Source organism: Glycine soja, chromosome 8, assembly GCF_004193775.1.
Source record: "Glycine soja cultivar W05 chromosome 8, ASM419377v2, whole genome shotgun sequence".
NCBI lineage: Eukaryota > Viridiplantae > Streptophyta > Magnoliopsida > Fabales > Fabaceae > Glycine > Glycine soja.
The window spans coordinates 6,465,781-6,581,730 of record NC_041009.1 but is presented as its reverse complement, the minus strand read 5'-3'; the positions used below and the strand labels follow the sequence as shown (position 1 = coordinate 6,581,730).

The 115,950-nt window shown below is 30.7% G+C and overlaps 7 protein-coding genes and 1 long non-coding RNA gene across 20 annotated transcripts in view; 2 read left to right on the top strand and 6 right to left on the bottom strand.

Annotated features, from left to right (window-relative positions):
* Positions 1-1,698, top strand: part of LOC114421492 (potassium transporter 10-like) — an 8,387-nt gene extending 6,689 nt beyond the window's left edge. For all 6 annotated transcript variants that reach the window (XM_028387438.1, XM_028387434.1, XM_028387437.1 and 3 more), the window contains one exon: positions 495-1,698. In XM_028387438.1, coding sequence (XP_028243239.1) covers positions 495-1,537 — 1,043 coding nt within the window. In that variant the 3' untranslated portion in view covers positions 1,538-1,698. The remainder of the gene's footprint in view (positions 1-494) is intronic.
* Positions 1,699-16,908: 15,210 nt separating this feature from the next.
* Positions 16,909-37,854, bottom strand: LOC114421491 (protein CHROMATIN REMODELING 4-like). 6 transcript variants are annotated; one of them, XM_028387429.1, is made up of 13 exons: positions 37,245-37,854; positions 36,315-36,366; positions 35,504-35,858; positions 34,510-34,759; positions 30,194-30,295; positions 29,293-30,057; positions 27,826-27,933; positions 24,938-27,712; positions 24,430-24,587; positions 21,429-21,543; positions 20,531-20,613; positions 19,302-19,944; positions 16,909-19,197 (listed from the first exon to the last, which is right to left on the bottom strand). In XM_028387429.1, the coding sequence occupies exons 4-13, from the start codon at positions 34,741-34,743 to the stop codon at positions 17,176-17,178; spliced, it is 7,005 nt and encodes a 2,334-aa protein (XP_028243230.1). In that variant the 5' UTR covers positions 34,744-34,759; positions 35,504-35,858; positions 36,315-36,366; positions 37,245-37,854; the 3' UTR covers positions 16,909-17,175. The 6 variants fall into 6 exon arrangements, with proteins under 6 accessions (XP_028243230.1, XP_028243232.1, XP_028243229.1 ...); XM_028387431.1 differs by having other exon boundaries at positions 36,315-36,363; XM_028387428.1 differs by lacking the exon at positions 35,504-35,858.
* An 8,422-nt stretch (positions 37,855-46,276) lies between these two features.
* Positions 46,277-51,432, bottom strand: LOC114421490 (aspartate carbamoyltransferase 2, chloroplastic-like). Its single transcript, XM_028387427.1, has 6 exons — positions 51,285-51,432; positions 49,956-50,495; positions 49,734-49,873; positions 47,257-47,430; positions 46,682-46,918; positions 46,277-46,597 (listed from the first exon to the last, which is right to left on the bottom strand). The coding sequence occupies exons 2-6, from the start codon at positions 50,491-50,493 to the stop codon at positions 46,490-46,492; spliced, it is 1,197 nt and encodes a 398-aa protein (XP_028243228.1). The 5' UTR covers positions 50,494-50,495; positions 51,285-51,432; the 3' UTR covers positions 46,277-46,489.
* A 3,899-nt stretch (positions 51,433-55,331) lies between these two features.
* On the top strand, positions 55,332-59,190 carry LOC114421488 (WD-40 repeat-containing protein MSI1). Of its 2 annotated transcripts, none has more exons than XM_028387424.1 (7): positions 55,332-55,444; positions 55,655-55,714; positions 56,292-57,102; positions 57,187-57,339; positions 57,955-58,079; positions 58,170-58,265; positions 58,679-59,190. In XM_028387424.1, the coding sequence occupies exons 3-7, from the start codon at positions 56,431-56,433 to the stop codon at positions 58,908-58,910; spliced, it is 1,278 nt and encodes a 425-aa protein (XP_028243225.1). In that variant the 5' UTR covers positions 55,332-55,444; positions 55,655-55,714; positions 56,292-56,430; the 3' UTR covers positions 58,911-59,190. The 2 variants fall into 2 exon arrangements, with proteins under 2 accessions (XP_028243225.1, XP_028243226.1); XM_028387425.1 differs by having other exon boundaries at positions 55,347-55,365.
* Positions 59,191-60,429: 1,239 nt separating this feature from the next.
* On the bottom strand, positions 60,430-67,159 carry LOC114421486 (glycerol-3-phosphate acyltransferase 9-like). Of its 2 annotated transcripts, none has more exons than XM_028387422.1 (13): positions 67,002-67,159; positions 66,555-66,723; positions 66,242-66,299; positions 64,877-64,995; positions 64,167-64,266; positions 63,070-63,165; positions 62,873-62,969; positions 62,102-62,189; positions 61,934-62,030; positions 61,691-61,776; positions 61,470-61,589; positions 61,261-61,359; positions 60,430-60,714 (listed from the first exon to the last, which is right to left on the bottom strand). In XM_028387422.1, exons 2-13 carry the CDS (start codon positions 66,665-66,667, stop codon positions 60,666-60,668), a joined length of 1,122 nt encoding a protein of 373 aa, XP_028243223.1. In that variant the 5' UTR covers positions 66,668-66,723; positions 67,002-67,159; the 3' UTR covers positions 60,430-60,665. The 2 variants fall into 2 exon arrangements, with proteins under 2 accessions (XP_028243223.1, XP_028243224.1); XM_028387423.1 differs by having other exon boundaries at positions 66,555-66,683; positions 67,002-67,158.
* Positions 67,160-76,504: 9,345 nt separating this feature from the next.
* LOC114421236 lies at positions 76,505-77,286 on the bottom strand. The gene is made up of 2 exons (XR_003668509.1): positions 77,023-77,286; positions 76,505-76,831 (listed from the first exon to the last, which is right to left on the bottom strand). It is a non-coding gene; the product is annotated as an uncharacterized LOC114421236 (long non-coding RNA).
* A 6,102-nt stretch (positions 77,287-83,388) lies between these two features.
* LOC114421485 (katanin p60 ATPase-containing subunit A-like 2) lies at positions 83,389-90,516 on the bottom strand. The gene is made up of 11 exons (XM_028387421.1): positions 90,355-90,516; positions 89,787-89,963; positions 89,626-89,681; positions 88,234-88,299; positions 87,982-88,089; positions 86,948-87,014; positions 86,612-86,696; positions 85,811-85,971; positions 84,803-84,904; positions 83,914-84,136; positions 83,389-83,717 (listed from the first exon to the last, which is right to left on the bottom strand). Exons 1-11 carry the CDS (start codon positions 90,391-90,393, stop codon positions 83,584-83,586), a joined length of 1,218 nt encoding a protein of 405 aa, XP_028243222.1. The 5' UTR covers positions 90,394-90,516; the 3' UTR covers positions 83,389-83,583.
* A 19,516-nt stretch (positions 90,517-110,032) lies between these two features.
* Positions 110,033-113,065, bottom strand: LOC114424681 (gibberellin 2-beta-dioxygenase-like). The gene is made up of 3 exons (XM_028391539.1): positions 112,465-113,065; positions 111,454-111,823; positions 110,033-110,397 (listed from the first exon to the last, which is right to left on the bottom strand). Exons 1-3 carry the CDS (start codon positions 112,860-112,862, stop codon positions 110,128-110,130), a joined length of 1,038 nt encoding a protein of 345 aa, XP_028247340.1. The 5' UTR covers positions 112,863-113,065; the 3' UTR covers positions 110,033-110,127.
* Positions 113,066-115,950: the final 2,885 nt, after the last annotated feature.

The window sequence follows — 115,950 nt, the reverse complement described above, 5'->3', positions numbered from 1 at the left end:
TAATATAAGGTCAAAGACACTGATTATCATATTCATAAACTCCCCTGCAGCAGGATATTTGTAGTATCTTTCTTAAGACAATTTCTGCTTCCTAGGGTCAAAACAAACACAGAAATAAGCTTGATGTGTGCTCCCTATGCATGCTAACCATGATGTGACTCACTGGGTCATACAAATTACAAGCACAGAAATAAGCTTGATGTGTCCTCCATTACCATGTATTTTCCAATGAACAAATATGAGCTCTTAACAGATCATTATGTTTGAGTAAAGGCTTCAAAATTGCCCTATAACTATATCGTTCATTCCCCACCTTTTACATTTATATGTTTAAGCAGTACTGCATTTGCATTTGTGTTTCAACGTTCAAAACAATACGTGGTTTAGGGAACTTTGTAATGCTCTTGGACATGTTTAATACCTCTGTTTTACAATGTCATTACAGCCTTTCTTTAAGCATGTACTCAATTGTATATTTATCATTTTCATGACAGGTACTGCAGTTGTTATAGTCATGCTGGTTACAACACTCCTTATGATTTTAATCATGATACTAGTGTGGCGCTGCCATTGGATTCTCGTCCTAATCTTCACTGGCTTATCATTGATTGTGGAATGCACATACTTCTCCTCAGTACTCTTCAAAGTTGATCAAGGTGGGTGGGTTCCACTTGCAATTGCTGGAGCATTTCTTATTATTATGTCCGTTTGGCATTACGGCACCGTGAAACGGTATGAGTTTGAAATGCATAGTAAGGTCTCAATGGCATGGATTCTTGGTCTTGGCCCAAGTTTAGGACTTGTTCGTGTCCCCGGAATTGGACTGGTCTACACAGAACTTGCAAGTGGAGTACCCCACATTTTTTCTCATTTCATCACCAACCTACCAGCCATCCATTCTGTAGTTGTTTTTGTATGTGTGAAGTACCTTCCTGTCTACACCGTCCCAGAAGCAGAGCGATTCCTTGTCAAGAGGATTGGACCTAAGAATTTCCACATCTTTCGATGTGTGGCACGGTATGGCTATAAAGACCTGCACAAGAAAGATGATGATTTTGAGAAAAAACTCTTTGAGAACCTTTTCACATTCGTTCGGCTCGAGTCTATGATGGAAGGATGTTCGGATTCAGATGAATACAGCTTATGTGGACAGCAAATCGAGCATCCAAGAGGTGGCCTTTTGCATAACAATGGAAGCACAGTTTCTTCCAATATGGATTTAACAATGTCCTCAGTAGATTCAATAGTACCAGTTAGATCACCGCATCACATGAATATTACTGTCAGGTCTTCTGGTCAAACAAGCAGCCAGACCGAAGTTGACGAACTTGAATTTTTGACTATCTGCAGGGATGCTGGGGTGGTTCACATACTGGGAAACACAGTTGTGAGGGCAAGGAGGGAATCAAGGTTCTACAAGAAAATAGCTGTTGATTATATATATGCATTTCTTAGGAAGATATGCAGGGAAAATTGTGTAATCTTCAATGTCCCTCATGAGAGTCTCTTAAATGTTGGTCAGATTTTCTATGTATAGCATAGCCCCATATCCTTGTGATTGCCATTTTTTTTGCAAAATGAGCTGAGTGTAGCATATGAACAACACTTTGCTTATGGTAATCAAGATACAATTCGGAATTGACTTAGAAGAATGTTTTTTTAGCAATTATCTCTTAAAAATTGAGACTATTGTTCCCAGATGGCTAAATAGACTTTCAACTCATCTTTATGTTAAACTAAGTCGTTTCACTCTTCTCCATTTTATGCTGCCTAAGTACTTAAGATAGGGAACACGAATATTTACGTAAATTACTTTATACAATTTGGGGTTTGTAGTGGTACCTCGTGGATTTAGGATGAGTTTGGCTGTGTGGAAGAGAAAAGAATGAAAGAATTGAGAAAAGATCTTTGAATTAAATTAGATAGAAAGAGGTGTGAGATTTATAGTATTTTTTTAAAAAATTACTTATGAATAGTAATTTCTTTCCCACAACCAAACAAACACTTAGTGAACAAATAGCAAATTAGAGGTTAGGTAAGGTGAACAAACTCAAAACTATAGTAAAATTTGGTATGATTTGTAATAATTTTGGGGTATAGTTTGTGGGGGATATGGGTGATGCTTTTTGAAGTAGAGGGGCTGAACAAACTCAAAACTATAGGACAGTTAGGTACCAACTAACCTTTATTATTATTATTTTTTTTGTTTGGAATCTAAGTTGTTTAATGTGATGGAACCGTGGAGTGCATTGTGTATACTCTGCCTTTCTATTTTCTCTATTAGTTTGAAGGCTAAGTTATAAATTTTTTTCTCCTAATTTTTTAAATTGATGATTTTGGTCATCTTAATTTTTAATTATAACATTTATTTCCTAATTTTATAAATTGATATTGGTTTTCCTACTAGATTATTAAATAATAATTATGATTTTTAGATATTAAATTAATTATAAATTAAATAAAACTCATTAATCATTAAAAAAAATAAAAGACTATTAATCCTAACGTAGTATTGTTGTTGATGGAGTTGTGTGTAACAATGAAGGTGAAAGAGGTGTTTGTGGATGAGTATAGTATTGTGGAGAATTATGATTATTAATAATTTTTTATTAAGTTTTTTAATAAGTAATGATTTTAATTAATTTATAATTAACTTAATAATTTAATTAATTAAAATATTTGTTAATAATCTATCAGAAAAACCAAAATTATCAATATATAAATTTAGGAAGATTAAATATTACAATTAAAATCTAAGAGAATCAGGACAACACAAATATTTGTGCATGACAAATAAGATGAAATACTAGAGACATTTAATTTTCACTTTCAACGGTGGTAATTACACGAGTAAAACATTTGCAAATATGCAGTATTATTATTAATAAAAGTGGGTATGTTTGAGTTTTAAAAGGAATAATTAATTCAGAGGTAACACAACCCGTGTCAAATTTTCTCATTCAATAATTAGTCACCTTCATTCATCATACTCGGACCTTGATCTCAATTACTTTTACCCTAGACATAATTCCAGCTTCAACATTGAAAATGGTAGGGTATGTCATTTTTTTTACCAGTAATAAGGATCAAACTTAAATTCTCGTCCATCTACCCCACCCCCAACTTGTGACATTAAAATTGTACACAATGTAATACTTGTTCAATACTATATCTGGACTGAAATATTAGTTAAAAACATAGACTTAAATATAATTAAATTTTAATTATTTTTAATATATTTAATGATCCTATTTAAAATATGAATTTAATGTCTATGTATTAACAGTATAAAACAGTTTTATATTGTTATTTAATCATAAATCAAAGTTTAAATTTTAAGATAATTATTTTAAAAGTCAATAAACTTATCATATATGATAGATTATGCTTGGATGAGTAAAAAAATTTACACCGTTAATGTATAACTCTTTTTCTCCTAAAAAAAGTCTTTTAATGATTTGAGATTTTATTTCTATTGACTTTTTTTATTCTTGATTCACTTTGTTTTTGTTCAATACTACCTTTGATCTTAAATATAAGCAACAAATTCCATTACTATCTCAAGAAATTACTTTGATTTCAGTTTGACTAATTATGTGATGCACTTAGTTACATCATGGGAGTATATATTTTTTTTGCTGAATCATGGGAGTATAATGGTTCACGGGCTATTAAATATATCAAGTGGATCATGTAACATCCCAAACAAATCATATTAGAATGAAAGAAATCCAAAGGCAATACATGTATGTGATGATACTATTGAGAATTACTTAAATGAATTATTGGTATTACAAATATCTACAAGATGTATCTGTTTTTGTAGTTAATCACTTAAGAACTCCATAATTAAATATGATAGGCTTGTAGTGATTTCGGGATAAGTGACATTTTGGAAAATTTCCTATAAAACATGTAAGTAAGGATAAAGTACTGTCTGAAATCTCGTAATGTGATAATCATTAAAAAGTAAAATAGAAGGAATGTTACACATCACATAATTAATCAAACAGTATCCCAAAACCAATGGAAATGTCTTACTTGGGAATGCAGTCTATGCCCTAAATAAAATTAGAATAATTCTAAAATTTTCTACTAATTCTCTTACTTTTTTATGCTAAATATTGAATGCATTTTATATCTTTAAAACACTAAATACATTTATTTTTATTTAATATTTTTTTATTTATAAAATAGTTAGAGAATTCTCAATAAGATTTGTAGGTGGAGATACAATGTTAATTATAAAATTAATGTAGCTCATTTTCGTGACATGAGGTAACATGGTACTATGATCTAACAACATTCAAAACATTTAAATTTCTTTTACACCCAACATATTTTAAAAAATTCTAACTTTATCCTTTTTATTTCTTCTAATGTATCTTACGAAATAATTTAAAAGTAATGGCTCATGCAGGTTTTAAACTTGTAACTTTTGCATTATTAGCATGACACTCTAACCAATTGAGTTAATAGGTCAATTATATTAATTAAATAATTAACATCGCTATATATAATATTAAATTTTTTAATGTATACTTAATACATATATAAGTAATAATAAATTTTATAACAATTAATTTTGATCTAATAATGTAAAAAGTTTAAGAATAATTTTTATCTAATAATATTTTTACATATATAAATTTTAGATAAAATTTGTAAGTTTAATAAAATTATATATATAAAAAAAATATATTATTAGATCAGAAGTAATTATTATAAAATTTATTATATAAATTTATATGTGTATTAAATATAAATTAAAAATTTTATTATTATATATAGTGATGTTAATTATTTTTTAACATAATTAATTCATTAGTTAAGGGCTAATAATGAGGATATAAGAAGAAAATCTCTCGGTGTTAGTCCATGAGTGGAATGGTGGCCCACAAGTTGGAATGGACCGAAACAGCTTGTGACTTAGTGGGGCGGATTTAAAAGCCCAGCTGTTAGTTTCTTCTCTTCTGGTTGACTTTTCAAAATAAAAGAGGATTCTATTGACCCAAACAAAAAGGAGGTCTTTTAGATCCCTCCTCACCCTACCAAACAATAATCAGGTTTGACACATGACGTGAACAAGTGAATGGAATACTAAAGTTAAAGGAAAATATATATTAAATGGGTATCTTTGGGAGTAGAGTTTCAAAGGAATAGGTTGGGGAGGGTAGATTTTTCTTTTTAAAATTATATAAGTTATATAAAAAATATAAAAAAACAAAATATTAAGATATTAAATTATGTTAATCTATCATTTTTTTAAAACATTAAATTAGAAAACATTTTTATTAGCATAAAAATGTTCTCCTTTCTCCTTTTTTTTTTTTAAATTCTAATCTCCAAAGACACCCTAATGCAACTTGGAAACATAAGCTAAGGCTCATGAATCAGAAAAAAATGGGGGCTGTGGGGAGGGGGTTAAATATTAACTTATCAAACAATAATTGGATTTTATCAAATTAATCCTATAAAAATCTTAACAGGAGTAATTAGTCTCCCAGAAATATTTAATCATCGCATAGTCTTTTAATTAATGTGACTAAAATTTGATCTGAAAGACTTAATTTTTTAAAAGAGTCTAATTTGAAGTGACTTAAAAAATTTAGAGGAACTCCACTATTTAGAGGAACCCTCATTTATGCCTTTTTTATCCCACGACAATTCATTGGACTTTCTATACTGGATGGATGACTTGTATAAAGCTTACGGCTGACTCTAATTTCTGCATTTCTCACATATATTGTGAAGGCAACATTTGTGCAGATAGACTTATCTCTTTTGGAGCACAATATTTAGGATATTTTTGGTGGGATTCCCCACCATTTTTTGTTTCTCAGGAACTCCTTAGGTACAAACAAGGACTTCATTTTTACAGATTTCCTTAAGTTCTATGCATGGGTTTGGTTTGATCCCCTCATGTGTTTTGCATTTGCTTTTTCATCTTTAATATATTCAGAGTTGGATCTGTTTGGAGTTGTAGGAATTTGAGTACCAACATAATTGGGCTGTCAATCTCTACTTCCGGTGAATCCATCTCCCCCTTTTGCTAAAAAAATAAAAGTAGTCAACCCTCATTAGTGCACTACTTTAGTGCATGTTTGGTTTTTGGTTCAATTTTTTGCTGCACAAATTTGAAGGTAATTCCAACGGTCCAATGCAAAAGGGATAGACTGCTCTTCATGCCAATTCCTTCAACTTTTTTTTTTTGTCTTTCAACTGAGTGTAGTATCTCACCCAAAGTACAACAATGGCATTCACGTTGAGGAAATGGACAAGGAGTGCCCTGCCCAGTTCGCTTTGTACTATTTTTTTTAACCGTTAAAGATGACCTCCACTCCAGTCCATTGCTCACAACAGTCAACTCAAGGAATCTAGTTTTTGCATGAAGCCCTGAACTGCCTGGGATCAATTTAAGATAACATGAATATATCATCATATATTTCAAGCTTAAATATCTTAAAACATAAACAGTCTATCTTAATCATGAAGTATAGAGTCGAGCTTAATTAAATTAATCCATGGACCGTAAAGATTCAAATTTAGTTATAAGGTTATTCTTTTACTAGTGCATCTCCTTACCTATCATGAACCATTATGTTCATGCTTAAAATATCATGAATCACTAGGATTCAGGCTTACATACCATGTATTATAAAGATTCAAGCTAGCTTAAATACCACGAATCACTAGAATCTAAACTTAAGTACCAAGCTTAAGTAATAGACTAATAGGTAGTTCTTAGAATCATTTTATATACATACATATGCATATTATATAAATGCCAAAACATGTCATGAACCATGACATTTTGTCTTTCACATGTATATTTAATAGTTAATACCATCACACTTTACATAACAACTTGAGTCATTTACTCCATCTAAATTATGTTGCGGACAGGGTGGGATATGTATGTACCATTGGCTGTGAAAGCCAAAAACTTCAAGGATGGCTATTATTAGAGCCTACCACAATTGTGGAAGCTTCCCAAAATAAGACAAACACATTTTTTTTTAATCTTCTATATTTTTTTTCTTGTTTTTCTTTCATATAAATCTTATTCAATTCTTTTACTAAGTAACATAAGGATTCTAAAACATTTTTTTCTCGATCAACCAAGCCTTAGATGATGAAAAGTTTCCTTCAATTAGGGTTTTAAGAAAACTTAAAGCTTCATCAATGACCTAAACAATGCAACCCTTTCAAACATGAACTCAAAATTATGCACGGCATAAATAAAACTTCTTTACATAGCCACTAAGAAAACTGATAATGATTCAACTCTGACCCTCAAAATTAATATAATCGTAGATATGTAGGGTTTAGCATTTTAATAAACCCATGTTCAAATCATTAACATCTTAACTTTTTGGGTGCACATGCGATAATGATGCACTGATAATAAAAGAGTAGTGTTGATGTCAAAGCTTGACCCTCCTATTAACAAATTAAATGTGCCCTGTTATTGTAAATTAATATTACCAAAACTAAATCTAAGACCCAAAAGCCACACTATCTGTAGCATAGTTTTCTACTTTTATATTTATATATCTAAAAAAGGAAGAAGAAGAAAGGTTGTTGAAGCCTGAAGGTGATAGTTAAGGTGAAGAGTAGGACCCACAGTAATAGTTTTGCATTAACGAGGCACTGTACTGACTACTGACTGCGGTCAAATTATTTCTCTGTACGTTAACCAAACCACTGACTAACTGACTAGTCTAGTTAGTGGGACGCCATATGCATTGCCATTTCTTTCATTTATATATTATATATATATTCTCTGTAGCCCATTGCTTTATTTATAGTTTTCGGCTTTTCGCTCGCAAATTGCATTGCTATAAAGCCTATAATCATATTCTTATACTGCCGTTTAAATTATATTTTTATTAGAAAAAAATGGTTACAAGGAAAGAAATAAAACGCGTACCAATATTAGGTTGATTGGAGTCTAACTGAGTTCATATATATCCTAAATAAATTATGGAGTTTAAGTTTTCCAAATAAAATACATAATTAATTAAAAATAATAATTCACATTAATCAAATTTTCTAATAAAAATTAGTCTTTAACAAAATTAATAATACTTGATACTTATAACAAGATTGTTGAACATTCAACAGAGTGGCCATGTTTCTCGGTTCTCACTTCTCAGAACAATCATATAAGGATTGCAAATTGCAATGCAATCACCATTAATTCACCACAACCTGCAGGCTGTATAGCACATTTGGAGTTCCTTTCAAGGACCTGAATATTTCGCTAGAGTGCCAGACATAGGACACACAAATCACATCAAATGTCACAATGTCAGTGTGTGTATATGTAAAGTCAGACTAGAGAAGTTATATATATATATATATATATATATATATATATATATAAAATTTATGTAAGAAATAACTATAACTAAGTTGATATACTTAGATTCAGTGGACTTATATAAAATGGGCTTACCCTTTCGTGTTTTGTTATAAGGAAGTCCCGCTATAACAATAAAGTTATAAATGCACAATAAACTTAAGTCTCTTATGATTAATTAGTGGTGAATCTTATATAACTCATTGTCATAAATTATGATTATGAATTTTTTTTATTAATAAATCTAATTGTCAGTTTTTATTTTTTATTAGTGGAGGTATTCCAATCATCCACAACTTATTCATGTCTCCCTCCCTTTCACAATTTACAACTAAATCAATCTTTATATCTTTAATAATAATGATTATGATATATTATATACAAAAGTAACTTCAAGTCCATTCTTTCATTAAAAAGATCGATTGTGTCTGAAGAGATGATCCAAGTTATATATATATATATATATAGTATACGAATTGCCTCTTCAATTCAAAAGCACACATACGTAACATTTTCCATGTTATTATATATGAAAAGGAAAATATAATTAAAAATTGTTGATTCATAAATTATAGATTAAAAAGTACAGAAGTAAAAAAAAAATATTATTTACTTTGCAGCGAGAGTGCGAAGAAAACTGGAAAAACAAAAACAAAACCAACGAGGCATGACATGCTCCTGGCTTTGGCTCTGCCATCAGTCCATCACATACGGCTCATTATTATTGGTTTATCAAATCAAATGTTAACATTTTTCGGTACAAAAATCAAACCCTACATTTTCATGTAGTAAACCTATCCTAATTATAGTGATCACATGGCTGATGCAGACTGCAGTCAAGCCAACTTATATATATTGCTATTATTGTTCCTCTCATTACTTTTTATATTTTAATTGGTTCACATGATCACATCTATTAAAAGATTTGCACTAATTAATAATACTATTATATATACACATAAACTATATTATTCATATAATATTTTATAATATTATTTTTTATTACTTTGTATCACACTGATTATCTTTTCTCACACTATCCTATTATAAAAATGATCGTACAATTATTTTATAGAAATAAAGTTACTCTATAATCTATATATTAACGCACATAAAGTATATAAAATTCACAGCCTTCTTTGGTGCGTCATGTGATAACACTGTACACATTCACCTAAAAATAAAGTATATATATACCAGTTCTTCTTCAAACAGTCAAACAATTCTTTTAAGTAGTAAGAGAATAATCACTCTCCAACTTTATTCACATTCCACACTACTATAGTTCATTCATATATTCCCACTCAAATTGAACCCACTCTCACTCACTCCATCAGCAGGAACATTAATTAAACATTCACATTTCCTTTGCCTCAAATTACAAATTAATACATGACACAAATGTGGCCTCTAAGCTCTCAAAAGAACACCAACACCACCAGCACAGTGAAGATGCAACATGAATCTGCCAACTCCACCCCCACAACTACCGTGGCAACGAAATCTATGGTCTCAACATGCCGCTGTTGTTGTTTGGTGACAAAACTGATGAGGAAACTCAAGAGACGTAACCGCAAACTGCGACCAAAAAGTGCAAGTCGACAGGGTTCATTCCAATGCCGCTATGATCCTTTGAGCTATTCCTTGAACTTTGACACCACTGGAATGGATGAAGATTACTACAAGTTCTGTGCTTTTTCTTCAAGGTTTGTGGCAAATCCAAGAACTTCATGTCCCGCTGTTCAAGTACAGGGAACTCCCATTAACCAATAGCTAGAATCTCTTCTTTTTCTTTATTAAACAGTACTAGTTTCTTTTTTCTCATTTTTTCCACAAAATCATTCGTGGGTTTCCCCTTCTATAAAGATGGGTATGAGGGCATCATCTACAAATTTTCATAGTGGAGGGATCTGATGTTTAAGAGCTTCTTGTACTGTATAACCTATATAATGAATGATCAACTGTTAATTTTGTTTAGTTCTATACAATGCAACTTAGCTTTCGTAACTTTAGATATATTCACTGCTAATCAACAAGTCGTTGGTTGGTTAGTGTGAATCTGAGAGTGATTTTCTTAAGTAAGAACTTGAGATTGAATCTTGTGATATATATATATATATATATGACTAATTAAGTTTTTGACAAAAATTAATATCAGATAATAATTGATGAATATTTTAGTTATCTAAAAAATATATCCTTTAGTAGTGTAGTCTCTTGACCAGCCTCATTTCAAGTGTTAATTTTCATAGCTTTGAATTGGCAGTGTTGTCAAGATGGGCATATTACTTCTTTGCACAAATCTATTAAAATGCATTCGAATAAGTTAATGAATCTTTCTTTTGATTTTTTTTCCTGTTTGGAACAATGTTTAAAGAAAGAGAAAAAAATAGTTAAAGAACAAAGCCTATAGGACCTTGCGCCATACGATTAATTTAAATACGATATAAAATAGTACTAATAATATACTATGGATTTACTCCATATATTTGTAAGTTTAATTTGGAATAAAGTCAAATCTATTGGGAAAATACCCAAGTCTCACGTCGGTTACCTCAATCCTTGGAGTGCAGCTTGCTTATATACCTGTTGGACAACTTCACTTAGTGCCAATTGATTTTAAGATGAAATCTAACAAAACTATGTTAATGATTTTTGTCAGTTAATATCTCGGATAAATTTTTAATTTGCATAGAGTTCCTAATTAATTGATATAACGTTGGCTAGCTTAAGCTTTTTGATGATCTAATATAATTTTTTTAATCGACTGTTAATTTTTTATTAATGAAAAGATTAGAATCCATAACATTTTTCTCCCTCCTTTCTCTTTTTTGTTGTGAAGTGAATCTTATAACTCTTAATAATTTAAGATAATATTAATGTCTATAAGAGAATGATTTATATATATATATATATATATATATATATATATATATATTAAATAAGATATTTACATATATGATACATCAATAATTAAAGCCCTATTTTTTACTATATAATATTAGTATATATCATCTCAACATGGTATATATATTTACAGCGTATCATTTTCTTTCTAGGAGAGTATGTTGAGATGTTATACAATTCTTCCACGTTTAACCAAATATTGGAATTCGTATCATTGACTTGAAATGAGATACAAATACAACAATGCACACTAGGTAAAATGGAATTAGTCAAAAAGGAAGTCACCACCGTCCAGGATGTTCTACTAGGTTGAATGTGTGCACTGTAATGAATGTTACTATAGGTCATATATTATTAATGATTTTGAAACGAAAGTGTGAGAAAGTGCGATGAAGAGATGCTGTTTCTTGAAATGTGAGCAGCCATGTGCAGGTCAGCTACTTTCTCCGAGCATGCATAGGTTATTAGGGAAGTTATCAGACAAAATTCCGCAAATAATGGTCAACAAAATTAGCACCAACAGGCAAAGTCTAGGTTTAGCTATATAAGACAGTTGTTAACTCAATTTGTTTTCTTTTTCTTCAATACTACTCCAATTTATACAATTGGAAAATTATACTAGTAACATATTTTAGGGAAAAAGAAAAAGATAGGTAAAGAAGAGAAAAAAAAATGAGAAATAAAATAAATTATAATGATACAATAAAATGAGATAAAAGTGAAAAAATAAAATTATTTTCTTTATACATCATGCATATTTTATGAGTAACGGTCAACAAGTTCGACATTAACGCCTATGCACGGTTTAAGCGATACTCACTATATCATTTGTAGTATGTCTATTTAGTTTTCTAATATCTTAATGATTCCATGCACAAAGATATAGGTGTGACAGCAAAATCCATAAGCTTCCAAACAATTACTTTAAAACTATTCTGAAGTTAATTACGTATTGATCGTCGATCTGTTAATAAGTCCGTTCCTTAGACTTTAGAGCTGAGTTGGGGCTGTATTAATTTGATAAGTGGGCATAATCCCATCATTAATATTTTATACATGATTCACAGAAGCAGGAAATTAGATTATTAGAAGTAGCCCTTGACCATTTGTACACTCCTTTCAATCTTTTTGTGGCACTCTTTTTTATCTTTTAATCAAAGATGGTTTGGCATAATTTGTGTTGCTAGCTAGTGCTGTCTTAAACGACAATAATAAATTATCTGACAATGAGCCCTTCTCCACATTATCTCTTCTCAAGTGCTCAAAATTCAAATCATATTCACATGCTATATGCATGGCTAGCTTTACATCGAGTTTGATATAGTAAATTGTCTTTCTTTATAGAAGTTAAATCTATTCTTTTTTCTAGCAATTAAGGAGATCGTTAGTGGATATGTATGTTGTATTATACGATACAATTACTATGATTCCATTAGTTTCTATTTTTTATATCACTTCTGTGGAAAGTTGGAATTGGAAGAAAAGTTCATATTAATATATTCAATCAGTACAATGCATAGGTAAAATTAGACTCCGATCGTTATTCACACTAACTCGGAGAGCAAAGAGTACCCACTTGCTTTATATTCGATTTATGACTAACATATTTTTAAAAGAATAATCGATTAAGAAAATAATGTGAAACAAAATAATATAATCTCATACTTATAATCTTATAGCGTATTCCAAAAATATTATTAATATTTAAATTTTGATAATTATAAATTGATAAATATTTAATCTATATAATATAGAAATTAAATAAATTAAAAATAAAAATTTTCTTATTGTCTAGTTATGATAATGTTCTTATTATAAATAAAATTAAAATCCAGTATCAATGAAATAAAAAATAAATTAAAGACATTGTTTAAATATCTCTTTTGTTAAAACTTGCAAGGATTAAAATAAAAGATGACAGAATTTATAAATAAGAGAAAAAAATACTCAATCGGTATTGCAATGATTTTTTTTACTATTATTTAAGATGTCTCTATATATACACGATAATAATATAAGGTTTTAATCAATTAAGAAAATGTGTTTTTTTATTTATTTGAAAGAAATGAAAAATAATCATATTATAAAAATAAAATATTTAAAAATTAATATATAAAATCCCAAAAATCATATTAATGAAATAAATAAATAAAAAATAAATATATTTTGAAATTATATGGGTTTTTAAAAGATTGTTATTGTTACTACAGATCAAAATGTTAATATGAGAATAAAATAGTAAATTTTTTGTTGACTTGAGTTGATTCTTCTTAACTTTTTCTCGTCTGTGATTGAGTTAGAGAGAAAAGCAGACTAGGAATAATTGAATGACAAAGCACCAAAACGCGTATGATTCGTGGTCAGACTCAGAGCTGCATACACAATTCCCATTAAAGTCTCACTATTGCCACTGCCCATTGAATGACTCTTACACTTTTTTAATTGGGACTCAGAACACAGAGATTGATTCATTTTTATCCCTCATCTATCTAATGCATTATTGGTTCTTTTTGCTAAAAATTATGTCCTGTGGTAACAAAGTCAAGCCAAAAAATATATATTTGATTATCCAGTTATCCTCATATAAATCGTCTTACACATTAAAATGAAATTAAAACTAAATATTTAATTAATATTTAAAAATATTAAAATATTTATTCTTTTTACTAATAATTAGGACAAATTATAGAAAAAACAACTTAGATAATATAAACTTTTGAAGATTACCAGTAATTCAATCTTTAACATATTTCTTTTAACATGTTTTATATTAAGTTAAAATTTATTAAAAAAAATCAATAAACATTAAATACAAAGTGAATTAGTGAAACCTATAATATTTTTGTAGAATTTTAACCTTTGTTCTACCGATCATCTCAATCCATTTATGTTTTTTTTCATATATCTCACAAAAAAACTTTCATAACTAACTCAGTTGTGTAACACACCCTAAAACATTGACTTGTAATTTTAGCTAAGTGTCTAATAAATATTTTTTAGTAACGATAAATATATATATATATATATATATATATATATATATATATATATATATATATATATATATATATATATATAGAAAGACTCAATTAAAAGACAAATATAAGTTTAAATATCCAATTGAAAAAAAAAGAAGCTAAATTATAATTTGGTTCCTTTTAATTCTTCATCTTCATTTTTTATCCCTTGTTTTTCTTGCCATTATCAATTCCTAAAATAAATCTTAATGTCTCCAAGGGTTAATCTTTATGGTTGACCGAAAGATATCCAAGTTTGACAAAAAAATATATATATAGCAATTAATAATATATGCGATAATAATATAAATGGTATTAAACTTCCTCCAAGAAAAAAGTTGGTTTATAATATATACTTAAAGATACATAAAAAAGTGAATAGTTGATTATTGTTAAAACAATAATGTATAATTATTATTATTATTATTATATTTTTTAATTTATAATAAAATGTTTTTATATGAAGAAGTATAAAATTATTTTTTAATAAAAAGTAACAATCATTTATCTATTGTTCCTGTTTAATTTATTGGTTATTATTTTTATGGTATAAATATAAATATTTATTATTATGGAAGCTACATAAAATTAGTATATACTTCTTCTGTCCCAGTTTATGAGATATAGTTTAAAAAAATCATTTTTATAAGACTTCATTTCATTTTGGTCTCGTGCATTTTTTTATTAAAATAGCATGGATTGTCTCTTTCGCTCTCCTATGGAGATTGAAAATGATTAATAGGTTTTCAATAAAGCCATGGATACATTTTAAAAATAATATAATTATAATTAAATTTAATGCTAATAACTAAATTAATTAACTTTGTTAATAAACATAAATTAATCAACTATATCTTATAATTATTAATTAGAGACAGAAGAAATATATTATATCAATGATAATTATATACCAATTAATAAATGCCTAAATTTAGATATTCATTAATGATAGTATTAAAATTCATTATGGTTTTCTCAATATATCTTAATGAATGTATATTTAAAATTCATTTTCTATTAAATGTATGTCTCTTTTATCAATATAATAAATGCATAAATAAATTCATTATTTAAAAATTTAAAATTTATAAATATACGTAAGTATAATAATTAGAAAAATGTTAACTAATGTTCTAAAGACGTTGATTAAATAACTATTAGGATGCACAAAAATTAAATTATCCATGACTTTTTTATTTTTCTATGATTTTCAAAATAAATATCCTAAGGGTACTTTTTGCAAGACCATAATAAATAAATGTACAATAACTAATTAATAAATGCATGAATTCACACATTCATTTATTGCACCATTAAAATCCATTATGGTTTCTCCAATATATTTTAATGAATATGTATTCAAAACCTATTTTCTATTAAATGTTTCATTAATTAATAAAGTAACTGCATAAATGAATCATTTAATTAAAAATTAAAATTCATAAATACAATAAATAAGTATAATAAATAAAATGCATAATAACCAATTAATAAATACTCATATTCAAATATTTATTAATGACATCATTAAATTTTTTTATTGTTTCCCAAAATGAAATGAATGTGCATTTAAAACTCATTTTCTATTAAATGTCTCATTCATTAACATATTAAATATATTAATCAAAAATAAAAATTCATTAATATACACAAGTATAATAAATAAATGCATAGTAACCAAATAATAAATGCATGAATCTAAATATTCATTTATTATACCTTTAAAATTCATTATCGTTCTCCAATATCTTTCAATGAATGTGTATTCAAAACCTGTTTTCTATTAAATGTTTCATCAATTAATACAACAAATACATAAATTAACTCATTAATTAAAAAATAAATCAACTTGATATTAAATATATAAACAAATCTTTAGCTTTATTCATTGAAGGATATTATCAGGATTTAGTTAAAATTAATTTATATTTTAAAAAAATAAGAAGAATTTATTGTTTATATTTAAGACCGAGGGAGTTATAAAATAAATGCATAATAATCAATTAATAAATACATAAATAAAATATTCATGAATCACACCATTAAAACCCATTATCATTTCCCCATAGTTATTAAAGAATGTGCATTTACAACCCAATTTCTATCAAATGTCTCGTTAACTAATATAATTTATTAAATAAATAAAAATTAAATAACTAAGAAAATGTCTAAAGTGCCCTTTTATTAGGCTGGAAAATATGGGCCGGAAGAGTTTCGGATATAATACTATTCAAGTTTGGGTTCGACTGGTATACAAACTCCACACGTAATTAAATCCCCATCCACCAGTCAAAATATTTTGCAATATATCTAGGAAATAAAATTTCGTAAAGTTTGTTAGTGACCCATTCATTCAATTAGAAAAGTCACAAATAACAAATTATCTACATCAGTCTTTTAAAAATAAATCATCTATATCATTAAATACCAAGTACAGTATATAATAAATTCACACAACACTAACGGAACTAAGTTCTTGGTCCTCTGAAGATGGCTTGACGCCTTGACCTTCAAATTCCTGTTGTTGAAAACATTTACTATATATATATATATATATATATATATATATCACTGCACTACTATACTAATGTTGCTTCCATCATGCTTTACAGTCCATACTAATACACGTACCATGCATATAATAATGAATTATTATATCTGGTTCCAATTTCAAAAAATGCCAGACAAAGAGGACAACAAACAATATCCAACAAGCAACACTATATTTCATTTCACTTGGAGAAAAAAAAAACTTTACATGTTCTCAACAATCCTATATTTTTGCTAGTTCACTCGTCATACCTACAAAAATTCTAGCGCATTGGTGAAAAGGCTTCAGCATCAAGAAAGAATATGGTTTCATTTTTTTTATCCAAAACACTAAAGTTATGTTTCCTGATCTCTCACAGCATGGTCTGAGACAGTTCCCTCAGATGACACTTCCACTTCATAGGGCCGTTCAACCCGAGAGGGATCTGACTGAGTCTTGCTGGAATCTCCACTATCAAGGTCATGTACTTCTTGTTCTTGAGGTGAACACCAATTTTTTTGTGAGAGCTGCCTAGGATTCTTATTTCTGAAGGCACCTTCTGAGTCTTTGAATTTGGCTCTGCCAACAGGCCTTGGCAATGGAAGCTTGCTGTCGAGAAAGTTTGAAGCACCGGCGATCGATGGAAGATGGGGGCCAGGAGCAACACATGATGCAACCAACTGGAGCACTTCAGGAGATGGAGACAGTCCCGAACTTGCTTTTTTTGAAGAGTGTGACGAGCTTGCCACTTTCAAATTTAGAGGAGGCAAGTTAAGGTCAGATTCAATCTGCTGAGTTCCTAGAGCTCCTGTATATGAAAGTAGAGGCAATGGTGGGTCCAATGGGAGTGAGCTTGAAGCACCATTATCAACATGGTGGCTGCTGTGCAAATCCCCGCTGATTCCCGCAAAATCTGGAAGACTCCGACTGATCTTGTGTGATCTTCTCTTCTTTTTCTTTTTGACACTAGACCTGGGGTCCTTTGGTAGGGAGGGAGGTGGTCCAGGAATCACAAACGGGGGAATTGTAGGCTTATCTTCCCCGTATAACAGGCGAACTGATTGAGCAATGGCTGATACTGTGGGTGGAAGTTCAGGATCAGGAAGTTTGGCTGGGGAGCTCACAGCTTCTCGTAACCAGTGGGGAAGCTTGTCTTTCAAAGTACTGCTTCCACCCACTTCCTCTCCTTTTGAGTGCAAAAGATCAGGTCTAGTGGGGTTAGATAACAATCCAGAGCTAGTAGACTCACCATTTCCTACATTAATGGGATTATGACGCACATCATTGGATGATCCATCAAGAAGTACGGGCAACTTTCCACGCTTGGAGCTTCCTTGGTCATCCTCCTTTTGATGCGCATCAATGCTGCCTGAGCAATTCAAGCCTAAAGAACCCAAGGTACTGGTTCCAAAAGAATTAAGCAGAAATGGTCTTTCAGTCAGTACACTGGAAGTTCCTGGTCTATCAGATGTTTCAGCAGAAGCACCTTCAGGAAATTTTGATCTGTTTTTATCATAACTCCAAGATGGAAGAGGTACGAAGTGATCATTTTGCAAACTAGGTCGGTCCAATGTACTAAAATGTGACAGACTAGATGCAGAATCACCTATCCCTAATTTCATGTCAGTCAGATGGTTTTGAAATTTTGGCGGCAAAAGAAATTTGCTCCCATGCAAAGCCCTTTCCATCATTCCATCAGAGATTGGAAAATGGGCCGATTTGGTAGATTTCATAGTCTTGGATGATCTTTGTGCAGGAAAAGGTGGCCCCTGAAAGACCTTTACCTGTTCCTCTTCCCACCTCACTGATAAATCCTCAGATGTTTTATACTTTGAAAACTTTAACTTGGGATCTCTGAGCATAGCATCCCAATTGCCCCTTCCATGCCTACGAACACCAATCCAGAGAGAATCAAGTTCATCTTCAGACCACCCATCTGATTTTGACTTCTTTTTCAATAAATTACTTGATCCAGATCCAGTTCTCATCATTATGTTTTCAAGCACCTTCCTATGGTTTTCTGGGAAAGATGAGAATGTGGTTGGCCTTTGTCCCAAACCCAAAGTAGGGGGAGCATCCCTGTCTTGTTGATTATATCTGAATAAATCTTCAGGGGGTATTTTGAAATTAGGCAACACTGGCATTGTTGGAAGGTCTTGCATAGACCCATTCAAAGATTCAAGTCTTCCTCCTATAGACAAACTGGGCAAGAGGTCCAGATGTGAATTTGGCATGCTCTTGGTTGTAAGAGGAAATCTGGCCAGCAACCTTTCATCAAATGGCAGATTCGGCAAGGCCATCTTCTCCTGAAAATGAGAAAATCTAGCACCTGAATTTTCAAATGCATCAGATTCCTTTCCTTGCACACAGGGTGGAAACTGCAAAACAAATAAATAAAGGAAAGGATACAAATCATAAGGACACATGCATGAAGACAACTACAATCAACAATGAAATCCACAAATGTATTAAGAGAGCATACAGGAACAAATGTTAGACTGTTATCAGGGATGCTATTTTTGAAACTTGGTTGTAAATTTTCTGTTGATGCATCTGCCAGCTTGGTATTTGCTGCCACTTCCTTACTTCTGACCTCAGCATCCATGGATGTCCCAGAGCAAGGGGCAAGACTGAATGGAAACTCTTGTCTGGATCCATGTCTATGTCTCCAATTTAACTTCGAAATATTACTTTCCGATGATTCTATTTGGTTAGCATTAGGAGCACAAAGTCCCAGTACAGGCAACAAATTGTTGGTGGGCATTGAGTTTGTCATGCTCAGCCCCACTTTAGGGTGACTTGGAAGAAAAATGTCAGGGAGAGAACGACCTAGATTACTGACAGAAGCATCAAAATGACTGGTCATTTTATGTTTTGAAAGCTTATTGATCCTTGAAAAGGAGTCAGTGTTGCTATTCTTCGCTTCAGAAAGTTGTCTGTCTTCTAGGTTGATAGAAGGCCCCTCCTGATCTGAATGCATCGGTCCAGCCACTGGATCCCCACCCTTGGCAATGGCTGGAGAATGTGAAAGTAACTCATTACCTGGAAATCCCTCAGCAGGATTTGATTCTTTAATCGCTTTTATCCGGGCAAGTCGTTCCTTTTGCCGAGCACGGAGTTTACCACTGTTAAGCAATAACAAGTATAAATATTCAGCATTGAGGGCCCATTTAATTGTCAAGGCATACTATTGGTTTACAGAATCTACCACTGCCAGAGGACACGATATCTTGGTACATGAGTTAGAAAATTACCAATTAAAATTTGACTCACAATTAAATAATCTCATCAGTACAGATAGAACTGAAAAAAAGGAATACCAATATACTATGTATAGCTTAATTTTTTTAAAGGAAATTAATGCATGGATGTTCAAACTACCTTAAACAATTTATCAATAGCCTGTAGGACTTGCTAAGAGCTCTAGGTAAATCATTTCAATAAGTTAAAATTAATGTATCACAGGTTTATATTTACATAAATAACTACTTTACAGAAAAAAGGAAAACAATCGAGGAGGAACTCCTCGACAATTTACCAGTGAAAGAAGCCTAAGTATAACACCAAAAAGAAGTCATCATGACAAACCAACAGCACTGATCACAGATAGGCTCATTTCAAATACATACGTATAAAAGGAGGGGAAAGAGGAATGATGAGAAGAGATTGGAAGATGAACATAATTCAGGAAGTTTGAAAAATAAATCATACTATTTTGCCTTGAGGGCCCGTCCTGCTGGTGTATATTCACGCTCAGGCTCTGGTTCTGGCTCTTTTTCCTCTTCACCACCACTCTGGTTGAACAAGCACACCAATAGAAAACATTAACAAATAGACCAATATAATTTCTACAAGAATTAAAATGAAGTTAAGCTTAAATACTGAAGCTAAAGTGGTAAAACAGCTGAACAAATATAAAACTTTAATAATAAGCAAGTGACCCTAAATTGTGAACTCCTATTTACAGCCCTCCACACAAACTAACAACCAAAAAACTAACAAACTAACAACTAAATTGTGAACTCCTATTCCTATGGTGTATTTGGCTGCATAGGAATAGGATGGTCTTCCAACATAAAAGTTTCAACAGTCATAAAGTGATGGAGGACGCTCTATTTTATTGCTGGACCTGGCTTAAAAATCTGGAGAAAGGATTTGATATCCCGTTTCACTTATGGTCCAGTAACATTAGGGATAGTTTTTTGTGTTGAGGGGGGATAGTTTATATAATACAAGTTAGGCTGGATGGGTACCTAGCGGTTAGTTAGATCTTTGGTTTCCTAATTCAAGTTGGTTAGCATGTATTAGGTCACCACAGTTTTGCACCTTGCAAGTGCTAGGATGTATATACAACAGTACTGCTTGTACTATTTTTAATATTCTATATAATATATATATATATACTTTTGCTGATAAAAAAAAAAAAAAAAACTAACAACTAAACTAATACTGAGCTGGAAACAAACTGGGACAGGAAATAGTATGAGAAACAAAACTGTCATCATCTCCCGCCAGTGATATTCAGAACCAAATACATAATACATAATTAAAAAATATTGAGCATATTAACTAATTGTTTTCACTTGCAAACCGAAAGGAAGCAAATTACCTCACTCATTGTTTCACTTGGATGTGGAGCATATACTTCCCTATAAGAAACAGCTTTTCTCTGTCGCTTCCCTCGACCAAGAGCTGCTTCCTCCTCACTTTGATATTTCTCCCACCTACAAATCAAGGTATGACAAGAAATTCAATCATATTAGTCATGCCACTTGATAGCTAACTATGCTGTCAAATGCATGGCAATATGAATTAAAAAAAATTGTGCTTTCATCACTTGTAGAGATAAAAATTATTCCCCAGGTTTCAAATAATCATGCTCCTTTACCATCATATGCTCAAAAGAGTTCACTGATTGCTGCTTCAGTTCTTATAAATAATAATTGTGTTAGTATGTTAGGATCGTAGCCAGGATTTATGGGGGTGTCTAAATCTTGTAGTTAGGATCTACAATGGTCTGAAATTTTTGCATGCAAGAGTTCTGTGCCCCTTCAAATAATTAAGACCTGAGTGCAGCTACTTCATGAGACTAAGGACCTGTTTGTTTAAGCTTTAAAAAAAAAGATGAAGCTTTAAAAAAATTGTTATTTTTAAAAGTAGCTATAATTATAGCAAGAAGCTACTCAAAACAGTCTTTAAAAATATCAGAAATCTGACTTTTTCCAGATTCTGTTTTTTTTTTTCAAAAGCGTAAACAATAACAAAAGCCGTGACTAAGTGAGATCAGCTACATCACACGATGCCATTTGGCTCAATTACAAACCAAATCTTTAGGGATATTATTTACCACAAGATCCCTCTTCACAAATTCCCCCAATGTCCTTCTTGGCCTCCCCCTCCCCCTTTTCATAGGACTAAAAACCAAGCAATATACTCTCTTCACTAGGGCATCTACTTTGTTAGGAAGTCCCACATCGTCTGCCTCAGTTCTTGGAGTGCAGCTTATATATCTATTGGACAACTTCACTTAGTGTCAATTGGTTTTAAGTTGAAATCAAACATGGTATCAGAGCCTATAGTCCATCTTAGTTCTTGCCTATTCTAGTAGGCTCGCCTGTAATTTTCTATTATCTTTTCTTCAATCAATGTGACATCAATATCTCCCCATATACAATCATTTCATATACATCCATCTTAACATTTTCTTTTTTGTTACTCCCACATTTTTCTCTTGTTATCCCTTTAAAGCCCAGCAATCAGAGTATAGTCATGTGTATAGCAATACAATAGAACTTCCCTAAATAAACATATTAAAAATTTTATAAGTGATTTTATAAAAAAAATAAAAAAAATTCATGAAAAGAGCTGAAACAAATGGACTCTAAGTGAGTCTCCTCCAGCAGTCGGCTAGTCATGACTGCTAAGTTTGTGGATAGTTAGTCAGAAAGTTGGTTAGTGTACCAACAGTAACTCTGCTGTCAGACTGTGTAAGAGAGCTAGTAAATCTCAGATGTAGAAATACCTACATTTGTACTGAAATTATTCAGATATAATATCATAAACACTTTACGTCCTCAAATTCTCTTTAATATTTTCCATTTACTTTCTTGCATTTGGTATTTCTATCTGGTTTCATTTGCTGCCTTTCACTCTTATATGGCATTAGATTGTTTTCTGGGCTTGATATTGCTGCTCAATCCATTCCATTCCACTTCTGATCCACCACCACCACCAGGTAAATCTTCTTCCTCTCCAATAATGTTCTCAAACACAACCTCTGTTTGACTAGACAATCACCATTTCTTGCTGTGGGAACAGCAAGTAGAAGCAGTGATTAAAGCTCACCGTCTTATTAGATTAATTGTAAATCTGGAGATTCCACTGAAATTTGATGAAGATTGACAATTAGGATGAGTCAGCAAAGCATGCATGCAATGATCAACGCACCGCCAAATGCTCTTCTCATAGTTGCCATCCTCTCTTTCCAAATCAGTGCTTACCTGAGTTCATTCTTGGCAGGTATGGAAAGAAATCCATACCTATATTTAGTGCGTCAACAAGCAGAACTGCACAACACAAAGGCACACATCCTATATAGAGTATCTCCTTTGAATCAAAGCCCTTGTTGGTTCAATAGTCTCAATCAGTGATCTGGTGACACTACATGATCACACTGATATTATCCTTAGGTATTACATGAGGAATACAAAGCTTTTGTCACCTCAGTCATCCATTTGGAATCTCACAATGTTCATGACATGGAATATTTGCTTTTGACCATGAAGCAAAATTTCAAAAGCAATCTCCCTCTGAATCTAGATCAAGGCAATCCTGAGGAATCTGTTTCAAATCAACATAACCAACACTCTGTAGTCTGTGCACAGGACCAAGTACTAGTCAGCTTGCATTTAGACAATTGACTTTAAACAAAAGTTCCAAAAAGGTATTTCATGTGAAGGACATGTTAAAATATATCCAATTCCTAGGTCTTCTGCCTTCCTTTAAGCAGTTACTAGATTCAGCAGTAGCAGCTAACTGACTCTTACAGATTCTATTGAAGTCCTAATGAACTAGAACAGTTACAACAGTGAAAAACAGAATCTAATCCAACAGTAACTGTTAGTTCTGCAACTACATGAGCATATTACAAACACCAAAAAATGTACCCACTTTCTTGACATGTCTGATATGTAAACTTCCTTTAAAACACCATGAAAACATACATACACAAAAAATATCTAAGCCTTATCCAATTGGGCACGGTTGGCTGGATTAACAGAAACCCACAAAAACAAGTAAAATGTTATATCATAAAATCTGTTTATATTTTAGGTCATTTCAGACAAGGAGGGAGTGCTCTTCAGCAACATTGCCTGTATCTAGGGTGTCCTCCACTTCCATCCCGAGGTGCTAATGGGCTTTTGTTTTTGGAACGAGACAAAAAGCAGATGTCACCACTATGTTCCAAATTCTTAATGTCTCTTGAAATGATATTTTTGTCCATATTAAATAGTACTTTATGCAGCTAATAATCAGTAATTTACATGGAACTTGGATGTTAAAGTAATATATGACAATAACAGAGGACAAAACAAATAGAAGCTACTTACCTCACACGCAGTAGTTTGTCCCATTCATTTTCTTCATTGCCATTCACTGCATTATCCTCTTTCTTCTCAGAATTTTGTGTAGACACATCATCAGTCCCATGAGGAGGAGATTCACCCACTACATGTTCTTCAGTTGGTTCATCATTCCACTCAAGCGCCTAAGAAAGAAATTTTCAATCACAATAAGGGGCAGAGCACACTATATCTAACCGTGTGTAAGAGCACAAAGATACAATTTAGGAAAAAATAAAAGGGGAAACTTAATCATTCAATTAACATGACAGAATCAAAGTTTATGGGAGAAAGAAACTTATAGAAAAAGGGAAACCCAGTGCACGAGGCTCCCAACTAGTGGAGTTGTCTAGATGCCAACAATCAAAACAAGATTCATGTATGTCACAAAAAACACCATATGACTAAGTTTATTGCCTTATTGGTAATGTTCTAGCTTCTAGCAAAAGTTTAAAGAAACAATACTGTATTAACCAGAGTAAACCAATTACTTCACCTTCACTGAGCCCAGCATATCATTCTCAGAATCCCCTTCGGCATTATCAGTTGAACCATCTTGAAGGTTTGAACGATCAAGCAATTTTAAAATAGCATTTTCATCCCACAGAATCTTGCTGCTGCTATCAGTACACTTATCCTTGTATACATCTCCCAGACCACCAGTCCTCTTCCGATGCTTATGTTCTATATCTGCTACTGCCTCATCTTTGCTACTATTGTTATTTTCACTCATGTCTTTCCCATTCAGTCCAGGAGAATCGTTGAAGAGTTCCTCAGTTCCCCACTTTAAAATATCTTCTACCTCTTTTTGAGATCCTGACTTATTTACAAAAAGCTGATCAAGCATCAATTTCTTCTTAGCAAGCTGCAAGATGCGCTCTTCAACACTAGCACGAACCACAAGCCGGTATACCAAAAGTCTATTTGATTGTCCAATTCTGTGTGCTCGATTCATTGCTTGGATATCTGCATGGGGATTGAAATCAGAATCATAGATGATGACAGTGTCAGCAGTTGCCAAATTTATCCCAAGTCCACAAGAGCGAGTGGATAACAAAAAAACAAATCTACTTTTGTCTTGGTTAAAGCGTGCAATAGCTGTCTGGCGATCAGCTACAGAAACAGATCCATCCACTCTCTCATACGTTTTAGACCCAAATTCTATATTCAAATAGTCCTCCAAGATGTCAAGAAGCTTGGTCATTTGTGAGAAAATAAGAACTCTGTGACCTTCCCTGTGTAAAATCTTTAGCATAGAATGCAGAAGAGTCAACTTAGCTGAAGCCTTGATTCTCATTTCGTGAAGGAACTCAACAGAACCAGATTCAGGCTCAGTTCCTGGTATGAGGTATGGATGATTACAGACCTTCCTCAATTGCATCACGATGTTCAACATAGATTGTTGGGCAACTCCTTTCCCAATATTCCGCAATACTTGATAATTCTTTGTAAGCATTGCACGATAATATTCAGCTTGGATGGATGACAACTCAACAGGAACCATTCTTTCTGTCTTAGGGGGGATATTTTGCATGGCATCCTTTTTAAGTCTACGAAGCATGTGAGGAGCAACAAGTTTTTTCAATTCATCAACTTTCTCTGCAGTTGTAAGATCATTAAATTTCTCCTCAAATAAAGATAGAGAAGGAAATGAAGCTGGCTGCAAGAAATTAAGCAAGTTGTACATCTCGCCAAGGTTGTTCTGGAGAGGAGTACCTGTCAACAGTACACGATGTTGAAAAGAGAATGTATTTAGCAAGCTGAAAAGCTTACTTTCTGAATTCTTCAGTCGATGACCCTCGTCAACAACAAGAACTTCCCAAGGAACTCCACGCAAATGAGAAGAATCAGCAAGAACCATTTCATATGTAGTTAAAAGCACATTAAATTTATAGGCTTCTGTTTTCTTATTCAACCCACTTGGATCATTTGCATGCCATTCATACTGGCGAATTATTGCTCTTGCTTTAGCACAGCCATGATATTCTACAACATTCACATTCGGAGCCCAAAGTTCAAATTCAGCAAGCCAATTAGGCATGGTAGAAAGTGGTACCAAGACCAAGCAAGGAAGTGAAACTTTGAATTCAAAATACAATGATGAAATAAAAGCACAAGCAGATACTGTTTTTCCAAGCCCCATCTCATCAGCAAGTATCACATTTTTGGACTTATACCAGCATTTACGCAACCAGTTCAGTGCCTCAAGCTGATGGGGAAACAAAGAACCACCTTTTAGATCCTCAGGTTGCTCTGTAAGATTACAAATATCATATTGATGGTCATTGCTTTTCCTAGTTGAATTTTCCTTGAATGAATCCCTTTCAAAAGTGAGGGTTTCAAGCTTATTGAAAAATGTAATCAAATGAGAAGAACTTTGAAGCACTGGTTCATCCAAACCTTCCCAAGTGCATTCATCATAAGGCAGTCCAGTCCATTTTATAAATGCTTCAGATGTTCCATGTTTGGAAGTTCGAAGGGCAAGCACCCGCTGAGGCTGCTTCCAACGCTCCTCACAAATATTAATTATCGTCATCCCATACTTTGCCTTGTAATTTTCTAGTTTTCTCTTTGCAAGAACTTTTAACTGGGATTCAGAAATCCAACTATTATGAATATGAGACTTTCCTACCCATTTAACTAAAAATTCATAGAAAACTTGCTCTCCATTTGGGCCTGCGCATTCAGCTATGATAGCATCCTGAGCTTTATCATCAATACTGCCACTCATTCCCTTCTCTGCATTCCTTTCTTTTTGTTTTGCTTCAGGAGAGAGTTGTATTTCACAGTTTTTTGGAATCTCACTGTTGTCCTCACTTCTTAAAGCAACATTAATGATCTCCTCTGTCTCCACCTTGTCAGTTGGTTTTTCCAACTGTTCAGCAGATACAGCAGAATCATCCTGATCTTTACCATCCCAGTCACAGGGATCTAAATCACCAGTGGCTTTACTCAACGAATCTACAGAATTTCCTTTCTTGCTCTCTTTTGTTATTGATCTTCTGTATACATGAATCCTTTCCAGTCTATCAGTGTTTTTCAGTATTCCTTCTTCATCAGAACTCTTGACATTTTGACAATCCTCAATATGATTTTCAGTTGATTCAACATCCAAATCATTAGCACAAGCAGAATTATCATCTAGTAGTCTGGACTGATTTTCTGATATTACTAGATCACCAGAAGGTGAGTCACCCGCAACATTCAAGGACAAGTTACGTGATGAATTTGCATTCTCACCTTGAATTCGACACCCTAGAACCCGATCAACCTGTGAGATGGATATCCAAGTAGAGTAAGTCATGATAATCACATAAAAGATATCAGGGGAGACATTTTCTTAAACAAAGAAATGTAAATCGTCTGACAGCTCTTTCTGGTTACCTGCAAAGACTCAGCAATAGCACTGTCTTCATGCAACAAAGTTTTGTCCATGCGGCTCCATGCTTTATCAACTTCACTTGGGGTATCTTTCATTAGCTGAGAGATCTTCTGCATCCAAGCAAAAACAAGTCATGCTTACAGTGTAATAAAAATACAATAGCATCTCAACAAAAACAACAACAACAACAACAAAGCCTTATCCCACTAGGTATAGCATTTCAACAACAATAGTATAATATATTCTAGATAGTATATAGTAATATAAATCAAGGATCTTGTAGTAGGATCAATACATTCAAATAGCGACTTAACATACCCTACCACACTATACTGCTCTGATGATACATATAAACCACGCAGCTACTAGCATTGCTAATCTAACCCAATGTACCGAACCTTGCATACTTTGAGAAACACTTATACCTCATTTTTCATCTTTTTCTGCGGACTGTAATACATCTAAAGATTTCTTACAAAACATGTCTAAACACGACAATATTCAAAAATTCTCTCCTAATAAAGGAAAATGTATTTACAGTTTTACACAAATCTTCTAATTCATTAGTTATTTCCGGTATCCTAGTATTCAGCCAACAGCTAGATCACTGTCAGCCTGCACCATTATTTTTTATTTTTGTATTCATGTTTTACTTTTTCCTAACTGTGAGCTTACAGAAGCCTATGAGATGGGGACAATACATACATACATACATACATACATACATACATACATACATACATACATAGAAATGAAATGTAGGTCGTGAATTAGCAATTGAAATTAAATTTGAGGATTGAAGGTGAGTTATGCCATTTATGGACATTACAGTTGCAAAACACCACACATAAAAGACCTCTACTGCAGTCCATCTGAGTCATCATAATTTAAGGCTACAATAATTAGACCATTTATCATTTGGACATTACAAATGTATTTGTAATTAATTTCCAAGAGATGTATAAACTATAGCGTACACTAAACCATTACGATAATTTAAAATAGTCATGCTTTAACACAGTATACCATGGCCAGAATTGATGTCAAGAGAGAGTGAGAGACAAAAAAGGACAATGCTTAAACTCAACAATTTTTAAGAAAAAGTGGAAATTTGAAATTTTAATATACAAACATTTTGACTCCATAAGAAAGGACAATGCTTAAACTCAACAATTTTTAAGATAAAATGGAAATTTGAAATTTTATTAACAATCAAATCAAATTTTAATTTGGTAATAAATATGCAAACATTTTGACTCCATTAATAAAAATGTCAATATTATTATGCCAGGATTTAGTCATAGTAAATATTAATAAAATGATATATACATTTAAACTAACAAGTAAAATAAAGTATCTATTAGACAATGCAATAACTACTTATCCAGAAGTAATAGGTTAAAGATAAAATGTTCCATTGGTTATTAAAAGTAAAAATCCAACAAGATATTAGAGAGCAGAACAAGTACCTCATCTTTCTGCTGGGCACTAGAATTCTTGTTTCCAACATCCTCTTTTGATACAGATGCAGAAATGCTATGGGTTATAGACTTCTGCTTCTTGTGTACTTTATTATTCCCAGACTTGGATTTTATAGAAGAAGGATTGACAATTTTTTTCCCCTTTTCAGCCTTTCGTTTCTTTTGACTAGTATTATCATTAACAACTTTATTCTTCCTTTTTCTCACTTCCTCTCCACTAGCAGCAATAGCAAGAACAAGTGTTTTCCTTGAAGAAATCTTACTGCAAGTTAAATCAGTCTTGCTCTCCAGCTGTTCATCATTTGCTTCTAAACTAGCAATTTTAGAGAGCGGTTCATCTTCCTTGGCTGGTGAAGTTGACTTCCTGTCCACTGGGTATTCGTTTGGGGACAAGCTCAATTTTTTTTCATCAGCATCCACACCTGGCGAAGTTCCTTCCATAAGACTCTCAGGAGATGGGTCAATAGGTTTGTCGCTACAACTTTCATCAGCTGGGGAAGACAATAATTTCTTTCCAAAAAATTGGACTCCCATGCTTGAAATAGGTTTTCCCTTGCTTGAGGACCTTTTCTTTGAAACAAGTTTAGTTCCAAAAACTTTTTCAAGGTTAAGTGAGCTAACTTGATCTTTTGATTTTGTAGTGACAATCTTTGTCCTTGCTCGTTTTGAAATTGGATCCAGGTGGTTTTTGGGCATTAATTGATCTTTTCCTTCAAAGCAACTTGGACATTGCCACTTCCCATTAGGGATGCGCTTCAAGAGATAAAATCACGAATGATTGAAAGCAAAATCAGATAAAAAAAATCCCAAGAATCACAACTTTGTAGTTGATAGAAAGCCCAAGTCACCAAAAAATGAAAGCACAGCAAAAAACCAGATTTGGACATACCTTAAGAGGAGGATCAAGACATTGTAAATGATAAGTGCGAGGACAACTGTCACAGCACAATAAGTTGCCACCAACATCACAGATCACACATTCGTAGTAATACTGGATCAAAAGTTTCATTATCTCAAGTTAGAGCAGCCAAGTGGAAATAATGAAAAAAAAAATCCTAAACTGGAAGCATCCAAAATATTGTTCTTATAAATAAATAAAATATTATTAAATGAAGAAAAAAAGCATGAAGATTGAAGACAGAGGATAAGATATGCAGCTAGAAAATAAAACAAAAATAAAAGGATATATTATTGAGATCAATGAGATGACAATGACATCTGAATCCAATCACATTGCATATATCCCAAAAGATATTTTACTAGAAGAGATTCTGTTAGAATAACAGAACAAAGACAGACAGGACAATATTAATATTAGACTAGACAAATAAAGTAAAATCGGGAAAGCAAGATGATTATGGCACTGCATATTAATATTAGACAAAGACCCCTTTAAAGAACCCATTAGCTCAACTTCATAAAAAACAAGGATAATTTTTCCCAGATAAGAGGCGGCAGTATATATTTCTCCTTCAAATAATATTGCATTTCATTCCTACCATAAATACCAAATGAATGCATACATTGCACACTAATACATACATCTCACACCAAATCTGCCAATCTACCACCCAATGCAAAAAGTGACGGCTATTTGCATCAGGCACATGAGGAACATGATACAATCCTATACAAATCGGAGAGTATGCTGAGTTCTGCACATCTAGGTAACACATTGATCTCATATTTATAATATAATTATGATCAATTAAGCAGCTAATTAGGATCTATTCAATAATTAATTAACAATGATCATAACTGCAGGTGACCATATATACACACACACACACACATATGCTAAATACCTAGATCAGTAAATCTAGCATTCCTTTTCAAGCTAAAGAATATATATCATATGTCCTAAGCTTGGTATCAGTAAAATCAACCCAAGGCCCTCTATGTGACTAGGAGAATAACTCTGCTGATTGGTTTCAGGTGGTGCCATTGTAGGTTATATCCAGATCTTTATTTTTCTGATGTGAGACTAGACAATGGCAGAATTAGCTCCAGTGGTCTCATTAAAGCCAGTGAAAAAATAAAATAAAAATACTCAATTCAAATGGACTCTACTGGAGAAAGATAATACAGTTGCAGAGTGTATACTTGGGACATTAATGTCGACCTTGAAGGTGCTTCAATGTAGAGGTAATTCAAGTTCTGGGTAATCATACCATAGTGCTAACTAGGCTAGAAATGAGTTTGGCATGTTTCGATACAAAAAATTTCCTAGTTAAGCACTTTTTGTGATGGCCAACTTCAGAGAGTGAATTCAGCAGTGAGAAAATGGTATAGTGGGCACATTTTAAGCCAGGATTGCTGATACTGGAGAGAAGGTATCATTGCACACCCACTTCAAACGATGCTCTAGCATAGTAGCATGGCAATGCAAGACAAGTTTCATGATTCTTGACAATTTTCAAAGCAGATTGAAGAGCAGTTCTAAATTCAGCGTCCCAGGTCTTAAGAGCATCTTCAATGCCTCCAGAGTCATTATCAGAGGGTGTAGCAGTTTATATGAGCTTCTGGCAGTACTCAATGACCTAAATGATGGTGCTGCTTGCATCATTCAGTAAAGGAATCACACTACTCATGCTTGGATTGTCACTGCTTCCTACCTCAAAGATATCATTTGCCGACAAATAGAAGACAATTAGTAGGCGAAGTGAGGTACATCTGAGTAAAGGATTAGCTGGAACATTGATTTCGGGCAAGTTTATGGAGGAACCAGCTGCAAAAGATGTCTCACGCTCCCTCATGCACTGGTGAGGCATGATCGGACAGATTTCAGTAACTCACATGTGGCGACACATCAGAGGTCCATTAGCAGTAATCTTCCAGTGGTTGAGTAATTTGAGGCAAGCAAACAAAATAGTTGGATCATTCTGAGTGAACAAAACACTCATGATGTGTGGGCGCAGAGGCCAATTCACAAGGCATAAGAGAAAGTAGCCAAACACTCATGAAAAGAGAGAAAAACAAGCTTAGCCACTTATTAACTGAGGAAACAGAAACTCCAAACAGCTGCAGGTAGGGGACAAAATTAACTTCCAGCGGCTAGAATTGGTGTACAGCTCATGGGAAAGTAAGAACCATCAGACAGACACCATGAAAGAGAGCTCTACAGTATTGAGAACTCAGCAGTGGAATAGTGCAAGAGTATGTCATAAAGGATGGTATTGATTTCATACCATATAAAAAATAGCATATAGAAATTTAGGGTATGATGATGTGTATCTAGGCTGAACACTGATCTCTTATTTAGTATAATTGAAATCAATAAATGAACTAACTATTAGCTGATTTGCAACCTATCAGTAACATGTTTACATCAACGCTTCAGTTTTAGACATGCTAAATCTAACACTTCTGTTTTTAATTACAAGCAGAAGTGGACACAGCAAACACGAGAACAAATATAGACTCTCCAATTACTAGTAAATATTCAAATTCTCAAAATCATCACTCTCTAATTAGCCCAAGGCTTACAACCACTATTTTAGTAATAAAGCATTGGTTACCAAAAGGAAAGAATAAATAAAAGGCCATAATATCCTAAATTAAAATAAATAGCCTAAAATCATGTGCTGGAATATAGCCTAAATTAAGCCTTACACACTTTGACAACCCCACAATCAATTTCTTCCAAATATCTATATCTCCAGATTATTCTAGGTCAGAAATCATTTTCATTTGAACTGCATTAATAATACAAAATATTTGTTTCAAGTTGGTGATCCACACGAGACTTTCTATGGTTCTCCAAGTGGGAGATGTGCAGCCATTCATTATCCCATTATCCAATATCCATCTGCTAGATGTTTGCAGTATAGATTCTTTGATATCGTTGATAATGCTGGGTATGTATTGTCCATAAGGCAGAAATTTTCAGAACTTTCTTGCATATCATTTCAAGGATTTTGGGAGAAGTAAAGATGGAAAGGCTCCTTGGAATGTGCTGTATATGCTATACTATTGGGTCCTCATGGACGGGGACAAATGCCACAATTTTTAAGGACAACCATACTTTTTTTTTTTTTTGCTCAGCAAAAAATAGATATATATATATATATATTAATAATAGCAGTACCAGTGGTACTATAGATACATATAGGGATTGGGGGCATATCTGGTTCACAATGAGGAATTTACATTATGGACCAGCTACACCCAATATCTGCTTTACATAAATAAAAAACTTAACCCAAGCAACTGCCCTACTTTCCTAATTACACAAAAGCTTCTTTTAAATTAGAAGACCAGTGATTAAAATGAAACACAAAATCCTTCTCCGTAGCTTTAAGCCATGACCAAAGTAGAAGAAGTGCATCATCCATCACCATACTGGCTCAGTCCTCTTCAAAGGGCATTACTTCTAGATATTTCTAGTATTTCTTACTTCTATTTTTTCTATATTTTGTTCTTCTGTCTACTTTTCAAGTATGTCTTGTCCTGCCTGTTGTACTCTTCCATTCTCATCAATAAAATTTCTATTCTATCAAAAAACAAAAGAGACAACTTATTTCACACAAATTATCATAACTATCTTAGAATGTGGGTTTGGGCCCAACTCAACCCCAAAAGCTAGCTCATAGGCTGAGGGTTGTTCCCCACTTATATATTCTATCTTGGTCTTATCTCTAGGGATGTGAGACTTTGGGTTTTTCCCAATATACCACCTCATGCCCAGCACTATTGGGCTTGATGCGTGGATGACATGGTGGATAGCCCGTTTTAATGGATTTAGGATAGACTCTGATACCATAAAAGGATTTCAGAATTGAAAAGAGGAGAAAACTCACACTTCAGAAATGGTGTTTTGATATTAACTAACTCAACTGAAATTAGTTACATCTCTAGTATTTATACAAGAGCCAAACAGTTGTTACAACTAACAGTAGTAACTGTCAACTAACCTAAGGTTAGTTAAGTTTAACTAACATAACTAACTGTGGTTGCAACAGAACAGGAAGTAATTCTACTCATCTACTCTAATAGTAACTGCCACGATATACTTGACAACTCTACAGACCACCCTTTCTCTTCATAAGTTGGGTTTCCAACATTTCCATTGGAAAGGAAGTATTCGAAACATGGAAATATAAAAGAATCTCATCACGTCACTTTTCTTATTTCCCTTCTTTTTATTAAAGAGCTTAGATAAGCTTGCATTATGCAATGAATTTGGGCTCATAAAAGGTAACTCACCCCATCATTTCCTTTCTTCTTAGATGAAATTTGACCAGTAGCTACTTCAGTCTTTAGCACACGTTTAGCTGAAGCATTTCTAGAAGATTCGGATGTTAGTGAATTTTCTTCTTTACCATTGGATTGCTCTTTACCAGATGACTGATCTAGTCCTAAAGGAAGTTTTCTCCGCTTACGCTTTAAAACCCAGTTCCTGTTAAGCATTTTAGGTGCTGAAGATTTGTTTTCTTTCATTGTTCATAAATGCATCCTGCATGTGCAATCAATACTTCAACCATCAGCATTTCATGAGAAAAATGAAAATTCAAATTATAGCTTTTAAACAGCACTAAACATGTCTGCTCATTAACACAACACACAAAACAATTACAGGAAAGTAGTACAAGTAAATAATGCGAAAGTAAAACAGAAAAATTGAACAAAAACTAAATATTGAAATAACCCTGGTAAACAGCAGTCTTTCTCATAATATCTCTAACCAAAGTTCAACCATTAGCAAAAAAAGATTTTAGATGTGTAGCCAACTAGAGAAAACATTCTTTTAATCCATTCAAAGTATAAATCATCATTGTAATTTTTTTTTTTTAATAAACATAGAATTTATTAAGGAAAGGAGAGATACAAATGCGTGAGGATACAAAATCGTCAAAAACTGAAAACTACACCAAGAAAGAAAGAAACATTTGAGACTGAGAACATGAAACATGTAGCACAACATGCCAAATTGCCAATACCTCTAATGATCTTTCAAAGACATCCCCTTAAAGCATAACTCCACAAAGAAGCTAACATGCATTCAATTTTTTTAAGAGATTCATGTAGTCTTCATTCTCTATTCACCATATTAAAGACATTATTCATGATCACCTAATATCACTCAACATGGAAAGCAGGCAAATTTGGATTCAAAAGAGAATAGGACACCACATTTCCTAATCAATCTCATCATGATTCAAAGTATCAAGTTTGCATTTCAAATTTTCAATCCATTCACCTTTCCACAACTGCAATTACTAAAGATCGTCTCTGATTAAGTATCCATCAGCTGATTGGACAAAGTATGTCCACTTTGAAGACCAAACCAGCATAAAAAGAGCTTTGTGCCTCAAAAGGGAAGGCTCTATGATAGCTAAGGGAAAGTCCAATAAGTTAGTCTTGGGTTGAAGCTTCAGAACTCATGGTGATTCAATACATTTGCTAGAGCATTTCTCTGCAGTTGTATCTTCGGTTCACCAACGTTACAAGAAATTCTATGCATATTTCGTTCGTCTGAGGTGTGTCTTATTCCAACATCTAATGAATTTGGAAAATCCAGCCTACTTAAGTCTTGAGATGGATCTTAGGTAAGTCTGAAACGCGAGTGGTTGAAGTGAATAACAAGGTTGCTGTCAATAAAAAAGTAATTTCTACCCGCTACTTGCTAAGGTAAAGAGTCCATCGAATGCAAAATCAATTGCCTCATACAAAAAATTGTGAGAGTCTGGTAGGAAATCATGTTAACATCAGGTAGCAAGGTTTATCAAAGAACATGACAATCAAGAAAGCCAAGCAGTAGTTTCATGATGTAATAATGCAAAATCAAAGCAAATGAGATATTTCACTTAAGAATGAACATTTACAACAACATAACAACAATCAAGCATTTACGCTTAAGAATGAAACATTTCAGAACCAAACAAAATAACTCCCCCTCTGAGAAAAAAAATAAAACAAAAGCAAATTTGTTAGCATTTAACACTAGGAAATATTTTCATTTGGTACACAACACATCTTTGAGTATAGATTAACATGAATAACAGCATCACCTTGTACTATGGAAAGTTAGAAACATAGAATCAATAGCCTGCACCAATCCTGCTGCAGACATTAGCAAACGTTAGTCCCCCATTTGCAACCACATTCATAATAAGTGAAAAAGACATCCAAGTACAAGACATGCCATTTGCCCCTAAACATGAACAGTTAAACAATGGTCAATTTCCTGAGATACTGCAGGATTCACAACTTTGTAGGCATACCAAAGTTATCAATGGCGGATGGCGGAAGGCCAAATTTCAGCCATATAGACACACAAGTGTGGCCTATGGCGCCGCCATAGCGGGCCTCCCTTCACAAATTTCCTGTGGCAGTTGGCAAAAAGTCCACCACGCCATTCTGCTATAGCAGCCATGGCGCCACCATTTAACAACACTGAGGCATACACATTCATTGCCCAATCAATGCAAGATCAGATAATTCACATGAGCATAGACAGACTACTAAGCAACACTCTCGTGTAAAAACTATTAAACCATGCCGAATCTGAAGAAGCATACACAATCTCCATCAAAAAGAATAAAGCAGCAGCATATACAATGAACAGCAAATCAGTGTATGTTCCAGCACACCACAATCAATAAACACAGCAAAAGCCACCAATCCACATCCAACAACCGGTGAAGCATTCTGCACATTCGACTAACACAAAAAAACCTCGACTAAATGACTCAGCAAACCAGCTCAAAATCCATGTAACAAATCATGCTCATTAAACCAACAAAATCCTTAAGCAGGAATCACCATCACAGAGCAAAGTAGCTTAAGAATCAAGGGACTCCCACACACACACAAAACAAAACAGCCAAGTGAAATTAAACATGAACAAGAACAAGAGACCAAAAAACACAAAACCCCAGAAGGCAAATTCCAGCAAAAACCGGAAAGCAAGAGCAAAGGAGGGAAATTGACAAGCATACCAGCGTGGGCTATGGATCAAATAGAAGCAGGGAGAGGGATTGCATGAGAGGAATGAAAAAAAGGGGAAAGAGGGTATGCAGAAAAGGGTATTAGGGCATGGATGGATGCAAGAAGGAGATGAGAGATACGAGGAGAGAGAGAGGGGGGGGGACAGACAAATGAATAAATAGAGAGAGAAAAAGAGATAGCTGTTGTTGTTGTTGTTGTTGTTGTTGTTTGTTGATGTTGTCCTGTAGAGAGAGAAAGAAGTGGTAGAGAGAGAAAGACACACACAAATACGGATTCGCCGGGGTCATAGGACGGGGTTACGCTCTGACATGGCAGGAGAGAGAGAAACTCTTTGCTCTTTGCTCTTGTTGTTGAAAGCCCCCAAACCACTCTTCCACTCCAACCATGCCACGTGGCATCACCACGAGCCTTTGCCTCTCTTCTTGCACTCTTGTTCTTGATCTTCTTCTTCCCTCTTTCTCACATTCACAATCAACAACTGAACTGAACTAGTTACCATCATTTCCATGGTTTTTGCCTTTCTCAAACGCACTTCTTCTCCTCATCACACCAGCCATCTATTGCTCCCTCCTGCATGTGTTGTTCTTGTTCATGCGTTGCCCCTATTTTTTTTTTTTACTTTTTATATAAAATCTATAAAAAAAAACCCTTTTAACTTTTTATAAATAGTCTCGAATTTAAGTATTTGATAAGCAGATACGTTTGATACTTGAAAAACAAAATTGCCACTAAAAATTCTCTCTTATTAGAACAGAATTGCTTCTAATTGAGAACATCACGTAAAATCACATAAACTGTAAAACTGAAACTTAAATTCGAGACTATTAAGTTAAACTCCAACGTTAGGTCATTTGATTCATAGTAAGTGCTATTTTCTATTACCTCTTGGTTTCTGTGCTTTCGAAAATAGGAGTATTCTTCATGAATTGTGTTGTGCGTGCGTGTTCATTTACAAAGTCGCTGTTTTATTAATTTTTGTTAAAGAAAATAGGAGATTACTATTTGCGTGACGAGAATCTATTTCAAACAATCAATTAATGCCTAATAAGCTAAACGAAATTCAACTCTGAATTGAGTTTTAGAATCCAACAACTATTCTGTGCTTACATTTCTCAAAATTGCGGTAACAGGTTTTTTACTGTTTAATGTAAATCACTTTATTACAAGATTCCTTTTTCCCGGGCTAAATTTAAGATTCTGAGATAATTTTTTCAAAAACATAATCTAATTAATACGTATTTAATGTTTAATTTAATACAAGAAAAATTAAAAATAAGAGTTATGGCTTACTAAACATCCCACTAATAACAACTATTCATGTCAACCAATGAACTGTAGGCAGAATAATGTAAACATTTTCATTGATTGCATTTGTATTCTTCATAAAATCTATACACATAATGGATTTCACTTTGAAAAGATATCATATATTGACGAAATATAGGATTTAATCTACTATTAGAAATATGTTAAATACGGAATTTACAAAATATGTTAAAAATATGTGAAAACCTTTCTGAAAATATATTTCTTCTTCCTAAAAAGATAAATCTAATAATTTTCAAAAAAAAAATCGTTGAACAATGAATAATAGTGGAAGGAAAAATTTTAAAGTAGTAAAAATAATAAATTTAGGCGTCTTATTATCTTGATTTCCTTCTTAAATGATTTAGAATGTTATTAAATCAATTATATAAGTAATGAAATTAATGATTAATTAATTTTTCTATCAATGCAAAAGAGATTTAGGAAAAAAAGAAAAAAAAGGATAAGAAAATCATTAAATTGTGTCTTTTCTATTTTTATTTAGTGGGTTATCTATAGTAAGGCCAAACGAAAACAAAACCCTTGTGGAACGGTATATAGAATTCACAAAAATATATTAGAAATGTGTTTTAGATCCTTCCAAAAAAAGATTCATCTTCCTCCTAAAAGATTAAATTAATAATTCTAAAAAATATTTGTTGAAGTATGAATAATAATGAAAGCAAAAATTTAAAAGTAGTAAAAAAAATTGAATTCATGCCTTATTATATTATTTTCCTTACTAAATAATTTTGAGTATTATCAGATCAAGAATAAGTAATGAAAGTAATACTTTATTTTTTAATGAATTTTTATTATAAATGCATAAGGAAAAATAGAGAGAAAGTAATAAATAAATAATATCTCTTTAAATTGTATCTTTCATGTTTTTATTCGAAAAATTATTAATGATAAGGTCAAACAAAACAAAAACCATTGTTAAATTGCATATAGAATTCATAAAATATTATGTTAAATCCTTCCAAAGTCTAATCTTCTTCCTAAACATTAAAACCTTTTAATTAAAATATAAAACTAATAATTCTCAATTATTTATTGAAGAATGAATAATAACTAAAAAGTTCATGTGCAGACTAAAAAAACATGCAATATTAGTGAAGAGAGAAAAGAAAAAGTGAAGTGACAAAAAAAAAAAAAAAACTTTGTAGCATTGTCCATCGGAGATTTGACGATAGTTGGATAGTTTTTCGCGAAAGATTAAAAAAAAAACTCTTAAAAGACTAATCTAATAATTCTCAAAATTATTTATTGAATAAGGAATAATAACTAGAAGGCTCGCACAATACCAATGGAGAGAAAAAATATAAGAAAAGAAAGAGTGAAATGACAAAAAAAAAAAAAAAAACTTTGAAACATTGTATAACCGACTCATGACAACAATTGAACAATTTTTTATGAAATTATTGATGAAAGCAAAAATTTCAAAAAGAAATATAAATATTATATTCAAACCATTATTAATTATCTCGATCTTCTTCCTAACTAATTTAGAATATTATTAAATAGGGAATAAGTATTAGATTAATTCTTAAATATTTCATTTAATATTTATTATCAATGCAAACAAAAATTAGGAAAGAAGAAAAAAAAACAAGAAAATAATTAAATTATACTTTTTAAGCTTTTGTGTTCAACCATGACCACAAGAAATTTGTTCCTCGTACATAGTCTCAAACAATATTAAAACAATGTTCAACAACATCCAACACATATATATATTCAATAAATACTTTAAAAATTTAAAAATCCACCCAAAAAAAAAACATTTAAAACATTCACACAGCCACTTAATATTCAAGAGCAATGATTTATACTTTCATGCTTAGGAGCAAAAAATACAACAAAATGTCTCAATTTTTTAAGGAGAATTTTCATCATAAAATCAAATCACCTTCATTTTTAAAGCAAAAATAACAATCAAACATGTCAAGAAAACCAAAATAAGTCATAAAAATAGTAGATTTGACATTTTAAGGAATGAAAAAAGTGAAAATATGGTTAAGCTTCATTGTCCTTAAAGATCTCAAAGTTGAAAGCTTGAAGAAGTTGGAAAGCGTGAAAAATTGTAACTTTTAGACTAGCTTTAGTAAATCTGAAAAATGGTGTCAACCAAGCATAGTTTAGAACATCCACATAGATGCTTAATATTCAAGATCAAAACAGGTGCTTTTATGCTTAAGAATAAAGAGCAAAACATAAATTTTTAAACTCTTAAGGACAATTTTCATTACAAACTCACACTACCATCGTTTTTAACTCAAGGACATGGGACAAACTTTTCGAGAAACCAAAATAAACCATAAAAAATATATTTGACATTTTAAGAGAATATTAATGGATGAAAAAAGAGAAGGATACAAGTAAGCTCCCATCAAATCTCAAAGTTGGAAGTTTGGAGGAATTGAAAATTATGAAAAGTTGAAACTTTGGGATTAGCTTATACCAAATTCAAAAAATGGTGTCAACCAAACACATTTAAAAACTTTCATAAATCCACTCAATAATCAAGATCAAAAACATGTATTTTCATGCCTAGAAATAAATAAACAACACAAAGTCTAAACTTTTAAGGAGGGTTTCTACCATAAACTCAAAACACCACCATTTTCAAACCAAGGACAAGGGTTAAACTTGTCATGAAACCAAAATAACTCGTAAAAATAATAGATCTGACATTTTAAAAGAATTTTTAGTAGATAAAAAAGTGAAGGATAAGGGTAAGCTCTCTTACTCTTGAAGATGTCAAAGTTGGAAGCTTGCAGAACTTGCTTTTTGGGCTATATTCTACCAAATCTGAAAATTTATTTCAACCAAAGGAGTTTCCAGGAAGTAAAATCAAAGAGGTGAGTTAGGTTAGTGAGGAGAAATTTTTGTTGGGCAAAAAGAAGAAGAATCTAGAAATAAAACTCACCAAAATGCTTAGAACCAAGAGAGGACGGAGGAGATGAAGACTTCAGTGAATAAATCACTTTATCCTTGATCTTTGTAAGCTTTAAAGGAGTAAAAAGAGATGGCGAAGGAGATGTGGTCGGTGGATGAACCACTTTACCCTTGATCCCTGTCGGCTTTAAAGGAGCAAAAGGGTTGTTCCTCACGATTTTGTGAGGGCAAAAGGGAAAAATGAGAGTTGGCTTCTTTGTCACATATGTAAGTTAGGATTTGGGGGTTAGTTTTATCATTAAGAAAAGATTTCCCCCACCTTTTTTCATAGGTACTTTGAAATAGCAAGGGGGAGGGGTCTTTAACTTCTCATCGTTTTAAAGCAATCAGTGACGTCAAACAAATTGATAAGTGATTAAATCACAATTAAGAAAAAAATAATTACATATTGTTATGCCATTAGATTCCTTGATGATGTGGTAAGTCGATGGGCTATTATGTCATTAGTTAACGTTATTACTAAACAACAAGGAGTAAAACAAAAAAATAAAAAAATAGCATAGGAGGTATCAGACATAATTTGCAAAAAACACAAAGGGTGTAAATAAAAGGGAAGGGTGCCTGGTGTTATACGTAGAAAAAATAGGATTTTTTGTTAAGAATATACAAAATGATGGGATATTAGATATAATAAGTGAAAAACACAAGAAAAAATTAATGTGTAATTTACTCTATTAATTTCTATTAACAAAATACAAAAGTTTTACCTTAGTTACAATAAAGGTGTCCTGGCTTCGATCTCTCTTAATTGAACTTGTTCCACACAAGCTTCCTGTTATTCAATGTGATAATACCAACATTGTATAACTTGCACATAATCTAGTCCTTGATGCTCACACTAAACATATGGAATTAGACCTATTTTTTGTTTGAGAGAATGTCTTGAAAAAGCAACTCCGAGTGATTTATGTGTCTACCACCAGGTTAGTGTGTTGACATTCTTGCCAAAGCCTTGTCACCTACCAATTTTCAAGTTTTTTTTGGCCAAGCTTACTCTGTGATCCCTCCAATTCTTCTCGGTCTCACCCATCATGAGTTTGGAGGGAAGGAGTATTAGAGTATTCTTGCACTACTAAGTAAAAAGTGTTGTCCCTTGCTTAGTGTTAGTTGTTAACTAACAAGTGTCGGTTAGTTGTGAGATAATTGTTAGTGAGTTAAAGTCACTAACTACGACCAGTTAGTTAACTAACAAAGTTAGGTTTCTCTTAATCACTCTATATATAGAGCTACCACATTCCTTTTGAAATTTTGCTTAATAATTTTTTAATCAATGAAATCAGTTTTATATTTTCTCTCAATTTCTATCAATTTTCAATAGTCTTTAACTTTACTATTTTAAAAGTGTATTTCATGTACTATCATAATAAATAGACAAAATAATTATCTCTTAACATAAAGTTATAACTTTTTTATCTTTATTTAGAGATAAGATCACTTTGATAATCTTAAGAGTTTATCTTGTTCAACCTACCGTCATTTAAGTCTAACTCTAAATTGAATTTGAATAATTTTTTAAATAAAATTGTCAATAGTTAAAAATAAAACTAAATTACTCATGTGATCCCTTAGACTTATTATATGTTGCAATTCAATCTCCTATTTATTAAAAATTGTAAAATGGTCCCTTAAGTAATGTCTTTTATATATAACATGATTATCCTTTTTGAAACATTGATTGTTTACAGATTTTTGACATGAACCCTTTTTTTATTAGATCCACCTATATAAAATTTATGAAAAAGGAAACATAAATATGATAAAATTGCGTAAAAATGAGTCATCTCACAATAAAATTGCGTGAAAATGAATCATCTCACAAGTAATTTTTTTTGGGAGATTTTTTAATGTGAATGTTAAATAAATCTTAATTTATTACATTCACTTTGAGAACTAAATTTACAATGATATTTTATGTGTTTTTTAGATTTTTGTCAATTATAACATCATCGTAGTTGGAAAGATTCTTGTTGTACCTGGATTTTTTTTTACTGCATTGTACCTGAATCTATAGAAACATGTGAGTTAATATTTCATTGTTCAACAATATGAAAAAGCCAAAAAGGAAAAAAAAATAGAGAAAGATAAAGTCTCGGTGACGTTATGTAGATTGCAAAATGGTCCATTTGTTATAAATCAAATGTTTTTTTTTTTAGATAATTATAAATCAAATGTCAAAGTTCATGTGATTAGTTCACAGATGACTATTACTCTTTAATCTTTTTCTACTACACCACAGTCCACAAACGATTGATTCCCATTATTGGAAGTTCTTGTGATTATCTTACCTATTGCTGAATATGGAAATGTTATAAAAACATATTTAAAAAACCAAAACTTAACTATTAGAACCAAAAACTTAACTGCATAACATTATTAATTTTTTAAAGTACTGGGTTGATTTACTTATTAAAATAACCCAAAACTTAACAGCAGAACATTGTTAAATTTTACTGTCAAAAAAACATTGTTAAATTTTAAGATTATATTTTAAAGAAAACATATAAAATGCAAAGTATTTTTAGATTTTTCATATAAATCAAATTTATTGTTTTTGACAAACATATATATAAATAAGCACTTGATTTCCACGACTTGATAGGCGTTGATGTTTGATTTGAACAAAATAAGAATAAATGATGATTTTGATCCCTAAATATATAAATTGGGGATAATTTAGTTCTTGAAAGAATAAAAAAAATTGATTTAATTCCTAAATATTAAAAAAAATACATCAATTATGTCTTCTATACAGTCTAATAATAAATTGATATCTGAATCTTATAATTTAATATCAAATAAATTATCAAAAAATACAAGTTAATGTTAAATAAATTCTTAAACATTTTAATTTAAGAACAAAATAATCTCATAAAATTAACCACAATAGGTAATTGTCACATATTTATACATTCAAAAACTAAATTAAAATTATATATATGCATCAAAATTATCATTTATCCAAGAAAATAAGTTGAAAGGTAGAAAAATTTACAAAATATGGACTTTGATATTTTGTAAATCCAAAGAAGTCAGGATCTAAGAGATTCTTTTAAATGGTAAACTACTTGTTTAGGTTAGTTAATTTTTTTCTTTAATTTATTATTTAGGTTCAATTTGATTTTCTAATTTTTAAAACTAATTCAATTTTTTAAAAATATATATATATATATATATATATATATTTTGTGATGGTTTAAAATATTTAGTGACACTTTTGAACTACTATAAAGTGTGATTTTTTAATTTTTAGATTGCAAGATCAAATTGAATCAATTTAAAAAATTAGAGGATCAAATTAAATACAACAAAAATTAAAAAATCAAATTAAATTTAAAAGAAATTAAAGCAATAAAAAACAAATTTAACCTAAGATATAATAACAAGAGTTGATACATACCCTTGCGTCTCTGCCCTCCCTTGCATAAGCCACCAATTCACTCCTAAAATTCTGTTATGCTACTCCATCATTTGCCCTCTTTGTGACACCTACCATTTATGATTTCCAAACAACATGATGAGAAGAAAAAAAAACATCACAAACATCATAACTACTAAACCACACAAAATTTTAACATCTTCAACACACTTAGCCAAACAAGTACTCATGTATTGCTATTTATGAAGAAATGAAGCCAATACCTTTTCGGGCATTGGGCAACATTATATTTTATCCATTGCTCATCAACCCCTTAAGCATTTGTTGAAGCTAAAAAATTATACTCAATCACAACATATAAACAATGAATTTATATAATTTATTTACATATTGTTTCTTGATGAAATGTTGTGAGCATAAGCAATGAGTTAACTAAGATGATGAAATTTCATCATAACATAAAGTACAACAAAATGAAATAAAATAAAAATGTGGCAAAGTGTAGTTGATTTATAAACATATGTGTGATAGGCAGTTCTTGATAGACAAATATAATGTCACATCGAGCAAGCTGCTTGCAAACTCGACCTGCTTGTCCATTTCACAATTCATCTCAGATTGTTTCTTTTTCAAGCTTTTAGAGATCATACTGTTCGAACTGAGCAATCCCTTATTGATGATGGTTGATACTATATGCCTTTTATTTTTATTTTTTTATTTCTTGTTCCTTAGTCAATTTTGGATGGCAGAATTGTCAAATGTCAACAGCCACCTAAGCAATTCACTTGACTCTTACACTATTGGGTTAATTCTTGCCCTTGAAACAAGGGCTCTGTCTTAGGGAGCTCTGCGTCTATTTTTCATTTATTTTCTTGTATTGTACTTTTTAATGCATATAGCCATATAGAAGGTTTAAAACTAAACGCGATAAGAAAAGAAAAAAAAAAAGCGCTAAAGTGCCACCTGAAGATATTTCACTCCAATATCAAGTTAAACTCTTAAGAGCATGTTTGATTTTCCGTTGTAAAATTACGTTTGAGGTAAAAGTAATTTTGACAATGGATTAAAATCCTTGTTTTTACATTTATTTTGTTTTTTATCCATTAGATCTGCATTGAAATACGTGTTGTAACATTTTCAACTGCAAACCAAACATACATTAAGTTGGTATAAAAATACACGTACAGTTAAATATTCATTCATTACAACTATTGTGTATTTAAAAAATAATACTAATAGACAATTCAATTCATTTTTTTTAATCCTCTCACTGTCACCAACTAGTGTCATATTGTAGTTTCTAAGTAAATCTTAAACCATAATAATGAACAATAATTCTCTCTTTTTTTGTAAAAAATAAAAAGAATAACTATTTTCATCTATGTAAGGCAGAGTTGAATTAATTAGTAAGTTGAAGACAATCTTTTATAAGATTAGAGAGTGCAATAAAAAACAAAAAGAGAAAATTTAAAAGAGAGGAAAGGGAAACCAAAAGCAAAAAGAAGTTTTGATGTTCAGCATGAAAAGACAAAGAAAAGCAAAAGAAGTTTTGATGTGCAGCATCTTCCATACGTTTTGAAGATGAATGCAGTTCTACCACCCAACAAGCAAGAGTTTCAAAAGTGCCATCCGAATATATAGACCATATTTGGCTTGTCTAAAGTAAGCTGCCCTTGGATCAGCATCAACTTCCAAGGTGATCTGCATGAAATCAAGAAACAATTATGTAAATCAATTGTATAAACTCATTGCTTATGCTCACAACATTTGATATAGCATGCTTACTTCATCAAGTCTTGGAAGAGGGTGCATAACCACAGCATGTCTCTGCATCACATTGAGAATACCCTGATTCACAATGTACTTGCCTCTAGCCTTTTCATAAAGGTCAATTTTTTCTCCAAATCTTTCTTTTTGAATACGAGTTTGATAAACCACATCACACTCTGAGGCCACTTCTACTAAATCAGCACATTCTTCCCATTCCACTCCCTTTGATGTCAAATAGTCTTTTATATCATCCTATAAATGTAAATATCAGTAATGAGAGATGAAGGTTGTGCCTTGTAGCAATACAAATTGTAAGGCTAGAAATAGAAATATATCTAGACTTATATGCCCAAATACGTTGTGATTTTTCACCTCGTCCTATTTCAACGGCTTCTCGGAATGAAAATAGGAAGGTGGAAAGCGGAGAGATGAAATATGGAAATGTATTTAGACTTATATGATATTCAAATGCATTGTCATTTTATCTCTATTTTCTACCTACCAATTTTCTTGTCGTACCGAGCACAGTCCTAATTCTTAAACACATCATCTTGTCATGATGAGTCAAAATCAGAATGTTCAACAATTACCTTCATTTTTACCACATCAGGAGAAACAAAATAAATCTTCACATCCTTGAACTTAGCAAGCAAGTATGCCAATGAACGAACAGTCCTGCCATTAGCAAGGTCTCCCACAAGCCCAACTTTTATGTCGTCAATCTTTCCAATCTCTCTTTGAATTGTATAGACATCTAAAAGTGCCTGAGTAGAGTTTGAAAAAAGTAGTAAAGCTTTGAACTCAACATATTACAGTAGCTGATAAATTATAGACTCTGTCACAAAATAATACAAGACCTTGAATCTGCCTCTACACGTCTTTTCTAGCTTTACAAAGATAACAAGAAAAATATATATAAAAAAATGAACACTGAATCTGTACAAACATGGACAAAAGGTAATTAAAAACACTTAGACGAAAAGTCTATAAATTCACGATAGTTCTAAAGTCTAAACTCTAAAGTTAAGATTGACCAGGCTAGCAATTCAGTCCTCTATATATTAAAAGTAGGGCACATGACACTCACCTCATACTTAGGGCCATGTCTAGAATTTTTTAGGCCTTAGACAAATTTTGTATTTGAAATTTTTTTAATTAAAATTTAATAATTAAGAAATTTAAACATGTCATTCAATAGGAATTCATTTAACCAATATCTTTGCAATATAGTTTATCTCAAGTTAATTTTAAAAAAATTATTTTCTTTCGAAAATAGCAACAATTATTAGTATTATTAATAATATTATGTAAACATTACATGCATGTAAAATGAATTAATTTTAAAGATATAATTTAATATTTCTAATAAAATATTAATTGATTTTTTTGTTAGTACTTCTTTGATTATATTTATTTCACGAAACAATTTAAGACAACTAATGTCAAATTCATGTTTACTAAAACTTTCAAGATTAATATAATATTTCTTTTAATTCATTCTCTTTTAAAATTCTCGATCAACTATTATAAACTAAGAGCTTGAGGGGGCCTAATAGGCCATTGCCTTAGCCATGACTCTGCTCATACTATGACACTAAGCCTCAGTTTTCCATCAACATTACATCCCACCCCAATTAACCAAGTTTTTTTTATAGGCACCTCAATTGACTAAGTTGACTAATAGCACCCATAATTATGTTAATGAGAAAATTCCCTTTATCTCGGATTTTATAATAATTAACACAAACATTTGACCAAGCTCAAACAATCATAGGGAGATGATAAAATGTGACTGGAGGAAGCATTCTTTGCTGTCCCTTTGCAGTTGAATAGTTTATTAAAGGGGATGGGATGGGAGCAAAATACCAAGCATGGCAGAAACAAAAATATGTTCTATGTATTAGAAATGGACTGGGCTTAACTCGGCCTCAAAAACTAACTCAAGGGAGAAGGATGTTCCATGTTCAATTTCTTGACAATTGATTCATATGCAGATGGGGAGTGTATTCAGGGAGTGTGTTCTGGTGTATATGGAGTGCAGTTTTATAGGATGTACTGATGCTAGGAGGGTGGGCTTTCTTGGGATAATAAGGTTGTGTCAGCAAAACATCGGAGTATGCATCACAGGTCTTATGTTTGGGACTATATGGAGCAACAACAATACCATTGTCAGCATATAGTTAAACAACAACACGCAAAGACTGTGCTAGTACTGATGGGTGATAGTGGCTGTCATCAAAGAAGCTGGAGTGTGCTAATATGCAAAGGCTTATTAGTATCTATATGGTCAGTCTTATACTATTGGCAGTGTTATTATGACAGAACTTTCTGTGGCAGAGAGCAGGCTGGAGCGTATCAATTTGGGGGCATTTTCATGTGCTGAATAGCTTGGTTAGCAGGGTCCATCAAAGTCCACTTGTGGTTTTTAGTTTGCAACTTTGCAGGTGTAGGCAGTGTGAATAAGCATTCTTATAGTTGGGAATTTTGTTTTGTAATCGACTATGGATTAGGATTTAGGAGGTGTGTCAAGGGGTGTCTATCCTGCAGTATGTTGGAGGATTAATTATGGGTTCTGGTCTTTGTACTTTTGGTAGTTAGGTGCAGGGCACATCTTGTGCTGCTGTCCTTGCTACTCTGATTCAATAAAATTTTGTTTTGCCTTTCAAATAAAAAAAAAAAAGAATGCAAAAACACAGACAAAGACTAATTGCGGTTTCACTTGTACAACCTTGACTCGGAGTCTCACACTAATTTTTGAAGGTAAATCATTCTGAAAGAACCGATCACACACCTCCAATAACTTTTTGGCAACATTTATTTAAAACAGAAGAACAAAAGGCATCCTAAATAGAAGTGAAAGTATAATGGACTAGCAATTAGATGGATAACCCAAATCAGTATCATCTAGCAGAATAATCTATCCTATCCGATCTATTTGACATTCTCTCTGGAAAAAAACTGTTTTCCCCTAGAAACTCTCATGAAGTTGCCAAAAACAAAAAAAAAGTGATTATCCCCATCTCCCCAAACTTTGGTTGCAACAGAATCCATCATGGCTGTTTCATACCTGAGTTGGATGTTGTCCAGGACCATCCCCTGCATTGATTATTGGAATGTCAGCTATAGCTGCAGCTCTTCTGGCAGCACCACTTTCAAAATGTCGCATCACAATTATATCAGAGTAACCCTCAATTGTTCTGATTGTATCTGCAGTCAAACCATGATGAGAACCTTTTAGGAGAAAAAAAAAATCCACAGCAAACTGGAAAAGGAGTTAAAGGGAATTCACCTTCAAGTGTCTCTCCTTTAGCCGCAGACGAAAATTCTCTCGCATTTTCAGTAGTTAAAACCTCTCCGCCTAGTCTTCTCATGGCAGACTCAAATGAAAGTCTAGTTCTAGTAGAAGGCTCATAAAATAGGGTGGCCATAAGAAAACCCTTTAAAATCTGGCTACCAGGAGAATCCTTTTCAACGTTCTCCATATTCCGTGCAACTTCAAAAATGGCACTGAGAATATCTCTATCAAACTGTTGAGCTTCTATAATATCATCAAATTGAAATTTCTGCCCCACCGAAAAGGAAGGTGCAGGCTCAATTTTCAAAGCGCGGCAATGCAATGCATCTCTTCGATCCGTTTGTTCCCATTTTGATGACATATTCATACTTAAAGATCTTGAATTAGGACAGCATACTGGTTTTAAATAATTAGGTTCTATATAGGAGATTTTGCTATGACAGCATACAAAATTTTGGGGACACTTTGATGTCTTTGGAGCAAACATCTCCATATGCATTGAAGAGGAGAAAAGAGAAGAAGAAGCTGCCATTGCTGATAAAACCAAACATAGATAAGCAAAAACCAGTTATCAGCCCATGACATAAACTATACCATCACCAACCCACACAAGTCCCATCCATAACACAATTATTCATACTCCATTCCAAATCTGTTGTCTTTTAAGGGTTCTGAACATAGATTAAGAAATCATTCATTGATATCTAATTATCTATAGTTCTAGAGTGGAAGGGAGTAGTAGACTATTTTAGGCACCCCACACTCCAGCTTGTAAGATTCTCCTAAAACCTGAAACTTGTTTTGAAAACTATCAATCGTTGTGTCCAAAAAGAAAAAAACTAATCACCAAAAATCAGTCGTGACAAAATTTAAAGATTCCTTACGATTATTTGAGGCACCCCATATGGTTGATTACAAAATTCTCCCAAATAAAAAGAAAATTGAAAACAAAACCAATTTTGAAAAGCATAGTGTCCAAAAACAGGATCTTTTAACAACTATACCGGAGTTCAAACACAAATAACTAATATGGGAATGAATAACCAACGAGAATCCAATACACCTTTGAACAACCAACACGAACACGTGATCAAGCATTCAGACTTGTGTATAAGAAAGAATGGGTATAAGAATTCTACATGGAAGAAGAACCATAATCACTGAACGCAAAGCATAGATCCATGAAACACACAGAAACAAGTCTTCAGCAAACACCCACTTCCAAAAAATTCAAAATCTACAAAACATAGAGAAGAAAAACAGAGAGCAGAAAAAGCATGAAAAAACAAAGAAATTGCGCCAAAAAAACAGAGAGCAGTATACCTGTGTGTTCAGTGGCAGTGCAGTTAGTTCAGAAAAACTATAGCTGGTGAAGAGATAAACATCTTCTCAAAAGGAAGAAGATCAAAGGAGCTTTTAAAGCTTCTTTTTTAGGCAGGGAATAACCGACACAAGTGAAAAGAACGGAGTGTCGATGTGACTGTCTTCTATTCCAACAAATAAAAAAATAATATTTATTTAATAAATGTTTTAGACTGTTTCATTGTTTTTAAAATTACAATGACAAAAATACAGATGTATGTCCGTTGATAAAGTAATTTAAGATTTAAATCTTAATCAAACTTATAATATGAAATAACTGTGTTAAAAGTGCATATTCACTTTTCACTTATTCTATCTCAAAATATTTACATATTGGTCATTTCCTTTCCATCTCCTAGTGTATTGACTAGTTGCCTTCTTTATCACTCACAAGTCACATCACATCAACCTAATAAATACTATTAACGAGTTATAACTAAACCCACCAAAAAGGTTTATTAAAATTTATTTTACTTTTATTTTATTTTACTTTATGTTGAAGTAGGTTTTAGTGAAAATATAGATGCTTAGTCTTTGTAGATAAAATTGATTTTATCTTCAAATTTTGATTTTACAAAATAATATGGAGAGTTTTTTGGGTTTAAGTTAATTTTTTTTATCAAATTTTAAAGTAAATTTGTTAACAGATAACAATATTTAAATATAAATTATTCCACTTTAAAATTAATTTTAATCAAAATCATTTTTGTAATATCAATTTTATTAGAAAAATTAGTATGTGTTTAGATGTTAGTTGTGAGCACAAAAATTGTTTTTATTCTCAAACTTTATTTGTGCATTGAAATTCAGAATTGTGTGGTAAAGATACTTTCTCAACTTCTATCCAAATATATCCTTAAATATTTCCATTTCCCATAATTTCTGCAAGGTTACTTCAAATCTAAAAAACAAACTATACATGGTGAGGGTGCATTTTTTTTTTTTTACTATCTCAGTTGAACAAAGCTAAAAATTAAAGCTTTTTGTAAAATGTAGTTCCATCTTTACTTGTTGCATTCTCGTTGTGCCTGATGAATACAAATACAATCACCGGCATAAGGCGTGTGAGTCCAAGGTAGCTGTTGTGATGGTTGCAGGGGCGAGATGAATATTTTGCCAGCAGTAACTCTCTGCAAGCAACAACTTTATGAAAGAAAGGGGAATGAATATTTTCATTTGCTCTTTCCTTTTTTTTTTTTTATAAATTCATTTGCTCTTTCCTCAATCGTAATATTAATGAACTTGTTTCAAATATTAGATTTATATAATACCCTTTTTGTAAAATGTTGGAAGGATTGAAAACTAGATTTTAGAAGTTTTATAACCTACAATAAAATGTAGGATTGTGTATTCTGTGTAGTACACAATTGTTGGATTTATGTACCCTATAAGGCGCCTTTTTGTTTACGGTATGTGTCCACCATTTTAAGGTTAAAAATTAAAATTATTGAAAATGAAAATGCCTCTTATATTAACACCGAGAGCCTTATTTGCCTCCTTAAACGTAGTATTTGTTTTGGGCGAAAAATCAAAATTAATTCTTTATTGAGAGTAATTTATTTCATTTGTGAGGGAAAGAGTTACCTCAAATTTGGTTTTGTGATAAAAGGAAAAAAATCAATTATGAGATAGAGAGTGTGTTTGATTGATTATGAAATATTAAAGACTATGGATTGGTCACTTAATGGATAAATATCGATAATTTATTCGAAATAATATTAATAATTATTTAGATAAAAAAACTAGAATTAAATATCCACTATAAAAAAATATTCTTTTTGTCCAATGCTAAATTTTTATTATCTTTTCTAACTATGCATAATGTGAATTCTAGCATATGTTTGGGGTGAATTATTTTTAAAAATATTTTTTTAAAAGTCAGTAAGAATGGATTTTTAAAAATGAGTTAAAAAAAAGTATTCACTTTTATATTATAATTGTAATAATAATAATAATTATAAAGTATTGTCCTTCCTCAATGGCATTCTCAATATTTCCTTTTCTCTCCTTGATATATGCATTTTGCCGACTACTCTTGCAATTGATCAAAAGTTTTCTTTCTTAAGTATATCAAATTATCATCCTTTTATCTTTATATGTATACATTTGATCTCCTTAATCATTTATTTCTTTCAATCTATATGCCGCAACATTAGTTTAAATCCTCTTGTCTTGTCTTACTATTAGATTATGACATCACTTCTACTATTCATCCGACACCTCCCATTATATTCTTTCGAATGTAAATTTATATTCCAAAATAGATTTTTTAAAATATAATGAGGTGCAGAATACAATAACGAGGGTGCAGGATACAATAGCCTTAGGTCTCTGGCACTATTTAGGTTGGGACGAGTACATATGGAACTGGGCTGATATCTGGCCCAAGATGGACCCAATATATGTAGGTCCAAAGACGTGTAATAGCTAAATAAGGACGATGAGGACGGCGAGGAAGAGGCGGCTGAAGACGCGGGGGATGGCGGAGAAGGCGAAGAGGAACTGGATGAGGAGGTTTAGGATGGGTCGTTGAAAGGGGACTGCAGCTGGGAAATTAGGGGGTGCGTGAAGAGGGTGAGGGTAATGAGGTAAAATGTCTTCGGGGATGGTGAGGAATTGAAGCTCCTCTGGGGTATCTTTTCTTTTGTTTTCAAATCTATATTACACTAAAAATTAAATGAAGGATAACAGATGGTGATTCTTGACTCTTACTGTTAATTTATTCATTCTCCTTCTTCTTCTTCTTCTTGTCTAAGTATATTTTAATTTAATCCAATGCTTCTTCTTGTGTGAGATGCTACTAGTAGTACAATGCTCAACCCAATCCTTTATCTTACCAGTTTTTTCATTCAATGGACTGTTAGAGTGAGTTTATTTGGATAAAGTAATTTAATTAGGTAATATATTTTTTTACAAGAAAATTAATTTTTTTATTAAAAATAACTGTTTAGATATTTTAGTAAAAGAAATTTAAAATTTTAGAATTTAAAAACGAATTTTAATTAGTTAAAAAAAATAAAATTTTAAATTCCATCTGAGTTTATTGGCTATTTAACTATAAAGAAACTTTATTTATTTTTGAAAAAATAGGATGTGTGCAAACAGATTTTTAGTGAAAATCCAAACACACTAGACTGTTTAACTACTTTTTAAATTATCTACTAATCTGTTTGAAATTCTCATATCAGTTAATTGGTTATTTAATTATAAAGAAACTTTATTTATTTATTCTTTATCAAATTAGTTTATTTTAGGTAAAAGCATAACATGTTGCCCTTATTTCACCTAGTGTGCATAATAAAATGATCTAATTTATTTATGTTAAAATTTTATTTATTTCTTATTAAAAAAGACTACTTCAAACATTGAACTTGTCTTTATTTATTAAAAAAACATTTATTTTTTTATATTTATTCTCTACTAAATAAGTTTATTTTAGAAAATTAAGCAATATGTGTATCTTTATATATAAAAAATCATTCCAACTCCTTTAAAGTTAGCCACTCATTTTAGATGGTAAAATAAATAATTTTAGTCATTAAAAAAAAAATATCACTGTGTTTCTAGCATTTTTCTTTTTCATAAACATAGGAGATTACTTACGGGGCACTTGCTCACTTTAGAGGAGCAAAGTCTAAAAAGAATACAAATCAAACATATTCATTCATCTTGAATTATTATTTATTCACTTCCTTTATAATATTAATATTAAAATTATATAAATCACGATTTTAAATAATAATTATTGATAAAAAAACATGTTTGATATTTTAAATTCCAATTATTTTTTAAGCATGTCTATTTCAAGGAATTAAAGTCATAGTATTTAATTATAAACATTAAAATAGTGATATTAAAATCACTGGGAAGAGGCGCGAAACCGACAACGCGGTACAGGCCTGGATTTGGGCCGGCCTGAGAATTGGACCCAGCCCAGATAAAATGACTTTTTACAATTTTAATTTATTACATATCGTCTTAGTTACTGGTCCCACTACTAAAGTGAGCGAGAGAGGAGAGGCGCGCACTTGTTTTCAATATCGTAAGTGTACATTTCATCTTAGTTAGGGTTCAATTCTCAATCTTGGTCTTTGCAGTTCCTAGTTCCTACTACCGTGACCGTGAGTCTCTCTTCCCAATTTCCCGTTCCCGAGTATCTTCTTCTACTACTCGCTAACGGGAAATTCAACGGACTTGTGTTTGCGAATCGCCTTTTAATATCTCATTTCTCTCTCCATTCACACTCTCTCTTCTGTTACGCTTTTTTTGCTTTCAATTTTATTTTGCTCTAACCTAACCGCGCTTTTTTCTTCTTCTTCCCGTTTTCCCAGTTAATTCTCGGGTTTCTTCTGAGCGAGCAGAAGGATTTCAGCATCGGAGACCGAATCGTTGTGAGTTTTAATTTTAATTCTTCAGTTGAAAATCCTGTTGTTAGGAATCAGAATCACATTGAGTACCTCGTTGAATGAACTGATTTCGTGACCTGGTTTAGGTGTGCGATCTAGTGTTCTGTCTTTAACTCTGCTTTCTATATACATTTTATGTTATGTAGGATGCATGCAAATGATTATGCGCTTCTCATGTACTGAATTGTCCGCAACATTGCTTCATATTTGATGTTCTTTTTCGCATTTACTTTAGTTTTTCCCTCATCATCTAAACCTGTTAGCTTATATTGGATGATGATGATGATGCCAATGCTGAAAAACAATGGGATTGAACGTGAAAGGTTTGATAGGGGCAGGCTGACTTCCTAAACATGTTGGAAATGAAAGGATTTGTAGTTAATCAGTTACTAAATATGTATATTTATTTTTAATGTCTCCTGAAGTATATAAATTATATTGTTGGGATCCAACTGCAAGTATGGGACTCCAATGTGGTGTAGGGGAAAGGATTCATCAGTGTCTTTACTGCATATGAATTTACGGTGCTAACTGAGCTTTATTTCTGTTTGATGTATTGCAGCGGGTGAGGGGAGTAAATAAACAGAGTGAACCAACTCAAGCCCCCAAGTAGAACTGATAATTAGTTGCAATTTTAAAAGATTGTGATTGTTGGGATTGCAGAGAGAAGGGTGGTTAGTGTTAGAATAGGCTGAGTGTGGATGGGGAAAGAGGAGGAAGAGATGAGGGGTGAGATTGAGGAACGACTGATTAATGAAGAGTACAAGATATGGAAGAAGAACAGTCCTTTCTTGTATGATCTGGTCATTACGCATGCCCTCGAGTGGCCTTCCCTCACTGTGGAGTGGCTTCCTGACCGCCATGAACCACCTGGCAAAGACTACTCCCTCCAGAAGGTCATCTTGGGCACCCACACTTCTGAAAATGAGCCCAATTACCTCATGCTGGCGCAGGTCCAACTCCCTCTTGATGATGCTGAGAATGATGCCCGCCACTATGATGATGACCGCCCTGACATTGGTGGCTTTGGCTGTGCCAATGGCAAGGTCCAGATCATCCAGCAGATCAACCATGAGGGTGAGGTTAACAGGGCTCGCTACATGCCCCAGAACCCCTTCATCATTGCCACCAAGACCGTTAGTGCTGAGGTTTATGTCTTCGATTATAGCAAGCATCCCTCTAAGCCCCCTCTTGATGGTGCCTGTAACCCTGATTTAAGGCTTAGGGGTCATAACACTGAAGGCTATGGTTTGTCCTGGAGTAAGTTCAAGCAGGGCCACTTGCTTAGCGGTTCTGATGATGCTCAGATTTGCTTGTGGGATATTAATGGCACTCCCAAGAATAAGAGCCTAGAGGCAATGCAGATTTTTAAGGTTTGTAACTGCATCTCTTGCTGTTTTCTGGTTAGGTTGATCAGTGAATGTAATCTGTGGAAGATGCTTTTTTTTTGGGGCTAGGTACATGAAGGTGTCGTGGAAGATGTGGCTTGGCATTTGAGGCATGAGTACTTGTTTGGCTCTGTTGGCGATGATCAATACTTACTTATATGGGACCTTCGAACGCCCGCTGCCAGCAAGCCTGTCCAATCTGTTGTTGCTCATCAAAGTGAGGTGCGTTGTTAATGCAATGAATTGGTAAATCTTTGTTGAAATGAGTATAACCTGTGGAGGAGTAACTTGCCTGTTTATGATCTGCACATGTTTGATACCAAACAAACTTCACAGAGGGAATTGGAGTTACCAGTTTATATTTGGTCGTATCACCATTTACTTTTGTTTGAAATCTACAAATTCATGAGAAAGTTTGGCCTGTCTCAGTAATCACACATTAAATCTTAAGGGCATCACTGGTTCAACATTGGTGACATATTGAAATGAAAGACTTAACTATGGGCGATGATAGAAAATTCATGAATTTCTAACTGTGGCTAAGATTAAAGAACTGGTCATTACTCATCTCCAGTTGTATGTTGATACTATTTTACTTCTATGGCTTTTCATTTTTTGTTTGCTCAGAGACCTTTTTAGCTTACCCAAATTTTCAGTCCAGCCCAGTCTGTCTGCTCTTGTAATGTTCTCCATTATGCTTTAGTTGCTTCTATCTTTTTAACTCTGGTATGTTCACCATATTTTGGTGGGTTTTCAATGTCTTAAAAATGCTAATACTCTTCTACTCAATGTCCCACTGATAAAAGCTTTTTTTTTTCCTCTTGGATATCTTGTCAGGTTAACTGCTTGGCTTTCAATCCCTTTAACGAATGGGTTGTTGCTACTGGTTCTACAGATAAAACTGTGAAGTTGTTTGATCTGCGGAAGATCAATACTCCACTGCACATCTTTGATTCTCACAAGTAACGTTCTCTTCAGATTTTCTATAATTGCTCTATTTGTACTTATATTTAGCAGTTATTTATCTGGATTGCTGTTCTTGGGTCCAACAGGGAGGAGGTTTTCCAGGTTGGCTGGAATCCAAAGAATGAGACTATCTTGGCTTCTTGTTGTCTGGGTAGGAGACTCATGGTGTGGGATCTTAGCAGGTATTTGCTTAATAAAAGCATTATCATCTCTGATGTTTTTAGTGGATTTATTACTATTTGTTGTCCTGAAATTTGTCATGGTGGTTAGTGTTAAAAATTCATCTGTTAAATTTTTTATCCATTTGGGTGAATTGGGGTCATTATGCCGCTTGAATAATAGCTCCCTCTTTCCAGCAAATTAATTGGATAACAATTTCTCAGAGTCTGAACCCTTGGACTTAGTTTTAGTACGGTTTTATTAGATACCAGGCCAGCTTTAACATGTAGCTCAAATGTTTCAGCTGCGGAATGTTAAATGACTATTTGGTGAAAATGAATTATTAAAAAATACCAATAGTTAAATCATATCATAATAAATCATAGATATTCCAAATGTTTGCCTTAATAAAAAGGTTCACTCATTTGTTGTGCAGGATTGATGAAGAGCAGTCACCAGAAGATGCCGAAGATGGTCCACCAGAATTGCTCTTTATTCATGGAGGTCATACAAGCAAAATATCTGACTTTTCCTGGAATCCATGTGAAGATTGGGTTGTTGCTAGTGTCGCCGAAGACAACATACTTCAAATATGGCAGATGGCAGAGAACATATACCACGACGAAGATGATCTGCCAGAAGAGTCAACGAAGGCAGCGGCATCCTAATGTAATTGACGGACATGATAATTAGTGTAGTGTTGAATACAGGTTCAGTGTTGTGGACTCGGGGAGCTTTTTCCATATTTAAATTCGTGCTGCTACTTCGTTTTGCACCTTAGTTGTAGCTGTGTTTTGTGAGGTATGAACTATGATTGCCTTCAACAGTAGCATGCTGAACAACCGAGACCTAGGTGTATCTTTCGATGGTAAAGGTTTCCCTTTTATCATGACTGATTGTTATTGTTCATAATCCATCGTAGTTACAGCTGTGCATTGTCCCAAAAAAGTCTTTATTCCACTTTAATCTATATTTTGTAAATGTCATTCATTTTAGTTTTTTTTAAGAGGAAACAGTGGCGAAAAATAATAATATATTAAGAGAATGATTTTTTTTTTTAACTCAAGAAGTTAAATGAAGCTTTTGCGAAGTCAAATTAAAATTATAAAGATTTATAATTTTCGCTATTAAAGTTTTTTTCCCCTTTTGTAATTGCAACTTGCAAATAGTTGGTCTGAGCTTCTGTTTTTTGTAAGACACTCAGATCCCTGCTTATCCATAGTCAAATCAAGTCAAAATCTTTCAAGCGTATAGATTTCCTATTCATAAACCCTGAACTTGAAAGTTTATTTCAATTATTTGGATGCATCAAATTATCAATCAATTTGTAAATACTAAATAAAACTTCTAATTGAATAGAGTCAGCAATTAGGCAACTTCGGCGGTCTCGCCACATATATCACATCGAATGATCGAAGACGTAAACGTCAGTGATTGACCAGGGTTTATGACGGGGCAAAAGGTATGAGCTGATAAAATGTCATTCACTTTTTTTTTTAAAGTCATTTTTACTATTTTTTTACATGCATAATTTGTCTATAACACTCGTTGTGTTTAATAACTTTTCAAATAATAACCAATAAAATTCGTCCACACTCAAAAGACCTTGATTTAATTGTCACGATGAACACAAATTTATAAACTTTTGTTTTCTCCATTTTAATCTTGTGCTTATTTTTCATTATAACTTTAGTTGGTCAATCTTCATGATTTTATTAAAAGAATCTAATGTATCTTAGTTCTTTATCATTGGATTCCTGATCATTTGTTTTATGGCTATGAAAAGAATCTCTTTAGCGACACATGCATCAATAATAACAAATCTCCTGAAAAAAAAAACTTGAAAACAAGGATGAAACATTGCAATAAGGGATCGTATTCTGATTGTAAGGTGAGTTATGCTAATTTATTTTAGAACCATTTATTATTACAAAAGATATAATTAAAAACAGCATTATTGTAGAAAAATTAAAGCATGAATTGTAATTAAGCACAATTTAAATTAATTTTTCTATTAGTCCGTACAATTTAAGTTAAAGAGCGATAGCTTTGGAACAGTTTAAGGTTAGATGCGCTTTATTATTCATAGCAAGTGCCTTAATTTAGAGTAGTTCTAGATCACGCAGTTGCTATGACGAATTGGAGGAGCCAATTCGTTTTAGTTTTTAAGGGCCGGCAACTGTAGGATTGGATAAATAGTAACAATTTAGATAGGCATATCGAGATTCAAATTGTCTTAACTGCAAAAAGTTTTCATACCTAAAAATGAATAGTTCCTGTTAGTTTTGTCCATAACAGAGCGCAACTGGTCATGGAAAATTTTCAGGCAACTTCATGTAAGATCTACATGTATATCATAGTAGTAAGTGGAGTACAAACAAGGGTTGGAGAAAATCATTACTGAAAAAGTAAAAAGATATACATTATTTTTCCTCAAAGCGCCGCAACACAGACTCAGCGAATATTTGTTGCCTACAAAAATTATTATGATAATCAACGAGGTAAGTAACATGATTTAAATTTCTCAAGAATGGGAAATGCGTGAACAAATCTATCTAAACATGGTATGACTGGTTGGTTGGTACAAGCAAATTCTAGCACACAGAATCAATTACAAAATTTAGAAGTTTTTACATTTTAATATAATATTTAACAAATCCAACACGGAAAAGTAGATACATGAAATGCTGCCAATGCTAAATTTCATGTATGACTAAGGGTGCGATTGATTTATGGAAATATTCTGTGTTTCAATTATTACACAAATGCCACTTAGTTTTCACTTAATTATGCTACCTAGTACCCTCCATTATATTCTAAAAGATTATACACCCCTTTTTTCCTTGAGAACAACGTGTTACACTTAGTCTATTTTTAATGTACTTCTTTGGTAGCTACTCATAAACCTCTACTATTGACTTTAGGACATGAAACAAAAATAACTCACATCCATGATTTTAATTATAACACCTAGGTCATAAAGACCACAAGATAACATAATTGAGAGATTAAACTTACTTTCCTTCTCTGTGCTTGGGACTAGGGCGAGAATACTTCAGATATCCATCCCAAGGAACCTTTTTAAGCCCAGCACGATGTGAGATTATGTCTCTAACCCTACACCATTGAAATAATAGATACTGTTTCAATGCCTTGAAGCAAAATGTAGACATTATGTACATGCTATCACTGCATATTCCAAACAATCTTGAACAAAGATCTGTTACCTCTCTGCAAATTCAATGGGTGTCTCTCCTGGCTTCAAATTTTGTGGCTCCAAGTACCAAACATCACAAACTACAGCCCAAGATGTCATTAATTGCAAGAGATGAGTGGTGAATGATTGCCTGCAAATGTAGGAGATACAACAACTCTTATCCAGCAATACAAAAAAAACAGTGAATGAATAGAAACAGAAATAATTAACATGTAACAAGCATCTTCTTACTTTCGACTATTCCAAAAAGCATCGACGAAAATTTTATTGTACTTGATTGCAACTGGGCAAATTGTGCAGCCAAGTTCAAATGCACCCTAAACATCATTAAAATTAGAAGAGGCTTCAATTTAAACTATCAGACAACAAGAATTAGAATACAAGTCAACGGAAAGAAGAAAAGGAAAGCCTAATGTAAAAATAAAAGTGTAAAACTCAGCATTTCGCATAATGCAAATGCAAATGATCTTATACCTTCTTGAACATGACAGAGTAGTGATTATTTACACAAGTTCCTTCAGGAAATATGAGAAGAGGGTTATTGTTAGCTCCCAGGACATGATCCCTCAATCTGAAATATGAAAAATCAGGTAAGAATAAGATTTGAAGTATATACTTCCCAGCATTTTCAATTATACTTACTTCCTTGCCACAATTTCTCGATCCTTTGCCTCTGTACGATTGAACCAGATACACCCCACACTCTCCAAAATGGTGCTCTGCAATAATCCTGTGAATGAAATGCAGAAATGCATCAGGCATAACTTATAATTGTGAAGTGTCCATCAAACTTGAAGGAAGGTAGAGCTGGATGATTAGATATGTCAGAAAGTAGGTTATGAGCTTAACTCAACCCTACAAAACTGGCTTGTAAGGTGAGGATTGCTCCCCACTTAAGCGTGGGTTGGAAAAGCCACCTATATCGTGGTCAACCATAGATAGAGGATAGATAGAGGGGGAGGGGGGTGGTCAAAGTCCCACATGACGGGTAGTCATGGACAAAAGGGGACATGTTGAAGTCCCACATTGACTAAAGATAGCACCGAAATAAACTATATACATGGGGAACAATCCTCACCTTACAAGTTAGTTTTGTAGGGTTGAGTTAGGCTCAAACCCACTTTTTGATAAGATAGTTTAGTAACAAAATATTCAACGTACTACAATAGCTGGATTACTCACATTCTCTGACTTGAAAACAAGCTTTCATTTTGATAAGAATTTTAAAATATACTGGAGATATCTCAGAAGAAGAGTGGAATTGTGTTAGCACCATAATATTCTTAAAAACTGATTCACCCACAGATGGTATGCCACAAGCAAATACAGATAACAAAAAAAACTGTTTTGATGATAAAGACAAGGCAAGGCTTCTTGTGTATTTAAAGCCAACATATAGCACTATAAACTTACCAACCCATCCAGGATGCTTCTGCATAATAACAGCAAATGCAGTCATCTGTTCTAAGATAATGAAATCAATCATGGAAGTATGATTGGCCACAAAAACCTGTTCAGTAAAGGAAAATGCAGATTATTAATAAATAACATTTACATTTTGATGGATATACGAATAAGAACATGGTAGCATCAATATACATCAGACAAACCTGTTTTGGTCGGATACTAGGTCTTGGCCCATGGTACTTGACAACCCCAGTCCATGATGCAACAAAGAAACTGCACATCATCTCCACCAAACACCTCTGAAAGAAACGAGAATTGAACAATTTAAAATACCTTGGATTGATGCAAGTGAGTATATTGAAGTTTCTATTCATCAAAGGAAAGGAAAGGAAAATAGAAAGAGCCAATTAGAAGTTGTATACATCTTATGCCATGTACTCAGCTGCATACAGCATCCGTCAATTAAGTAAATAGATATTTAAAAAATAAAGGGCATAAACTATGTCCTCCAGCAAATTGGCCAAAATTCGTTCCATTCATCTAAGATGATAAAAATAACAGATTTTATCTACTTATATTTTTATTTTTCAACATGTATTGATTCTTCCATTTGTCTACCCATTAAAGTTTTATATGTAATCATTCAACTATTTTTCTTTTTCCTCTAGGGCCACTAGGCTGACAAGTAATTAGATTTTAAAATCAGCTTCCTAGCAAAAATCCTTCAAATATGATAGTAAAATTAACAGAAATTAAAAAGATAAAGCATATGACAAAAGCAATGCTTTTCAAGATAGATGAGGCAACGAAAATTGACATCAGACCACAGGTGTTTAAAATTAAAACAAATGAAGTGAAGGCTAACTAAAACACTACAATAAAAGCGGATTAAGAGCAGTAGCTCAATTCACACCAAGTCTCAAACCTCCTTCGTAATGATAATAATAAAAAACAAAATACAAATAATATGTAGAACACAAACGATACCAAATATTTGGACACTATATGCCTTAGCATTGGAAATATTATTAGCACATTACCAGAAGATCATTTTGTGTTTTAAGATAAGCTAAATCAGAAAGTTGAAGCCTCTCTTTTACTTTTTATGGACTTGATTCAAAGTTCAAAGAGGTCTTAAAATTATAAGCTGGTAGAAATTATAACAGACAGTAAATGCAGCCTTCCTAGTGCATACTATAGAGAAACAGAAATCTATGTTAAAAATAATTCAACAACAACAACAACAACAACGCCTTATCCCACTAGGTGGGATAATAGCAAGAATAATCTGAATTGATACCTCAATCTTTTTCCTCAAATCATCATTTCCTTTCAGGAGGGAGTGCACTGGAATGAAGGCTGAAAGAAATATAATCCATCCTAATGCCAACACTAGAATCCTGCAGAGTCAAATAGGACACATCACATGGCCAGGACATTAACATGAAAAGCATAAAAGAGGGACTAATAGGCCAAACACAAACATTACATTTGAAGTCACAAAATTTAAAAATTCATGATTTATACATGAAATTCTTTTTTCAAAAGGAGTTGCTTTGATTTTGAAATCTGTGATTTTAGTTGAGTACATGCAGAAATCTGCTCAAATTTGGTTTGATTCGATTTAAGTTTTAACTATTTAAATTGACAACATTGCCCTCATTATAGAGAAATCATATTATTTGAAGGGTAAAAGAGGAAAATTAGCAAGATAACATGAATTCAATTCATTTTTAATGAATTCCAAACATGGGGATCAGTTTCTAAATCAAATTGGTTCTATTTTTTAATGATTACATACATGAGGAAAAGGAAATTTAGTTTAATTGAAACTAAAGTTCAAATAATATCCTAATAACTTTTTTTCTAAAATGCTGCCAATCTTGATGCATATAACAAGCAAATGTAGCATTGGAAATTAGCTAGGCAAACTCTATGATTGAATGATTTCAGAAGTACTATCGCATCATGCATAACATGTAAGTATGTATAGAAAAGGAATAAGCTAACCTAATAGGGAACAAAATCAAATATCGAACCACAACTCCACAGCACCACAAAGGAAACAAATAAACATTCCAGTTCCAAGGTTCTGGAGGATTTGACTTGAAGCACCTTGTGAATGTATCCTATCCAACATAAAATTCAGAGTCAGTGAGCAAATTTGAAAGATATTTAAAAAAAGATCATGTCTAATGGCTTCAGGCTTGGACATAGAATATGGGAATTGCACAGAATTATAAATATAAGATATAAGATGATAAGTGATGTATCAGAGGTGCTTGCAGAAATGGAAAATAGCAATAAGAGAGAGAAAGGGAAGAGCGAATTTCTGAGAGCCACTGCTCTCCCAAGTGAGAGAATATCTCTACACTCCAAATCTCATAAATGATCCCCAGGATGATTCTACAATCAGAATAGCACTTTCTTATAACAGAAACCACACACGCACTACTAACTTCTAACAACCTCAGCAATTACCTCACTACCCCTCTCAAACATAATTCAGAAATTCTCAGTGCCTAACAACTTTGGGCCTACGTTGATAAACCTTAAGAGGCTTATCTCCAATAAGGCCCTGTTTCCTAACATAAGACAGTTCAGTTCCTCTCTGTGCTGGATTGCTCTTGGGATTGGAAATTTTGGGATCCGTGTGAAATTGCCAATCATACTTGCTGGTTCGTGGGATCTGTGGGTTTTGGTGTTCCAAATTTGTTTGAAGCAGCTGGGTTCATGGGTCATTGACCATCATCTGTGTCCTGTATTCTACATTTTGGTCTATTTCTCTCTTCTCTCTGTATTAAGCCTTCAGTGTTTGTACAAAAAAAAAAAATGTCTTCAAGTGCTAGTAGGGCTGGTGGCAAGTGGCAACAGCAATGACACTGTTTGTAGTGGACAGTTCCCTCTTCCAATTTTATTGAGTTTTAGTACTTTCAGTTATGTTATAAAAAAATTATTTTATGTGACTTATTATGAGTTGAATGTTATGAATTTTCAATTTTAGTTAAATGTCAAGATTTAAATGTTGTTTTTGTTATCCAAGTTATTTTCTATGCATGAGTGTGTTTAAAGTATAATTTTACATTTTCAGCAGGATCTTTCTATCCTTGTTATGATCCTGCAATTTACAACCTTCCATCCCCTTCCTGATCTCAAGTAGAATCTCAATTTTGACAACATTGAACGAAAAACAGTCAGTCTACTGCGTCAGGTCAAGATTTAGTTTTAGAAAAGGCTGAAATCATCCACCATGTTCGACCTTGAATTCTCTCAACAGCAATTTCATCATCAGTGACTTTCTAAAATATAGTAATTGACACAGTGAAACCACAAAGCAGAAAAACTACTAATAAAGGCAAAAGGTCAAAACCTCACATCTACAATGGCACGTGCTGCCTCAGATAGACTAGGAGAAATGTCTAGCAAATCACACCTGAAATATAGAAGTCGTAAATCCGGAAACGGTATTGTCAGGACATTTCGGAAAAGCAGAAGGGAACACATTCAAAATGCCAACTAAGAAACCCTAAAACTCTTTTTGAAAAGAGTAATCAAACATGCCCTTAATCTCCATTCCTCAATTAGATCACGCAAATTATTAAAAAAAAAAAAACTACTCCTTTTTCACTGCCCCCTATTTTTCAGCATATAAGCAAGACATGGAAATGGAAATAGAGGATACACATACAGTCGGAGCTTGCCATGCCGTTCTTGTTGAACACTGGATCCAGAAGGTAGGTAATCTTCAATGTGAAGGTCCAATTCAGAACTCGACGATTTGAGTTTCCCAATGCCATTCATCTTCGTTACGCTTCCACTACAACCACAAACGTGTGGTTAAACTAGACTTTTCGATCCTGAAATACGCATAGTGAAAAATCAACTGATTCGAAACAAATATTTAAGGAGTTAAACAGATTTCTCCATTCGATGCAGCAATTAATTAATCAATTGTATTATCTAGTTCCATCAAATTGGTTCCATGCAATTAGATGAAAATAGAAAACCCTAACGATCCTTTTTAACTAAGAACCGAAGAATCTACGAAGATTAGCCGAACAATAATGTATGAGATCGCATTGGAAGGAAATCCCGAGAAAGAAGAAAAAAAAAGTGAAGAAGAGAAAGAGCTCACCAACGTGGCAATAGAAAACGGATTCAGGTGAGGAATTGCATGGTAGGTTGCAGAAACCAACTCTAACAAGGAAAGTGATGGAGGGCAATTTTGTCCTAACCAAACATGATTCATCCGAGTCCTTGGGGAGCATGCCTACCGCGCCTATTTAATTTCTTAAGTGCTTCGCTTCCTTTTTATCCCAGTCAATTGAAACAAGAAGAATTTATTTACATCATACTTATATAATAATTTAGACTTAAATATGTTTAATGTATTTGATAAATGAAGAATTTTATTTTAAATTTTTAATAAAAAAATTATTATTTTGAATCTTTAATATATTAAATTTTTTATTTTTTTATTTTTATTATCAATTAAATAATATCACGATCCCAGTCACTTATAATATTAAAAAGATTAATTTAGGAAGTGACACATTATCATTAGTTAAATGATTATAACTTAAAATAAAAATTTCCATACATCAAGACTCAAGATAAGAAAATATTTATTAGAAACATAATATAAAATTTGATAATTTATTAGCAATTTTAAACATATAATTTATAAAATATTACAATACAATACTATTGATTTTCATAACAGTTATTTTAAAATTTATATTCTTCTTACAAAAAAATTTAAGTATTCCTGTAATTAATTAAATTTTGTTATAAAAATTACATTTAGAGTTATTTTTAATTAGTTGATAGTGAAAAAATGTTTTATTAAAATATATAAAAATTAAATTTGAAATCTATTTGATTTGACTGTAAAATTAAACTAGGAAAAAAGAGAAGAAAAAAAATCCTCAATGAATATTCTTCAACAAAAACTTATGTAAAACCTTTTATTCTGATGTATAAAAAATCGATTCGAACACACTGGTTTGAATGATTGCAACAGTTGTCTAGCCTATTTGAGTCTCTTGTTAGATCAAACAAGCCATCGATTCACGTTACTTCAGATTGAAATAGTCAACTTTGCAATTGAACCAAATGAACCTGATATGCTTTTTTATTTATTTTACATTTATATAATATTTTTCAGGAGAAGCATACACATAGGGGTATATATTACGATAATGTATTTCTTACGTGAGAATAAAAATGAGTAATTTTAACTCTTAAATTAAAATACTTAAGAATTCATTAAACATCATGCGATATTAAAGTTTTAAAAAATTCATCAAATGAAATTCAAATATTTAAAAGTATAATAATTATCATGTTCTAAAATATCTCAATCATGATATTACTTTTTAAGTATGGTTAGATTATTAAGAATTTATTAAATCTCATGTAATATTAAAATTTTAAAAAATTCATCAAATGAAATTCAAATATTTAAAAGATAATAATTATCACTTTATAAAATATGTCAATTACCAACTTTTTAAGTGTTGTTAAACCATTATCATTATCTTGCAGGGTTGTCACTGCCGTAATTATTACAACCATTTAAACAATAAAGCAACTAGTAAGGTTATTGTGTAATACTAGTTGAAAAAAAGTTTCTAAGAGTCCCAATTTTACCCTCCACAATGTCTCTTTAAATCATATAAAAGAAAAATAGATAGAATTATTGATTTCTTTTTTAACGCTTTTATCTCAACTAATACAACATGTTGTCATTATCACATTCAATATAAAAATATTTCATTTTTTCTTAATTTAAAGATAATGCAGTATTTTAAATTCTATATACTCCTGTATTATTTTTGATAATCATTGTAATTAAGTTCTTTGATTTCTTATTGGAATCTTGAGGTATTTCTTACATATTTTGATCTTTGAGTCGATTATGAGACTAATATTATTTGAGATTTAATTATATTTAAAATTTATTATCTTTCTTCAAAATTATATTTTATAGAAATTAAACTCAAATTTTTCTCTCATACTTAACATATGTCTTCAATTGAACTAGATTCATTGAATACATATACTCTTATATTATAAATTATATATCTTAATTTATAGAGTAAAAAATAATTTGATTGACCTAGTGATGGGAAGTTTGAATAATATATATAAGAAGTTAGGTTCATTTGCATAGAAATGAATTTCACTTCTCTCCCCTCTCTTAATTAAATATTCTCAACCTCACTCTCCTCTTTGAGAATTTCACACGGTCCTCCCAACTAGCTAAAATATATATATTTATCTCAATTTTTTTAATTTATATATATAAATTATCGCCCTTTCATTTCAATATAAAGTAATATTATATCACAATTAAAATAATTTATCTATGAGTATTAATCACAATTGTATATAAATAAATTTTATTTTACACTATAAACTAACTAGTGAAAATAAATCTTTAACAAATGATATAAATGTAATTTAATGCACAAGTTTCTGTGTGTAATTTTTACTATAGTTTTAAGGGATGTACACAATTTGAGTTGGGTTTAACTAAATGTATGATCCAACCTAATTAAATTTGAATGAATTGATTTGAGTTGATTTTTTAAGAAAAAAAATAAAAACACAACCCAAACCAATTTATTTGTAAATCACTTGTGTTGGATTTGATCAACGGATCAAAATATTTAATTTTGTCTAGTATTTTTTAAAATTAATATTTTTTTATATGTTAATTTTTTTATTAAATAAAATACCAAATATAATAAACAAACACCACACACATGGAACCTAACATATTATGTTAACACAAAATAAAATAAACAATCACATTATTGTGATCATCACATAAACTAACATATTATGTTAACATATAATTTAAAAATTAAAATATAATAAACAAAAACTATACACATGAAACCTGAAAATTCAAAAACTAAAGTTATTAAATCATAATTTAAAAATTATAATGTCTTCAAATAGTTAAATGAAAAGTGCATAAATATTTTTAACTAAATTTAAAATAATTTAAACCTTAATTTCCGTGAGAGTGAAATTGTGATTTTGTGAGAACTAACTGAGAAAAGAAGAAAAGATAGTGAGCATGGTCTCACTCACACTTATTTAAATTATTAATTAATTTGTTTTAATTTTAAAATATATTATATAATAATAAAATTTAATATAAATTAATGAATTAACGAATAACGTAATGAATCAATGAATTCAAATATTAAAATTTATGATTAAACCTAAAATATAACAGATTTGATTAGTTTTATTTGAATTTAATCCAAAATAAAATTACCCAACACAAATTCTTTGAGTTGATTTTTATCAATTTAAGGCACCCATGAATTTCTATAGTAATTTCGGTATAAATTAGACGAAAGAGGAAAGGCATTTGCGGTATGCTAAAACTTTTAGCCTGAGGGATGACCCTCTCTGACCGCGTGTTCCAGAATTGGGCCGTGTTTGATGTTTGTTAACGTTTTAACTGGGTACTAATTCAAAGACGGATATTTCGTTTTAATTTATAATATACTACTCCCTCCGCGTCCAAGCTGATTGATGTTAAAGTCTTTTAAAAAAAATCTAAATTGATTAATGCTTTTATTTTTCAATGAAATATTTTAATATTTATTTCAATTTTATCCTATAATAAATAATATTATTGGAAAACTTAATAATATATTTATTGAAATTAAGAAAAAAAACAATGATATTTTAATAAAATTATGCCTTGATAAATATTAATTCTCTTATAATACTTACTTTATTCATTTGTGTGAAAATACATTAAACAACCATTTTGAGCCGGAGGGATAGTTTGAAACTAACAATATATTTTATCTATTTAAAAAACTAACAATATCTTTTGTTTTTTATTTTTAATTAAAAAAAAATACTTAAAAGTTGTAAATATCTGTCATGTTTTGAAGAGTTATCTATCATAATAATTGTCTATTTTAAAGGTAGTTTTAAAAATTAATTAGAGAGAAAAATCATCTAAGAAATGTATACACAAAATAAAATAATTGTCATTATAATAGTTAGCACAAACAGATCTAGAGGGGGCAGGGCCCGAATTCCCCTCCAAAATTTTCATGTATATATATTTATATTCTAAAATTAATTAGTATAAAATTAATTTTTTTATGTTGTTATGATAATAATGATTAATGTTAATTAATATAAAGTTGTGTATAGTTAATTGTGTTTGTTGTTATTATTGTAATAGTTAAAGTGGTAACTAGTATAAAATTATGCAAATTAATTATATGTTTGTTGTTATTATGATAAGAATTACTGTTATTTGTCATTTAATATAAAAATAATTTCATGTGTAAAAATAGTAATTTTAAAAAAATATTATTTATTAAAATTTGGACATTTCTTAAAGGAAAAAATGGACATTTAAATAATTATAAAGAAAAAAAAAAATCAACCTCCTTTATGAGGTTTCTAAAAGAAAGAAAAAAGAATAAATTATTAATTTTATCTCACATAATTAAATTAAATGTGACTACTTAAAATTTAATATGATTAGTTAGGATCAAAGTTCTTTTTCCTTATAAAATACTAAAGTTGTAAGTGACATAAGTTTAACTAATTATCTTAAAAACTAATTTTGCTTTCAACTTCCATTTCAAGAGTCTAAAATGTAAAAACAAACACATTTTATTTTATTTTCACGATTAAAGTATTGAGGTATATAAATATATGATGAAGTCTCATATTGTGTAAAAATAGAAAAGTTAAGCATTGAGCAGAAGATTCATAAATCTAAATCCCAAGATCTTGGATTAAAGTGTGATATTAAATTCGCTTATACGATTGTTCATGATTTATTGATCAGTCAGATGATGACAATGAATTCTTAATACATTGATGGATAATATAATATAATTTTATAAAATTAATACATGACTATATTTTTTGGTACATGACATTTTTTGTGATCAATAAACAAATACAGTAAATTAACAAATACAATAGCTGAGATGATTTGTTCTCCGTCCCTACATTGTACATGTACTTGCTTCCTTTTCACCTTCAATAAAGCTCCTATAATTCCAACTTAAATTATACATCAATCTCCATGTACGAATTGTTAAATGCTATAATTATAAATGTATATACGAATTGAGAATATTATAAGTAATTAACCTGCCATGTGATAACAAACACGGTAGAATCATCTCCTTCTAGTAAAAAGCCTTTTGGATAGTGGGCAATTTAGTTCCAGTGGTTGGAGGTTTGGAGTTTGTACCCTTAGGAGGTGGCCTTGTTGTAGCTGCAAGAACATTCTTAATGCTTATCCCTCCATTGCTTGGGGGTTTGGAGTTACTACTCTTAGGCGCTGGCCTTGTTGTGTGGGCAAGAAAATTCTGAATGCTCTTCTTTCCGGAACTCATTGTATAAGATGACTAATTAATTAACTAGCTAACTGCTTCAAATTGGTGTTGTTTTTTTGTGTATATATGGATACAAACACTGATTCTTGTTGATGAAACATGACAATGTGGCTCGTATTTATAGGGAAACATGCATGCCTTCACAGTACTATACATTCAATTAATAATGCATGGAAGTTACGTCCCAAGTGATTGATGGAATGGTAATATACATAGAAGTTTCTGTTGTTTTTGGTTTCATACTATTGCCGTTTTTACAAACTTAATTATATGAAACTTGTGACACAAGGAGAATGCATTGCCCTTGTTTAAGTGCCTTCATAACCAAGTTAGTTTTTTTTTTTTTTTTTCTGAATTTACAACCAACCAAGTTAGTCTTTGATAGAAACCGTGGCGAAACTCTCATGGTCAAATATTTGAACTTCTAATACGGTCCAAGGACATAGCAAAATACCACTTTTAGCCATTGGTGCATATTTAGTGTGGCCTTGATATCCTTCTCTGTCTTTGCATTTTCTTTTCTTGTTATTTCCACTGTTCACATTAACTCTTTTCCACGCAGATGAGAAGACTGTCATATAAAGATAAAACATATAAAATGGGATTTGATAAGTGACAAAATGTGAAAAAAAAGAGTTGAATAGTAAAATATGCTAAATTTTGATAAATGAATGACAAAATATGCAAATTCCATATCGCGGTAAAATTTGTGAAAACATGAAAGATGAGAAAACTATTAATTTTAGGTTTGCACATTCCCATCTTTATTCATGAGTATTAAATGCATTAAAAATATGATAAAAAGTAGCAATGTATCTCTAATTTATGATTTCTTTTGTGAGATTTATAAATAATTTATTCTTGTGTAAATTTATACAGTGGAAACTCCATTTGGATGACTAATGTTGAACTTATTTGAATTTTTAGGCTAAAGAATAAAAGATTTTGAAATGCTACTGAAGGGCTCGCTCAACGAGTCAGATTGACTAAGTGAGACTCATCCGCTTAGCGAGGGAGTCAGTTCGCTAAACGAGTATGAAACCCTAGAAAATGTTGAGTCAGCAAGCTTAGCGCGCAGCCAGCCCGTCCAGCGAGAATTTTGTCTCTTCTTGCGCTTAACGCGTCTAGTAGAATACTCTCTGACATATTCACCTTGGTATTTGTTCTATTATACAATTATGCGTTTGTCTTTTCATGTGTTTTTAAAGTATAGAAAAATTAATTCAAGAATTTGAAACATGAATGAGTTATTCCATTTTATCTCACTGCAATTAAAATTGCTTACAAACTGAATATGCGTAATCAAAGTATAACAAATTTCCTATGGACACGATACTCGATTTTATCATTTTAATTATTACTTAAACGAATTGGTACACTTGTCAATTGATCGATAACATGCTAGATGATCTGCTTTGAAAGGACCAAAAAATGCCACCGAATATAATTCCTTATTTCAATTCAGCTGGTATCCGTCAAATGAAAATATCTGAAAATAATATCTGTCAAGTTTCATAATTAGTTGTATTATCTAAATTTAATTCATGTACCATGGACGCCACAACACGTTTTACAATGAATAAAATTGATATACTTAATAAAACGCTTGGGAAAATATTGATAACGAATACCACAAAATTAAAATAAACAAGAATTAAAATTTAAAAATTAAATGGCAATGTTTAAAATTATACCTACAAATAATAACTAGACAGTTGACTATAATAAACAATTATATGATAAAAAAATAATAATCAACTCTGAAATATTTTTTTAAAAAAAAACAATTTTGAAACCACACCACGTAGCTTTACGGAGTGTTAATTTGACATCTTACGACCGGGATCGGGTAGCAGCTACTAATTAGGCCCCGCGTTTTACTTTTGGAAACTTCTAGCAAATTAAATTTTAAAAAATATGTTGTGTTTTAAAATAGTTTAAAATGTTGTCCTTCTGCATCATATTTTTTTATTCATACTAATACTTGAATATGAGATCTTATGTTAGAAAATCAAGATCAATTCCACTAAAGTTAATGCTTTGTATATATATGATTAATGTAGTTAATCAAATTTCCTAATATAGAGATTAATAATTAGCAGTAGATAATCTGTACGTATGTCATGGTGACAGAAAAATAAAACTTTATAAAATTATTTTTTTATAACCAAATTCCAAACTAAAAAGAATTTGGATTAGGAAGAAAAACAAGACACTAATATTGTGAGTTGAAACGCGACTTAATCTCTAACGCGAAAGAGTTAATTAATGTGAAAATAAGATGAAATGAAGAAGGGGATAGAAAGGGAGACAATGGTCGTATGCTGTGTCATGCCGCGTATTCAAAGTTCAAAACTTTGACTATTGAGTCTTTTCTTCACTGTTTGTTTGTTTCTATTATGATGTGCTTGATTTAGAGGAAAAAAAATAAAATTAAAGTAAAGAGTAGGAAATGTGGTTATATGATCTAAAATATTTTTTTTAAAAAAATATTTTATAATATTTTTTAAAAATTAATACAATTTTTTAAAAAAGATATAAGTTATAACAAAAGAATCTTAAAAAATATTTAAGTTTCTATAAATTATAATAATCTTTTATATATTTTTATTAAATTTTTTTAATAATTTTTTCATTGTTAATTTTATGATTTTTTTATGTAATCAAACAATTATTTAATCATTCATCTTCTCCCATTGTAGATTTTATTCTTCAAAAAATTAATTAAAAAAAACATCTTAAATGACAAACTCTCTTAATCATTTTCTTGCTCTATTTGAGAATTATAATGAAACTAATCACTCAAATGAAAAGGTACAGTATAAATTAGTAAATAAATCATTGTGTCTATTTTTTAGGTTTAATTTAATCATTTTATTTTTTAAATGTTTAATTTGATTTCTTAATTTATATATATTAGATTCAATTTATTTCTTTATTTTTAAAATTTATAATTGGGTCTTTATTTTTTAAAATGGATTCATTTTGGTTTTATTTTTTAAAAAATATTCAAAGACGAATTAAAAATAAGATCAAATTAAACTCATTTTAAAAAATAAAAAACTTTATTGAACCTTTTAAGACTAAAAACACCAAATTAAACTTAAAAAACAAACTAGATAATCAAAATAGTAATTAAAAAGATAAAATAGTAAAACTAGTATCTAATTATTCACTTTTTTATTTCTTATATTATATTATATTATATTATATATATATATATATATATATATATATTATCTCATAGAAACAATATCTATTTTTTATAAGGGTAATTTTTTTATTACACATATAAGTAAAAAAATAATATAATGGGAATAATTACCTCCATAAAGCAATAGGTGGATCCGTCCTTGATTATTGATTATGTGGGTCTCACGGAATAAAATACAAAAAATTATTTTAAACTTATTAAGCTTGCGTGCAATTGCATTTCAAACTGCATGAGTATTGGTTTTCAAAATATTTAAATATATTTTTTATATAGAAATTTAAATAATTATTTACTGTCAATTATGAAGGCCATTGGATTCAAACTGCACCGGTGCAGTTAAAAAATTTACTGCAGCAGATTCATAATCCATGCTTGCGCAGTGATCGCTTGCTGAGTGAAAAGACAAGCTAGACAAATGTGGTCATATTAATAGAGACACGCGTACGTGAAGAGTGGAACTTTGCATGTATTGATAGTTTAATTTTATTAGACAAAGATTATGCTGATAAAATTACTTGAATGACTAACAATTATTTTTCTGGTGTGGTATATGCCATCTTTTTCATGGTATAACAGAAATTAAACATTTGCAATGTCAAATGGGAAGATATATTGAAAAAATAGAAAAATATTAAAAATTACAGAAATCTTATCTGAAGAAGAAAAAGAAGTTCCACGAATTTTTTATTGGAAATCTCTCTCTTCTTTTAATAAGATCTTCGTAATAGATGCTTTCCAAATCCGAAGAAACTCAGGTTATTTGTATTCCTCGGAATCCTTCCCCTACATCACCATTAAATATTTCTTGCCCCACTATTAGTCACACCTGAGTTTTCCCAATAATTAGTTGAAAAGGTTAACATGAGAGTGCATTACACTAATCTTTGTATTTTTTTTATCATCCAACACGTGAACTAATTTATATGAGATTGCTATATTGATGGAATAATAAAAAAAATGATATACAAAATGTGTTACTTAACAGTTAAAAAATAAATATATATATTTATGAGCGATTAATTAATATATAAAGCTACTTTATTAATAAATCTTTCCATACAGGGACAAACGTAACAGGCTATTTGTGAGTTATCGATCCTTTGATAATCATAAGGAGCTTGCACATAACATATAATAAAAGTTTCAAATATATTAGTTTTTATTATAAATTTACACGCAAATGGGATATTTGGTATATAACTACGTACTAGCTAGCTCTAAAATTTGTAAATTACAAAGGGTTATGAAACGAACAATATTAAGATATTAACAAATAATGACTGTGTATAACCATATTCTGCTACCCTAAAAGTTCTTCATACATAGTTCCCACTTCCACATGATCACCTGCAATAAAATCAAAACGATCAGCGAACTATAGGGTCTAGATGGTGAACAGAAAAAGTTACAATTCAAATATTTGTAATAACTTTAAATACAAATAAAAAAGTAAAAAAAAAAACATAAAAATGAAAATTAAACGAAATTTGTGAGTGCAAGAAAGTGGTGTTGAGGGGTTGTTTATAATTTATTTTTACCTTTGTTTGAATCTTTTTCCCCTTGCATGCAGTTGTTGGCATTTCAAGTATTTCTATTGACATAGGCAAGACCGGATCCAGTAGTCTTTGGTTTGCCACCGATTTTAGAGTCCGAACCATTGTTTTTCGAAGGTTGCGGCGGCTGCTTATTCTTGTCGCCCAAACTCTTGGAGATGTCTTTCGGATTGGAACTCATTCTGATAAAGCAATGCAAATATCGTTTCAATGAATTATTTGTTTCTATTGTCTTGGAATATAAACTATGGCATGCAATGTTGTGTTCTATTTATAATATGCATCATGCAATTAAAAGACTTGCTATATAATTGATTACATTTCGCTAGCTGAATTGCATTAGAAACATTGCTAACATTACCTAGCATTTTAATTTAATTTACAATGCCTTTTACGTTATTTGAACTGACAAAAAGGAGGAAAAATTAAGAGAATTACCCCTTGTATAATATTGTGGTAAGAAAAGAAAAATGGATGTTAAAAAATATGGTAATATATTCTGATTTTATATAGTTGTTATATCTATTAAATTTATCTTTAATTATATCTTTAGCTATTAGACTTATCTTTAGTTTTATAGTTATTATATCTATTAATTTTATTTTTAGTCATATCTTTATAAGCCTAATAACATATAATTAAAGATAAATTTAATAGATATAATAATTATATAAAATCAGAATATATTATCATATCTTCTAACAATGAAAAACATATATATGACACTAACCTACTTATAATCCTATAATTTATATCACAAACTATGGCTTGCCTATTATAATCAACCTAGGCATCACACATCAATTTGATCACCATCATATCAGCTTTTTTTATATAAAATTTATTATATATATAAAATGTAAATAAAATAACAAATATGAAAAAATAGGAAATTTTAGGGATGGTTACAATCAATTACGCGTACGCCCTAACTTCACATTTATTTTTTAAAAAAATTAACTATAAAAAATATATTAATTGTTTATTATATTTAATTATTTTTTGGTAATATCACTAACTTTAAGTTATTTTTAGATTCAAATCTCCTAGCCAATGTCTCAATTTCAATTTGACTGATAATTTCAGTGAAATTTATTGTTTTAATTACATTTTTTTATTCATAAAATTTAAACTTAAAGATTTTGTTTAAGAGATTCATCATCCAAGCCTAGTTTGTCTTGAACTAAAAATATATTAACTTGTGTAGATAATTCAAACAAATTTTTAATTGTAGTACGATTTGATTCTATTTAAATGATAATCCAAATCAAATTAATCTTATATTTTACTGTTTGATTTATATTAATTGGTTTCACAATGTTTTTTTTAATCCATTTTTATATGTTAATCTTATATTTTTTTAATCTCTCTCCTCTCTTAATTAAATGTTCTCGACCCCACTCTCTTCTTGAGAAATGAATTTCACACACTGTCCTCGCAACTAGCTAAAATATATATCTTTATCTCAATTTTTAAAAAATTTATACACACATATATAAATTATTATCTCTCCATTTCAATTTAAAAATAATCTTATATCACAATTAAAATAATCTTATATATAAATTATTAGTATTAATTGCAATTTATATAAATAATTATTTATTTTATGCTATAAACTAACTAGTGAAATTAAATCTTTAACAAATGATGTAAAACTTAGTGCACAAGTTTCTGTGTAATTTTTAGGTATATTGAGTCAGTTTAATTTAGGTTTAATTAAATCTATCACTCAACCTAATTAAATTTAAGTGGGTTGATTTGAGTTGATTTTTTTTAAAAAAATAAAAATTAAAGCCAAACTAATTCGTTTGTAACTGTGTTAGATTTGATCAACGGGTTAAAATATTTAAATTTATCTTGATATTTTTTAAATCTAATATTTTTTATAAGTTAATATTTTTTATTATATGAAATACCAACTATATTACATGTAATTATTATATGTAAAATAATGAAAGAAAAAATCACCGGAGGAATCATATTAATATATTTATGTTAACACATGATTTAAAAATTAAAATATAATAAATAAGCATTACACATATGAAATCTAAAAATTCAAAAACTAAAACTATTAAATCATAATTTGAAAATTTCAATATTTTCAAATAGACAAATCAGTAATACAGCTCAAATTTCACCTAAATTTAATTAAAATAGTTTGAACCTTGATTTTTATGAAAATAAAATTATGATTTGTGAGAACTGATCCAGAAAAGGAGAGAGGAGAGTGAACACGGCCTCACTCACTCTTATTTAAATTATTAATTTTAATTTTAAAATATATTATATAATAATACAATTTAATATAAAATAACGGATTCAAATATTAAAACTTATAATCCAACTTAAAATTTAATGAATTTGATTCAAATTTAATCCAAAATAAAATTATCCAACATAAACTCTGAGTTGATTTAGATCAATTTCAATGAATTTTCATAATAATTTCGGTATAAATTACACGAAAGAGGAAAGGCATTTGCGGTATGTTAAAACTTTTAGCCTGAGGGATGACCCTCTCTGACCGCGTCCAAGCCGATTGATGTTAAAGTCTTTGAAAAAAAATCTAAATGAAATATTTAAATATTTATTTTAATTTTATCCTATGATAAATAATATTTATTGGAAAACTTAATAATACATTTATTGAAATTAAGAAAAAAAACAATGATATTTTAATAAAATTATCCCTTAATAAATATTAATTCTGTTAAATTACTTTATTCATTTGTGTGAAAATACATTAAATATCAGCCATTTTGAGCTAGAGGGATAGTTTGAAACTAACAATATATTTTATCTATTAAAAAAATAACAATATCTTTAGTTTTTTATTTTTAATTATAAATAAAAAATACTTAAAAGTTGTAAATAACTGTCATGTTTTGAAGAGTTATCTATTATAATAATTGTGTAGTTTAAAGGTAGTTTTTAAAATTAGTTAGAGAGAAAAATCATCTAAGAAACGTGTAAATCAAATAAAATAATTGTCATAGTTAGCACAAACAGATCTAGAGGAGATATGACCCGAGTTTTCCTCCCTTAAAATTTTTCATGTATATACATTTATATTTTAAAATTAATTAGTATAAAATCATATAAAATTAATTTTTTGTATAAGCATAATTGGTGCCCATTCACCGCGTATTTTTCCTTGTGCAACAAGCTAGCTACATATATATGATATCTCACACAAACTCTTGGATTTCAAAGTTTGTAAAAACAAATGAAAAATAGCTGAAATTTCTAAGTACATTACAAGTGGAATGATCTATGATTTTTGGACACTATTACTTGGGTTTTCAGTTATTTTGTTTCGTTTTTTTTTCTTTTCAAATACTTTATTATTATATGAAATCTTAAAAGAAGTTGTTTATAATTTCAAATATCTGCTTTGATTAGGATGTAACTTGGGAGATGAACTGGTGTTGTGTTTTAAAAAAAATAACCACATATTTTTAGTTAAGATAAAAATCATAGTTATCATTCACGAGAAACAATCATAATCAAAATTATTACAGACAACAAATTATAAGATATTTTATTCATCCAGACTTATTCGTGAAAGTAAATTATTATCATAAATTTATTTTGTTATACATTTTCTTCTTTTACATATAGATGTTAATGCTCAATAGTGTTTGTTAATATATACTTTAAAATATCTTTAGGCCCTAAAAATTATATATTTGTCATTCCATATTTAAAGTTACTGACATTGATATTCAATAATATCAAGCAACCAATGAGTATTTTGATGGTTATAATATGAATATTTATCGTAGTTCTAAGTTATTTCTTATCTTTTGGTTATCAATTATTAGTAAATTTTTGTAAACAAATACTATTTTATATCAATAATATAATATTATTTATCTTCTACTATTTACACTTTGTTCATATTTTGTAAAATAATGAATGCCGTAGAAGTACGACCCAAATGGGTACCATGCCCACTAGAATGCACAAGAAACCAATGCATCTCAAATTTTATGCAGAATCCCATCCAAAGGGATATTTTTTCCTTTGTCAGCAAATAAGTTACAACTTTGTCAGCAAAAAAGTTACAACAAACTTATAATATCTTTTATACAATTTTGTTATTGCTTTTTTGTCCATCTTTATCCTTATGTTAGAATTATCATGAATACCATGAAAACATAGCAACAAAAATAGCACTAAGAATAATTACTAATTGGTAATTTCAAGGCCTCCAGAACTAATAATGCAGGTCTTATGTTACAAAATTGCAAAACATCCTATTTCCAACTGCAACCTATTTTTTGTTTTTCAAACAATAACTTGCAAATATCCTCAATTTTTGGAAAGACCTTTAGTAATTTGACTTCACTCATGTATGTAGTAATGCCAACAAGTCGGTCCAGTAAGTAACAATTATTTTTACAATCCTACACACCTAATTAAATATTGCCCACATTACAAAACTCCAAAACTGACATAAAGTTTAAGACCAACTTAAATATTATAACATTGTCAATAAAAAGTTTAATAATAACTATATTTATAACATAGTCAATCTTACATCTATTTAAATTACATAAATACCAGTTAAGGTATATGAATTAAGCTCATATTCTAATTTTTCAAACATTAAAAAAAATATTTTACTTTTTAATCTAAACACAATTTTAGTGCTGAAACAAAAAATATAGCGAAACGAAACAGAGGGATTTGTGTCTATGCACGGTAACTAACTAGTAATATTATTAAAATTGTCCAATCATCACCACATGTCAGTTGGATAATTTTTTAAAGTTTTTATTTTTTATTTTACTCATTTTGCTTTTATTTATTATTCTTTATTGTTTTTTGTTTTTCTTAAAAACCGTGCAATGCACTGTTCCGATGCTAGTTTATATTATAATCTGAGCAAAAAGGAATATTTTTATTAAGATGTGAAAAATCATATGTCTATATGCTATTGTCCATATTATTATAACGATGACAAGTGGTTTGCGTATATGTACTTTTAATTAACTTCGTATTTTGCAGGTTGACGTATATAAGTTGGACCAGTACTGGAATGGGAAGGTTTAGTGAAGGTGGAACGTGGAAGCAAGAACTATAGGGATCGGAGCATATATATATATACATCAGCTCATTTGTTTATGTTAATTTATTTGTTTGTCTTTACTTTTTGTTGTGTGTTTTGTATCGTAAGAAATTTTTTTGTAACATATAGTAACACTCCTACAATGAACAATACGTATTTATACTTTCTCCCATCTCAATTCTAACCCAGTTTCTTCATTTTGTATCATGTTACTTATCACGTCTTCTCTCTTATCTTTTTTCTTGTCTTTTTGTCTCCTAATCTTTCCATTTTTCACTTAAATCCCATCAGTAACCTTTAACTTATGCCGTTGATGTAAGTGACAAAATGACTACACTACTCCACAAGAAAAGTAATATAAGTTGTACTGGTGAGAGGGAAAACCGACTTGCATTTTTTAATATCATATATTATTTTGTTTTGATGGAGTTACACCGGGTTATTAGGGGGCCATTGTTTGTTGAATTTCATTGAATAAATGTTCTAATATTGGTCAATAAAATTAGAGAATATTGAATAAATGCTCTAATATTGGTCAATAAAATTAGAGAATATTGATTTTATTTTAAGCTTGGAAATTAAATATCGTTATATTCATTCCCTCTCGTATACAAAGAAGTGGATTGGTAGTTTCATAAAGTGAAATTCTACTTTTCCTCTTTTTCTCTGAACATGATAAAGGCATTTTAATATTTCGGTTATTTATTGAAATGGGTTAAATTTAAAATTTAAACTTGTTTAATTTTTTATTGAAGCTTACATGCATGTCTCATTTTATGTTTTGATTGTTTAATATTAACAACAATGGATTATATACAAATACAAATGCAATTATTTTTTTAAAAGAAAAATGACTAAAATTTAAAAAAGATTTTTTTAAAAAATTATGACCATTATAACTGTTGAAAATTGAAGTTAAATAAATAATATATGTAAGATAATAATAAATAGAAATACATTTTTCAAGTAAATGTTATAAATAAAATTACTGTTATCTAATATATGCACCAGCTATTAATGCCGATGCTGCAAAGAAAGTTTGATTCATTAAAAATAACCAAACCCAACTTTAAACTTATTTATTTTAACAAAACGAACTGGATTAATCGAATATTTAACATGTTAAATTCAAATTACATTCAATTTTCGTTATTGAAGAAAATACCTTGAACACCAGTCTTGAAAATATGTCCTCATTTCCCAATTAATAGACAGTGCGTAAAATAAACATATGGGGAGAAGTTGCAATATGTCATAATAATATTTTAATGTAAAAGCAAAGAATGAGTGAATTTAAAAATATAATCACAAGCATTTGTTACTTAGATATGTAAAAATACTCAGTACTAATAATGGAGAAGAACGAATGCAAAAAAAAGTTGCATAACCAAAATAATGTTTGAAGTTTACTAGTCTTACAACAGTAATCAAATTGTGGAAGACCTTACAATAACAAATACAACTTGTCATTGTAGTATTTGACTACCATAATCAGCATTGAACTTGTCATATTTGTGGGCATGGAGATGAGCAGATGGCCTTGTGTTTCTCAAAGCTGTCTCTATATCTTCAGATCTGATTGGCCCAACTTTTGGCAACTCTGTAACCCAATGATCACTTTTAGTTTGCCATGAATAAAACAAAACTCAAGCATATATTTAAAAAAATAAGCTAACACATTGTTTAAAGTAAATAGCTTATAGTTTCAAAATCTACATAAAAGAAACAGCTATCAATGTTCCTGTGTAGACCAGTTTTGGCAACTGTAGTGGGGTTAGATTTTGTAAACAACATACCTTCTTCAGGCACCACATCCTGGTTCTGCTCAAGTTGTGACATTAAGCGTCTTAAGGGTTGCATTGCTGTCTCTTTACAGAGTAATCGGATATCCGATCCCGAATATCCTTCTGTCTTATCCTCCAGTATATCATAGGGGATCGATTCCTCGCCAGGCTGTTGAGGAAGGAGTTCCTCGAACATTGCTCTTCTCGCAACTGGTTCTGGAAGTGGTACAAGGATCTTTCAATTACGGTCAAGGACAACATTCATTAGAAAAGGACTGTGAGCTTTCAATTGAAAGATCAGATTGCTTATTGGGCATCATCCAAATATGCATTGAACTAAGATTCATTCTCAATAGTAAACCGAATGTCCAACAATTTGCCGATCAAAAGGGTGTAAAAACAAAGTATGGTGCAGCAACAATTCTATGTTGCCATATGGATTAAACAATGTAAACTCCTGTACGTCCCAAACATCTTGAATTAATAAAAAAAAGGCCCAATGGACAACGAGCTTCAAGCAAGTTTACAAACACACCTTAGCCTAGCAATGCATGTCTACACAGGCTACAAAAAAAATGCAAATTGAAATTCAACCTCAAAACAATAATTGCTGTTATTTTAGATCATAAACCAAGAATCTTAGATGGAATGCCAGTTTCATTTATAAAGAATAAAAAATTCAAAATCCAGTAGTCTAGGAAGCATGAGCAATGAGGTGATATGCCTAATAATTTATTCCATGCTCCCAAAAAAATCTGAAACCTAACAAATGATGCGTGTTTCTTCACCAAGACCAACAATTCCAGGCCAATGAAGTAAAATGACATTTAGAGGACTAGAAAATTTGACCCATTCATTTATCATGCACACTACTAAGCAAAAGCTTATATTTGAAGGATACTCGCTTCTCAAGACGTCGAAGCATGGCTGCATCCAGTTCCCAGGGAAGATTTGTTGCCGCTAAAACAAAAACCAGTTCATCTGTCTTTGTCAAACCATCCATCTGCAATCTTAATCCAAATGATTAATTTTTGAGAAAGCACACCAGAATACATATGCCAACTATCATGGTAAACTCAAATAACTAATAAATTAAGTCATGGTAGCTGCAGAAGCAAAATTTAAACAATCTATCAGGATACTTATGGGAAATAGTTTCCACTTAATCTTTGTTAGCTGTTCAAATTTTGCATGAGATGTTTAAGATCTTCCTGCATACTGGTAAGGGAACTAGAAGAAATACAGGATTATGAGCAAAATAAAATAGGAAGGACATAATACGTTGGATTGCTAAAATTTTTAATAATCTGGATTTTATCATTATTACTTATTTAAACAGATGATATGACACATTCATCTTCAAGTTTATGGACATTTTTACTACAGGCATGATATCAACACAATGATTGAAGCACTAACGATCTTTTTAAGGAGATATTTGTTTTTTCTCTCCAAAAGTTTTCTCATCTGACAAATACATAGTTCAAATAAATTTACAATTCATGATTAATCACACAATTAAATTCAATCTGGCTAACTAACTAGCAACTCTTAAGTGATGAATCACAAATAAATATGAATCTTGCGATTGATGGATAAATCAGTGATTGTGTATCACCTATATGAATCATATGATTCAGCCATTTATTTTTTACTTTTCTTATAAAAAAATGGAAAGCCAGAAAGGCTTAAATTGTTAAATGAAGCTAAAGGAGCACTGCAGAAAACATTCTATTTGATTATTCAGATGTTCTATTTTCATTCTTATAGAGTGGGTTTCAGTAAGTCACTCATTCCGTCCACTGTATTTCAGTGTACCATTGCTTTGTTTTCACATAGTATGAACTTGGTGCAGTTAATTAACTTGAAGATTACAAAAAGTTTGTTCATTGTAAGAAACAACCATCACCTGAATGAGAAGCTCTGTTTTCAACCGTCTACTAGCTTCGTGTTCACTGCGAGCTTCACCACGTTGACTAATGATTGCATCAATTTCGTCAAGAAATATTGTTGAGGGTGCATGATACCTTGCAAGTTCAAATAACACTTTCACTAACTTCTCTGAATCACCTGCAGTCCAAAAGAATTTTTTGTAAATGTACATATTCACAGAATAGCAAACTAATTCAGCCTAAACTAACTGATATATTGTAAATCTGTAATTAACTATTAAACTAATGGGTAACTAACAAACATATGACCACTAATGGATAATTGGATATCTATTGTACACTTAATCTTTGAGATCATCGGCTTACAATGAGATGTGAGAGAAGCTGAACATAGCAAAATAGTCCAGGTTAAACATCACTTAAGTCACGCAATCAATTGTTTTAATCCAAGTCATTCATGCTATATCAATTAGTTGTTTTAAGCTCCTCGGACTGATAATAGACTATTGTTTTAAGATATATGCTGTGTATGTCTGTGTCTATTTGGCTAAGTAAGACAGAGGATGAGGGTGTTGAACAAATGACCTTTCGAAACCAAATAGGGGTTATATCAATTCGCAAGATTCAAGGTAGTTAGCACCATAGTATTTGAAGAAAAATAGTTAGTTACACCATCTTCCAGATAGAGATCATTCTGTTTTCTTTTAAAAAATAATATACACTACCATTAAAAATAAGCACTATTAAGTTTCCTAGATTAAGATTCACAAAATAGAAATACTCTAAAGAAGAGGGGGAGAAAGTTGTAAGTAACAGGCCTCGCCATTTGCTGACTACAGATGAGGCTGAAATATTAAAAAAAGTTGTATTGCACTCTGTCGCAACTGCCTTTGCAAGCATTGTCTACAACAATCAAACCAAATGTTTGGAAGTTATTAAATTATTCAAAATAAATAAAAAAATAAAAATAAAATGCTATATTCACAATCATTAAAATATAAAAATAGACAGGCCGAATATTTCTTCCAACAGAATTTATTTTTGATTTTGGAATTTTATTTGTGTGCACCCACACAATAACATTCTCTTACAATTTCAGAATGACACTAAGGAGGCAATGTTGTAAATATTTCTGATGGAATACCAATACAAACCTTTCCTGTCCCCGGTGGGCCAAAAAGGAGGATACCCTTCCATGGTGATAACAGACCAGTGAAGTACCTAGACACATGAGAAAGATTAGCTTGATCATGAAAAAGATTCCACTCTATATCTCTACTTCTCTAGTAACCTTTTATTAGCACATATGCAAGTCTAGAAAATCAATCAGATAACCATTTCTAAGGACAATATCTTAATACAGCCATTTTTAGCATTACTAGGAGCTTGAAATACAGATCTCAAAGACTTTCATAAAATGTAAACTAGCTAGGTTTCTTCGTCATTTTCAAACAAGTACCATCATAAACATGTGAGTCAGCTAGACCTGTTTTTGTTTCCTTTGATTCAAGGACTTTAAAATGAGAATTTTTTTCCTAACAAAGAAGAGAAACATATTAAGAAAGAAAATAACTTAAACAATAACAATAGTCTTATCCCATCAAATGAGATCGGCTACATGGATCACATGATGCCATTAGACTTAATCAAAAACCAAATTCTCAAAGATATTTTTCACCATGAGATCACTTTTAATAATTTTGTCCGATGACCGTCTTGGTTTTTCTCAACCCCGTTTTACAGGAATAAAAACCACAAGATCTGCTCTCCTCACCGGTGCCTCCAGTGGCATTTTAACATTGTACTTTCCAGCTTGAGCAGTTTATATATAAGATATTCCATCCAGTTAACATCTTGAACTATATATTAATAGGGAAGATCTAGAATCTATAAAAAATATGGGTTTAAGATATTGCTTACAAAAACTAAAGCAGTATGTAAACCATTATACAGTCCAACTAAATTAATAGAAAGTTAATCTTAATATTACTGTTATCCCTGCTTTCATCTTAAATTAAAAACACTAGTTTATTCATTGATCAATGTAAATGATCTGCAACATCCAATAAAAAAGATCTTTAGTAACATACGCAAGAATATCTTGACAAGCAGTGAAAAAAAATGGTTATCAATAGCTCTAAGGAATGTTATGTGTAGAAAGTTTTCAACAGTGATTAGTGATACCAACTTGGGATACTTAATCGGCATCACAACAGCCTCTTTCAGTAAACGTTTGGCATTCTCTAACCCCTTGATGCTTTCCCACTTCACATCTGGACTTCCACGAATGATATCCCTAAGATGTGCAATGACAAACATATATGAAAATTAAACTTACAGAATAGATTCACACATGAAAATCTTGACCAACACACAAATAACTTCTCCATGTAGTCATCAGTTCTATCAGAGGTGTTGAAGAGATTGAGAGAAAATTTACCTACTTAAGCTCTCTGCTAAAGCTCGCATTTCCGCAGATTCAAAGGGTGGAAGCAAAGACTTCTGCCTGAAAATATTAGGGATAATTATCTGAGAAGCAAGAATGAATAACTTCTCTATCTTCCACATATTCTAAGTTATCAGTAGTTCTGAGAATGAATAAATTTTCTATCTTCCATATGGTCCCATAGGGTCACAAAACTCACAAATTGATACTACTAATGGTTACAATTGTGAGTAAAGAACTAAAGGTCAAAGGATCAATATCAATTCTGACTTCTAGAAGATGCAAAACTGTATAGTATTGTCTATTTCTTCTCTTTAGTTGATAATAACTCTATCTTCCACATAGTCCATTATAGTCAAAGAACTCAAGAGACGATAGTATTAACAGTTACAATTGTGAGTAAATATCAAAGGATTGATATCAGTTATGACTGTTAAAATATGTACAACTTTATAATATTGTCTGTTTCTTTCCTCTAAGGTGGGTGAAAACCTCACAGATATGGACTAAAGTCTCAGCAAATTCCAAAGGCAATGAAAACTATGAAAGAAAACAGAAACTTCATAGATCCTCTCATTTTCTGATCCTTTATGTCAAATTTTGAGTATCAAGGACTGTAACCATAGTTGAACTTATCTGTTACTCAATCAATTATGAATGACATCCTACATGTTTGTGATACAAATGACATTTAACATTCCAATAAATTGCTCTAATCAGTATTAATTTCATCAGTGGCATCTTTATTAAATAAGAATTTATGTTTCTTTCATTCAATACATGACAAAAGGCAAGAACTAGATAGCTTGACTATATCTCCCACCTTTTTAAAAATACCATATTAAATATATAAAAATGTTTTAGCAGTCAGCCACAAAGTTATATTACATATGGCAATGAATCTTTTCTGAAAACTTAGGTTACGGGTGTCATGCACATCAGTTTACCTGCGATTAACACAAAGATTACCACATGTATAGTAGCCCAAGCTACGCTTGATGAATATAGGGTCCTCTTAAGTAAGATCTATTTCCGTTGTTAGCACTAACAGTTGCATACACTTTGGTAGCATACTACTGGCTTATAAGTTATAGTGTCATACTCAATAGTACTCCACTATCAGTCATTACCTAACTAATCAACTTCAAACGGATAATCAATCAAATAATTTCAAGTATTGAAACTGACAGCATCAATAATTGGTTGACTAGCTACTTGTTATCTAATAAAAACTTAATTCACAACTCAAATATGCTAACACTTATCCTTCTCTGTTTTTTCTTTAATTGATCCTCACAGCAAAACAGAAACACTTAACCCTTTTAAAGTGAGTATGTGCTAATAACAAAGTCCAAGGATACAAAGTGATGGACCAAAGAATCATACGGCCTTTCATCTGTAAGGGTCGGCACAAAGCCATTTGTGTGAATCTGATTCTGCCCCTGAAACACAATCAAAGCACAATGAAACAAGAATCAGCGAAATTTAAAAAGAGTAATGGCCAGTTCAGAGTTCTCCAATAAACTTGGATGCCCGAAACACATTACCTCGCTTCGAAACTGCTCATAAACAGCCATTTCCGATGCCCTTTTGTTGCCATTGGACACAATGGCCACTGTCACTGAATTTCCATTTCCATTGCTGACCGCTTTACCGGCAGCATCATCTCCGTTCTCCGCGACTTTCTTTCTACCAAACTTAGCATCATAACACAATTTGAAGTCCTGAAGATCCAAACAGAATAAGTAAAATTCTCGGTACTAGAAGTAAAGTTCAGTACACCACAAAATCAACTAAACCAAAAAGAAAAAGAAAACACAAACAATGTAAAACAGCAAAGTTAACTTTCTATTAATTTCTACAAGCTAGTAAGAAATAAGAAAACGAAAATAAAATCGATCCGAGCAACTATAACAGCTCTAATGGCAAGACGAAAACATTAAAATTGAAAAAAAAAATCCTCCTTCCACTACGATCGATTTTTCGATATACCGTCACAATTCGTTCAACTAGGATCGGCGAAATGCGGTGCAGAAAATCATCAAAACGAAAAAAAAAATCTAGTGAAGGGAATTGCTTTTGTCGATAAAACAAAAATGGAAGAGAGAGTGAAACCTGGAAAGACCAGCGCGTGGGCATTGGATCGTCGGCCATCTTAGAGAGAGAGAGAGAGAACTGAAAAAGTGTTTCTCTCTCCAGAATGGATCAACAGCGAAGCAAAGCAATGCTGCACTCTGTCGTCTGGCTCTCAAGAGTGTGAGGAACAGAGAAGAAATGATTTTATTATTTTATTATTTTATTATTTTTATTTTTAATAAATAATCGTAAGCAAGATTTGAGTGAGGGGAGAGTGAACCACGTGTGATAAATAATACAAAAAAAGGTCTGCACTATATAGATCCTACTCTTATTAATGTCTCAACTCAATTATTAGCGGTCTTGTTTCCCATTTCACCTAATTCTACCTTTATCTTAATTTATTTTAAATACAGTAATAAATTCTTTATTTTTTTATTTTATTTTTTGCATCTGATAATATTTTAAAAAATTAAAATCATAAATATAATGAATGAAGGCACATATTCAAACATTTTTAATTGTAAACGTATTATTTCATTTTGACTTTAATTGTTTTTAAATTTTTTTAAAATAGTAAACATTTCTTGATAAACAATAAATTAATGCACAATAATTATTCGTTAAAATCTAATAATATCTTTTCTTCAAAAATATTTTAGTGTACAATAGTCACACTGAAATTATAATAACTTATGACCTTATTTTATACATACTACTCAACCCATCACCATCCACCCTGAGACCAACTATGGACATATCATTTTCCCATGCCTAATAATTAGGAAATTAAGAAACAAATATCTTATAAAAATATTCATTAAAACCCATTATATATCAAATGTCCTAGTAATGAATATAATTTATTAAATATATAATAAAAAAATGAAAAATGAATTACTAAATTTCTCCTTATATGAGTTAAAAAAATTTCACCAAAACATCTTTTTGTTTATTATATAAAATATAATAAAGGAATACACGTTGATATGATCTTTAATCCACTGGGGTACCTTCATGAAGGAATAGGACAAATATTTGAATGCTTACTCAGGTGCTGGAAAGACATTATGCAATAACATCTTTTGATGAGAGATGAATGAACAAAACTTAGTCATATATATTACTATTTGACCTTTTTTTTACTGGACTGGATAGGTGGGCCAAGACGGTTTGTCTCTTGGAGTCCTTGCTATGCAAATTAGGCTATTGCTTCTCACACTTCTTTTAGCTTTCTGCACCCCATAGAAAACTTAAATGGACAAAAATACCATTTTTTACTCACTCGCCAGGCACTCCACCCGACTCTCAAACCCTAGGACACCTTCTTCCCTCTGTCTTCCCAGTGCCGTGGCAATGGTAAGGCCAATTAGATCATTGCCATAGGCCTCCCACCAAGCTCTTAATTTTATATGTATTTATAACGAAATAATTTAAAGTATTAGGTAATATATTTTATTATATTATTTATTATTATTTTGTTAGTAAAATTATAAAATTTTAATAAATTTATATACATAGATATATTATAAATCACCTGAGAAGTTTATAATTCATTTGAAAATTATAGAAAAATTAGTTTCCATTTACTTTAAATTAAAAAAATCATATTAAAATTAAATTTTATAAAAAAAATATGATGCATATTTTGATGAAAATGAGAGTGGTGAGATTACATTTTTCTTATTGTAAAATATAAAATTTCTTTGTACTTTTTATTTGAATCATAATAATTAAGAATTGTAAAAGAAAGTGAATTAAAAAAATGTATTTATCTTGAACTAAATTTAAGTTTCAATGAGTATTAATTTGATATTATTGGTTTTAACTTTTCTTCCTAAATTGAAGATATTAAAAGAAATACTAATAGAAAAATTAATGTCATTAAAAATATTAAAATATATTAAAAATTAATCATTTTTATATGCATCTAATGTTTATAAAATATACTTAATAATAGTTACAATTGTTGACCTTGTCAAAAAAATATTCAAAATTAATTTTTTCTAGATTTAATTTGAGATGTTTATATCATAAGATATAGTAGAATAAATTACTATTGAATGAAATGCGAAAATATTGCTAGAATATTAAATTTTAACTAATAATTTTTACACAAAAAAGTACAAGGATAAAATGAAAATAGATAAGATTCACAATATAAAATATGTCTAAGGCAAAAGAAAAATATAGACACCATCCGGTGTCTTTCTTACTGTTGCCACCACCAACCGACGACCGTCTGCAGTTCATGGTGGACTCTCCCTTAAGCCCATCATGGAGACACTCATCTCCCTCCCAATGTTGATTGTTGTTGTCGTTAACAGCCACACTTTCATTGTCGGGTTCCTATTCGCGATCAACAACAACTACGTCTTGCACCATTGGACTACTTTGTTGTTGTCATGAGGTCTGCCGACAGAAAGAAATGAGAAAGTGAATCCCATTCGCAGGAGGATCTAATGGACCACGACAGATAAAAGGAAATGTGCGGTTGTTAATGGTGTTAGTGCCGGCAAGGATTTTGTTTTGTAGGTAAAAGCACATATTGATAAATAATAAAGCAAGACCTTGGAGGGGTCAGAAGAGATTTTCCCTCCAAGATAAACAAAGTAACAACACATACAAGAACTATAACCAATAGGTTGTTAAAAGTGAAACTACCCTATATAACCCATCTTGCAATTAATCAAAATATCAAATACAATGACTTAGGAATCTGTTGCCCAAGACGCATAGAAACCCAAACATGTTAGCAACATTGCCAACAACATTTTGTTATCCGAACGAGAGCCAAAATGTGCAACTTGTTACATAGCCAGAATATATTACCCATGTGGTAGATAGACACCAGAACAACAAATCTTTGGTTGTGGGTGTCACGAGAAAAGCGAGACATGGGAGGAGGTTACGAATTATGCGTGAATGGAAAAAGGAATTTGCTAGTGAGGATGACTGACGCCTTTTCAAATCTTTCATGGAAACAAGTTTCGAATTAAAGAAATTTTGGGTTGTTGTCTAGATCACATGCATAGCCCAGAAGTTGCGTTGGTGTGTCCAGAACAGGTATTCTGGAATATGTTTTCTTGATTACCTATTCGGGAAAGCTATATGTTATTACATTTCAGAACATGTATTCCAAAATATGGAAAATGTATTCGAGAATACGTATGTTATATTTTAGAACAGGTATTCTGGAATATTGTTTTCCAGATTGCCTATAACTTTATGGATTGACTATTTTGTAATGGTTGATTTATATGATTAAATGGTTTTAGATTGGCTGTTTCTTCCAAGTAAAGTAGCAAGTTATAATAAAGGAAGGGGAATGAAAATTTTAGGGGTGCCGAAAACAGAAAATGGGATGCAGGAAGCAATTGCCTGGTAGCTTATACCTTTTTTTTTTTTATATAGAAACATGCTTTGGACTTCAAATTGGGTCCAGTATAGCTAGCTGGGTATAAACTTTAGAGTCTAGCTAATATGTTCGCCATTGCTATTTAATAATGCTTCACGCAAACATTTACTTTCTTATATGCATAATATTCCAGCACAAAGTGTCCACATTTCAAAAAAACCACTATATTCTGGTCCTTGTGATCCTTCATCAATTCCTTCGGCTATTCTTAACCCCAAAGTTCAGATTTACTTTTATTTCTTCTCTTGATAAGCTAAGGAATATTATCGATGAGAGTTATAACTTATAATATAATTAAGGGGTACACCAACCAGTCGACAAAGTATTTCAAACCAAATAGGATACATCATGCTAGTTACATCATATATACACCTTCACCTTCCAACACTTCGTAGGTGGGAGAGAATAAATACACCATTTTGAAAACAAAATGCCTCTCCCAATTTGGTGAGAACTAGAACCACGCACTGATCTTAAAATCTCGTTATACGCATCACACACAATTTAGTATGACAAATAAAGAATAACGAGAAGTATCAATCAACACGTAAAGTGTTTGTTTGCAACAGGATTTTTTTTAAACGGCAAAAAGAATATTATTGATGAGAATAGAAACACCAGCACAAGTTATGCACGTATGGTTACAAGTATAAATAGACATAAATCCATTGACTAATTTGGGTATATTTGAAAAAGATCCAACACGTAACATGCGATAATGCGATATGCCCACCACTAGAACATGTGACTATATATATATATATATATATATATATATATATATATATATATATATATATATATACATATATATATATTTCAGCCATTTGCTACTGGAAAATAATCCTCGGATACGTAGGTGGTAATTGATACCTAGCTAGTTTGTACCCTTGTACTCTTTTATATATTAATGTACTTGTTTTGTCTATAAAAAAAACCTAGGTGCTATAATTGATATATAGAGAAATAAGAGTATAATAGGTAATTATATGATATGATAAAATGAGAGATAGAAAAGAGTAATAAGTATTCATGAAATGTATGATAAGTGCAGGTATCCACATATCAACCAACAATATATACACGGCACAGCGAAAAACAGAAGACAGAAACCAGATGATGACATTACTGACTACACTCATTCCATGAAGCAGATATAATTAATACTCATGTTAATCTACGAGTAGCAGTAGGCAACAATTCGAGCTATAAGGGCACATAAATTAAAGAACCCGAACGTTTAAAAGGAAATAACCTAATTCACCGGTAGAAGTAGAACTTATAAGTTGTAATTACTTTATTTAATTTACCGGTAGGAGTATATAGTATATATTTTTTCTCGGTTACTACAAATTACATGACTAGCTATCTTGTAATTATGATTCATGGTATTTTCTATAGTTACATTTTTTTTGACGAAATTTTCTATAGTTACGTATCAATGCAAAACGACTTAATGTCAACAGAGAAGACTGAAAATATACATATGCAGTTTCATTTTAGGAACCCAATTAACATTAAATAAATTAAACTTAAAAATGAAAACAATATATGCATACATTTTTCAATAATCATATCCCAGTTATTCTCTTTACGTCCCGTTTTATTCAATCATATTTCTATCAATTTTAAGATGAAAAAAAGGTCATATATATTTGAATTGGAAAGAAAACCTATTTTGTCCTATGTAATTAATTACACAAATGAGCTGTGATTGCTCTTGCAAATTGCAATAGTCCGATAAAATGTCTACTCGATTGTCCACTCGGCAAGCAAAGTATACATGGAACAGTTAGCACTCACTGAACCTATACTTCATTGTATAATATCAGGAGAACTCTGATTAGTGTTTCACCTAAAGCATTATCGTCTTTGACGGTTACCTAACTACAAAAAGGACCCAGCGGACCATAGAAAAGTATAATTACTTTCTCATGACTAATTAAATCTAATGAAATAATTGATACTGACATTCTGTCAAATTTAAATAAATGGTGAGTCATATAATCTTCAAATGCAATAGCAATATATATGTCATATGACAGATGACAGACACAAATTAAAATAAATTTCGTTTTCACTCATTCTAAGTATACTGGACCCCGTGAAACAAGTGTGTATCTATATTTTTTTGTTAATTTTTATTTGTTTAGGGACAATGTTAACAAATGTCTTTAATTATAGTACTTGTTTAGGTATCAAAAGTGGGCTGTTTTAATGAAAAAAGTGTTATTAATACAATTTTAAAAAAATTGTATCTCTCATTCTAACTGGTCCCGTGAAGAGGGAAAAAGTTGTGATCGAATTTAATTTTCTCAACTAACAAAATTAATATTCTAATTAACAAATTAATATTTGTGGATAAAAACAAACTGGACCCCGTAAAGCAAGTGCAGTGTTATCTATATTTTTATTTGTTTATGAGCAATGCTAACAAAATGTCTTTATATATATATTACAGATTTGGGTATAAAAATTAAGTAGGTTGTTTTATGAAAAAAAGTGTTATTAATTACTACAATTTCAGCCTAATTTCTTCTTTTTGGTGGAGGTCACACAGATTACGTATAAATGAACAGAATGGAATTTCTATACATCAGGAAAATTGTTCTCCAAATATTTCAGCCTAATTTCTAATGCACCTCTTTTGTAATTTCTTTTAAAAACATTCTATTTATCGATTTCTTAATCGGTAACCTTGTGATACTTATTAGTTAGCTAGGACTCTAATTAATTTTAATTATAACACATTTCTTGAAATCTTGCAGAAGGAATTGGAGAAAAGAAATAAGAGTATATTAAAATTCATATTATAACTAAACTGTCATCAGATTTATCATAAACTAAACTGACATTGATCGATATTGCTAAGCAGCCTTGGGATTCTACATAATCATATCTGTCTGTCAATCTTTTCCTTTAAATTTCCCCACTTATCTTCTTTTGGGGTGGGGACTGGGGAAGGAGGAGTTATATATGGACAAATCCAAAAAATGACCCTACTGTAAAGTTTAGTATACAATTTGATGATAACATAATTGTCTGTGAAATGATATGTGATTACATTATACTGTTGAATTTCTCGATAGCTTGTTTGTCCTCACAGGAATGGAGTGAGTGAGTTCAATGAATATGGCAAACAATGTAAAAAGCAGGATGATAATTTTCAAAGATGTTGAAATTATCCTAATCACCATGGTCCCTGGTTATCAGTGATGTGCATAAAATTGCAGATCAGGAATGAACAAAGTCCTTAATTAATACCAAGTGACCAACTTGCATGCATGATTAGGTCCGTACACTAGAGTTAGGGTTTAAATTGCAGACTCAAACTAAAATTACGGTCACAACACCAAGTTTTGGGGGTGGGGGGGTTGGATTTTTGAAATCACATTTGTTCTTTAGATCATATATCTTTTACTAGACACAATAATGTTTGAGTCGAATAAAATTATTATAAATGATAAAATTCTCCTTTCAAATATTTAACTAAACTATATATTCAAATCTTGACTCTTCAACTCATGATATTTTATTAAATTGAAATAACCTACCCACATGTAATTGATACCACCTTTAATTGCAACCACATTTATTTACATTTTTGAAAAAAAATTAAGATTTTTAAAATTTCACGACCACAATGACTGCAATTTAAAATCTTGTTCATGATGAGAGTGAAGTGTGATTAGCCATTGAGTGAATGCCATTAAGTGCAGGAAAGACGTTGTCTTTGAAAATTATCCCCGACAATTACATGAAGTTAAGAACATGGCGCCATCTAGCTCGATTGTATTCTATTGATCAAATTGACTCTTGCCAAAAAGCTCCTGAAATAAAGTTGCTGTCAGCCAAATGATGCATTATCAGTTCAAAACTGAGACCAATGGGTTACATCTCTTTGAATTACATTACCTAGGAAGTGATGCATGCCACTTTGGTGTCACTTTCATTCACAAACATCATCAATCTCTACCAATTCAATCATGTCGGGGAAGTAAAACCCCAGGACCAAAGAGGTGATCAACATCAGATAGACTCAATCATTAATAGTTTATTTGCATAAACATACCTAAAACGGTAAAGAAAACTATTTAAAACTTGGTTAATTATAATCAAATTATAGATTCTATATAACTAGCTAGATTTATCAATATTATAGTTCTCACTCCTACTATTTCACAAATAATGTTTACCATTTTTTTTAATCACCGGGTGGTATCTAGATTTATGAGAGTGACTCATCCCCCTTTGCATTAGTTTGGCTCATTAAAAAATAAATTAAGCATTCTAAAATGTTGTAGCTCCATACTTGAAGAAGGATCAATTTCATGATCGGCCATGGTTAAGGGATGAAATTGTGTCAAACTACTCACGCTCAACAATATGTGGTTGTTTGTTATTAATTGAACATAACCATTCCCTCTAAGTATTACGTTATTTAAATTTCAAATGCAATACACATAACATAAAATTTTGCACCATGCTTCAAGAAATTACATCTCGTAATTTATAGCATTTGGACCAAATGTGATAGGAAATCGTACCCACAAGAGATTATCACGTAACATATGGGTTCCATCTCTTGATTGTAGAAAGTGCAATCTAAATCAATTGCCCCTAGCACTACTCCATTTCTTATTTGTCTTTAGTTTGTAACTGGCCTTATAAAATCCTCCAAGCACAAACCTTGACAGGTACTAACTTTGACAAAAGCTTGCTAATAAACACAACATCTATTTTTCTATAAGCAAAAAAATTATTAAAGAAAAAAGTCTGACACAGCTAAACTAGATAAGTAAAGACAAGTTACATGCTTAATACACTAATATAAAAAAAAGAGCATTGGACATTAATTAATATTGTTCCTATTGGTCTTGAACATATATACGATATGACCTTTATCAGATATTTTTTTGAATCAGCAAAGACCTTCATCAAGTCTAAAATCTAATGAAGTAAAAAAAGACACATTGACATACAATATTGTTTATATAAAAGTAATACCTTTTTTTTACTGAATAAAAGTAATACCTAAAAAATATATTATGAAGATTTCAATTTCAACAACATATATAATCACTTGTTCTTGCATACAGCAGTTTGGAATTAAAGGATTAATATCAGTAAATGAATGTTACGACGAGATTTAGTGATTTAATCACTAATCAGCATATGTTGACTCGGGCAAGAGTTCAAATCCCTTAAAAACATGGCATTAATTGAATTTGAATTTGATTAATCCCAAGAGAAAAAAAAAACAAAAATATTTTTCGTAGCTATGGGCTATAAATTGAGGAAAAATATTGAGGAAAACTTCAATGAATGGGGTCTATGGGCTATATTTAAGTAGTTTGGTAGCTGATCGACTTCTTTGGGGGTCCCAGTATACGTATCATGCATGAGCATTATTACGTTTGTGTTCCTTCATATTTGAAACGGATATATAGTAACAATTAAATACCATTTTATATATGATTGAGGATGCACATGACGATGGCCCTTTTGTAGAGAAGACAACAATCTTTATCTTTGGCATGCATGTCTTGCACTTGCAGGTACCATGAAGTGCCAAATTAAGCCTCGGAAGACATGAAACATAGAAGCAGAAGACTTTTGGGGAATAATATGCATAATGCATGCTATAACCATAGGAGATCTTTATCCAAACGTAGTGGCTTAGGATTCTTTGGAAGCGGGACATGCATGTAAGCTCAAAAGCAAACATACAACTAGAGATGAATTCATCACATCATTTATCTTTAGTCCATCAATTATTTAATTGTGGCAGAGACCCGTCAAGTCATCTCCATTTGCAGTCCCTAACGAGAAATATATATATTTCCTTTCACATCTCTCTTACATGTCTTTTCCTTTTACATTAATGATTAATTTGTTCTCATATTTATATCCCATGTGTCAATCAAAAGCGAGAAATTATTTGTACAATTCATTTTATATTTATTTTATTTTTAAAAAAAACAAGACAAAAAGGAAATTAAGTATAGAATCTTAGCTTAATTTAATTACACAAAATCGTCTTATAAAATAAAATTTATTCCCTTATTTATACTCTTTATTTTAGTCCTATCATTTTATTAATGAATGTGAGATCTTTAACTTAAAATAAAATGAATAACAATTATCTAAAAAGAATATAAACAGGAAAAAAGAGAGAAAATAAGTTGTTTTTCATAATAAAGAACTTTTTTTTTATCAAAGAGAATATATACAATACTCATGCCCATGTAAAACAAAAATGTACATTGGAGTTCATATACATGAAAGACAGAAACTTGATGGACTCCCACACTGTCCCTATTTGTTACTGATAAGATGCAAGTTAGAGGATTCAAACACCACTCATAGTAAGGAGAGACACATGCTCCACTTTCCTGTCTAAACACAACCCCATGTGGCGCATGTTCTAATTTGATAACTCATGTTCATGTATCTACTTAGAGAAAATTAAATGACTTGATTTTTGTGGAGCCAAATTGACTACATTTTTTTTTATAAAAAAAGAAGCTAGATTCTAGCCATATATGGCCTTGATTTTCTTGTTACCCGAATGTATTAGTAGCTGATCATTTACATGATATATATATATATATATATAACTGCCTGTTAATCGAGCCCCTCCTGGCATCTTTACCTATTCAGATATGTTCTCTTCAATAACAACTAATGCTTAAAAATTTCGGTAATTATGTCCTATTTACGCTTAGTAGTGTATTACAATGCTTCAAAATATATTATTTATGATATAATGTTATCAAGTAACAATTATTTATATAAATAATTCCACATTATATGCTCGTGAAAAAAAAACTTTAATTATATTACTTAAAGTTAAGCAACCCATTTAAATATCTCATTGGAAATACTCTTAAAAAGTGTTAACATGATATAATAGAGTAAAAAGATTGTATCTCGTTGTAAAAATCTTATACCGTCAATTTATAGACATTAAAAAAATTCTTTGATATATCTGTTATTTTATTTTGTTGATTTTAAAAAAATAATGATTAGTGATTCTCTCTACTGTATAAGATATATGCATTAAGTTTGTATCACACAGTAAACATCAAATTTTAACTTATAAAATTCTTCTAATATTCTCTTTCCTCTTGTTACATTTTTCAATAATAAGTAACTTTATTAAAAAGATTCTTTAAATATTATACAAGTTAATATAAATCCTCATGTTTATGTAACGATTGTTGTTATATAAATGCATATTTAATTTTCATTGTTTTTAAAAATACTCTATTAGAATTTCTATCATAAACTATTTAATTTTAAAAAAATAATCTCAAAATACAATGGAGGTTAGTTTTTCCCCTTTTTTTATTGTGTTTTAAGTATTATAGTGTCTCTCTTGTGGATGATATTTATGAAAAATCAAAGAAAAATATACAGTTGAAAATTGCAATGTTTAACAACTATTTTAAATATAACATACTGTTGCTTTCTGTTTTTCTACTATTGTACCTGAAACTGTACTGAAAAATCATATTGATGTTCGCTTGCATTGAATAACGGAAAATGTACTGGAAAATCATACTTTCAATACTGACGAAATTCTTATGGTCAACTTATGTCTATACGGATCATTTATAAAATAATTGTATGTAAAATTATTTGATTTTGCATATTTTGTTTAAATATCAAATTCAAGAAATTGACCTAGTAAAAAATTACTTCGAGTTGAAGCTCATTTTAACCTGATCCAAAAGAGTCACATTAACACCTTATCTAATCAAATTAAGTTGAGTTAAAGTTAAGCTAAACATGTCCCAAAAGTCACATTAACACATTATCTAATCAAATTAAGTTGTGTTAAAGTTAAATTAAGCCTGACCCAACAACTTGTTTATCTAATCAAATTAAGTTAGTAAAAGTTAAATTAAACCTGACCCAAGTTGTTCGTCTAATCAAATTATATCTTGAACTAAAGCTAAACTTAATCTGACCCAACAGGTCACATTAGCACCCTACTTGTTTATTTAATCAACTATATATTGAGTTAAAGTTAAATTAAACTTGATTGCTATGTTCATCTAACTAACTAAACTGTGTTAAAATTGACCCATGTCACATTAACACCTACTTTTAAAAAAATGTTATTAAAGGAAAATATATATGAAAAAAATATTTTTGAGTTGATATTTGTTTTTTTTTAAAATAGTAATAGATCATATCTTTAATTTTATCCATAAAATCAATAATAAATATTTATAAAATTTATTAGAACTTAAATATTTTAATAATTATGTAAAAAAAATTACTGCGCTTGATACACTCTAGATTTGTCCATGACTATATACAAAATATTTATACTGAATTTCTGTTAAATTCACACTCGTGTATAAATAGTAAATCAATGAATCACAGGAGGACTAAATTTGAATATCTGTGTCTGATTGCAATATTTGTGTCTGTATTTATATTTCTGCTACGTATTATCTGTTATTTGCGTTACATAGCTCACGCTGTTGGTTACATATATGTCGGTCTCTTATGGTATTTTGACAACTTTACAAAATCCAATTTATTATGTCCAACACCAAAATAATTTTCATAACATGCAGTTACCCTAATTCAGTGTTGCTTTATAAAAACAATACCGATTTAAGAGTTTAAAAGTAAATATAAAAACAGAAAGGAAATAGGTGCTAACTAATTCACAAATTCAGGGCAGACATGAAAAACGGATGTAAGAAAGACGGCACTTGGGGTTGGAGGCCCCCCATTGTCATCCATCCCACTTTAATCAATTCCCATTGAAAATCTCTTCTCTATGACTGTTACACTTTTTATCATAAATTTTCCACATTCTATAATTAGGGCTACTCATGATTAAGTTATTTAAATAATCTAATTATAACCCCAAATCCTACTTATAGTATTGGATGTTCAGGAAATTATGGACCATAATTCTACACCAAATCCATTGGGGCAGCGAGGGACCCAAGAGTCGGCGCCACTCATAATATCTCCTGAACATCCTTTAAAAAATTTATTGAAGTTTTGAACAGTTATTAAATGTTGGATCTTTTAATGATGTACTAAGTGATAACTTCAATCCAACATTAACAAAATTATGCATGAATATATTTGATTAAGAGAAAGGCTAAACCAGTGCTATTAAGAAACTTATTTTTGTGCTACTTATAATATTTTTGTGTTTTCTTGTGATTTCTATAATATTTTTTTTTATTTCTTATGATTTTTTATGATTTCCGCAACAATAATTTTTATAATAAATTTAAAATTTTATGCATATTATTTAAATCTTTAAATACTAAGTGACCCTATAATAAGTTGCATGAACAGATCATAGATGTGTATTCAAATATAAATATACCATAACCTGTGGATCCTTAGGAACTGGTAGCTTGGTGATGATGTATTTTTGCTCGATACTTCTGGTACCTTTTATATAGTATTTTTTTTGCCGATAAAAAAAAAAAAGATAACATCTATATAAATATCTACTTTTTAATACTTTTAGAAAAATTATTTGGTTTAAATACTTTAGAAACCATTTTTTTGCTTAAAAATTTCTCTTGGAAACCTGCTAACTATAATTACTTTTTGAATAAGTCAATTGAAAAAAGACACTTGCTGCTGAGTTTTGTTAGCTTGAGGATCATTAACTTTGAATTTTAATTAAACCTGATATGAACTTGTGCCCTCAGAGAATTCCAAACCAACAAAACAGATTTTCTTTTTCGTCATTCCTGTACTCCCAGAAGAAGCTTAGCACTAAACTATGGATTAGCTCATCAATTAAGCCCCCACCACAATCTCTATATATTATTGAGACCTCACTTTCTTGTTCGGAAAGCATGTTTCCTTTTTACTGTTGCTGAATTCTCAGCTTCCTCGTCTATGTTGTTCGTATCCCAGGAAATATTTGGTACCCCACCTAATCTTATAGGCGTTCGATTTCCCCCATGACATTTTGGGATGTTAATTTTTCTAGAATAAAACAACTTGCCCAATTAACTTTTTTCATGCATAGCAAAATTTTATAATAATCTCTATAAAACAATTTTTTGGGCCAAGCTTGTTCCTTTTTAAATCACCACTATTCTTTTGGACAGGTTGACAACCTGGATAAATATCAGGAATAGGAGTGTGCTACTCCAACCCTTATGTGCATGGATGGACTTACTTGGAGGTATATTAATATTTGAGGAAATTTATTTGTAGAAATACTGATTTGTTTTTGGTTGATTTTTTTTAATTGTGGAAATAATAATGAAATTTAAATGTTATTCATCTCTTTTCTTAATTTTTATAAAATATTATATATATTTCTCCTTTATAGTATTTGTTGTGAAAATAATGATATTCATTTCTCTTTTTAAGACAAGTATACAATTTATTTTTTTATAACTTTATTGTAGAAATAATTGATTTTTCTGTTGTCTTTTCTAGACAAAATATTCAAGAATTATTTATTTTTATTTTGGATATTTTTTCTTTTATAATCTGTTATTGATACTTTGATGACTATAAATAATTTCATTTATAATATCAATGATTTTATCAATCTTTTTCATATATTGATTTGATTATAAGTGATTTGAGAATTAACAATTATTTGTTATAACTCTACCATTAGACAGGCATAGAAAATAGGAATAATACATAAGGAATTGACAAGTTGAACTCGGAAACACACGGATGAACGATGTATATTCTACCTTTCTATCATCATTCTTTGTATTTTTTTTCTCGAGTCATCTTTGGTCTTAATTAAAAAATTAATATTTAAATAATTATTATTATATACTTGAAGGCATAAATATTAGAATAATTAAATTTTTATAGATTTAATCAAATAATTAAATTATACTTTGTAATTAAAAATACAATTAACAACTTAGAGATAATGAGTTCATCCATATATAATATTGATTTATAATTTTATTAAAATCAGTTGATGTAGAATTTGCACATATTGATATTATAATCAATTAATCATCAACTATATACAAATCCTGAAATCCGCCACTGGATGATGATGCGGTTTGGCCGTGGCTGCATAAAAACGAGATCATCTTCAATAATGGGCAAGTTGATGTTGATAGAGTATTATTAGATTTGATTAAGATTTAGATTAGATATAAGGCAGATGGCTTCTTTTGAGTGGGTGAATAACCTAGTTATGTGTACTTTGTGTTTCTAAAATTAAATAAGTTGATGGTGGAAGGATTGGGGTACCCTCCTACTCTCATTTTTTTAGTTATTCAGCTGAAAACAATTGGCAGAGAAATGTTTGAATACGTACAATTCTTTAAAATTACATGTCACCTATAAGTTGCACATTATGATCTGTATCACTATACATAGCTACTGACCCCACAAACATATAGAGCGTACTATTCTACAGAAAATAATTAACTTATCCAGGAGGAATACCGAGTTTGGAACTATTGGAAACAAGTCACGTGGAGATAAGGCGTGTATTTCTGTTAACGTGAATTTTTATTAGATAAAAATTAATATATCTTATTTATTAAATTATATAATAGATTATGTATATGTGAAAGTCGTTATTTAATAAATGCTAATGATTAATATTATCTTAATTTATCAATAAAAAATTATCAAAAAGAAATATAATAATTTTCTTTTACGAAAGATTATTATAATAATTAACAAGTTATTTATTATATTTTAATTTCAGACACATAATATATTAGGATACTAGTTGAATGAATATTATATATGATTAAATACTTGTAGAATTAATAATTAATCAATAAAGAATTCATCAACTCTTAATAATGAGTTTGAATTCTATGATATAATTAAGACCTTAGTCAAGATAATTGAACAAAAAAAAAAATTATAAGTCATTCATTGATTAAATATAATGTGTTAACTTATTAGAGTTTAACAATAATACTATATTCTATGGTTAATATTAAGTTGTAAATGATGGAAGGAAATATTTTATTATTCTTTTATTAGTTGTTGAAGGTAAAAAAATGTTACTTCAGGCTACCTTGACATTATCTATCGAGTGTTATTAGACATCTACCTTCATTAGTAAATTAATTATGACTAATTTAGTATTAAACCGACAGAATTATATACAAATGGGTGTTTTAATCTTTACAAAAAAAAATAATTTATTTGATAATTTAATTAGAGAATTTAATTTAATAAAATAAATATTTGAGTGAAATATTATTATATTTTTTGCTAGCACCAAGAATATAATTAATATAAATAAAAACTATTATTTTACAAATATGAAAGTTGACTATTTGAGAATGATCTTTATCTTATATCAAGAAGTTTCTTAAGATAAAAATATGAGATAATTTTTATTTTTAAATACAAAGATAAAGAGATATGAAAATATTTAAATAACATCCCTCCTTTTTAAAAAAGGCCTCAATCTTCATATATCTTTCATGTTATAAATAAAACAATTTATTTAAAAATAAAGTCTAGCATACACAAACTAAAAAAGTTAAGTCTAACCTCTCGACATGAAAAGTAAAAAAAGAATTTATTCTTTAGAATTCAATTGATTAAAGATTTGATAGTAGATATTAATTTCATTATACATACATGTAAAGTCTTCATGCTATTAAAAAAAACTTTATTGTTTAAAAAATGTAAAACTATTTTTATCTATTTATTATTATTATTATCATATATTTTAAATACAAAATAAATACCATTTTTTTATTAAAAGTGTTAAAAATACTTCTATTTAACTACCACTATTCACATCCTATATATATATATATACATTTTGCCTTTAAAAAAATACATAAAATAACCAAATAAATAAAAAGACCCACACACCTCATAATCTAATATTTTAAAAACTTTAGATAAAAATATGGTATCAGCCTTACTTATATAATTGACCCGTGACCTCATCGACAAGATCTTTCTAATATTTTATTTCCATTGTATTTCCCAACAGAAACTTTGGATAATTTGCCCAAATGTGAGGGGCTAGAATGGATCCACTTGCACAAATGCCTTTTTACTCAATGCCTCTGTTGCAGCTTTTTGACTTCATTCTCCAATGGATCCATTTGCACAAATGCTGGCCATGAATTTTTTAATTTTCGGTAATGATTTCATTCTCATCTTAACTGTTTAATTTGAAGCTTACAGCTTTAACTAGTTTGACAATCGTGGAACAATCATATATTTAGGCATAATTTTCTCAAATGATGAATGACCAGATTCACAAACCGTAGCCAAACAGGCTCTGACAAAGTTTATGATTGAATTTTTGTCCATTAGCCTTAGCTTTATTTTTTTATGCATTTGGCCTTTCTGTTTCATCATATCCCTTATAGCAGATGGACCAAACATTTTATTTGTAGAGACAAAATAATATCCCAGGTCACATGAAAAAAATATTATGGCGTGGCAAAAACAAAGATAATAAAAATATAAAATGATAACACAACACTACAATCATATTTAAAAATTAAAATCAATGGGAACATGTACTCCCACTTTATGGTAATCTACCTCCTTGGGTTGTTCGAGTGTTCCATGTAGTTTTAACTAATTCAGTAAAAAAAAAATTGTAGTTATAATTAAATGAAACATGTATCTAAATCATAGTATCTTAGGCCATTATTTATAATTCCATCATATAGATAATTATTAAAAAAAAAACTTTTTGTCCTTATAAAATTGATAAAGTTTAGATTTAGCTCCAATAAATTTCTTCTTCTTTTTTTGTCCTCTTAACATTTAAATTTATCATTTTTTTAATCTGAAATTAGGTTCAGTTATGTTTTTAACTTACGTTACATTTTTTTTATTTTAAATTTTAAAATATGATTTATGTAAATTAAAAAATGGTCACAATTTATAAAAAAATAAAAAAGTTAATGCAAGAATACAATTTTCGGCGGTTGGAGGGACGGTCTTGATGAACTAGCAGACTATCGTAAACGAAGACGTTCTGAGTCTCGCCACCACCCACACTCATCTTTCTCTTCTTCCTCTTCTTTCTCCTCCCTCTTGTTATTTAACTATTTATCATCAAAATGGCGTGTCCTCAATCTCACTACTTTAATAGTGGAAAAAAATTTAATTAATAATACCAAGGATGAAGTCTGGGTAAGCTTCCTTAACCTTCTTCCGCATTATCCACACGTCGTCATTGACAGCATCGTGGTGGAGAAGGGAAGAGGATCTGCCAAGAAGAGAAAGAGAAAGATTCAACATAACTACAGTGTTCAATTTTTAGTGTGCTTCAAACTTCAGACATGTAGGCCCTGATATAATTCAATCTAATTTGGTGTCAAAAGATAATACATTAAAATTTGTAGAGGATTAAAATAATTTCATAAGGATTAAATTTAAATTTTATCAATTTTATAAGAATAAAAAATATATTTTACTCTAAAAAAAATTACATTTCATCTTACCACAATTATTATACAACAAAACTATATAAAAAAAATATTTTTGCAAATTTAGGTCTTATTAATCATCTATGTAAATTTGCATGCATTATAGAAAGGAATTTTATTTGCGGTAAAAGTTTTTAAGCCCAAAATTAACATTATTCAATTTATTACTAATTTAAAATTATTTGCTAACACGTTTAGATTTTTTTTCTTCTAATTTTCAATAGGTAAATATGTATGTGGCTCTGACCCTCCTCATCTCTCTTGTATATCTCTTTCTGGCTCTTATTAAAGCTTCTCTATCGTATCTTTTCTTTTGTTGATTTCTGTGAACAAATATTCTGGCCGGCAAAATCATAACCTCATTTCATAGTTTTCCACGAATTGTATATGAAATAATTCAATAAATTATGGTTTTTATATATTTATTTAATATTATTTTTCTTTTTTTTTATTACATTATTCATTGTGTTTATTTTTTTTATTCTTTCTTTTTTATCTCTTTCTTCTTTTTAACTCACCAAATGAAATGTGAAAATTGTTTCATGAAGGAATATATATGAACTATATTAATTCAATTCTAATCTCTCATGAGAGTATATACTCTCTCTATTTTCTCTATACTTCATGAAAAAAGGTGTGAAATAGTTTGAGAACGGTATTGTTAAAAGGAGTTAGTTACCCAAGGGAATTGTTAGAAATCATCAGAAAGTAGATTGTCATTTAAAAAAATTATATTCAATACGATAAAAGAGATTATAATACGTCAAGATAAAAGGTGTTAGAAGTATATCATTACATAAAGTAAATTGTCTTATTTCGAGAAGTATTTATGTATTCAAATAAAGGTGAAAGTATTATTTTCTGAAAGAAAAAAGGTGTCAAGTAGATTGAGAAACAATGTGGTAAAACGGAATTACCCAAGGTGGTTGTTAGAAGTTATGAAAAGGTAGATTGTCTACTAAAATAGTTATATTCGACAAGATAAAGAGAATTATAATACGTCAATAAAGGTGGTAGAAGTATACTTTTACACAAAGTAGACTATCTTCTGTCAAGAAGTATTTATGCATTCAAAAGTGAAAGTATTATTTTATATAAAAAAGTGTCATTGAGAAACGGTGTGGTAAAAATGAGTAACTCAAGTTGGTTGCCTGAAATTATCAGAAAATAGATTGTCTACTAAAAAAGTTATATTCTACTCACGATAAAGGAGATTATAATGCGTCGAGATAAATGTGCTAGAAGTATATTTTTACATAAAGTACATTGTCTTATTTCGAGAAATATTTATGGGTTCAAAGGTGAATGTATTATTTTCTGAAGAAAAAAAAAAGGTGCCAAATAGATTGAGAAATGATTTGATCATTTTTTTTTACTCAAGATGATCGATAGAAATTATCAAAAAGTAGATTATCTACTAAAAAATTAAATTCGACATGATAACTAAGATTATAATACGTCAAAATCAAGGAGTTTGAAGTAGACTCTTACAAAAAATATATTGTCTACTAAAAAAGTTATTTTCAACACAATAAAGAAAACTATAAGAACAAAGTCTCATATATTATAAAAATTCTACCTCCAACACCTTTATCTAAACGTATTCTAATCCTAGTTTATAAGAGAATCTACCATATATTAAGAACAAAGGATCCATGATATCATATTGTTTATAAGAACAAAGTCTCATATATTATAAAAATTCTTATTTGTTAAATTATAACATTGAATAATTGAATTCCACGATCAACACTACCATTATTTTGATTAGTTCAGCATGTAATTTTTTTTATACTAATAGTATATAAAAACTAAACTCTTTTTTTATTATCCCGATTCTTAAGTGCAGTTAAAAAATCGTACACACATTTGGGTGGCAAAAGAAAGTTTATTAAGTATGTAACATAAGACCACAATGGAGATTTGTCACTGTGGCCTGGAGTTGCATTCATTCACTATGAAATACTATATTCACAATGGAGATTTGTCACTGTGATCAGCAGATTTATCAAAGAGACTAAGCCTATTATCAGAGAGTTTTGACTTGTATGCAGCATTCTTGTATTCCAGCCATGTCAACTCTCTGTACAAACTCTCTTCTTCCCTTGACACGAGTGAAGGTAAAGGTGCAATCTTTTCATTTAAAGGTGGTCCTCCAAAGTAAATCATTGAAAGTCTTGACATGCTTGAATCAACCAATACCCTATGCTTAACACTTTTAAAGCTTCCATTCGTCATCACCTGAAATGTATACAAATTTAATCAGAAAAACCAAAATGAATGCACAAACAAGAAAAATACTATATATAGCAAGTAACCAAATATCCTTAATTCGGTGAAAACTCCCAGATGAAAATATTTTGTAACACATGGACATAAGCACTTCCATGCATGCAGGCTGATTGCTGAGGTAAAGAAAGTGGGAGAAAAACAACAAACCAATTGCTGATAGATTATGAGGAAGAAGATTGACTTCTAGGGAGATAGAAAACAATTTTGTTTCGTCCAAAAATTAATAAAAAAGAATTGTTTTCATGTAACTTGATATTTTTATAAAATTATTTTACTTGTGTTAAAGTTATATTAATTATTTTCAAATATCAAGAAATCATTGGTTTGAGTGGTTGTGGATTTAATTCTCTTAAATAAGATTTCGGGGTTGAGTAATGTGGATGAAAAAAACATGAAAGAAAAAATCATATTAAAAGTGATGAGTCAGATTTTTCGACAGAAATTAATTATCAATAAAATAGGTATATACTTCACAATAATATGATAGTATAAAAAATATTATTTTCAAATATATTTTCATAAATTTTTTTTATCTTTAAAATACATATATTATTCTACACATTTTTTATATAAAAATAATAATATAAACACTTAATACAAATATTTTTCATCACAAACTATTATATATAATAAATTTATTTTTTTAATAATTATATTAAAAGTCACAAAATATATCAATAAATACTTTTAAATAAATGCCAATGAATTTTTTTTAATTATTTTTCTCTATTAATTTCTTCTCTAAAACATGTCTTTTCACACATTAATTTCTCTATTTATCACCTATACATTTTATTCCATTACTGTCTCTTCTTATCTCTTTCTAATTGCAAAAACAATGATATTCATAAAATCATTTTCTCCTTATCCTATTCTTATTCTCCCACGTTTTCCTTTCTTCTAATTCCATTTTTATCTTCTAAAAAAAAATCATAGATAGGAGAAGTGTTAAAACGTGTACCAAAATAAATAAAAAAAATATTAAAACAATGTTAAAATGTGTACCTGCAAGAGATCACCAACGTTGATGAAAAAGGAAGTGTGATCAGGCTGGATTGAAGCCCAAGTAGTCCCATCTCCATCTCCATCTGGGAGACATATTTGCAGTCCTGATGTGTTGTTGGATCTCAGTACAGATATTATCTGTGGGTCTGTGTGTTCTCCAAACCCAGTCAAATTTCGACCACTCAAAGCTTCTACCTTAAGCTCTGGACATTCTGGGTACCGGTTCATTCTGAAGCAACTATCGCTTCTCTCGTCCCTTATCATTCTGCTGAACACGTTCCTTGGTACTATTTCCAACCCATCTGCCATTAGCTCCAACGCTTCACAGCAAATCTTCTTCACTGCCCCTATGTATTCCTCCACTCCACACCTGCCAAGTTTAATCATAATCATATCATAGTCACATTATCAGATATACCCCATAAGAAAATAAATAATGTCTAACTTTTTATCATATATATTTCCTCCGTCGCATTATATCTATAAGGATGGGTCCTAAATCACGTTAATAAATTAAGCGGTGACCTAAGAATGAGAGCCCATTATTGCATTTTTCTTCAGTTATGTATCTCATTATTGTGTGTAATAAAAGAGAAGAATGTGTGTTTTCCCGAACAACTTTTATTGGCAAAGAAAACACTCTCAAAGTCTTGAAAAAAATCTGCAACGCCAATTTTGACTGCAATTTCATGGTTCTTGGTGTCAACTGCTATCGATCACATGCATCAGTTTCATTTGTCAGTAATTTCCCTCAAAAATCAAGAACTGTGACAAAAACCGTGACACCAGGACGGTTCAAAATCTTGCTCTTCACATTGTGAGAAAATACTTATTTATAAATACTGTTAATGCAACTATAATTATAGAGAGAGAGAGGAAAAAGCTAGCAGAAATTATGGCTCAAATTACAGTTTCAGACCATTTTTTAAAACTTAATAAAAGAAAAGAGAACAAAAACAAACCAGGGGACTCTGTTTTGAAAAAAATAAAAAAACTATATATATTAATTACCTGAACATTTCTGGGTTTTGTTCAAAAAGTTGAAGTGTTTTGGGGGAGATAACATCAGGGTTGGTGTTGAGGAGTAGATACTCAACCCAACCCAGATCACCGTTGGTGCCAATTCTTTTGCTTCCATACCCATAAGGGTCAGGAGGACCAGCCTTGTCTTTCAGAGACTGTGGCTGCATGAAGAACTTGAGCGCTTCATTCTCCAAATGGGTCATCAACTCCAACGGCACGCCATGGTTGACCACCTTGAACAAACCGAACTCTTGACATGCCTTCACTATGGTCGTCTTGGCCTCGGGGTGCGTGAGATCAACCTCAGGCACCCCTATGAACGTGCTCTTGCATGTTTTCACGAGAAATAACTCGTTTAGTGCTGATTGGTGAGAAAGAACAACCATGGTGTGGTCTTATATATATTACTAGTTGCTACCACCGAAAGGAACACTAAGAAAAGAAAAGAACTTTTTGAGAGAGAGAGATGGAGAAGAGTATAATGAGAAAGGAATGGTATGAGTTGTGGTTTAAATGAAGAAATTATGGGTGAGAATGAGAATGAAGATGCTGATGCTAATGCATGAAGGTTGAAGGAAAAAGAGGTGTTACGAACTATAGAGATAGCCATCTGACCCTCATTGTTTTCGTGGCATTTATTCTATCGACAGAGAAATCTAAATCTAATTCTCTTCTTTAGAAAAACATAATAATTCATGTATTGGTTAAGAAATTCAAAATATATATATTTATTATAAAAATCATATAAAACTATATAAAAAAATTATAAATAATATAATTTTATATATTTTAGTAAAAATATTTCTCATTTTAATTAGTGAACAAATATCTTAAGAATATTGATTAATATTTTTCATGTTTATATATTGTATAAACAAGGAGACATTATTAATTGCATCCACACTATTAAAAATATTTTAATATTTTTCTCCTTTTTAACGTTATTTTAACTTCTTTTAATTTATCAAAAAATTAGAAAAATGTATTTATAAAGTAAATCTAATTTTTACATTAAATTAAATGCATACAAATATTTTATATTATATTATTATCGAATCATGAATATTTGCATATGATAATTTTTTTAACTCTTATAATATATAATTATAATAGGAATAACTTTTAATTAATTGTCCGTATTGAAACTTCTGACAATAATATACAGTATTATATTTTATATAAATTCAGGGGAATTTAAATAAAATAAAATGATACTGATGATCCAAACTATATTGAATTTGAGAAGAGAGAGTGCAATATGTTGTATGTAAATACTGTTTCAAAAAGCAAATTCAATGGATTTGGCCTATTTTCCAACGTTCCAACATCACTTTAGTTTCACTAATTTATGAAGTAACAGATAGGATAACTTTAAATACATTAAGGGAGGATAATCAGGTTGTTGATTGTTTAGCAAACTTTACTCACTCTCTATAATATGTTGATTATGTTCCTTCTTCTTCTTCTTTTTTTTTTTTATTGTAGTTTTGGTTAATTTAACTGTTACTGCTTTTCTGCGGGGATTTTAGTTGTTCTAGTAGGGTTTCTCCCTTTTGCTTTCACAAAAAAAAAGGTAAGTTTTTATTTTTCGTCCCGAATATTAATATAATATAGAGCAGTACACACTTACGCGTCCTATTTTAATTCCCACAAAATCATATATTTTTCTCATAGGCTCGTACACTTACCAAAAGATTTCATAAGAAATCGAAATCAAAATCAAATTAATTAAAATTACTTACTTTGTCAAATAGTTCAATTGAGTGATATTATTAATTGATTGAAATTTTTTTCAATCAATTAAATTTAATAAAATGAAATATTTTTAAAAATTATTGAATAAATATGTTTACCAATTAGATTCAAACATTTTATATTTTTTTATATCTGATTTGTTTTTTTTATCATTTTATATTTCACAAAAATACCCTTACGAGATATTTCCTAATTTTGCAACAAAATCTAATCACTTTCGAAGGGTTAAGGCACCACATTTGCCTTTCTGAGATAGTGACGGTACAGTGTTTAATGCAGAGAAGCAATCGAATCAATTTACTCCAAGAGAAATAAGTAGTCAATTCAAGAAGATTCTTTCGACCTTTTTAGCAAACTTATTAATTTCTGTACAAGAGGAAGTCAACTTTGATCTACAACTGCAATAAAACATGTTGGATACTAATATCTGCAACTGCTAAGGCTATATGACTAATAATATCTGCAATTGATGACAAACCGACCATCCACACATCTTTCAGCATAGCTTTTGAAACATGATAGAAATGGACTCTCAAATTTGTTTTCTATTATTAATTAAAATTTATGTGAAACTTATTAAAGTAGGCAAAGTTATCACATTAATATACAGGATATTAACAGCAACCACCTGAAAAGAATCCTCCACCTTGATACCAAATAGAGTGTTTCTTCTATATATATTTATCTTTAACCTGTACACAAGTTTAAAAGTTTTTCATATTCACCACCCTAACTAAAAATTTATCATCTGCATGCATCTAAAGAAATATTGCATACCTCATTAACTGAGGAAAGTCAATAAATTTTCCAAGAGAAAGGACATTCTCTTTCAAACCACACATTAATCCTTCTACAATTATGAGAAAAAGAAAGGGAGACAAGGGACGCCCCTTATTATATTGCATGCACGTGTCATCTCTACATAGTAAGATCAAAGGAGGCTTCACATAATCTCAAGAAACTAAGGGAAAAAAACATTTGTAGCCATGCATGCGCAATTGTGCATGTTTCACTGTGACCCCTTAATATCCGCAGAAAAGCTAGCAATCATAACATTAATATACATATAATTAAATACTCTTATCATATCACAATATAGCAAAACCTATAAGTGAGTGTGAATCCCTCACAGCTAATGATTAGTTCAAAAATAGGTACATATAAATACATAACAATTTTTTTTTGGAATTATTAAGTTGGTTGAGTGGTAAAAAGAAAAGAGAAAAAAAAATTACGAATTTGATTTAAAAGAATTGACTGCTCAGCCCAATGAGTTAGGAAATTCTCAAATACGATTCTAAGGAAAAAAATTGACTTACCTACTCCGACCAAAGAGAACAGGCCATCTGACAGGGAAACTCAAGAAGTTGCGGAATCTCTTTCACTAATAAAAATTTAACAATTAATAATTAATATTTATGGATAAAAAACATATAAATTAAAACCCTTCTGGTACGGATGTATTACTTCAGACATTTCTTGCTACAAAAGGGGGATAGATACATACTTACAAGAAGGTACTTTAATAAGGCACACATTTCTTGCTCCGATCGAGTGTGCCTTTATGTCAAGACGCTCTACACATTTCTCCAACTCCTGGAATAAGTTTTTCCTCCACTGCATTTGATTCCTCCTCATGAAAATTCCTGCACGCCATATCCACTTTGTCACAGATAAATAGGCTTTGTACAGTACATAATTACTATTGATAGTATCATA

Coding starts and splice junctions, on each gene's coding strand:
- LOC114421491 (XM_028387429.1), bottom strand. CDS start 34,743: ATGAAAGAAAACAAATCTTCAGCACCTAAAATGCTTAACAGGAACTGG. Junction 30,296..34,509: donor AGAAGAAAGGAAATGATGGG/GTGAGTTACCTT, acceptor CTTTTGATCCAG/TATTACTACGAATGTGTGAT. Junction 19,198..19,301: donor ACAGTCTAACATTTGTTCCT/GTATGCTCTCTT, acceptor TTTGTTTTGCAG/TTTCCACCCTGTGTGCAAGG.
- LOC114421490 (XM_028387427.1), bottom strand. CDS start 50,493: ATGGCAGCTTCTTCTTCTCTTTTCTCCTCTTCAATGCATATGGAGATG. Junction 49,874..49,955: donor TAAAGGAGAGACACTTGAAG/GTGAATTCCCTT, acceptor GTTTGACTGCAG/ATACAATCAGAACAATTGAG. Junction 46,919..47,256: donor CTGATGTGGTAAAAATGAAG/GTAATTGTTGAA, acceptor TTACATTTATAG/GATGATATAAAAGACTATTT.
- LOC114421488 (XM_028387424.1), top strand. CDS start 56,431: ATGGGGAAAGAGGAGGAAGAGATGAGGGGTGAGATTGAGGAACGACTG. Junction 57,103..57,186: donor AGGCAATGCAGATTTTTAAG/GTTTGTAACTGC, acceptor TTTTGGGGCTAG/GTACATGAAGGTGTCGTGGA. Junction 57,340..57,954: donor TTGTTGCTCATCAAAGTGAG/GTGCGTTGTTAA, acceptor ATATCTTGTCAG/GTTAACTGCTTGGCTTTCAA.
- LOC114421486 (XM_028387422.1), bottom strand. CDS start 66,667: ATGAATGGCATTGGGAAACTCAAATCGTCGAGTTCTGAATTGGACCTT. Junction 63,166..64,166: donor ATTTGAGGAAAAAGATTGAG/GTATCAATTCAG, acceptor CGTTTCTTTCAG/AGGTGTTTGGTGGAGATGAT. Junction 61,360..61,469: donor CCCATTGAATTTGCAGAGAG/GTAACAGATCTT, acceptor TCAATGGTGTAG/GGTTAGAGACATAATCTCAC.
- LOC114421485 (XM_028387421.1), bottom strand. CDS start 90,393: ATGGCCGACGATCCAATGCCCACGCGCTGGTCTTTCCAG. Junction 86,697..86,947: donor GCCCACCGGGGACAGGAAAG/GTTTGTATTGGT, acceptor TGATTGTTGTAG/ACAATGCTTGCAAAGGCAGT. Junction 84,137..84,802: donor TTCGACGTCTTGAGAAGCGA/GTATCCTTCAAA, acceptor CGTAATTGAAAG/ATCCTTGTACCACTTCCAGA.
- LOC114424681 (XM_028391539.1), bottom strand. CDS start 112,862: ATGGTTGTTCTTTCTCACCAATCAGCACTAAACGAGTTATTTCTCGTG. Junction 111,824..112,464: donor CAAAACCCAGAAATGTTCAG/GTAATTAATATA, acceptor TAAACTTGGCAG/GTGTGGAGTGGAGGAATACA. Junction 110,398..111,453: donor ACGTTGGTGATCTCTTGCAG/GTACACATTTTA, acceptor TATACATTTCAG/GTGATGACGAATGGAAGCTT.